Genomic DNA, 144,179 nt, shown 5'->3' on the forward strand with positions numbered 1-144,179 from the left:
ACTTTAGATGGATTTGGATGATCAAATAATAAAAGACCCTGTAGGCCACCTGGGGAATTTGTATTTAATGGAGTTTAGAGTTGAAGAAACATTTCTTGAGCAGCCAATGTGCTTGTATAAATGTTGGGGGTGAGAAAATTAGTCAATTACATTCCTTGCCCTTCAAAACCTATTAAGGGAAAATGGCACACAGGTAGCTGAGACAATTCAATACCATGTAATGTCTGTACAAAGTACCATGGGACTCACAGAGGGTTTTTTCTAAGACTGGGAGATGAGAAAAGGTAAGGAAGGAAAAGTTTGCACTAAGTTCTGAGAGATGTTGTGATGAGAAGTGGGGGCAGGTCTTGGGAAGACATGGGCAATGGGAACAAAGTAAAGGAGTTTGAGGACACTTTACACTTCAGAGCTGCTGTTCGCTAAGTGTTGAGAGGAAAGGGGCATTTATGAAGGACCAGTGGATATGAGCCTCAAATCACAGAGATCGTGGCTATGCCATTTCAGAGTGAGTGGAAAGCCCTGGAAAGTTTTTTGGAAGAAGAATGACATGATCAGAATTTTGGGAGATTGCTCTGGTCTGTAGGAGAAATTGTAATTATGATGACCAAAGCTTAAACAAAAGCAGAGGTAACACCAGCAAGAGGAATTACTGATGGATTGGACATAAAGATCACGTATATATTACAGCAGTTTACCAGGGACTGGGGTTCAAATCCTGGTTTTGAACTTACTACCTGTGTTTATGTGACCTTAGACAAGTAACTTAACCTTCATTCCTCTGCATGGATCATCCCTTCCTGGTCTTGCGTTTTCACAAGCTTCGGTTTGCCTTCCTGATGCTGTTGGTAAAAGTTCTTGGTGGTGTTCCATATTGGTCCTTGATCCTGAGCACCCCTCATAGCTCTCCAGGCTCACTGACATGCTGTTAGAGACACCTGAGTTTCTGACTACACCACTGATTTCTTCCTAAGGAGCCTTTGCAATTAAATCCATAGAATATCAGTTTTATAGAGTTTCCTTTCTGGTGTCATACTTTAGAATATTTCATCTCTGTTGTTTTCTTTAAATGTTTTTGGCTATTTTGTTATCTTCTTTATACAGGCTATAGTTCTGACCACATGGCCACATACCCACTCTCTGGAAGAATCACATGTACTAGACACAGACTGATTGCTGCTGTGCACTAGAAGCTTGCACACTCTTTCTGCACCACAGGTGAAATGAGTGGGTCAGGTTGGCATGGTGTGAGGTAGGGAATGAGCACTCAGCACAGTGAGAAAGAAGGGAAGGAGATGTTAGTTTAGAATACCCAGAGGGAGCTCATGAAGGGCACTACCATACACAAATATGCATGTTACTGAGTGTGCATGCATATTTTCCCAGTGTGTGCATGACTGCATGTGCCACTGTGGGTTTATGTCTTGCCTGCTGATCCAGATCTTGAGTGATATACTGAATTTCTGCATTGGCCTAGGTTCTGTCAAGTACTAATATGTGTCCGTGATGTGCATGGTGCCCTTTTAGTTGTGGCATGCTTATGCTGTGCACAACCTGAATGTGTGTAGTGAAAAGGGTGATTGGTTTTAAAACATACCCAATTAGAGGGTCTTAACAAGTGAGCCTTAGGGGATCAATATGAGTACCTGAGAAATGAAAACTGCCCTAACATCCATCTCCTCAGTGATGAGACTGTGTGGAGATTGAATCTGGCATCTGTGCAAAGCATACGTGGGTTCTTTTTCTCCACTGGGATATGGCTGCAATGCCTATTTTCTCAATTGTGTTTGTACATATTCAGAACTGGACATTCCCAGAGATGTATACCCGGGTCCCTGAGTAAAAGCTTTCATTTTTTAAATTTAAGGCACAGCAATCAGGGAAGGCCCATGACGCCTAACAAAAGGTGTGGTTAATGACCTGGCACCATGGGGCTTTGCCCAGCCTCCTTGGCAGGGATAACTCTGTCTTGGACATCATTGCTGAGTGCCCCTCCAGGCCACTCAGAGGAGCCACACCTCTCAGGTGCAGTCAGTTGCCTTCTCCAACGACTGTCACTCTAGAGCCATAAAATAGCTAATGACATACTGCTGTCCCATATGCTACTCAAGTCAGTGTGACTTTAATTATTTCTCCTGGGATATGCTCAAAGGCTCAGAGATTCTCAGAAAACTTGGAATGAGACTGTGACTTAATTTGTAGCCAGACAGGGCGTGATGGATCCCCGGTAGGGTTTAGCAGCTGTGGCCTATCTGCATTGGAGCAATGATGTACACAGATGTTGCCATGGTGATCTCCATAACTTAGAGGGTGTGGGGATTTAGGGATTCTCAAGGGAATACTGCAATTCCTTACACCAGACCCCTGTAACCTAGCATTTACAAGCTTTCAAATACAACTTGTATCAATTAAAGTTCCATAAAAATTTGGTCCCTTGGTGTCCACAAGCAACAATATTAATATTAGCGATAGAATTTTGTGCATGAGTGTGTGTGTGTGTGTGTGTGTGTTTGGGAAAGATAATGGGAACTTCCTAACGTTTGTATTAATGCCTTACAAGGCAGTACATATCCCATGCATCCACCTCCTTTACATTTCTTAAAATCATAATGATTTTGTTGGTCATCAGAAGCTTGAAGTTTTTTTCTCTTTTCACTGTGCTCTTTATATTACTCCCTTGCAATAATCTCAACTTCAGTGCCTATGTTTTAATAATAATTTAATAAACATGAGTTGTTGAATTCCTACTTTGTATATAAAATTATATTCTATGGCTGTACCTTATTTATGAACAAATGGTATGGAAGGAGAATTAATTTCTTTTGTATTATTATCTAGTGTTTCCTTGTGCATTTTCAACATTTAAAATCTCTAGATACTCTGAAAAATCAAAGGCTCTGTTTAGTAAATTGGATATGTAGGAACAATGTATGTCAATCTATAAAGTCTACAAAATGAAGAAAATTCTTTATCTGCTTCTCCTTAGACTCAATCATTCAATTAATCAAAATTTCATTCTCACATATTTGTTGAGCATATTCTTTGTGCAGGTCCTTGGTATACCATGATGAGCAAAACAATTAAATCTCTGTTGTCGTGAGCTTGTAGTCTAGTAGAGGATGGACAACTGTACCAACTCACAAAAATATGTCACTACAGCTAGAAAAATACAAGATGGAATTAGGACAATATGATAAATGATAGCTGGAAGGCTACTTAAATGCACATGAAATATTTAGTAAAATTACATGTACAGCTAAGAAGAGCATATGCAGACAGCTGTCTCTGGGATGGTGAGGAAAGGGACTTTGGTATCAATATATTAGAGATACATGGCTGGTTAAAGTCATGGTCATCTGGGTTTGGGGCCTGATGATTAGTACATGAATGATATTTGAAGGTAAGGAAGAGGAGGCATCTATCTGTGGCTTCTTCTGAAATCAAATGAATTTCAATTTTTAACCCTGAGAGAAAACAGATATGAGGGCTGTTTGCATGGGGTGGGGTGTTGAAGATAAGGTTACTCTTATCAAAGATAAAAGAATGAAAAAGTTAAACTCTTTGTGTCAGATTGATTCCTAGAAACAAAACATCCCCCCGAAAGGAAGGACAGAAGCATTCATTTACACCTGTCATGTATCAGGCATTTTAAACATCATCTTATTTGTATGTGGTTATTGTTTCCTTTTGATTGGTTACAAAATAGAGGCACAAAAATAGAACAGTCATTCAATTTTCTGCAGTCAGAAAGTAGAAGCTGAAATTTGACTCCTTGTTTGCCTTACTCCATAACTTTTTAGTCCATGTTTTTTTTTTTATCAACTATATCTATATTGTTTAAGGCACAAACAGATATATCCCATATGCTAAATTTACAAAGAAAAAGCATGATAATCTGATAAATTTGTGTCTGTATTTTTCCCATAAAAGATTTTATTTAGGCCTTTATATTTCTCTGTGGTATAATAGGTAGGTACTAAAATCGTTTGTTACTATTTTAAATAGTTCTTAAAAATACCCTGGGGAAAAATGTAGAGAAACACCATGTTCATAGATTGGTCAATAGTAAGGATGATCTCTCATATATGTTGAGGGAAAGAAGTCAGACTCAAAGAGTATGCACTACATGATTTGATTATAATAGGTCTCCAAACAGGTAAAATTAATATATGTCTTACAAGTCAAGACAGTTGTTGCTCTTTCTTGGGAGGAGAGTGTCTGGAAGAAGGCACAAGTTAAGCTTCTGGGAGTAGCTGTAACATTGCTTGTTACGGATGCTGGTGATTGAACTGTATACCTATGACTTGCAAACTTTTCAGTATTATGTTGCACTTGAACAAATTTTTATTAAAAATAATTACATATATAATATTTAATTATGCAGATCAGTCTATGTCTTTGTATGGCTAGAAAATTTAAGAACACTGATCATTTCCTATGACATTGAGTCATATCGGGTCATATACAAAATTTCCTGAAGTTATGTCTTGTGGGTAAGTGAGAGGAATGCATGTGGGGACAGGAAAAATGTGAGTAGTAAACATGAATAGGATAGGCCTCGGGAAGGCCTGATGTGAACCAGTATTGATTTGGTACCATGAATTGAGGGAAAAAGTTGACTCCACTTTGACAAATGATGTTTACCAAAATTCTATGAATACCAGACCCTGGAATAGAGCAGAAAAAAAAGAAAAATATATCTTCTGCCTTCAAGTATACAATAGTTGTTTAGAGAGACAGACATTTAATAAATAAGTGTACAAATAATAAAGAATTAAAATTCTAGTAAAAGCCGTGGCAAAAGAACACAGGTTACAATAGTTTAAGTGGGAGAGAAGAGGAACTGTCAAACCCAAGCTCCCTTCCTCATTAGGACTGGAATAGATGGGTCTGAAGAATGCAGGAATGAGGTAGGTGACCTGAGAAACGGCCCCAAGATATACAATGATCCCAGCAGTGTTATGTACACAGCAGAGGAGTTTAAATGACTCTGACCCACAGAGGATACCAAAACTCTAGATGTCCCTTGTTAAATGGTATTTCTACACACTTTATTTCATATAATATTTAGACATGTGTCTATGGTTTTGCCAATATTGCAAAGATACTTGATTATTCTTTGAGGTTGGGAGTGAGGTAGGAGGGAGTAGAATGAACATACATCTCAATTAAGCGGAGATGGCTTCTCCCTTGTCTGATTACTGAGGCAAGTAAACAGAGCAAGGTGTTTAAAAATTGTTAAGGGGACACTCATTGGAAGGTAAGAATATTTACTAATTTTTAATGTATGTGATAAGATAAATCCAGAATACTATTCACCTAAAAGCGATGGTGACATTTGGATGTTTCTATGAAATAGGACACATAAGAACTGATTTAAAGTTAAATATGTTCCCATCTTCTTTGTGTATAATTTGTGAACTTTTGCTATAAAATATATATCGTATGTGGCCATGGTTCCAAAACAGACACACACTAAGATCTGCAAGAACCCACATTCCACTCTAGAGCACTGAATTTTCTAATTTAAAAAATATGAAGCTTATAAAAGCTAAGAACCTTTAGGTGAAGGGGACCCTTGAATTTTATCTTAACATCTGCGGATCTGTTTCAGCTGCAGCAGTATTAATGGACTGAAAATCCAAAGCAATTAAAAAGGCAAGGTGTGATATGTGTAATACTTAATGGACTGTTTCTGGAGAGATCTCATAGGTTGTTAAGCACTGATATGATTAACTGCACCTGAAACAGGTACTTAGTATTTCATGTGTTAGGAACAGAATTTCTGCTTGACTATACAGAAGCAATGAGTTTCTTGTATACTGATGCTTCTTAAAAGGAATGATGGCTAGAAGGCACTTACTAGGTTCTACCCTAGTTTCTTCATTCTGGGATTGTAGACAGGTGAGTTTATCTCACTGTGGATTGGTTTCCTTGCCTGTACAATGGGCAACTGAGCCAAGAGGCATACTGCTGTGGTGATCGGTATGCTCATTTCAACAAGTAACCTTTTTCTTAGTCGTTACTAGATTCTGAGTCTGCTTCCTCAAGCACTTCTTTTCCATTATTGAGGTACTTCCTTGACATAGTTCCAATATGACTTGAACATATTCCCTAAAGGTTTATGTGCTGGATGCTTAATGCCCAGTACTATGGTAGTTTTGAGGCGGTAAAACTTTTAAGAGGTAGAGCCTAGTGCAAGGCAATTAGATCATGGGGGAATGGCTCTTAGAAGGGATTAATGCTGGTCTCACAAACGGAGTTAGTTTTCACTAGAGTGGGTTGTTATAAAGTCAGGTAGCCCCACACATTTTGCCAGCTTTGCACTGGCTGTTTCCCTTCCCAATTCTCTGCCATGTTGTGATGTAGCACAGGGGACTTCACCAGAGGCTGAATGCATGAGGCCACTCAATTTTGAATTCTTAGCTTCCCAAACTGTGAGCTAAATAAATTTCTTTCCTTTATAAAGTATCCAGCTTCAGGAATTTTGTTTCAGCAACAGAATACAGACTGACACTCCTAAACAAAATGGGCCATCTAAGCCCTATTTGATAAACGTGAATCCAGGACTAAAGAAGGGAGGATTCTTTACTGTGGCTATAGCAGCTCTTGAAGAAGAATCCCACTCCTTACAGAACTTTCCGAGACAGCCATGGGATGGACCACTTGGATCTCCTTTCATGAAAGAATTTTGCTTTGCAACTGCAGGGAAGACTGTTAACTGATGACTTCTAGCTACAGCCTTCAGCTTTTGACCTGATGCCAAGCTATTCCTCAATAATCCCAAGACAGAAGACAAAGGCTTAGAGGTTGTGACCATTTTGCCCAGTGGTTCTGAATGACCCACTGAATTATCAGAGACTTGTCAGATCTTCTATGCAGTCTGAAGCTGTCCTCTTCCTATCCTGCCATTCTTCTCTCTTTTTGCAACTAACAGGTCAGCATCTGGAATGAAAGGCTGTTTCTCCCATCTTGCTGCCTCCCTGTTCGTATCCTTTGTACCTTCAAGGGTATCCTCCCCTTCCACCAGACTTCCAGTAAGCCTTCCGCATTTTTAATCTGTTTCCATGTCTGCTATCTGGAGAGCCTAATCTGACATTTCATTCTGGATGAAACTGTATGTCCATTGGTTTTCATTTTCTCTTCTCTTTACATGAGTGGTCCTCTTTACCTATTACAGATTTATCCTGATTCTAGTCTTCTCTCTGTTTAGGTAAGATTTATTAAGATAATCATTGATTTATTCTCACTTCTTGATAGCACCCAATCCAGGCCAATGCTCTGCTTCTTTCAGTCCTCTTCCAAAATCTCCCAATAAAGTCCACCTCCCATAAACTGTTTCCAACACTCTCATGAGCTGCCCCACGTCCCCCATAAGTGTGCCTTCTTCCTGACTATGGAGATATGAATCCAGTTTTGTTCAGCTACAGGTATGCTCTTAGCTATCTTTGGCTAGAGGACGTTGATAAAGTATTGTAGCAGGTAATTTAGCAAAGAGATTACAGCAACTGCTGTGTCCATTCACTTATTGATTGATTCATTCATTTATTCATTTATTCTAGAAACCTTTTGAGCTTCCAGTCTGTTCTGAGGACTTTTGGACAATGAAGGATGTGAGGTGGACTCTGTACTGGCCAGTACAGAGCACTCACAGCACAGTGAGAGACACTATACATTCCACAATGGCTATATGTCAAGCACAGTACTAGCTTAGCTGCTTTACCTAGATTATGTCTGGTCCTTATCTCAGCTCTCCAGGTAATAAACATTATTTCAGTTCTACAGATGAGAAAACTCAGCTAGAAAAATTTAAATAAGCACAACTAAAAAGTAGTAGAGGTAGGATTTACATAGCTTCAAAGTCCAGGTGCTCTTATAGGGAGGTTGAACTCTGCAAACATGCTGTGCACAAAACTGCTTCCAACACTCCAAATAAAGTTGGTCATCTATGGAATGCAAAAAAGTGATTCCCCAAATGAATTATTTAAAAAATGGTTTTTTAGCTGGGTGCAGTGTCTCATACCTGTAATCTTAGCTACTCAGGAGGCAGAGATTGGGAGGATGGCAGTTTGAGGCCAAACTTGGAAAAGTTTGTGAGACCCGATCTCAACCAATAAAACCCTGAGTGTGGTGGTCATCCAAGCTAGGTGTGAAGCATATAGGGGGATTGAGGCACCAGTCGGGCATAAATGCATGACCCTGTCTCAAAGATAAGCACAGCGAAAAGGGCTGGAGGATCGCTCAGGTGATAGAGTGCCCTGAGTTCTAATCCCAGTACCACAGAAAAACGAAAATAAACAAACAAACAAAAAAACCCCAAAACCAAAAAATAAGAATGGAAAAACAAACACTAGCTTTTTTAATTTGGGGAGGATTTATAGATGTTAAAGACTATGAAATGTGCTGTAAGTTACTGTGGTCACACATTCCTTTTCTGTTTAGGGATTGCTAATGATTTAATTAGTAGTCATATTTGTATAGTCAGTCATTACATTAACATAATTAGTATGTTTATATATACTTAGTTATTATATTATTATCTGGAACTGCAATAGCAAAATGCCATAGACTTGGTGTAAACAGCAGAAATTTATTTTCTTACAGTTTTGGAGGCTGGAACACTCAAGGTCTAACATGGTTCAATTTTGGTGACTCTTGGTTTACATTCCTGGCTGTGTGTTCTTATGACTTTTTCTTGTTTTTTTTTTGGCTTCATAGGCAAGCTAAGCAAACCTTTTACCACTTGAGTCACTCCACTAGTTCATTTTTGGGTTGGGTATTTTTTAGATAGGGTCTTGTGAACTATTTGTGCTGGCTGGCTTTGAACCAATCTTCCTGATCTCTGCTTCTGGAGTAGCTAGGATTATAGGCATGAGCCACCGGTGCCCAGGTATGGCTTTTTCTCAGTGCATGTACAGAAAGAGAGATAGAAATAGAGGAAAGAGAGAGAAGAGGAGAGAGAGAGAGATGACTCTAGTGTCTCTTCTTTTAATCTCATAATGAGGTTGCCTCCCTCATGTCCTCATCTGACTCTATCTCCCTCCCAAAGATCTGTCACTGAATATCGTCATAATGGGGGTTAAGGTGTCACCATATGAATTTTCAGAACATGAGCTTGCAGACCACAACACGTTGTCTCATTCCTGATGCAGCACCCAGGGTTTTAGACACGTACCTTACCAAAGCACGCAGAGTTCACAGGGCACTGTGAAGAAGACTGCAGAAGAGAAGCTACTCTGAGAATTCTTGCTTCTTCTTTTTTTTTTTTTTTTGCTTTTTGGTTTTTATTATGGAACTTATCACACATCTCCCAAAATGAGCAGTATAGTTAACCCTCCCCCAGGAACCATCACCAGCATCAACATGAAACAGACTTGTTTCACCTCTGACCTCACATTCCTCCTCCCCCAACTGGAGAGTTTGAAAGCAAATCTCAGACATGGTACCATTTTATCCTTAAATACACCAGAATATATCCCTAGAGGTAGGGACTCTTTTTCACGTAAATACAATATTAGCACACCTTAAAGAATGAACAAATCCTTAATGGCTAATATTCAGTGTGTGTCCACATTTTCTTGATTGTCTTATAAATAACTGATAGCAAATGGCTGGTTTCAGATCTGGGGTAGGAAATATACAACAGAAGACTTGAGCATCTTCGAAAAATATTAGGGTTAGGTCAGAAAGCAGTGGAGTCAATCTGAAGGAGATCCCACTGACCAAAAGAGGTGACAGTTTGACCATCACAAGAATAATGATGGAAATGAAATTAAACACGTCATATATGTTAAGATCCATGAGTTCAAGTTGCACTCAGCCAGATCCACTGTGTAAAGCAGTCTTTAAGATGGTCTAGTTTCTTTGACAAATAAACAGTTAGAAAAAAGGGAGTAGATATGCGGTAGACCCTGGGTTTGATCCTCAGCACCACAAAAGTGTGTGTGGGAAGAGATGAGACATATCGGTCAAATGCAGTGGTGGGCCTTCCTTGATACTGATCTTGCTTCTTCCAAAGCGAGTGCATGGCTCCTGAGACTGGAGTGGAATGGTTTGGTGTGACCTCTCATGAATCGTTCAGAAGCAGTCTTACTGTGGTAAGATGCTGAGCAGGACATGGTGGTCTCTCTGCTTAACTGGATTCCGTTTTCTTAATGAAAGCAGAGCAAATTAATAGAATGAAAAAAGTTAAGAAAAGGCAGGACCTTGGACCTCTCAAACACTTCTTACAAATAATATGATATTCTAGCCAAACCACATTCCTTTTAAACTCTGTAACTCCTACTTACAAAACTCTCAAGTTAAACTTATGTCAGCTATTCTTTTTTAATTTTGAAGATTAAATATACATAAAATTTATAATGTATATGAAAGATAAATAAGAATTAATACCCCATATACTTTGCACTGGCTTGAGAAATGGAATATTAACAGCATATTTACTTCTTTGTATGCCTTCTGATCCAAACCATCTCCTTTTTTCTTCCCCAGGTAAGAATCAGAAATTTGTGAGGTTTTATATATATATATACACATATATATATATATTTGCTTTTCTTTATAGATTTTGCATACATACACATATATGCATGTTTTGAGCTATATATAAATAAAAGGCTAAATCTTGCCTTCTATTTATGATTATATGTTCCATTTCAAAATGTTACCACAAATATGATTTATAAAAAGCCATAAAGACATCTCATTTCAGAAAATGCTCCTTTCCCTACTTTCCTTAAGTGTAAGTTGAAAGAGAAAAAGCAATAGCAATACTTCATGTTTTTTTAGTTATAATTGTCTACCCTTTGAGTCCATGTGGTGAGGGTGGGTGGGTGAAGGAAAGGTGGAAGAGAAGTAAAGAGGGAGGGAGGGGTAGGCATAGATGACACAGAACTGACCAGTTAGAACATTCTATTCCCTGGGTTACAGAGATAGGTTCAGGGTAAACACGTGACCCAAATCAGTTCAGTAAGACTCAAACTCTGGCTTTTGCTAGAAGTATTAGGGAAAGACACACAGTTGTTACTGGGCATACAATTATGTTTTACTTTTTTCTTTATTTCTTTTTTTGCAATATTGGGGTTTGAATTCAGGACCGCACACTTGCTAGGCAGATGCTCTACCACCTGAACCACAACCCTGGCCCTTTTTGCATAGCTATTTTTAAGACAGGGGGCTCATGTTTATACCCTGGCTGACCTGGACTGTGATCCTCCTAATTACACTTCCTGTGTAGCAGGAATGTCAGGTGCATACCACCATGCCCAACTTTTTATTGGTTGAGGTGGGGTTTTGTGAATGTTTTTGCCCAGGCTGTCCTTGAACTCTGGTCTACCCAGTCTCTGCCTCCCAAATAGATATGATTATGTTTTACTTTGCAACTTTCATATGAATATTGTCAATACAATCCAAATTATATAAGTAGTTTTGATCATAATATAGTTAGTGAATGTGATAAAATGGAGGCAAATAAGGAAAAATAAAATTAAACAATAGATAAAAATAATTTATAAATTACATATATCTGTACTTTACAATTCAATCATACATTATATGGTATGCACCTATTGTACGATTATAATATATGTATGCAATTTTTTATAACAAATTCAATGATCCTTAGATATAAAAGATAGCTTCACAAAAATATTTCATTCATTAAGATAGGAGGATAGAATATATTTTATGTCACAGGTTTTTTTTTTTTTCTTTTTTGCTGTACTGGTTTTTAAACTCAGGGCCTATACCTTGAGTCACTCCATCAGCCCTTTTCAAGATAGGGTTTCAGGAACCATTTGCCCAGGCTGGCTTCAAACTGCAATCCTCCTGATCTCTGCCTTCAGAGTAGCTAGGATTATTGGCATGAGCCATTGGTGCCCAGCTTGTTTGGTTTTTGATGGTACCAGGGTTTGAACTCAGAGCTTTGCACTTGAGAAGGAGGCACTCTATCGATTGAGTGAGCTTCCAGCTATTTCACAATTCTTGCTTTTTTTTAATTTAAATTTTGGACTAGTGAGTAAATTCTCATTAGTGTGGATTGTTTTAAGTGAGGCCAGCCCATTTGCTTGCCCAAATGTATTTTGCAAAATTTAAACATGGTATATGGGCCTCTGTTTTTCCTCTGAGCCTAGCAATTGCTGGGGTAGCCTAGATGGAATCTGTTCCCATTTCTAGGAATCCTTGTCTCTAGTCTTTAATTTTTCTCCAAATATGTGAGTTCATCCCTTTAACTACTATTCTTATTAGCACTTTCTGGTTTCTACCACTAGGAAGCCATTGCAACAAGCATAGCACTGGGTCTACTCAGTAGCTTCCTACACACTTTTGTCAGGTAGTGCTTTCTTCTACCCACTGTTGCCTGGGCAGAGCTGCAAAACTTTGTCCCTGGGGGCCTGAGGCTGAGGAGGAGAGTATTGGAACCACAGGGTGTGTGTGTGTGTGTGTGTGTGTGTGTGTGTGTGTGTGTTTGGAATAGTGGTGGGCATGGGGAAAAAGGCAGGAGTAACAGAAGAAGACGAGATATCTTGAAGAAATAGTGAAAATAAGATATTCACATGTACACATAATAATAATGGATAGGTATTTGTCTATCTTAGAATGAAAAAGGTGGGCACTGGTTTCTGGGAGAGCTATAAGTTTTAAAAAAAAATTTTTAGCAGCACTGGAGTTTGAACTCAGGGCCTCACACTTGCTAGACAGACGCTCTACCACTTGAGCCACTCTGCCAGCCTAGAGGGTGCCATATCCTGGATATGAATGTCTCTCAAATCTATGTGTTGAAGTCTTGGTTTCCAGCTTGTGTCACTACTGGAAGGCGGTAGAACCTTTAAGAGGAAAGAAATTGGGTCATTGGGATGTGCCCTTCAAAAGAATTGGACACCAGATCTCCTCTCTCTCTCTCTCTTTCTCTCTCTTTCTCTCACTCGCTTTCTGTCTTCCAGGTTGCCATGACAGGGACAACCAACCATAGAATGAAACTTCTGAATTATGAGTTCAAATAAATCTTTTTTCCTTTTAAGTTATTTATCTCAGGTATCATGTCACAGTGATAAAACTAACACAGCACACTAACAAAGGTGGCAGTGGCAGCAAATTCTACATTAATAGTTTATGGGAAGCTCACTTTGAGAGGTGCAGATATTCAGGGTCAGAATTTCTTTAACTTAAAGGGCAAATGTGAACCAATTAATTTCAATAGATAAATCAGAATTTTACTTATTTTTCAGCCAAGGCTCAGTCAGATTTATTAAAACAGTGGCTTTCTCCCCTGCCTTACTTCAGGCTAAATTTCCTCATGAGGTGGAACCCTTTCATTACCATGGCCACATGAGTCCAAATGTCCTTTACAAAGACCTCTGACAATAACAAGGTAACAGGGGAGGTCTGGGCTATTGTTCTGGTCACAGAAATGACTCAGTTGGAACTGAGGCAGTTAAAGATGAAAAGAAATCCCTGCACTCTCTCCTTCATAGTTGTAGTCCCAGAATCAGCAGTCTGCTTCATAAGCAGAAAGGGCAAGAACTGAGATAAAATAATGCAAGAAAAATGTGTTCAGGGCAACAATAGAAACAAGAAGAGAGATACAAGCAGGGAACTGGTTGTAACTTTGGTAACAGGGTGATAGGAACACTACAGTACACTACCCCTAGACCTGGGTACAATGTAACAGGATTATTATGCTGCAAACATTTAATAATATTAAACTTTGTAATTGTTATCATAAATTATATGATAATCATATATCTTCACTTCCTGTGTAGGAAAGTGGATGTGAAAGTGAGTGGAGGTCTTGTCTCCTGGTGTGACTTGAGAATCAGACACTTACCCGCATCACTGGGCTCCATCTAAGACCTACTGAAGCAGAAGTTCTGTGGTAGAGTCCCGTGCATTTTAGACAAATTCCCCAGGAAGTTCATATGTACAACAAAAATTGAGAATTACTAGCTTAAAGAATAACTAAGAACATAAATTTTCTTTTATCCATTCTTATAACTTGTGTTATGGATAGTGAGAAATGAAATAACACTGAAAGATTCCAGTGTGAACACAGAAAGTCTCTGAAGCAGAAGAATGTTTTCTTTATGTGTTTTTACTAAATGATCCAGCCAACGCTGTGGAGGGCTGGTTGAGCATCTCCATTGATTTGACCTTATCTAATTTGGAATTTGAAGAATTACCAAGTGCAAAAATTTATTAAGTTCATGAATATGGAAGGGGAACGAATGCAAGTAAGATATGACAAAGTATTTAGTAAAAATGTCAATCTGCTCCAAATCTTTGATGTTTAGATAACTATAGTCATTCTTATCTACTTATTAAAACAAACTCAGCTCAACTATTCATTAAAACTGGACCCACTTGAGTAATGGTGACATAACAGAGTATCAAAATAGAAGTACGAGATAACTAACTTGTATAAGAGAATATTGATTTGAATTTGGAAAATATAAATGGACAAGAATTAGTTGTACCCAGAGAAAAGAAAATTTCGGGAAGAAGGTCATTTTGGAGAGAATTATTTATGAGCTATGAATCCTACCATTCTCCAAAGGGAAACAAGGAGCAGAGATTTTCTCTTTATCTAAATGAAAAGAGAGGTGCTATAATGAACTCAATTTTTATATCCCCCCAAATTCCTATGTGGAAATTCTATCCCCCAGTGCAATGATATTAAGAGTGGAGCCTTTGGATAGCAATTTGTTCATGAGAGTGGAACCTTCATAGTAGGGTTAATTCCTTATAAAAGAATACTGGGAGAGACCTATTAGCCTTCTGTCATAGGAAGCTTGAGTGAGAAGATGAGCATCTATAAGAATGCAGGCTCTCACCAGCCTCAATCTTAGACTTCAAAGACTCTAAACTATGAGAAATAAATTTCCATTGTTTATAAGTCACCCAGCTATGGTATTTTGTTATAGCAGTTTGGACAGATAAAGACAGGTGCTCAAAGGAGATCACTGAGATCATTGTGAATTGCCTGCAGTCTGAGAAGTTAGAGTGTTTGGAATCCTGTCTGAAGACAGAATGTGGACCAGCCCAGTTTGATGAGTGATGGATCAATGGTGTGGGGTTGCCTGCACCACCGGGTTGCTGTGAAAGTATACCTGTGTGTTTTCTATTCACACAATGGGAATTCTGGATTAGAACCAGATGATCCTCTGGAATGCCTGAATAGCCAAAGGGGGCTCAACAAAGAGAAGTTGAGGATACAGCTAAGTTTTGAGGATATAGATGACTATGTGGAAGAATACCAGTTGAAAGTCGAGGGAAGTTGAAGGTGATCATCCTAGTGATGGAAGGTTTCTGAACAAACGGTGAATTGTTCAGAAATATGGAAAGAGAGAAAGTTAGTTCTAATGATTTGTCAGACTCTGAGAGGTATTAGACAGAGCCAGTCAGGTGAGAACACTATTGTTTCTCTTCTACTCCCTTCCTTTCACTCCCATAGCCTTGTCTACAATCCCAGAGCCATCAGATATGTCAGCTAGCTTTGGAGGAAGAAAATGAATGAGGAACAGGGAAAAAGGCAACCACACTTTCTTTCTCCAGCTTCTACCTTATCCCTGGCAGCAGAACCTGGCTAGAGAGAAAGGAGGATGTCTCACTTTTAAATGAGGACCAGATGAGACTTCGCAATTTTAGGTAATTATCAGAGTTCAAATTATTTAAAGGGATTAAAAAGGAATTTTATTCTGGGAATAAGAAAAACAAAAACAAAAACACCCCAAATAATAAAAAACATTGACAATAAATACAAAAAATATGGTTGCTTTGTAATTAAATCCCATTAAGTGTTCTTGATTGAGTATTTGTTGTATTTGTCTGGAGTAAAGCCTAAAATCTTTAAGAAGAGGACTGTAGAATTTTAAGTACAAATTACCAGGATCCCTCTCAAATGTTTATAAAGTGTCCTTTCAAATGAGCAGCTCTGAAGCTGGGCTTTTTAGTTTCATTGTGTGTTCACCTCCCTCTCTAGAAATCAGTTTCTTTCTCCTTCATTCCTTCATACAACCCATTAGTAAATCCTGTCAGCTTTATTTTCAAAATATATACCAAATTTCACTTCATCACAATATTTTTCTAACTCTAAACTGAACCACCTACCATTTCTCACCTGGTCTTTTGCTTGTTCTCTACGAGTTCCACTTTGGTCTTTTGCATGTTCAATGGTAATGATTATTTTATAAAAATAAAATAATCTCACACCATTTCCCTCCTCTAATGGATTTTTGTCAAACTTTGAAGGAAACACAAAGCTTTTACCACTCGAGCCATACTTCCAATCCTTTCTTTTTGCTTTAGTTATTTTTGGATAGGGTGTTGCATTTTTACCAGGGGCCGGCTTCTGATGGTGATCCTCCTACCTGTAGACTCACTCATCGCCTGGATTTCAAGCACACACTACCATACCCAACTTGTTGGTTGAGATGAAGTTTTGTAAACTTTTTGCCAGGACTTGCCTTGGACACCATCCTCTCACTTCTGCTTTCCAAGTAGCTGGGACTGTAGGAGTGAATCATCCTATCTGGCCTTCCTTAGGTATTTTTGAACCTTTTGTCTTGATGTTCTTCCAACTGTCCACAGTGGTTCTGTCAAATTGGTATTCTTGTTGTTCCTCAAATACTCCAAGCCCATACCTACCATGCGGCCTTTTCTATTTGGTATTTCAGTGCCTGGATTATCCTTTTCTTAGACTGTCTAATAGTTTGTATTCCTTATTTTATCATCTCAGAGAGGCCTTGCCTAAGCAACTTGCCTAAAATATCTCAAGCATACATATATACATACACAACCCAATTTCAATCTGTTTCCCAATGTTGTTTTAACTGCTTCATGACACATAGCAAAGATCATATTAATTGCTTCAATTTTACTGAGTATCTCTTTCTTTCTCCTATGAGGCAAGAGTTTTGTCTCTTTAATACAATATCCATATTTGATGAGAATGAGTTTTTTACCTAAGAGAATGCTTAGATAAACATGTGAAATAAATGAATACAAGTCTTAAGTATATTCTAAAATGGAGACTTTTCACTAATGCAGAAGGCTTATTTCCCATCACTCTGTACTAGGACAATTTTAAAGCAATTTGAAAGCTGCCTTTAATTCTTCCCAGTTGATGATTAAATGAGAGACACCCAGACATTAGTGTGCAGGGAGTGTGGAACTTGGAGGTTCTATCAACAAGTATTCAGAAATGAGTGAACCTCAGCCTCCTTTCTCACAGAATTGACAGTCTATGGGGCAGAGAGTCTCCCTTTCATGGAGTCCAAGTCCCCTGGGGCCATCTCAGGCTCATGATGGAGATTAGATCCTTCTTAGTGGAGCCAGAAGTTCTCTGCTGCCTTTGGGACAAGAATGTGACTCAGTGTCATACAGATCTGAGGAGGCTGTTCTAGATAGGAGACTTCTTTTGCTTATGCTCCCACCAGGCCCAACCCATGGAGTCTGATCATCCTCTAAGCACCTCTGGCAGGAAGCCAGTTTGCAGCCAGTCTGCAAATTAGTCATATCTGTTGAATGGCTACTTGGTGTAGCAAAAAGGAAGCATATTGAGTCAGGTAGTTTCTCCCTGTGAGTAGTCACCATGTTGCTATATCTTAGTATCTTTATTCAGAAGGATATGCTAACCAAGGTCACGTACATGCTGAGGAAATACTACGAAAAAGTGATGAGAATCAGGTGGTATTGGTCAGAGTTCTCCAGAGAACAAAACAAAAACAATGAGAGGATAAGAAATCTATCTATCTATCTATCTATCTATCTATCATCTATCTATCATCTATCTATCTATCTATCAATCATCTATCTATCTATCATCTATCTATCATCTATCTATCTATCTATCATCTATCTATCTATCATCTATCTATCTATCTATCATCTATCTATCTATCTATCATCTATCTATCTATCATCTATCAATCTATCTATCTATCATCTATCTATCTATCTATCTATCTATCTATCTATCTATCTATCTATCTATTGAGACAGAGTGAGGGAAAGATGATAAGGAATTTGCTCACACAATTATGGAGGCTAAGAAGTCTCCAATTTGCCATCTGTAAGCTGGAGACCCAGGATAGCCAATAAGTAGTATAATCCAGTCCAAGTCTGAAGGATAAGAAGCAAAGTCCATAGTATAAATTCTAGTCCAATGCCCCAGCTCAATCACAGTTAGGCAGACAGAGCAAATTCTTTCTCCCCTTGCCTCATGTTCTGTTCGGACCCCCAACAGATTAGAGATTGGATCTGGCCCTCCCACATTGGGGAGTGTAGCCTGTTTAACTCCTCATCATGGACTATATGCCTTTTCCCTGCTCGTTCCTCTCCTGTGACTTATCTACCTTCCTTTATGGGAAAAGTGCACCATTGCAGTCAGACCCCTTGACATGGTTCTCTACTCTTCTGAAACTGTGAGTTTTGGGCCACTATGCAGGTCACTGGTACTAAGTATATGTCACAGGAGTGACTGCCAGCAAGTCAGGAGCCCAGAGTGCCAGGTAGATATATGAATGTAAGGTGTAGATAAAGAATGTGGTACTAGATTACTCAGTTTTATTTAAATGCCCCAGTGTATGTGTAAAGACTGTCTGGGTTCAAATCAGGACTTGAGTTAATTGAGAAAAAGTAATGTGACTGACACATAGCAAAAATTCAATAATTTTCAGCACCTCTCATTATTCTTGTTAGTATTACTATCATTCTATTTCTTATATTTTACCAAAAGCTTTGATTTAATTTTATCTTCAGTTACACCGAACACTCTAAGAGCAGAGACTAGTTTTATTTAGTATGATATGCCCGGAGTCTTGTAATGTCCCTGACATGTGGTGGCTGCTTTTCCCCTGGTTGGATGGGAGCATGAAGGAGGTACTCTGGGAAGAGAGGGCAGAGGACCCCTGGGTCTCTGCTCACTGCAGATGTGCATTTTGCTGAAAGAGCCAGGATAGAGGAAGCAGAGTTGTGCCCAGGATGTGTAATATTCTATGTTCACTGAGGTAGACTGAGGATACAACTGGACTACATTCAAGAGGAATCTTTCAGCAGTAGAACTGTGGGCTTTTCTTACTCCTTGTCTCTCAGCATACAATTTGAAGTTCAACCGACCTTCATGCACAAAATCCAGTAATGAATTCAAGTCATCTTTGAACAGAAGGTGATAAAAGTAATACTGCACATCAGGAAAGTAGAGAATTAATGAAGCAATTAACCTTAGTCAGCATGTTATATGACCCTAGTCCAAGGAACAGATAACAAAACAAGGAAAAAAATGTCTGAATTGAGAAGAGAGTTTATATGATCAGAAGGAAAAAGGGAAGATTCTTGAAAGCCACAATAAAAGGGTTGTGAAAGAAAAAAGTCTAATGGGATTAGTATTCAGAGCCTGCTCTAATAGTAAGAAGGTGTACAGAAATTAATTGGGTTAATGACAACGAGGACATTTTAAGGGCAGTTCTGATGGAGAAAAAATTCTCTCTTTCTCTTTCCCTTCCTCCTCTTTTCCCTTCTTTCCTTCCTCCCTCCTCTGCCCTTTCCAGCCTCAATGTTTATTTCCCACGTGTGATTGCCCCTCACTGGACCCCCACACCTCTCTTTGTAGGAATCAAGAGCAACTGTCCAGAGTTAAGGTAATTCAGGACAAATCTAGAGATCCAGGCAGTTCAGATATGACCATCCCTTGACTTTCACGTCTCCTTCAACAGGTAAAAAGATAGTGTGAAGATGGTCCTGTGTGCTTCTGGACAGACCCATGATATTTTCTGTTTCATCTCCATTATCTTCCTGGGAGCTCACCTGAACCACATAAGCAGAACCCATGACTTGGAGGAGCTTTAGCTTCCTAACCCACCTGCTGCTATTTGGCATAATTGGAACTAGCAGAACCTAATAGTCATTCATTACTCTGACTATTCCACAATATATACAAAGTATCTATGATTCATATGACCCATTTTTCCCTGTGCACAATGTTGCATATATGAATAGGTTATCTCCCTTCATGATGCCCATGATGTGGTCAAAGGAGACAGGCACAGAAAAAGTGGAATCAATGCAGTCACTTTACTTCTGAGCTAGAATTTGCTTCAGAGTATACCATGGACACAAAGGAGAGAGGAATATCTTCTACCAGGAATTAGAAGTTTAAGAAAAGCTTCTCATTTGAGGTGAAATCCTGAAAGATGGGAGATATTTGTCAGGTAAATAAGAGACTCCTGGCATTGAGGTCAGCAGAAGATGTTTAGCCACATGACCACGAAAGTGCATACAGTTCAAATAGTTCAATGTGGTTGGAAAGTGGAGTGTGTGAGTGGACATAATCAGAGATAGGGGCAGAAGGAAGGCTAAGGAGTCTGGACTAATCTCTGCCAGTGGGGAGATACTGGTGGATATTCACTATCTGGCAATGTGCTTATGCATTTATTCATTCTTTTTTTTTAATGGGATCAACATGGTTGAACACCTATATGCTAGACATTCTTTTAGGCATTAGGAGCACATCACAAAGTAACAGATGAGAATCTCTGCCCCAGCAGAGTTTACTTTCTGCTGTTGGGGGCAATGTACATTATCAATAAGTATGCTGTAACTATGTTAAAAGGCCATGTGTGCTATGGAATAATATGGAGCAGTTTAAAGGAGATCGGTAGTAATGGGGTGGAGGGAGAGCTGCAGTGCTAAACAGGGTAGTCAAAGATGTGAAGGAGATGTAGTGATGATGCAAGTATGGAGGAAAAAGGAGGTCACAGGGAGAAGGAATGGTTGGTCCAAAGGCTCTAGGGTGGGAGGAGGCAGGGCAAGCCAGAAGGTTTATGAAGAAACTGGAGCTAAGTAAACCAGCAGGAGTGAGGTGTGAGGTCAGGGAAAGGGAACCATGGGTTGTACAGGGTTTATAGGCCATTGTGGGGACTTTGCTGTGTATTCATAGGGAGATGAATGAGAGAGAGAGAGAGAGAAAAAGAGAGAGAGAAAGAGAGAGCACAAGAGAGAGAAGTGACATGATACGATTTAAAGCTCAAATGAATCACTTGACCACTAGTTAACCTCAGTTGGCAGAGGTAGGAACAGAAGTGGGGAGACGAGTTAGAAGCCTATTGCAACAATCTGGGCAGGAGACGGTGGTGACTTGGACTTAGGAAAGATAGGATATATCTAGATTTCCACTATAGAATGAATGATCTTTTAGTCTTGGAGCAGGATTGAAGGTAAAATTTTATATAAGGTTAGCATTGAGTAAGTACTTATATAAGATTAGCATTGAGTTAGACAGTTTTCTAACATTTTCTCATGACTGCCAAATAAGGGAGGTGTCATTAAAATTCTCCACTTTACATATGGAGGAATTGAAGCAGAAATAATATTGGAGTAAGGAAAGTCAGTCAGAAGACTGTTCCAGACATGAGATAAGGGTTTAAATTAATGCATAGCATTGGAAATGAAGCAGGAAATAAGGCTGTGAAGGGGTGGATGAATGGAGATGGTATTTTCCATCTTTAGTTACTTTATTTCCTTCTTCCAGAGCAGGACATTTCATAAATTCCTGTAAGATAGTGCAGACAGCTTGAATCTTTTTCCTGGACAGAAATGCCCTTTAGAAACAGTTTCTCTGTAAAGCCAGAGAGATATTCATTGTTGGCAGAGCTATCATTTTGATTCATGGAGAAAAATATTTTGGATGTTAATAAAGGAAATAGTTGAGAATAACTGTAATATAAATATATCCTTAAGTAGAGAGAGATTATGGAAATATAAAAGTCAAGAGGGTTGAATGAAGGTTTTTAAAATAAATATGATAATTTCTTTACCATGCTATCTTCTTCTGCTAAGTAAACTTCTAAAGGAGAGCACAATTTCTCTCTTACCCCTGAGATGATAGATAATGACAATTTGTAAGTCTGGATTACCTGAACAGTTTTATTAATGACGTTATCTAAGGTGACAAAGAATATAATGTAAAGTTTATGTGTTGGATTCAGTTCTAATGCTGAGACTCAGGTTTTAAAACTTACTTGTGCCTTATTTATAAAACAACTACAAGAGACAGGAATAGGAGTGGATGCTTCAAGTCTTTTTGAGAGTGAAGATGTAAAAACAAACAAGATACATGCTGAAAAACTAAAATCTCAATGTATGAATATCTGAAGGCTATTTACTCACTCTAGAGGATCTTCTATTGAATCTATCATTTTGACAGTTTGCCTGAAGAAAGGGGGTACAGTAGTTAAAAGTTACTAAGATTTATAAATTTCATTTGTAATCATAGCTGGAAGTCTCCTTCAACAACAGCTTTTCCATCTAGACTACATTTCAAATCTCACCCTAAATCTTCATAGGGTATTGACTAGTTGACAAGTATCCTTCATTACAGTTCTTTGTTCCTGAGAATATTTACTCTGCTGAAGTGCAATATTATCTTCATATTAGTGTATTAAATTTCCTCATGCCTAAGGAGATAGGCATTTGCAAATGTATTCTAAGTAGCTTAATGATATTTATTTGGGCTATGTCAAAATTTAACCTTATAGAATTCACATTTAAATTATTTGATATTTGACATTAGCTTGGATTTGTTGATAGGCCACAGGATGTAGAAATTATTACATTGTGTCATTTATGAGATCAACAGACCATGATTTGTAATAAGTAAAGTATACATGTTAAACACATGCATGTATACACACGTAAATATATGTTAGTATTTATTTTTTATTTCTATGGGAATAATATTATGGGGCATAAATTTAAAGTGCTAGTTTTAAATAACTTGCAACTTGAAGATGGTCTGGAATATGTGGAATTCTCAGCCATTTGTAAGTTAATTAGCTCTTTTAAATTATGTTTTAATGTCTGACTTTATGGCAGATTTGAGCAGAAATGGTTTCTTAGTGACCATCTGGTCATTTTAAAACTGTATTGAACGAATAAATTTTACTTGCTGTATTAGCATTTTGGGGCTGAAAAAGGCTCTTTGAAGTCATCTACTCTTGGAATCCTTAGGTGAGAAGGAAGATAAGATTATCTGAATTTCCTTTTTAATACTCATCATGTCTACTTCCAGTACCAGGGAACTTAGTATTTCCTAAGGGAATCTATTCTTTTGTTAGAATTTTAAACAAATCAATTTTATTCTGAACCCAAATTCATCTGCTTCTTACCCTTAGGTTCTTAGTGCAATCACTGGGACAGAGCAATATGAATATAATTCATTTTCCATGTGACAAAACTTCAAATATTCAAAGACATCTGTCATGTCAGCCACCTCCCTCCCTCCCTTCTTGCCCCTGTCCTCTCTGCTTAAGGCTAAACAACCCAGAAAGCCATTACTTGTGAAACAGAAGAAGGAACTCTCCCCAGTCTGCATAAGTTTAGCAACATATAATTTACAAGATACAAGTTCTTCCCTTTGGGGATGTAGAAAATATGTCTCCTTATCTTCAGTTTTTAGAACTGATTTCACACAGATTACTAAGCTTCCCTCTCCCCCTGGTGTCTTGGAATGCAACCGGAATGAAGTCAAAACACTTGAATTCATTAAAGACTTTGGGAACGCTTAAGATCTCTGCACTCATCTGGGGTTTTTCCGTACATTTCAGGTATTTCTCCCGGCTCTTTTGTTTTCCTTAGCAAAAAAAGAAAGAAAGAAATTCAATCACAATAAAAGGATTGACCTTCTTACCTTACCTCACTATTTGAACTCCTCAAAGTCAGATCAATGATTTGCTACTTAGGTCTTTGGATGCTTAGCTTGCACTCAGGGTTCAGAATTTGAACATGGATAGCATAGATCAGCTGTATGTTAGCCCTGTGACTTGCACACATTGTTCAACTTCTGTGTTTTAGTTACCACCATTGTGAAATGAGGATACCACCACCATCTGAGAAGGCATTTGGGCTTATCATGGGGCATAGCTTGCTCCATGAAATCAGACAGCTGTGTCACCAGCCTGCTCTGTCAAAGAATATGAAACCCAGATTAGTGAATATTAAGGAGTTTATAATTTTGAGCCCCAAATGTAAAATTTTATCTAATATGTCATAGATTATAAGACCCATTATTATTTTATAGAAATTTAGGAAGAAACTTTAAATTAAAAATCTGACCAGTATTTTTTTATTATGTAGAATTTTAATTTTATGAATAATTGAAAGACATGTTAGAATTAGACATATTTTAAAACATATATAGTAATAATACTACATAAAAAGAACAAAACATGTAATAAATTAATATTTTCTAAAACTTTCAACTCCAGCTCCTACTTTTCCTAACCACTTTCAGTTTTGAATAATTGATATTTTTGCTTTTCCATGCAATATTTTCCTTTATGCATTTAAAAGTATTGGTGATACACCATTACTTAAAATCCACTCTGGCCTACAGGATTTTCTTCTCAGCCTTTGAAACTATGCAAAAGAAATAAAAACTTCATTCTAACTGCTGCCTGACCTATTAATATCAAGATGCTAAAGTATCAACAAGCATCCATTTAGATTGACAAGTTCTAAATTGTCTATGAATTTGAGGGCCAATATTAGTATTTTTGAGATATGTGTTTTTCAATGTATAAAGCTAAAATGAGAAATAATCATAAAACTTCACTCTTGTATATTGCTTTGTAGTTTCCAAAGCATTTTATACATATTGTCTGATTGAAATTTCAGCCTAGTACCAATAATTAGCAAAACATAATTTTCTCTGGGGGTAGTTGATGATATTTTAAAAACCAATGAATCAGTATTATTATCCTTCAAATATGTATTCACATACTCATTGTTTTCAATTTACTTGATAACTCCGGTAAAGACTATATGTCACTAAAATCCATTCTCTTTGGGCACAACTGGACTATATTTCCTGCCTCCCTGAAAGGGTGCAGCCATGTGGGTATGAAATGTGAGCACATGGTATTCAGGCCTGGATTATAAAACTGCCCCATACATGCTCCTTCATATTGTTTGTGTTGTTAATTTTCAGTTGACTAGAAGATAGCACAGCCTTGGGTTCCTAAATTACTGTTACTCCTGATTTTCCCATCCTAAATAGTTATATGAAAAAGTGATAAATGTATGACTCTCTAAGTCACTCAGTTTCAGTACCTGTTTGTAACTATATCTTAGCTTGCTTTAATGAGTACACTGGTTCCAGTTGAAGATTTCCTTTTGTGCATCCTGTATTCCATACATGACTACAATCAAGAGCAAAAGAAGAATGAACCTATACTTATTAGGAAATGTATTCAGCAGCTAGTGACAGAGATCCAAATTGTTTTGCATGATTTCCTGAATATAAAATAAATCTATGAGTCCTTACTGCTAAAAATAGATAGTTGAACAAATAAATGAAACAGAATAGGCAGACCCTTGTAAACTCTGTCCTCGAAAAGGTAGAGCATAGCTCTGTACCCGTTAAGTAAGGGATGCACATAGTGTCTTCACAGGGAAGGAGACAGAGAATAATTTTAAAGTAGAAAAATCTCATAAATGACCTGAGTCAGGTGACTAAGTCAATATCAACAATGTTGACATCACATATCCATCATACATTACAGCCTTCCTCCCCTAAACAAATTAACCCAATAAATGGAGAAAACTAGAAGAACCCAAACTGAAGTACTTGATGAGTACTCTTCAAAACTGTAAAGATCATAAAAAACAAAGTTTGAAAAACTTCAGAGCTAAGATGACATGGACACTAAATGTCTTATGGAATCCTGATGGAATTCTGGAACAGGAAAAGAACATTAGGCTTTAAACTAAACATACCATAGCAAATCTAGAGAGCAATTCTGGCTTTATTTTCTGTAATTAAACTTATTTGAATTTCAAAAATAACCATTATGTGCATCCTCATTATGTGATAATTCTGAGGATGAAGTTATTAAAAGTCTCTCTTGCCATTAGTAGTAGAAATTTTTAATATGCTTGAAAGACAGAACATCAGAATTTTGTACAGATGTATCATATTTTATGCTGTCATTTCTGAATAGTTTGTGTCAATTTTAGCATTAAAAATACCATATCTACAGACAGATGGCAGATGTACAGGGCTAAAGATATTTCAGAGAAAAATTACACTTTGAGAAATAGGAAAGCAATTTAAAGGTATTATGAAAGGAACACAGAGGATTAAAGCTTAAAGTTCAAAGGCTGTTAGGCTAAGGACATGTCTGAATTGTTGAGAGGACCATAAGGGCTACTAAATTATAGTAAGATTAATAACAAATATATTGATGTTTTCACCTGAAAACAAGGGAAGGGTGGGAAATGAGCATTTTCAAAAGCAAATATTACCTTTCTTGCCACTCCCTTAATCTTTTAAAATGCTATTCTGCATCTATGAAAGATTTTTATAACAAATTATCTCGAATTCAAGCCACTTCACTTTTCCTACTTAGCTCTTCCTCCTCACTCTCTCCTTGTACCACTTCTCTTCCCTAAGAAGTGGGGAGAGAAGGAATAACCATGTGAAATCTTGGGTACTTATAGTCTGATTACTTTGTTGTAAGATCATTAAACCTTGCTTTCTTTGACTGAAGAGATAAGTTTGTTTCTTTGGACCTAGGACACCTGAAAATGTGAAAGTGGGTTTGGAACTGGGTGATGGTTGAAGGCTGGAACAGTTTTGAAGTAAATGCCTGTATTATTCTGGTCAGAATGTAAGAGGAGCAATGATAGTCGACTCCATTTTGGATATGACAGGTATTTAAAAGACAGACATGTAAAAGGAGCATGAGAAACAATAGATTTCTCACAAAAATAATAAGTCTCTAATCAAAATAACAAAATGCAGCTGCAAAATGTGGGTAGTGGGCCCCAAGGCCAGGATGAGTTGGGCAGACTTCCAAGGCCAAGATAAGCTGACCTTCTTGGAATGCTCAGTTCAATAAAGGGAAGGATGGACAAATGGCCAAGTTCAGTGAGAAGCTGATTTGGCACCAACCAAACACAAATATAGTTTCAAGGTAGAATAGTTGGACCTAGGCCAGTTAGTGCCCTATATCATCTCCTAGACTTCAGCCATTGTTTGGCTTAGCTCTTTCACTAATTCCTACCCATCAGGGTGCTTCACTATTCTTTCAGTAAACTTTGGGCTTGCTTTACTCTTAACTCTGGGTCTGGTGTCTTTGATCATTAACTATGCCAGGACATGAAATTGGGAACAATCTAGTATCAAGAATATTATATATATATATATTTTTTTCATGGCACTGGGATTTGAACTCAGGGCCTCATGCTCGTAAGGCAGACATTCTACCACATGAGCCACCCAGCCAGCTAGTATCAAGAATATTAAAGATGATTCTGGGGAGAAGAATCTGGAACTTCTTAGAGATAACCTAAGTGATCATGAACAGAATGTTGATAGAAATATGGGCAACATAGGCCATTCTGATGAGGTCACAAGTAGATCCAAGGAGCAAAGTATAGGAAACTGGATCAAAGACCATTCTTGTTATAAAGTTGCAAAAAATTTTGTTGCATTGCAGTCATGCTGTTAAGACTTTCTAAAATGCATAATTTAAAAGGGATAGATTAAGATATTTGGTGGAAGAAATTTTTTAAGCAGCAAAGCATTCAGGCTGCTGTATGGCTGTTTTTTTTTGTTTTGTTTTTTTTCCTTGTTTTGGCAGAATTGGGGTTTGAACTCAAGACTTCACACTCTACCACTTGATCCATGCCTCCAGCCCTTTTTTGCCTGGTTATTTTGGAGATAGGGTATTACTGTTGTCCTATGCCAGCCTGGATTACCAATCTCCTATTTTATGTTTCTCACTGTAGCTGGGATGACAGATGTGTGCCACCACATCCAGTTTTTTCCATTGAGATGGGGCTTGCAGACTTTTTGCCAGGGCTGGCCTTTAACTGTGATCCTGTGGATGTCAGCCTCCCAAGCAGCTAGGAATACAGGCATGAGCCATGGGTCCCTGGCATTTGTGTGCCTACTTTTAATGGCTGATAGGAAAATGGGAGGGCAAAGAAATGACTTAAAGACAAAACTCTTAACTTAAAGGGAAAGAGAGCAGAAAGATTTGGCAAATTCTAAGCATGACTATGTGGTAGAGAATGAAGGAACATTTCCAGGAGAAGAAACCAAAGGTGTGCCTGAGTAGCCATTTGCTAAGGAGATCAGTATGGATAGATAGGATAAAGGCAATAAGAAGAACACTTTTAAAGCTTTCCAGTGATCTTCAAGGTTGCTTTTCCATCACAGACTCAAAATACTAGGTGGACAGAATAGTTTCTGCCCAGGACACCCTCCATAGGTTTACTGCTCAAGACAGCCTCAAGTCTCTGCTACCCAAACTCCAGCACAGTGCTTCTGTGCTGCTTTAGTTGTGGTTCAAATGGACTTAGGTGAGGCTCCACCCACTGCTCTGGAAGGTACAAGTCTTAAACCTTGGCATGCCCAGATGGTGTTAATTCTGTAGGCCTGAAGAATGCAAGAGCTATGAGGCATGCTTTCCTCCACCTAGATTTCAGAGACTGTCATGGATGACCTGGAGGCCCAGGCAGAAGCTTGTTACATGGGTGGAAGCCCAGCACAGAGCACTGACTAGGGCAATGCTTTATGGAACCATAGAGTAGAACTGCCTCTGAGAACCCAGTAATATAAAACCCACCAGGAGACAATGATACCCTGAGGTTGTTAGAGACATGAAACTCTAACCCAAGAGAGTTGAAGCATGGGCTGAGCCTAGGAAGAAAATGGAGAAAGGTCTGTCTGAGGCTTTGGGGGGGTCTAATCATTGCAAAATACATGGGACATGAAGTCAAAGGAAATTATTTTCCAAATTTAAGAGTTAATTGTTTTTTCTCTTTTGGGTCTTGAACTTGCTTGGGACCTGTTATTCCTTTTTTCCTTGCCTATTTATCTCTTTTGGGAAGGGATATCTATCCTATGCCTGTCCCACCATTGGATTTTGGAAATAGATAAATTGTGTTGATTTCATAAGCTCAGAGGTGGCATGAATTTGTCCCAGGATGAATTATGACTTGAATTTCATATATGATTTAAATGAGACTCTGCACTTTGGAGTTTTGAATTATTGCTGGACCAAGTTAAAAACTTTGGGGACATTAAAATAAAATGAATGCATTTTGTATAGGAGAAGCACATGTGTTTTGCAGGTTAGGAGCAGAATTCTATGGTTTGAATGTTTTTAACAAAAGTTTATCTGTTGGAAAGTTAACCTTCAAGTTTATGTTTATTATATTTGGGGGTAGGGCCTTTGGAGGTAATTTGAATTCAATGGGTTTATGAGAGTAGAGCTCCCATGATGGTATTTGTGGCTTTATAAGAAGAGGAAGACAGAGCCAAGGTAGCACATTTACTCTGTCTTGCAGTGTGATACCCTCCACCATGTTATGGTAAGGGAAGGAGGGCTCTTATCACATGTTGGTGATGTGCTCTTGGACTTCTCAGCCTCCAGAACTATTAGCTAAATAAAACCAGCTGTGGTATTCAATTATAACAACAGAAAATGGTCTAAGACAGTTTAGTAAAATACTATACTCTGGGTTATAGAATATCTTTGTCTCTAAAGGGCATTGAAGGGGGAGGAAGAATGGAAAGATGGATGAGAAGGTCGGGAGGCTAAGGTAACATAAGCAAGCACAATAGTACCACAACCATGCGGTTTCTCAGCAGAGTCTTAGTCTGTCCTATTTCCTTCCCTCCATCTCAACTATTAGTAAGAGAAGGTTAGTATGGAAACCAATTCCATCTAATTTTCTCTTTGAAACCTTGTAAAATTTAATAATATAACAACTAATTCATGGAATAAATTCTAATTCACCAGATTTTTGCCTTGGAGAGTTCTATCATTGTGAATAATAAAAACCACAAGCCATCAGCATCACATCTTATACATGAGCAAACTGAAACTTAGAGAAGTCAGTAATTTGTGACTTAACCATTTGGTAACAGTTTCAATTTGACCAGACTGAACATACTCTTAAGCCAATTGCACATGATATTCCTCTGATGTTGTACCATCCAGAGGACAGTCTATACAGATGGGAATCTGGGACCTCATGGGACAGAATGAAGCCACTGCAGCAAGTGTATTAGGAAAAAGATGTTTAGGGCCTTGCCATATTACAGAATTAAAATTGTGCCACATATGTCCTCGATTAAATAGCATACAACCTGGGCCAGCCAAAACTCTCATTTTTTTTTAACCAGTCACTTCTTTTTGAATTATGTACAATATTGTCAAAGAAAAGGATCATAATATTGACTTGAAACTATCAGGTTTAATATCACACAAATGATTATGTTTCAGATTTGTTAAACATGTATTAAACTGCCATTTAAAAAACAGCAAGTTAAGTTAGACTTAACAAAACACTGAAGAGGAAGATATAAAGTGGGCAAGATAAAAAATGATAACTCCTTTTCCATTGAAAAATTAGACTTTAAAATAGAACCAAGTGAATACAGATTTTGAACAATGATTTTTATTAGTATTTTCTAATTAAATAGTTTCAAATAAAATATTTGAAAGTTCTCTGTGTATACTACACTATTAATTTGTAAAAGTCTGTAATACGTAATGTTTATCATTGTTATAAAATATCATGTTAAAAAGTTTTCGTTACTTTCATTCACTCACTCTTACTGAATTAAGTCCTTTCAGTGGCCACTTTGGAATCTTCCTATACTACTGAACTTGCAGTTTATAGTTATAATTTGGATAATATGTTGACCTGGAATGAATGCATTTCAGAATTTTCCTTTACATCACCACATATGTGCCTGCTTATGTGTCGTGTCCCACAAATAATTTCAAGCTTACTTTGTTCTGTCTAGAGGAGGGGGAGGAATGTCCCTAGCAGAGACTGCTTTGTGTGGGAAGAGAAAATGGCTGATGCTTAATGGCCCTTCAAAGGAATCTACTTGAGCCTCATACCAGACTTGGGAGGGCTAGTTATATCTGCCTATTTATGGCGCAGGAAAGATACCTTCCAAGTAATCTCTAGCTTGAGGATACTGGGGTTATAAGTTCCACCTTGTGACTCAATGTAACTTTGATCTTTTTTTTTTCTTAGTAACAGCTCAGCTTATAATTTAAAGCATTCAGACACATCCTAGTTACATGAATGAAGAGTCAGGAAGATCAATTCCTACCTTCAACCTTTCCAAACTTCATGGATAGATTCCCAATTTACCTCTCCCCATAAACAAGTAGAGAGTTGAAGATGAAGAGGAGGAGGGGAAAGGAGAAAGAAGAAATAAGAAAAAGAAGACAAGATAAAAGAGAAACAGAAAGAAAGAAAGGAAGGAAGAAGGAAGGAAGCAAGGAAGAAGGAAGAAAGGAAGAAGGAAGGAAGGAAGGAAAAAAGGAAGGAAGGAAGGAAGGAAGAAAGAAAATAAAGGAAGGAAGGAAGAAAGAAAAAGAAATTACCTTTACCTTGAAGAGACCATGTCTCAGGTGCCAGGAAATTCAGAGTATTTTGCCCTGGAAGCTCTTATTTAATTTTTCTCCTTTTACTCTCAGGGTACAGTGACCTTCTAGCCCCCAACCTTCAGTTTCTTTAAACCCCACACCTACCCTCCCTACCAGTCCTTTATGAGCAGTTCTATAAGATTCAAATGGGATTTGGAAAATGTAGAGCTGCGTTTTGTTCTTCTAGTTATATTGGTTGCCTAGGGCACTAAAATAATTTGAATTGGTTTTGAAATGAAATGTCACTTTGGGAAGAAAAATGCATAATAATTTGCTGAACTTGAACAATGGTCTAGGGAGGAAGAGGCAACTACTTCACCTGATTTTCATATGCAAAGGTTATGGGACTTTTGGATGCAATAGAAATTCAGGTTCTGAACTGAAGGAGGATGTTTACATGTGTCACCCTTACAGGAGAAACAGTTCAACACAAAAACATCTGCACCCTTTGGTTATTGTGGAGGCAAATATATTAATAATATAATGGAAAACTGGATGCTCCTTTCTGTCTTTGAAAGCTGTATGTCTTTGTATTCCTGAAATTGCTCAGAGCACAACCACTAGATTTCACCTTTCCATAACAAAAAGGTGTGATGAAGTAGGGGTAGGGCTTGGCAAGCCACAAGCAAAAAACCTCCTTTTATACATCCAACTAAATTTAAGAGAATAAGAGAGTAAGTAGATTAAATAAATAGGTGAAAACATAATGAAAAAAATGGATAAAATATAAACGAAATTTCTGAAGTAGATTTTGTTAAGTCAACATCTCCAGATAATCAATAAATTATTAAAAGATCAGGCATGCTGAAAACACTAGATTTAGGATTTTTAAAGACAACAAGGACTCTCTCGAAATTGCCTGCCTGTGTAACAGAAAGGCTTGTAAATTGTCAACCCCCTGAGGTTATTTCCAGGGAAGATTGGCTCTGTTCTTCCACCAAAGCTACTATCAGCTGAAATGAGGTAAGTTAGAGTTCCAGAACACGTTTGGCTCTCTGATTCTCCCTCAGAGGATTCCAAGAGTTGAAGCAGTTTTCAGGCCTGCCAGGCTCAACCCCTCAGCATAAACTCTCCCTTCTCCCTACCTACCCTGTGCACTCCCCTAGGGCAGGACATGAACTGTCAGGTGTGACCCAGCAGGGGGAGTGGGTGAGCTGGCCCTAGGGCTGCCCGAATATGTCCTTGGGTGTGGGGATGGGTGTGGGGCAATTTGGGTGGGAGCAGAGTGGAGGCTATCCCCACCAAGTCCTGCGCCTCTTTGCTGGGGTGTGTGCTGAAGGAGCGAGGATAAATAGGAGGCTCCCTCCTCTCCGCGACACTCTGGAAGCCGGCTGGCTGTCTGCCCTGGGTGTTTCCCTGCCCTGTAGCCAGGGTGCCAGTCCGACGAGTAGTTTCGCTTCCTCCTGGCTCCGGGATTAGTTCCCAAGCACCCTCTCGGGTGCCTGGGGCCCGGGAAGGGGGCGAAGAAGGAGGAGGGAGGGAGACTCGTCTAGGAGCTGCCAGGTCCTGCAGAGACGGGTTGATGGACCCGGTCGCCTCGGGCGGCGGCACCAGCTCCCTGTCACTGCTCCTGGCTCTGGCCCTCGGTAAGTGGCCACGCTGGGCACAGGAGAGCAGGAGGAAAGACGCGGGCTGGAGTCACCGCGAGGGCGAACCTTGAACCGCGCGGGCAGGTGGAGACGAGGGCGCGCTCGGGCTGGCAGGCGCGGCTCAGACAGCTTTGATGACGGGGAGAGGGCGAAGTTAAGGATCGGAAGTCGGGCACCTGGGGTTGCACCTGCTGGAGGCTGTCCCTAGGCGCGTGGGCAGGGAGGCCCCAGGACGGAAGGGATCTGGCTGCTGGTGCTGCAAGCAGGTGGCCGGTGTGCGCAGTGTGCGTAGCACAGAGGGGCGGCATCTTCTCGTGGGGATGCACTCTGGAATCTGGGGGGCTCGGAGCGAGCAAGTGAGCAGCGGTGGGAGGGAACCCCACTCAAGAAGGCGCGTGGGAGTGTGGGCTGAGAAGGATACCCGCGGCAGGTAGAGGAAGAGAACTCCTTGATTTTTCTGGCGGGGAGTGCACAGCAAGGTGGAGAGCAATTTGCCTGGCTTGTGTGTATGTGTGTCCTAGGTGTGTGCAAGAGACAGGAAAGGGCAACCGCTGGAGAGACTGCCCATGGCCTGGGAATGAATTATTCTACCTAATTTTTGCTGGGGCAAGTGGGAGGAGCTGGGAGGCTCAACCTACTGACTCGTTGTTACTGATAAGGAAGCAAAGGGAAATGACAAAATACCTCAATGCTTCACTTGGAATCTGTTATTTTCTATTTTAAGAATTAAGGGATGGAAAACTTTTCTTCATTTGCAAGGTTAAACCCCAGTTGTTAGTTAAAGAACCACTAGGTGATCACCTAGGTGAGGGGAAAGAGGCAGGTGGGAGGAGCAGGTGCCTGGGAAGAGCAGGTGCCTGGGAAGAGCAGGTGCCTGGGAGGGGCAGGTGCCTGGGAGGAGCAGGTGCCTGGAACCAGCTGGTGCACTCCAGGCCCCTTTGAGAGCCACTGCTCAGGAGCAAGAGCTGGAGCTTCACATGCCTGAAAGCTTCACCCTCCCAGAGGGTGTAGGACACCAGAAGGCCCTAGGTGGGAAAATCCCACCACCTCAAGACATACCCTCTGCATCACAGTCACTTGGGGTTCAGGAAAGGACTCCAGTGGTATTTTCTGGTCTTACCTGGAATGTAAGGGCCTCTGGGACTGGGGGGTTGGAGGAGGTCTCCCCAGATTAAGTGTGACCACTCCTAGATTCACACCTGAAGAGGGACACCACATGTGGAAGAGGATGGAACTATCTCTTATGAAAGGAAAAGCGATGGCATCTAAATGAAACTTTTTATTTGGCTGTGTCTTTGGAGTGAGAGAGGTGGCTACAAGGGTGTAGTGAATGTGGAGGTCCAAGGTTAGAGAGAAAGGACTGATTTTATAAACTTGCAGAGGAAGAAGTCAGTATCAACTCAGTGGTAGAGCATTTTGGAGTGTGAGGAAGGGCAATGAACCTGAGATTCAGGCCTGAAAACAACATTGATGCTTTTGCCAGCATCACTTGGATGTAGCTGGCTGACTATATCCTCTGCCTTTTGGCTTGTTCGGTGGAGGTAATCATCCATAATTGAGGTAGCTAACAAGGTGTTAAAGTATGTAGGAATGGGGAGGGGGGAGGGCTCAAGAAATTCCTAAAATGTGATCCTTGCCCTAAAAGAATTATGTTGAATTTGGGAACACAAAACTGACAAATATGCCAAAGTTCATGAAATCAGAGAAGGATGGGAAGGAGGGATGGAGTAATGGGGAGAAACTGCAGCGAAGACCTGAGTGGGTATCATTTATTAGTGGGTAAGACTGGAAATGGAAGAGAAGAAAATGGTGAACTAGAAAAGAGAAAAAGCATTTAGTAAAAGTTTGGTAATGGGATTGAGAAGACAATTGAGAAAGACAATTAGCTTGCCAGAAAGAGGAATTTATCAGATGCAGATAGAGTATGAGGAATCAAAAAAAAATTTCACACTAACATATTGGACACAAATCAAGAGAACATCATAAGGCTTGAATATAGGAATGCTATGATGCAAACAATGAGTGAAAGGAGATACATGTGGTAGTAGGGTGCAGTATGGGAAAAAGGGAGGGAACCATGGACCAGAGGATCTTGTTCCCTTGGTATGATCCACACATGTGCTAATTAGTGCCTAAATCAGGGTGCTTGACCAGCAGAAGTGATAGGGTAGAAATGAATATTCAAGGTTGATGGATATTTCTCCCCCTTGACTATAACACAGCCTTTATATTTTTTCTCAAAATTTGTCAAAAGGCAGAAATGAAAAAATAGAACAAAATTTAACTCTAATCCAGGGCTATAGTGCACTCAAGATAACCTAAATGTACAACCACCTTGTTGAGTGATTGACTTGGGAAATTGAATTCTGTCTCTGGATCCCCTAAGAGCTCTTACTTCTTGCAAAATGCCAAAGGGTGTGATTTGTTGGCATCACTGTTTCCATTAAGTGTTCTTATTTCTATCATATACACTTTGAAGTTCCATTACTAATTTAAACCATATGTTATTTCATTTATTTTTTGAAAAGAATGTGAGCAATGTGGTTTTGTGTGTGTGTGTGTGTGTGTGTGTGTGTGTGTGTGTGTGTGTATGGTGGAAAGTACACTGAAAGCTGGCACTGAGCAGACATGAGACCTGGTTTCAGCTCTGCTGTTCTGTGACTTTGAGACCCCACTAAGTTACAACTTTCTGGGCATTGCTTTCCTCATTTTCAAAATAAGTGTGTTTCATTAGATAATCACACTTCTGTCATCACATTCTTTTCATAATTTAAATAAATAACATGTAACAAGTTAGGAATGGCTTAGATGTGTGATAAATATAGATGCTCCTTAAGCACACCTGACATTTAGTAAATGGGTCTATACAGAGTAATTTTTATTCTAACATATGCAAATTATTCATTTTTCCCTTTGGGAAATTTTATGAAGGAAAAATTGAAGTTGGATATAGATAAAAGAGGTATGCCAGAGGAAGATTAAGTTTATATAATGCATAAAAATTTAGCATAGATACAAGTTACACATATGTGTATGCTATATTTATATATGTGAATATGTTTATATTTATATATGTAAATTATATATATTTCCATCATGCATATTGATTAGGATTTATTTTACTAAAACTGTTTAAAGGCATTTTCATAGTCAGTAGAAATCTTGAGCCATTTAATCTTATTTTTCCAAGTATGGGATTTTCCAAAAAGAGTTTACATTTCTCAGCTGTATGCTCTTATTTCTTACAAATCCAGTTATTAATAGAAATCTAATCCTAGTGGTTGATAGGGAACTGAAGAGGAGATACCTGCATATTCTCTTTTCAGCTTTGTTAGTGTGTGTGGGAGATAATCCCATTAGAATGATTTCTATCTTGGAGCAGTATGGATGATGGGATATAGTCTATCTTTTTTGCCAGGAAGGGGCATTGAACTCAGGGCCTCACATTTACTAGGCAAGCACTCTAACCACTTAATCTGTACCCACACTGCAGGATACAGTCTTAATTTTTATCTGGGTATGATTCGTTAAATGATGAAGAAGCTGATCCATAACATCCTCCTTGCCAAATGAAGGGAACACCCTGTAGTGACTTCATTCTAAGCCATATTTGCATTTGCTTGTGTTTTAAAGGCATATCATGAAAACCTAAGTCTGGTTTTGGTAATTTTTACATCTTCATAACTTTAGTAAGCAGTTCCTGATTTCCCAATGGTTTGTATTCCAAGATTTAGTGTTAATGTTGGATAATTTTAACTTATATAATATAAAAGTTATGTTTACTAGGTTCCCAGGTCTGTTCACAAATAACTTTTGGATTTACCATGTGCTAAGAGGACAGAACTAATAGTAGTAATCTTATGTTAAAGTCTACAAGTAAACATTGGGTTAGCAGATAATGTGTTTGGTTTCACTGTTATACCTTCACAATAGTGGGTTTCTTTTCATCAGCAAGAGCTTTGGAGGTGGGAGTGAGGTAATGTCTCTAAAGCATCCTCCATCTTCCATTTATTCAACAGATATTTATTGAAGATCTGTTATGAAAAGCACTATGTCATTGATGACCATACTTAACTAAATTTGCATGACAGAAGACATCTTCCAATTTGGCGTATTTGTTCCTCAGATAGGGAACAAAAGTCAAGACTTACTGGGAGAGTATAGGACAAAATACTTCAATATTCTAGAATCCTTCAGAGATTAAATACTTATCTCATTTATATAGAGAATTTAATGTACTGAATTTTGGAGTTGCTAAGGTTGTGCAGTGATTTAATCATCATACAGTGAGTTTATTTCCTTGTTCTTTTATACTACTCCTACAGCTATACTTGCCTTGTGTATAATATAAGATTGTCTGCTTGGTGTTTACCACATACTGAGTGCTATTGATTCTCCCAGCTTCCTCAATCTGGGTTCCACAGGACTTTTAAACTCATTTTGGTGATACTTTTCAATGGCCCAAGAAGGTTGGATACATAGTTCTACTGTAGATGTACAGAAAATAATTTAAATCATTAGATACATGAATGCTTCTAGTCATTAAGAATTAGTTCTCTTTCAGAAAGGCTAATTCTTCTTTAACCCTCACTACATTTCCAGGAGTTATATGCTACTATAAAGGACCGAACTTTAAAGATGTGGAAACTAACACTTCCAGAGATTAATAACTCACTAAAGTATACTATATGGCTGAGACTCAAACTCTGGTCTCTACTACCCTGAGCATTGTGTTCTCAATGCTGCACTGTCCTGCCTTTATGTTTCATTTGTTATTATTTGATCTTAAGCTATGACTCCAGCTGATGCTGGACCCAAAAATCTGTAGATCAGTTGTCTGGGAATGCTCTCAAGTCAAAGACAAAGGATTCTGTTTAAAATGGGTATATTTCATAAGGCTAATGACTGCTAGCCTTCCCAGGCATATATAGAAGAAATTTTAGTTCAAATGAATTTCTAACTGTGATAATTTAGAGAAATAGAGTTTTTTTAGATGGTTGGAAAGACATGGAGTGCTTAATCTTAATTCATATCAATTAAGCAATTGTCTACTTTATCAGCAAGGTGAAGTCAAGCAACCATGAAATACTTTCATTCATTCTTTACATTTTTCTAAGGATATGTGGCATGTTAGTTACTGACCTGTAGATTAGAGGCATTAATTACAAAATGGGGTGGGGTTGAAAAGTATAACAATGTTCGTATTCAGCCTTCTTGTTTCAAAGTGCCCAGTGATTTGTATAACAGAATGACATTTTCCTCTTTGCAAAATTATGGATTTATTCATTTGTTTGGCCTTATTTACTTTGAAGGATTGCAAAGAGTTTCTGGCACATAGTAGGAGTTCAAAACATATTAGTTAAGTGAATGAACAAATGCCTGTGGCTGTTGGTGAATCTGCACAGCCATTAAAAAGGCATAAAATAAAATATTTTGATTTCATCTTGGCAAAACGGTAGCCCACAGTTCAGAGATGTTGTAGAAGGACATGTTTCTTAAGCTCTTCTTACCGGACTATGCTGTGCTGGCAGTATGAGACAGCCTTTCACAAATGGGCTTTTTCTTTTTTTCAGGAAATTAGACCATTTTTTCTGCTTCTTAGGTTCTGCATTGAAGATTCAGACCACCCTACATGCTTCTCACATGTTTGGTTCAAGGGAAGGTTTCATTGGTCAAAATACATGCTTTTAAAATAAGTGTTTGGGTTTGGAGGTTTAGATCCATGTTTAGCATGGGTTCAATCCTTAAAATTAATAAAATAATGTAAAATAAAATAAATAGTTAAGTGGTAGAGGGAATGACATTAAACTCAAGGCAGTTTCCAATGGTTCATTTAAACAGCTTTTTTGGATTCTGTAAGCTGTTAGGTGATTTTCTCTCTCATTTGATTAGAACTTTCTTTAACACACTTTTTTTTTCACTAGTGCTGAGTAACTGATTTGTTATATTTGTGGGTTTCTGTTTAGTATTAAATAGAAACAAACTTTTTGGTGGCTCCTGTAGAAATCGAAATAGATTTGCTTTGGAGGTTGACTGCTCTTTGATTTGTTCATTTTGAAGAATTCCTAACTTATTTTACATTGCATTTAAAGATTTCATAGCCATAAATTGCCCAGATTTCTTTTTTTCCCCAGTACTTGTGTTTGAACCCAGGACTTCACACTTGCTCTTCCACTTGAGCCAGCCCCCCAGCCATGTCTGGATTTCTTAATAATTAGATTTAAGCACATGACACACAGATCTTAGTTCTCCACTCTTTGGAGTGAGCTGCATGACATGGATCATGCCCTCTAGTGCAGAAAGCCAAAGCAAGTCAGGAAATTGTCATCAGAACTGAATGAGTTTTAGAGGACCTGGACTTGACTTATTCAGGACTCCCTTCTACTGGAAATATGGATTTCTTACACTTGCTTTGTCTCAGGTCCTAAGATGAGTGACATAGGATATTGCTCAGTACTTTCATTCCTGCATTATGGAATCCCAACATAGTAAATCTTTATGTTTTGAGAGACTATTTTTAATAGGCTTTTTTATATCTATTATCTGGTCTAAGAGCTTAATAACTCATTTCATCCACCTAACATTATGTACCTAACACACATTATTATTCCAACTTATAGAAGAGAGATGAAGCATAAAGGGATTATGTAACTTTGCTCAAGTTTCTGGCTTTTTTAAGTATGGACTCTAAGAGTGAGGCAAGTGCTAGATCATAATAGATGAACATCTGTTGCCAAATGTGATAGATAGGAAGAGATAGGAAGGATGCTAAAATGCAAGGATGTTAGATTGCATCACAGTGGAAAAGCCAGCACTAGAATCCAGTTCTCCTGATTTATTTAAATAGCATTAAAGTTTGTTCTAGCTTTTTACACTTTTGGTTAGGCTACCTACCTACAAATCTGTAAATCCTGGGTGCTGGCTCTGCCTCACCTAGAGCCTCAGGTGTTTGGAAGTTCTTTGGCTCTTCAATCTACCCAGGAAACACTGTCACTCATGGGCCTGTCCTGGGCAAGCCTGGCTGATAGTGTTCATTCAGTATTGGTCAGAATAGGTGTTTTACTCCTGTCTGTGACTAGTGTCACTCTGAGCATCCTATTCTAACCCTACCCTTAAATAAACCTGAACATGTGGGGTGAGTCTTGTACCTACCTTAGTCTATGCTTAGTACCATGAGACCTAGAGGGTAGTCCTGTAGGCAGATGGTGAAGGAATGGCATTGCTTTATATTCTTCTAGATTGGACTCACATGCTCATTATTGAGAATGAATAAAAGGAGCCTATAATATGGTGGTCAACAGGTCAGTTCTGAGCCAGGCCATTGGGGCATGACCCCTGGTGCTGTGACTTACTAGCTCAGAAACCATGGGAAAGTCTCTTAAACTTTCTCCACCACAGTTCCCTCATCTACAAAAACTGATAGTAATAAACCAGAGTCATTATGTGAATAATTTCCTTACTGTATAAATCACTTAAAATGTGTCTGAAAAGTGGGCAGTTCTGGATAATCATGAGCTATTATAACAGACAAATGGAAGTTACAGAGGAAATCATTAATTGTTACCAGCATCTTTAAAAATTTTTCACTAATTTGGTTCTGGGTACTTCCTGAGTGTAATTAGTGTCTAATAATTGATGAAAACTTTCTCTTGTCATTATTTCTCAAATTCTGTTCCCATTAGTTATAAAACAGGTACAAATTCTCAAAAGTTTTATTTTGATTGGCTTTGTTAGAAAGTAACAAATATAAAAAATAAATTTGCAAAAGTAAAATGCATGTCGATTTCCTAAAGAAAAATGCCTCCATAAATTCTTCATCTGCCAATTCCGATCCTAATTTTATGCAATGAAGAACACTACAGCACTTGCCTAATATTGATCAGCCTTCAATAGCAGAGTAAATATTAAATATTTAAAATGAGATTTTAATATTTGAGGTAATATCAAAGTGGGGTTGTCTTATTTATTTGAATTATGTAAATAATTCTCAATTAGAAAGAAATACAACTGACATTTTGGAAAAACAGATAATGATGCAATGTCAAAATTAGTTTCTAAATATCAGAAAATGGAAAATAAATTATTTTAGAAATTTTTAGCTTTTAAGAAGAGAAAGTCACATATAAATATTAAGTTGTTCCACAATAATTGTCTTATCACATTGAGATAGTTACTTAACCTTTCTATGTCTTATTCTCTTATCTGTATAATGATAATAATAACAGTAACTATCATCTAGGGACAAAGGATCATCTTGAAGATAAAATGAGCTAATGCAGGAGAAGATTTTAGCAGAATAATTGGCATGCAAATATCCAGTATAATATTACTATTCTCAAATTAGTGAACATATAAATAACTTTAAAATTACTTCCCAGGTATGATCTATAAAGGAGACATAAAATCACTGTGTTCATTAAGCCAATTGAAGTGTTAGAATTTGTACATTGATCAAAGGAAATTATCATACTATTCCTAACTGGAGGCAAACAAATTAAAAAAAAACATGAATCTGTGCCCCCTCCATGATCGTGATTTCAAAATTTTTTTGAATACTTCCATTAGAATGTAAGGTCCATGGAGGCAGAGGATTGTCTGTTTTGTTCACAGTTATATCCTGGTGTCTAGAACAGTGTCTTTACATAGCAGTTCCTCAATAAATATTCACTGAGTGAACAAATTTGAGTGAAGATAGTCCAGGAAGTCCTTTTATACCAGTAGCTTGTCATAGAGCATCACAAAGAGCTTGATGCAAACTTTGCACCACACATACATACACTCCTAGCCTCAGTAACCAAAACCTAAGAACCTGTCACTTTTTCCCACAACTCTGTATTCCATCTTTCATGTCTTCAGACTTGTTAACAATGACTTATTTTGCTATGCAGTTAATCAGATGGCAGCTATACCTGGTCTGCTGAATAGGCTGACCTGACAGAATGAGATATTTCCAAGAATTTAGGTGTTGACTAACCACCATCAGCAAAACATTAACTTATCCAGAGGTAGGAATCTCTTGTCCATAACATAATACTGGTTGGGCTGATGGAAAGCACTATCATTATTTCTAAAACATGCAATTATAAGAAAGGTCTAATAATTTTAATCCTTTAAAATTTTGATATTTTAAAATGTACTAATACTACTTTATAGTGTGTTAAACATTGATTAATTAATAAGAATAGTCTAATTGCAAGCTATTGTCTTTCTAAAATAGTTTATAATATGTTGGATTAAAATGTTTGTCATTGTAGAATGGTTCAATCCTTCAGAAAGTTTTAAATTACATAGTACAGATTACATATGGTTCAGAGAAGGAGAACTAAGGATAGACTGGAGTGATGGAGACAACTCACTAATGAAGTAGTGCGTTGGGTTAATTTTTCCATGAAAGTAGTATAAGAAAACCTGGGAGAATTAGAAAGTAGACAAATTAATAATTGCCATTGTTTTGTGTAGCAAAAAGTGAGGAGACCCAAACACTTAGAACAAAAAGTAAATTTTGTGTAGTGTTGAGGGAAATAATGCCAGCATAAGCCGAGAGTTTCCAAAATGAAGACATTAGTCAGGACCCTGAATTCCTGATGCAGTACCATCTCTATAGGATTTCTTAGGAATTGGAGCCAAGTGATTTTATAGTTAAGATAAATGCATGCTTTTCATGGCAAATGAAAACTTTATCTTAAAATATTATATGGTTTCTTGGAGAATTTGTTCGAATGCTGTGGAAATATCCACACTGCTTTTAATCTTGTTTCTTATACCTTAGCAATGAGCTGGCCCCACTGTTGCTTAAGGGCCAGATGACTGGTCTGTTGCATGGTTTTTCCCTTCTTCCTCCCTCCCTTCCTTCCTTTTTCTTTCTCTCTCTTTTTCCTTCTCTCTCTCTCTCTCTCTTTCTCCCTCCCTCCATTCTTTCCTTTCTTTCTCTATTTATTGAGATAGCATCTTGTTATATAGCTCAGGCTGGACTCAAGCTCAAAATCCTCCTGTCTCAGCTGCTCAAGTGCTGAGATTACAGGTGTGAACCACCACACACCCAGCTTCCCTAATCTCTAACCACTCACTGATAGGCTTTATGAGGTTGGAGATTGCTTTTTACCTGGAAGTGACTCTAGGCCCATCTTATAGTTGCAATAACACCTATTAAAAGAAACTAGTGTTTCAGTAACAAAAACAAGTATGATTAAAATTTTAGTGATTAAATTTTAATGACAAGTTTAAGAGAATTGACTTATGATTACACAACACTAGAGGAAACCAATATGGAATGCACTTCATTCTTTTCTCCTCAAACTCCACTTTATTTCATGGAAACTCCATTCTGTAACATTAAGGGCACCATTTTTGTCCCTAATTCATGCCAGAGGACTTCCATGGGAATGAAATAATAGTGAATATTGGGTAGCTATTTTGGTATTTTTCAATAGGGTAATACAGTGACAACAGCAGTTTAAAATTGGTCTTAGTGTCTGGAATGGATCAGATGAGGAGAAACTGATCAAAAGCAAGTGAAGAAGAAGCTGCTGTTCCTGATCTTGCCAATTTTGGACCTGAAAAGAAGAAAATTCAGTAAATATTTCAAATCAAGAATTTATGTACTATAATAACAAATCATGTGTAAGGAAGGGGAGAGAAGAATTAAAAAAAACTGTCTCCAAGACTGCTAATCTAAGAGAGAAAGAAATTTTATGGTACCATATTTGAAAGAAAATTGCTATTGTGGGGTTATGTGCTGTTTTGAGACATTTAATTGCCTTATGAGCATTTGGAAATATGGAAGTTGAATTCTAATTAGAGCAGTGGAACCCAATATGGTTGTTCTCTAAAGAAATGTCAAAAGTACAGGTTATCATGCCTCTTCCAGATCTAATAAAGTCTTCTTTGATATGACCCTAGGAATCTATATATTTAAGATTTCTAGGAGATTCAAATTTTCCATGCAGAATAACTGTAAATATTTTATGTAGCTACTCCTTCTTTTAGGTGGTGGAGATTAATTCTTTGTCCCCTTTTAGTCTAGGCCAACTTTAGTGATTTTTTTCAAAACAATATAATATCACAAATGGCATAATTTCCTTCCTTGAGGCTAAATAATATTCCATTGTATATATTTACCTCATTTTATTTATCCATCTGTATGTTGATTGGCATTTAAGCTTCTTCCATACCTTGGCTAGTATGATTAATTTTGCAATGAACATGGGTGTGGGTACCACTTAGAGATCCTGATTTCAATTTTTTCAGGTGTATACTCAGCAGAGGGATTGCTGCACTTATATAAGGAATTTAAAATAGTCAAAATCATAGAACTAAAGAATAGAATGGTGGCTTCCAGGGGTTAAGAGGAATGAGAAATGAGAAAGTATTAATCAAAGAGTACAAAGATTCAGTCATCAGCATGAGTAAGCCCTAGAGACCTACTGTACACCACAGTGCCTGTATTTAACAATATTGTATTGTACACTAAAAATTTTGCTAAGAAGATAGATCTTATACAAAGTGTTCTTAGCATACACACATAATAGGGTATGAGAAGGGAAATAGTAACTTTATTGTGGAGAATGCTGATAAACACTGTCTTAATCATGGAATCAAGTTTAACATCATCAGTGATGTCATGTGTCCTCTAGTGAGAACACTTCATCAGTGTAGTATTCTTTACAAAAAACTACAACCCCAGTCCAATTATGATAACACTTCAAACAACTCATAAATTAAGGGGCAATCTACAAAAATATCGCACCAATAGTTCTCAAAAATGTCAACGAGGTCATGAAAACAAGGGACTAAAAACCTGTTACAGACCAGAGGAGACTAATGACCTCAACTCAGGAAAAGGACGTTAATGGGGAAACTGGTGAAATCAGAATCTTGAGTTTAGTCAAAGCAACATACCAAAGTTGTTTTCCTAGTTTTAATAAATGTACCACAGTATGATCGTTAACAACAGTAAAGGAAGAAGAAAATGAGTAAGGGGAATATTGTGAATGCTTTGCACTTTGCAACTTGTCTGTAAATATGAGTGAATCATTTAACTGATTATAATTTTAGAGGCTAGCACAGTGCTTGACATACTGTTACATTTTTTTTAAAATCCTGGCAAATATTTTTTAAAATCCTGTTAAATTTTTTTAAATAATTGAATCTTTAGGTGCTTTGTGAGACTGGATGACATTATAAAAAAGAAGACAGACAAAACCACAGAGACAATCTAAAATGGGTAGTACCACTGCTGGAAGGAGACCAGTAAGGGGATGGAGGTATACGTTTTAGTTTTACAAGTTCTAGAAATGGATGGTGTTGGTGGTTTCACATTATGAATGTATTTAGTACCATTGAACTGTATACTTAAAAATGGTCAAGATAGTACATTTTATGTTGTATTTATTTGACTCCAAAAAGAAAATTGGGAAAAAAAGAGGCCTGAAGTAGAGTTGTGGCAACATCTGTTTTTATGTATGAAATCAGAAACAGAGCTGCAGAGTTGTGTGAAAAGGACAAGTCAGAAGCCAAGAGTGGGGGTGGATTTCAGATAGAAGATTTGGGAAGGTCAACCATATTAAATGCTGTGGAAGTGGAGGAGGATGAGGTTCAAGAAGAGGCCACTGGTGAGTGAGCTATGAGGAAATCATTAGTCTTCTTACAAGACCAGGGACCAGAGTCTGGTGGTGACAAGAAACCACATACACATATATGTGCACACTTAACTGAGAAGGTAGAAATTAGGGTTGATGGATGGAAAAGATACGTTTTGGTTTACGAGCAATAACTTCACAAATTTGAAAGCTGTTTCAACAAAGGTTTCCTTTGTTTGGTTAAGAGAGTATAACTTGGATTAGTGAACTAAAATTCCAGGAATACAGTTCTCATCTTAATTTTGTAGGAATTTTTTCCCCACATGGTGATTTGAAAAAAATGGAATCAACTGCCTTGGGATGTGGTAAGGGTCCCATGTGTACTCTAGGACTTAGTGGGATCTGGAGAAGTGTTCCATGGTGAGGCAGCAGATGGACCAAATCCCTCCCAGGGTTTATTATGTCTTTCTGAATATAGGATGTTATTGTGCTTTGGGAATGGTTTTGAAGTTAGAACACAGAGTTTCAAATGAATCAATTGACAGTAAACTTCTCTGGAAGGAACAGATAAGGCAGAATACTTACAGATCCGGAAAGCTGGTAGTAAAGAATTTTGAAAAAAGAAAATTACCTGAATTTTTTCCATCCCAAACCAGATGCAATGACTGTTTATTCTTATGATCCTCATCTTGGAAAATAGTAGCAATTCCATGCTCCTGACTGTTTTTTGCCTTAAAGACTCTTCACACTATATTTTGCCATCTGGATGAATAATAATTATCAACTGACTTACTGTGAAGGGAGGAAAAACACAACTATAACTGGTAAAATGTGTGGATGAAAATTTCAAATATTGTTATGTCAGGAGCCTCTTATTTCTAACAGTGATATCCTGTGAAAACTTTTGTAAGAAAAAAATCTCTATTCATTTCTAGATAAAGTATAATCATTCTGTAATGGAGGATAAGAAGAGTGATTGTAAGTTTGATCTAGATGTGAGATGAGATTACAAACCAAATAATAAGTCTCACCTCCCATTTTCCCTGAAGAGGCAAATTCTACCCAATAGCAGCCAGGAGGCACTGTTAAGTACTTACTGAGTGTTTTTCTAGACTAGTCACACATGCAGTTGTCTTTCAAGATGTGGTGAGCAGGCATTGCAAATCTTTAACTGGAAATATGTGGTGTAACTGTTTCTTAATGAGCCTTATTTTCATAGGTCACATGAGAAAATCAATTGAATTATTTCACAGTCACATTATACAGATCAAGAAGGCCCTTTGTTCTTAATACTTCTTTGTCTAATTCTTCACTCCAGCTAGACAGCTTTGCTCATTGCTCCCAAACACCCCACGTTCATTTTTATGTCATTGCCTTTGATCCAGTTCAGTTCCCTTCTTCTTGATAAAACTTTTCTTCATGATTTCTCTAGCTTAACACATTTTCTCTCTAGAATTCCATTAGAATTTATTTTCTATACACCTAGCACTTACAATACACTAATACTTCTTTCTTTGTAGTTCTGGTCTCTGCAAATAGTCTTACTGATAAAGATAATAATGGAGCAATGCTAAATTGGATTGGCTTATTCTACCTTATTTAAAGGGCTCAAATTCTGGAGCTCTTTTAGGTTGGATAAGCATCCACTCTGAGACCTGTCTTCTCTGATTTACCATTATTAAAGTGTGATGACTGTTACCTCATGGGTCAGAGGCTGTGTTATCGCTGGACCCAGAGGACAATTCCACAATTCCTTCTCACTTTGCACTTGGATAATCCTCCTTGAAAACAAATTGTCCTCTTTCCTTGGTTCCTTTTCCTCCTCTTTGAATTACTACAAAAATTCAGTGAGTCCAGAGCTTTTCATTTAAAGGTTTACAATATCTGACTATCTGGTCTGGTCTTAACAAAAAAGAAACAGTAATCAAAAAATCAAGTTTTGAAAATATGATTTCTAAGAAATTAGGTTATTATGGAATTCCCATTCAATGTGGTCATTCTCATCACACATTTAATAATGGCAATAGTAAAACAACAAAAAAGGAGGTTGATTTACTGGCAAAAGCATTGTGTAGTGTTGACAGTTTTCAAATACATGAGTTAGTTTATATTTGGCAAGTTGTTAAATTATTTCCTTCTCTGGGCTTCAAAAATACAAAATTGTGGAATAATTTTATAAGTTAAAATTGTATTATCTATCATCGTTAGACACCAAGATATTGTGTCTTCCATTTGAATAGAGTTTCATGTTGGAGGAAGAAAGAGCTCAAATTTTACTTTCCTGATTTTGAATGAAAGTAAACTATTTGTGAAGACCCTGTTTTTTTTTCCCCTCTGTGTTTCTCTCCAATTCCCCTGCGAGTCCTGAGAATCCAGAAGCCTGTCATTTTATTTGATAGAGTAGGAAGTTCTTCAGGTGATGTTTGAGAGAAATTGAAAAATCTTTCTATTCCCCATGAGATGCTGAAGAGCTGTACTGTATTGAGACACAGTGCCTTTTTCCTAAGAGCCCTTCAGCTGCCTTCGTTGCCTCTTTGGTCAGCTCTCTACCCACAGCAAACTGTCTTTGAGCTTTGGATAAAACATCACACCCCAGCATGTGACTTTCATTCAACAAAGAGCCAGAATTGAGCGAGGTTAGCACACAATGGGATGAAATTTGTCCAGTGGGAACTTGGGGATGAAAGTGATTGGGTCAGATACATTCCTCCTTCCTATTCTTCTGTAGATGACTTCAAGATTCAATTCCTTTATGAATCATTTATGTGACCTGTGTGTAGGTGAACCTGAGATCTGTGTGCATTTCTGTCTCTTTGTGGATCATCTTGGAGCTACACCCACGATGATAGGTGTACATATTTTGTTGCTTTGCCACTTTCTTCATTTCATTTCCTCTTTTCCTTATTCTCATGACCCTGGGCTTATACCTGCTTGACTAAGGTAAAAAACCTTTAATCTATGTCTCAGGTTCTGCTTCTAGAAGACCCAGGTTGAGACATTCTACATTTTAGGATAGTTTCTTTTCTTTTCTTTCTTTTTTTTTAGTACTGGACATTGAACTTGTTAGACAAGTGCTCTATACTTGAGCCACACCCCTGGCCCTTTTGGTTTTGTTTACTTATTCATTTTTGGAGGAATTGGAGTTGGAACATAGAGCCTCATGATGCTAAGCAAGAGCTCTACCACTTGAGCTACATCTCCTCCCTCACACCTTTTTGGCTTTAGTTATTTTTCAGGTAAGGTCTCCTGTTTTTTGCTTGAGGCCAGCCTCAGATCTTTATTCTCTTATGAACATCCTCCCAAATAGCTGTAATGACAGGCCTATACCCCCATGCTTAGCTTCTTGATTGAGATGGGGGGTCTGCATAACTTTTTTGCCTAGGCTGGCCCTAAACCATGAAAATCCCAATCTCAGCTGAGTGGCGGGGAGTATAGATGTGAGCCACAGAAACTGGCCTTTTGTTTTGTTTTCCAGATAAGGTCTCATAGTAACTTTCCTAGGCTTGCGTTGATTTTGATCCTTCTACCTCTGCCTTTTCTGCCCTCTGGAACCACAGGCACATGCCACAATACTCAGCTTGTTTTTGTTAACTTTTGCCAGGCCTGGTCTAGAATCTTGATCCTCTTGAGTAGATGGGATTATAGGCATATACCACCATGCTTGGCCTAGGATAATTATTTTGAGCTAAGTAATTTCTCTTCTTGCAGATCTGTTTGAAAACATATATATTTAGAAAAACTAGATTAATGGATTATATTGTGCTTGGGGAAATATTAAAGCAGTAAGAGGGTAACAGTTTTAAAAAGGACAAAAAATGACCAAAAAAATAGAAAAGGAGTTCACCAAAGAAAGGAGGTGATCACTAATGTCAAACTTCACCCATTTCAGTTTTCGTCTGAGCCATCCATAAGCCCAGTGTTAAACATCAATTCCACTCCCTAATTTTTTCACACTCCATATTAGATGTAGCCTTTTTTCTTTTTCTTTTTTTAATTTGAGAGATATTCTTTAGTTTGCACATTCAAGATTCTGTATTTCTTTTGCTAATGAAGTTGTGATGGGAAAATTCACCAAGTGTTTACAGTTTTTACTCCAAATACTGCCTTAAACTGTAAAAACTTTATTAACACTATTTTCAGAAATCACATATATGATTTATAACCAACTTGATTGCCAGAGAGTACTATCTCAGATCTGACTTTATAACTGTATTCATAACATTGACTCATTTAACCCACCAATTGAATCAGCAATCCCAATTGACATAAATGGTAGGTTAATCACCGACAAAACTATACTGAGAATACAAAGAAGCACTCATGCAAAATATGCTGTATTTCCATTAATCAGCCAAGGCATATTAACTTTAAACCTCTTTAAAAACCAGTAGGATGAAGCAACACATGTAGTTTGTCTCCTTAAATACCTGTATATAAGCACACTAGAGAAAAGTAGCATGTGAGTTCATGTGCATGCATTTCTCCTTGGAAGTTGGTATTACAAACGTTTTATACTCAAATGAAATTGTACTCTAGAATATGAAATTTGTCAATATCCACTTACAAAGTTGAGGATCTAGTTTTTTGTTTTAACCAGAATAATTATAATATTCTTTTGATTCTGGTCTCTGAGAGCTAGTATGTTTTTGGTGCTAACTCTGTGAACATAATCACCAATAATTTCTTTTTGTGCCTATGTTTTTGGAAGCACACAGCTAAAACTTTGCCACAGCCATGAAAGTTAGATATTGTGGGCTTCAGTTTGCTGAAGGAACTGTGAAGCTCAATGGTTGAGAAACACTCATAATCACAATTAAATTAAAATGTAGGTCCAGGATTCAAACCCAGCTCCATTAGACTCCAAAGCTATTCTTTTCCCACTTCTCTATTGTTCTTCCCTTTAATAAAAAATAGAATTCTAGGGATTTGACTATGAAATGTTCTTCAAATTTCTGTTTATATTCATAGATTGATAAATTCTCCTTTGTTTTATAGTTGGATTTTCTTATGGGACATGGAGTATTGTCCAAATCTTAAAATTGTCCCTCATATGTGGACATTAGATCAAGGGCAAACACAACAAGGGGATTGGACTATGAGCACATGATAAAAGCGAGAGCACACAAGGGAGGGATGAGGATAGGTAAGACACCTAAAAATCTAGCTAGCATTTGTTGCCCTTAACGCAGAGAAACTAAAGCAGATACCTTAAAAGCAACTGAGGCCAATAGGAAAAGGGGACCAGGAACTAGAGAAAAGGTTAGATCAAAAAGAATTAACCTAGAAGGTAACACACACGCACAGGAAATCAATGTGAGTCAATGCCCTGTATAGCTATCCTTATCTCAACCAGCAAAAACCCTTGTTCCTTCCTATTATTGCTTATACTCTCTCTACAACAAAATTAGAAATAAGGGCAAAATAGTTTCTGCTGAGTATTGAGGGGGTGGGGGGGGAGAAGGAGGGGGTGGGGGCAGGGGGGAGAAATGACCCAAGCCTTGTATGCACATATGAATAATAAAATAAAAAAAAAAGAAATCACTGGGTTTGGTATATACAGGTGAGTTTGCAATGTATCTAAGATGTCCTAAGTCATTAAAATAAAGATGAATGGACATTTTGTGATAATGTTATATTTATTTTTAAAATTCAAAATGTACTTGGCTTTAAATATGGAAAATTCAGCTCAAAGATGAGGCAAATACAACATGCATAACTGTTTAAGTTGGTCACATAGGATCTTTTTTAAATAGTTGACCCAGCTGGTATACTACTTACCTCAGCATTAGCCATGACTTTGAGGTGATCTGTCATGTGCCTTGTCAAGCTGCCTGTTTTTGAATGCTTGTATTGTTCCTGCTGACTTCATTCCCCATGCTGAGTGATGGGGATAATGCTTTTAATACAGTCTGTAATTTTTAACTTGAGAATCTCAAAGAGCATACAAGTAAATGGAGCTTTGACTCACTGAAGTAGAATAGAATTTCTTTTCTTTTTTTTTGAATTTTATGAGTGAGTTTGATAGCTAAAAACTAACCCTAGAAAAAAAAGGATTTGACTTCTAATCATTTAACAAGTTCAGCTAACAAAATCACTTTGTTTTATTCTGTTTTTATTGATTACATGCATCCGAGATATTCTACAGGTCATGTGAAGCAGGGAGGGATGTATGAACAAATCAGAAACCAAAAAAAAAAAAATTGCAAAATACCTGAGTGATAGGTAAAATCTGATAGAATAACATCACAAAAGGAGCAAGTGTAAAATCCATCTGCTTAGGTATGAGGCAAAAATGATTCAAAACAGAATGATAACAGAGGGAAAAATAAAGCCATCTACACAGTACAACAGAACAAGAAACTTAGGAACTTCATTTTATGGTAATCAGAATAAAACTCAAATATGTAATGAGAGCCAAAAGGGACTTATATACTATCGAGGTTGCCATTACTAAAAGCATGAAGCTGAGTGCTCCTTTCTTTTCTGTCTTTGCCAGACCATGTGGGATGGTACTTTATTTCAATCTTGCATTTCAGGGAGGATGGCAAGACTTTGGAGGTATTTTAATGATGTCCAGTAAAATATGGTTGAAGGAACTGGGATGTTTAGCCTGATAAGAGAAAGCTTTTTAGGAAAACTTGATAGCTGGCTCCAAATATTTGAGAATCTTTTATGGGAAAGAGAGATTACACCTATCTCAGGTGATATCAACAGCATAGTAAAATAACAGAAGGCAAAAACCCAGCTCAAGAAAAAGAAGCATTTTCAGAGGTTTAGAAATAGGTGCTTAATACATTTTTAAAATAAATGAATGACTGTGATTGAAACAATGGATGCATGATACTGAAATCTCATGCCTTGGCTGGACTGAAATCTCTTTACTGAAATTTAAATGTGGCCTTAATGAAATCTGCCACAGTACAATTTCTGGTGAGTTGAGAGTTGATTGGAAGGATATTTTAAAACTGTTAGAGTCCTTAATAATTCTGAAATTTAATGTAATTTGTAACTTTTTTGAATGGAAAGCTTATGTCTTCTACAGATAATTACTACATTTCCCTAAATACAAATCATACATCCTCCAATAAAGATAATGATAATTTTAATGATTTATGTTTTAAAAAAATTCTTACATTATTTCAATGATTTTTATGAGCCAGATAAAGGGAGGGTCAGGGAACCTAGAATCCTAGGTTTTCTTGAGGAAAAAGTTCGGAATTTATTAGTTAGCTCAAAATCATACAGGGAATTAGAGATTGAGTCTGAAGATCTTTCCACGAGATAATGGTCCTTTTCCTTAAAATGATTTTTAAGAAGTCACAACTTGAGCTTTTAAAACTACCTAATTGATTCAGATTAAAGAAATATAATCAAAATGAAAGTTATATTTCAGATTAAAATATGTACAACAGGTTGCAGAGAATTACATTGATTTTTACCTGGGGACAATATCCCCTCTCCTACCGCACCACCAGGAGCACTTGGGCATTTTTCACTGTGACAACTCAGAAGTGGTGAATGGAGGGGCAGTGGACGCTCTTGGCATCTCCTAGGCTAAAGGCCGAGGATGCTGCTAGTCAGCCAAAAGGTCAACAGTGTGAAGGCTGAGAAGCCCACTGGATGTTACCTGTTCATTTTAAACCCAATTTCCTTCAACAATGAAGTGTGAGGTATAGAATATGAAATAGCTTTAAGTTCTTATTTTCCATTTTCTCTAAATAAAGTTATATTTACATGAATGGTTAACTTTAATTTCCTACCTCTTCTGCTTCTCTTGTTCTCTTCTGTATCATTGGTTTCTTCTTGTCAATTTTCTCTTAATATAAAACAAAAACTCTCTCTTATTTTGGGTACATATTGACTAATCTTCTCCCTCTCTTTTTAAGTCCAATGTCTTGAAAGATTGATCTACAATTATTTGTATACTCTTTGTGCCACTAAGATTTCTCTAGCAACATATTATTAGTGCAAATCCATTGTGCACATTTTAACCTTTAATTCTCTATCAATTTATCTATTATTTAATTTCTGCTGAAAAATAATTCTTTCTTTTACTCTGTGGCTGTTTTTCCTCAGTCTCTGGAGAGCCCTTCTCTTTCAGCCACTCTGTCTTATTGTCATTTTTCAGAATTCTGTTCTTAATCAGTTTTCTCACACTGAGAGATCCATTCCCAAGAAATTAAATGTCAATTTATTTTCCATAACTACAAAATATAAACTCTATGACTTTGACTTCACTCTCCAGAGCTCTGAATCTATATATCCATCAACTATCTCCTGGATGAGTCACTGCAAAGTCACTCTACAAAACTGAATTTCTCTTTCCACATCCAATCTGTATTGTCTTCCCATATACCTAATATCATCATGACTGGTCAGTCTAGCCAGTTACCTAATCCCTAAACAGTAGGGTCATTTCAGACTCCTTTTTAAATTACTTCACATCAAGTTTTTCCCATTTTATTTTGTGACTCTCTCATATTTATTTCTTTTCCATATCTAGTGCTACCATCTTGGTTTAGGTGTGCCTAAGTCAAGTAATTAAAAGTAATTTTTCAAAATAGAAAAAAAGGATGATTATGCTCTTTCTCATTTCAAAGTTTTCACTGACTCCATTATAGATGCATCACAGAATCCAAACTAACTAACATTGCATTTGCGCCTTTTGTTATCCACTTGCTCTCTACTGTCCATCACATTCCCCACCCACCCTCCAACAATCTGGGTACGTGTGTTTTATCTCATGGCATGTTTTCTTATAAGCTGTCACTTCTATTTAGAATGTCTTGGTGGTACTACTTTATTTATTTTTTAAAGTTACTTCTATTTTGAATAAAGTAATGAACATATATATTTAAAACCAGACAATAATGAAAAGTTTTTAACAATAAATAGCAGATCTTGTACCATACCTTCTTGTATTTCCCACTCCCTCAAGGCAACAATTTTTTATACTTCTAGGTGTTTCTTTGGGCATTTGCCACCTCTCTGTTGCTAAGTAATTTATTTATATTGCTGTGTTTTGACTTGCAAAGTTAAGGTCTTACCCTATTGAGTTTTTCGCTCATAATTCCAGAATAGTCAACTATACAAGCTGATACTCATATAATTTCAGAAGTGACACAGCACAGATCTGATTAATCACTACTAGTTTCCCCAGACAATGTATGTGGGCTAATTATTAGCCCTAATTTTATGACTATTGTTTAATTATCAATATTAACTTTATTATAACCACATAAATATTTTCCACTGCTGAAATAAACAATACAGTACAGTGATTAATTGCTTATAAACTTTTGCAAGTTATTAATTGATACTTTAAGAATCATTTATTCCCCATTAAAAACTCATCACAAACTTCAACTTCTCTATGAAGTTTTTGCCACTAGGCAGAGTTGATTCTCCATGCGGTGTTCCTCTGTATTATATCTGATGCTATACTAATTACACAATACCTTGAAGATTTATGTGTCTGTCTTAGCAGAATATGAGCTCTTTGAGTTTTACCTTTGAGCCTTCAGGGTCCTGTACCAGAGCCAAACACATAGTACTTAATAAATATTTGTTGAGTTACAGTTGGAACAGGAGTGCTCTTTCTCTATACAGTAGCCTTTGGTATTTGGTAGCTGACTTTGTGAGCATATCTCTGATTTCTGAGGCTCTTCTTACAGATCACAAACTTAAATTCCTGTGAGGGTCTCAGCAGTTAGATGAACACACCAAGCCTCATGGGTCTTGTGGCATTTGAAGGATCACCTGCTTCTCTATTCCAGCCATTGTGAAGAAAGCTTATGTTTCCAGACCTTCTGCTGTAAAGATAGAAGCAGAAAATTCAGGTTTAATAATGAACTGCCTTATTCAATTTCTAAAATATGTGCAGGCCAAGGAAAATGGCTCTTCATAATAGATCTGATTTATAGCCACCAGACTATGAGTTGAAGGTTGTTGGGATGAGCAGTACAGGATATAGTGAGTGTGTGCCGCTCTAGCACCCTCCATTGGGTTTGGGTGCTGGTTTGGCTTGAAGAAGCCTCCTCCCAGAGGCTCTGCCTCCACCTATGAGTATAGTGTCCTCTTATAGCCAAGTGATACTAGCATGTAGTGTGATGTTTAGCAAAAAAGAGCCTGGCCCACAGGCCCCAGCTTGTCGTAACGTTTAGAGAACTGAAAAGAGTTTCACTGGAATCAGGGTTCCCTCCTTTAGGTGGAAGTGGAGAATAAGTTATAAGTGATAGTAGAAGGAATGCAACTGGAAGAAAAGTTGTGCAGTTGTGTGCTAAGCCATGCTTTTTCTTATAAAATTGAATTTTTTCACTTGGAGACATTGCCATCCCCAGTTTGCACATGTTGAATCTCAGATTTAGAGGGTTTTTTTCCTTTTCTTTTCTTTGGGTTCCCACCAATAGAGAAGATCAATTACAATTAAGAACTCATGTTGTCCCATGAAGAAAGCCCATGTATGGATTTTAGAAATGAATTAAATGTGTTTTATTAGTTTTCACTAGAAATTGCTACTGGGACCTTGGATTTAAAGAGTATTTGTTAGCTTGTAGATGGATTTTTTTTATCTGCTGTGTTCTATTTTAGGTGGTGGGGTTACAAAGAGGAGTAGCATTCACTTCCTGTGCTTAAGAAACCCTAAATGATTGTTTGCTTGTTTGCTGTAAGTGTAAAGGGAGGGTCAAGTGTTGGAAAAAAAGGTGTAAATAATTGAGAAATTTGGTGGCCAAATTGTGAGTTTTTAAAAAATGAGTCATGCCTTTTCCCTTGCTGTAGCAAAGAAATTATGCTTGTAGAAAAGTTAGAAACTAAAAATAAGCAGAATTAAGGAAAAGGACCCTTCCTAATCAACCAACTCTGTATTTCTATACCCATCTTTTTAACTGTTTGTTTATATGAATGAGGGAAATGCACTTCACACAAATACACACCCATTATACCAAATTACTGCCCTGTAATCTGTTTTCTTACTTAGAAATATATTGAAATGTTCTATTTATATTTAAACATCATTTTATGTCTGAATAGCATTGTATTTCATGAAGGTATGCCAAATGCATTTAATCAATCCAATTGTTAGGTATTTAAGCAATTTCTAATTTTTTATAATTTATGTTCTATAGAGAGCTTTGTAGCTAAATCTCTTTGTGTATCCTGAATTATTTCTTTAGGAAAAAATTACATGCAGTGTAATTACTGAATATAAGAATTTGTATATTTCAGTTATTTTTGTGTTTATGTTTTGTATAGTGCTAAGTTGCCTTCTGGAAAAGCAGTTAAAATTTACCATATCATGGAAATTATGTTTCCATTTATCTTCATTTTTACCGATATTTGGTACCATCTCTTTCTTTTAAAAAAAATCCTAAAATTTGATAAATGGAAAAAATCATTACGAAGACAATTTTTATAAATGCTTGACTCTTGAACTTGCTAGGTACTCTTGTTTTCTGGTACACTACTGCCACTTTGTGTTATGATTTATTGGTTGACTAATTATATGCTTTTGTAGCTTCAAAGCAACTTGAACATCAAGTATACCCTATTCACTTCTGTGTTCCTGGATGCTAATGAATCTTTGTTGGACTGAATTGAATTGGAGAACATGTTGTTTAGAAACTCCTGGCCAGATGTATAATTTTCAGTACAGCTAGTGGGAGGTTATGATTCCTGTCAGTTGCACAATGATGAGTAACTTCTATTGAGCACTGTTAAATGCCAGCACTGTGTTTGGTGCTCTGCAATCTTAACACATACTTACCACACGCAACACCAGCAAAAACAGGTCATGAACTCAGGACCAGTTATTTCTCAAGTCATCTTTCTTGTCCTTCCCTCTTCTCTTCTCTGCTATTCTCTCCTCTTTTCATTGCTGATATTTTAAATATATACTAATTACAGAGAACAGAATAATGAACCAATATCCAACATCCAGCTTCAACAAGTATTAACATGTGGCCAGTCTTGTTCATCTATGCCTTCTCTTCACCATCTTGCATCTTCATTCCCATGTTGTAGTACCTTAAAGCAAATCTCAGGGCTGGGGGTCACTCAACAGTAGATCACTTGCCAAGCATGCATAAATCCCTGCATCACAAAATATAATAGAAGTCATGATACTAATAAATATAAAGCCAATCTCAGATACATTGTTGTATTAATAAATATTCACATATATCTCTAAAAGATATAGATTCTTTTTTAATGTAAACTATAATGTCATTATTATACTTTAAAAGTTTATAGCAATTCTTTAATATTATCTAATATCTGGCCAGTGCTAAATTTCCTTGATGATCTCATAAATAACTTTTTGCACTTGGTATGTGTGAATCAGGATCCACACAAGGACCAGTTGTATTCTGAACTATTCAAACTATAACACAAAATTCCTTTTTCCCCTGTAAAATATGAAGACAATCCCTTAGAGATAGTCCTAAAATTCTTAAAGAATCCCCATGAGCTGAATATCTATTTCATTTTTCCCCAGAAGGAAATACACTCAATAGTTAGCTCCTGAGAAGCACTGGGTCTGTGTGGAGGGCAGCAGCTTGAGTCACTCCTTTTTTCATTTTCTCTGGATATGGATCAGTGTACTCACCTGGTAACTGGTGTCTCAGCCCCTCTACTGCTCTGTTTTTGTGATAAGACTCCATCCATCACAAGCTATGGTCTGTGTCCTTCCTTAATATACATAATTGATGTAAGTGATACTGGCTTGAAAATTCTGTCTTTAGCACTGAGCTGAAAACATGAGATGTGTTGGTGTCTGTACCCTTGCCTGGCTGAGAGAGAATGACTTGGAAATGGAAACCATAGGCTTGGTATTTTCATAAATGTATCATGACTTTGTGAGGACATTTCACATTGAGCAAATTTTCAAGTTGTCATGTATGTGTTTGGTTCTGTTTTGAACTTGAAGGTCTAGTCATCCTCGACTGTGTGGTGGCAGATGGGAATTCAACCAGAAGTCCTGGAACAAATGGCCCCATCTGTGGAGATCCTGGGGAAAACTGTGCAGGTAATGCTTAATATTCATATTGAATCTTAGAAAGTTGATCTCCTTAAGATTTAGTCTTTCAGTAACAGTTTGTGTAATGCTAGGTAGTTCTTTGGGCACATACTAATATACTAGGTACTGTGCTAAGTGCTTTGCATGCAGTAATTTGTTCATTCCTTATAACATCCTTCTGAGTGAGGTAATATTTTTAATTTTACCTTACTTACCTTACTTAGAAAGACTAAGTAAATTGCCCAGTATCATTCACTAGTAAATATGGCCAATTTGGGATTTGAAGTCAAGTCTTGGGATTTGAACTCAACTCACTATGGCCAATTTGGGATTCTTAACTACTATGCTGGATGTCACAGAAGCATGCTCCAGACTCTAGCATGTGATATGTTAGACTGCATTTATGGAAAGTTTGTGTATTCTACTCAGCTTAATTTTTTTCTTTTCTATTCTGTACTTTTAACAAGGAAAGAAAGTGAGGATTTCTTATACTTTACCTTGGAGATGCTTGAATTAGTGGTTTGTTTGTTTGTTTGTTTGTTTTTTGCAGTACTGGGGCTTGAACTCAGGGCCTTCACCTTGAGCCACTCTACCAGCCCTATTTTTATGAAGGGTTTTCGAGATAAGTTCGCATGAACTATTTGCCCAGGCTGGCTTTGAACTGTGATCCTCCTGATCTCTGCCTCCTGAGTAGCTAGGATTTTAGTTGTGAGCCACTGGCACCGAGCTTAAAGTTATTAGTCTATGGTAGAGCTTCCTTCCTTCCTTCCTTTCCTCCTTGCCCTCCACCTCTCTCTTTCTTTTTTTTTCTTTCCACAGTATTGTATATTGTACTTAGCCTTGCTAGGCAAGTATACTACCACTTGAGCTGTGACCCCAGTCCTGTTTTTGCTTTTAGTTTGTTTTTCAGATAAGATCTCATGCTAACTTTGCCTGGTCCAGCCTCAAACTGCAATCCTCCTACCTCTGCTTTTTGTGTAGGTGGGATTATAGGCATAAACCACCATGCCTGGCCTATGGCAGAGCGTTTAACAAAACTTTCCTTAGAGAAAGAGGCTGAGGCCCAGCCTTGGACCATCTTGGACCATCATTTGTTGACCCTTGGTCTAATTCTATATAGATTTGTGATCTGGTTTTCTACAAAAGTTATTTCTGACTTCAGAGGAAAAGAAACACAGGCTGTTTCAAAAGGTAGGGTGGCATGGGGAAGGGCCTTCTGTATTCCCTGGGAACTACTCTGAACTGGGATCATGGTAACTGGACATGAGTGTTCCTTTCCTGGTACCCTGGAAGCACTGTCACTGAGCCAGGAACATGTTGATCAAGTCGCCTGATGTGACTCATCAGCTCTAATCCAATCTTCCTCTTTCGTCCTTCTCAGCAGTGAGTAGGCTGGAGGGTGTGTATAGGCTGTGAAATCCACTGATGTCTTAGGTCATGCTTGTGGAGTCCTGGCTTTGTCACCCATGTCAGAAGAATAAGGCTGACTTTAAACAATTGTGTGTTTTCCTTCAGTGTGGTTTCACATATCTTAAAGAATGACATTTTTCACATCTCCCTTGGGAAACTATTCCATAATCTGACGATTGACAATGTTCAAAAATCTTCTTTGTTATTATCTTAAATATGTTTTCTAATTTTATTTTTATTGTAGTAAGCACATTTAATAGTAGATTACTTTTTACAAAAAGAATTAAGGTGGACAATCCAGTTTTGTTATGTTGCAGGAATCAAAAGTTGAGATATGGGACATGGAGGCAGTTTAGCAGGAAACAATGTGTAATTGTGCAGGCATAGATTCAGTGGACTCATGTCTGAAGGTTGAGCCCTGAGAACAAAGGGGTCTCACTTTATATACCCTTGCAAGCAGGTTACAGAAGCAAAAAGCAAAGCTCAACCCACATATGGTTGCATGTGACTTCAATGGCTATTTCATTCCCTCAGTGTTATGTTTCAATTCTTTAAGTTTTATCTCTCTGCTATCCCATCCCTTCCCCCTGCTTTATTATGAGAACACAGCCTGTCTGTTTCTGTTCTGGTTCTCCTTCCTACATCATTTCCCCCTTTGATGCTCGGACCCACCTAGGGTCAAACAGCATCATCTTGATTTAGTGGTTTGTATTTCTATAGCATCATTACATGTGTGGCCATTTTTCTTTTTATTGTGGCCTCCATAATGGTCTTGATAGACTTCAATACCAGGCAGGGCAGTATTAAACATGCTCCCAGGACAAGGCCTATCACCCCTATCCAGGTTTTGAAACTGCCCAAGGCAGAGAACCATCCTCCAAACAGATCACTGGGAGTGCATCCTCTCCAAATCTAGATGGGGACATGGGCAAGCTTTTTCATTCTGTCTGTGATTTCTTTTATGACTTTTCCTTTATCATCAATCTGTCAACAGCAGTTGCTTAGGTTAAATTTTTCATAAACTCCTCCTTCAGAAGCAAGCAAATAGTCTAAGGCCAAGCGGTTCTGATAGATGGCATTGCACATCTTAGTGCTTTGTTTTGTCAGCAAATCGAGAGCTCTTGCAGTTTCATTAGTTATAATTTCAACAACAGCCTGAAGCCTGATGATGTGGTTGAGTATATATATTGGGGTGCGATAGTCCCAGGACCCATCTTCTGCCCAAGTGGCAGGACCATAGTACTGGATGATTCACTCAGGAGGCCATTCGTCATCTTTCCAATTGCCAATTTGTAAGGTACCCTGTTTTTGTCTACTTAATCTTTCTTTATATATGGGTAATCCCAGTTTTTCACCTTGCCTAAGGGAAAGCAAAAAAAAAGGATGGTCTGATTGAGCCTAGCATGCAAGATCCAAACCAGCTATTACGTAGCACCATGTAAGTTTGCGTCCCACAGATCCAATACAGCCCTCTGAGTGCCTGCCAATCTACTTTGGCAGTAAGATTGTTGTAAGATTTCTGGAGATTAGGGAAGCTAGTCAGTGGGTGGGGATGAGGTTTGGTGTGGTTTGGGGGTTCCCCACCATTGAGTCTCTTGGGTGGTGTCATTGTAAAACTTCTGTCCTAAGCAAGTTAAATCTCCCACAGGGTGGAGAATTGGCCCTCTAGGTGGGAGATGCAGTAATTCCCGATGATGGAAGTTTTTAGGAGCCAGACACCTTTCCTGTGTTTTGGGAAAGCAGTCTCATTAAAAGGCTCTTGTGGTTTTGTGGTTCTAGCTCCCTTGCTTCCCCAGGCCAATGGTCTCCCATGTTGGTCCCCCCACAAACATAGATAGCATGAAGTGACAATTCAGTGTCTGAGCTATAGACTCAGCCAGTGAGAGGAACAAGTTTTTGGCCTTGGTAGAAATAGAAAATTCACTCCTTATTGCCTCATAAAAGGAGTGAAAAACTTGGTATGAGAAATTCTCATGGGTAACAGTTACTAATTTGAGGTACTTCAGAGTCCTAGGGTTAAGGCCCTTTTCATCTTTCCTTATACTAATTACATGTCCACGTGTCCAGTCGGATGGCTTAGGTATAGTGAAATTTACATGGTTACAGGTGTCACGTGTGCAGTCAGGGGTAGCTTCCCCTTTGTGAAGAAGAGCTGTGTATTTTTCCCTTTGCAATGTGGCCCATGATACAACCCCAGTAAGGGCAATAATAAGAACCCACATCATCACATGACCCAGAGTTGTCTCCCCTGCACATATACTTATCACTTGACATATAGGCTCTTTCCCAAGCTAGACCCCCACAGCCACAGCCGATACCTCCACACCCACCTTGGTCTAGGGCCACACATGCATCAAAGAACATTGACATTGGCTTGACTTGTGGCTGACAAGGTTCCCAGGGTTGCGGACACTCCAGATCTCTTACCATTGCTCCCAAGGGCAGTAAGTGGGGTTGAAGAAGACTTGCTGATTACCATGGGAACACACTAAATAGGTGGTATGGTTGTGATTGTATGTCCCAGTGACAGAGCCTGCACAGGAATAGTAAGTATGGAAAAGTAAAGTCCTGGTGACAACACTTCCTGCTTGAGTAGTATGCATACACAGGTCACAGGATGAGGGGTCCGGGGCCACAAAGGAAAACCAGATCAGTAATGATAAAAAGTAATTATGCATCCTGCCCAAAAGAGGTAGAAGAGAGCTAGTAAAAACTTTTCGCTGTGAGTACAGTCAGTGCAGGAGGTTTCTGCCAAACCTATGGAGAAGATTAGCATGAGAACTACAGCAACAGGTACAGACAAGGGGTGGCAGTGCATTACAGTGAAATAACTGGTATGGAAAACAATCCATTGGTTCCATTGGAAAGTCAACTCCTCAAGCTTCTGCTGTGGATAGACTAGTCAGCTTCTGGAGTGTGACTAGAGCAGGGCTGCTGTCCTGCCATTTGTGGTCTCCCAAGAAGCGCAGTTCTGTTGAGGAAGTGTGCTGATGATCCAGAGAGTGATCTTACATGGTGAAGCTGGATCAAGGATGCACTCCCACTCAAGAGAACCTGGCTTGACTCAGCTGCGATGGATCCAAGGAACTATCTCTGCTACTTTGACTGTGGTAGGACAAAATAACAACTAAAGGGCCTCTCCAATGAGGCTTTAGTGGTTGGACATTCCATTCCTTTTCCCAGACAGTGTTTCTTTTTTTTCACTTAGTAGAATTACCGTGGCAACAATATATTATCAGTATATATGTCCAAGAAAATGAGTTGTTTTTAAAAGGTCAAAACCACCATCTTTAAATATCAAAGGACATGTTTAGAGCCAGTAAAAATAGTCTCTTTGTCTCTATTTAAGTAGAAGACCCTGTCTAAAAACAATATGAGTTTGTGTCTACAAGGGCTTCAATGCCGGATAGCCACACAGGTATAAGAACCATTTCCTCAATCCTCTCGGCCTTGGTTATTTTTGAGAGGTCTGGCACAAGTGACTCCATTAGAACTTTGATGGCATTCCCCCCTTGTTTCCAAACTGCTTGTCTCTGAGTAGTCTCCTCTGAAGACCTTACTCCCATCCAAGTACTAACCAGGCCCAACCCTGCTTAGCTTCTGAGACCGGATGAGATCAGATGGGTTCAGAGTGGTATCGCCGTAGACTGAAGATCTTTCTCAATTGATTGTTTTTTCCCCTCATCATGAGGACTCGTTCTTTGTTGGATTTTGTTTGCTTGGTTGGTTTTGGTCTCATATTGGGTGGGGGTAGGTAACGAGCAGATCAGGTGGGAGTCAGTGCCAACTAGGCTTTTTGGCCAAATTTAAGCAACAAAGACTTAGAAGAAGTGGCTCTTAGGTAGTGGACTTCTAGACAAGGACAATACAAAACAAAATCCAACAAAAGCAGATGTCTAAAAAGCTAATCTGGTTGACACATAAGCACTTATTAGAGCAATTGTTTATGGACTTGATTGTAAATGCCCCAGAAGGATCAGAACTGTAATGACAAAAGCTTGAGAGAGCCATGGTTAAAATTCTGATGGACAATTTAGCAACTAACAGAACAGTATAGCAGTACCACTAACTTTTTGTTACCATGTTTATCTAAACTTTGTGTTTCAGGAGGCTTGATATACTTGAAAAACATAAATATGTTTAATAAATTAGGAACTAGCAACAGCATCACAGCTCTGTAGAGGTTATATGTACATATTAGTTTAATTGTTGTTTTTAAAGTAAAACTTAAGATTTTTCTCATCATTTGGGGGTAACAGTGTCAGTGACCTCAAACAGCCCAGTCACGGACACATATAGGATACTGACTGCATTAGAATCATCCATGACAACAGTTGTTTAACCAAAAGGTCATCTAGAAAATTTTGCATAAACCAACTCTTAAATGAACTTTTATTTAGTTATAACTCAGTTACCTCAGCAGACAAAACCCTGACAAAAATCACCAGAGAACACGGGTAAATATTTATGGGAACTAAGTATGCAGTTAGGAAACCTAATGGCCAAAAATCATGGTTCAGATGTTGATAATGGAGATATCCCAGATTGTTGATATTAATAAATGGCTTATTACATACAACAGGATCCCACCAACTTGTAGTCAATAGAGCCCCCCCCCCCCCACCATAAAATAACAGGCCCTATCTGGCCATCCTAGGCCAAAAATTCCTCAGCCCTACATATGGAAGGAGTGGCAGAACATCTTCACTCTATTGACTTTGATAAAAACTGGAGGTCTTGACCTCCAGTGTAGTGCTCCTTTCTGAGCTTTTTTTCCTTTGCTTTACATAAATAAATCTGTCTCAATCCTTATATCAATGCAGTAGTACTCCTGGTACTCAGCTGTCTATTGCCTCTCTGTGTTTTAATAAACTCTTGTTTTGATAAGTTTGTGAATTAACATGTAGCACCAAAAAATTTCTGACAGTTATCTTGACAAAACAAAAACCATTTTTAAGACAGCTTTTTGAAAATGTTATTAAGAACAATATAATATTTTTAAGATAGCCTGGTTGTTATGAGCTTAGAGAATTAAATTTTAGTTTAACATCAGTACATTAAATTTTGACCTTATAAAATCTTTAATGTGACTGGATTTTCGTCAGTTTAATCACTTATATAAGCATTTAAAAGCTCCATCTTTTTTATGACAGCTTACTCTGTACCTTTATGACAACTTATTTTGTATCCTCTGGAGGAGCTTGTCTTTATCTATTTTTTAAAGTATTTCTTAACCTTTTATTTTTAAAAAACCATGTCCTTAATACCTTATATATATTTTTGTTACTTGTTGAAAATAACTCATAAACCCTTTTGACTTAGATCCATCCTTATATTTGTATAAAGAAAAACAGAAAAAAAGTAACTTTAAAATTATTTTTTGTATAAAAACAATTTATAGACAGCCCACTTGTTAATAGACCCATGTATTAAAAGTGTGAATTAAATCTCAGATTTCATTTATGACAGAATGAAACAGGCTAAGGTCGGTCAGCTACCCAAATTTTAGATTCCTGCTGCAGGCTGTGGCTCCCTTTTTCTTTCTTTCTTTCTTTTTTTTATTCACTTCTGGTCTGAGCCAGAGTGTTGATCCTTCAATGCTTGTATCCTAGTGAGACCTGATCGAAATAAGTTTGAAAACTGGTTTACTGAAAAGTAGTAGTAGAAAGAGTAGAAATTTTTAAATTGACTCTATAATAAGAATCATCCTCAAGATGTTTACATATTCATATGTAAAAAGCTTAAGCAGTTTATAACAAATATCTTTAAAATAAACACCCTGTTTTTTTGCTACGTTGAATAGCATGTTAACCTTATAACAGCCATTTAAGAACCATTTTGAAGATGCTTACACATACATACATACATACATACATACATACACACATATACAAAAGTTTCATAAATTAAGCATGCCAGAAAAAATGTCAACTTAAGTGCACATAAGATGAGTTGGAATTCCAGGAGCAAATTAAATTTTGCCCAATGTGAACAAATTGACACACACAAAATTAGAGTGCACTCTCAAGAAAAACTTTTTAAACCATAACTACAGGGCTATCTGGTGGAATGGTGGATGATTCATCTGTTCTATTGTGAGTCTCCTCGTTTGGAACTGAATTTTTGTTATTCATCCCTTACCCTCGGCTGTGGCTATTCTCAGGGAAGAGCTCAACCCCCACCCCCTGCCAAATACTGGAGGTTTCTTGCATTTTACTCAACGAGCTTTTTTTTTTCTGGTATATCTTGCTGGTGAGAGAACCCAGTAGGTGTTCAACCTCCCTAATTCCGGAGGTGTCTTACACACTTTTGCCCTACTCCCTAAACCTAATAGATCCAGTTTCACCCCAGGCAGGGTTATTTGGGGGTCTCTGGGAGGTGATCAGTCTCCCCTTCTACCTCTTAAAACCAGGCCTATTATTCAAACCCAGGTTCTTATCAGTTTGACAGGTGGTGCTCCCCTCCTCTCACTGGTTCCTGCACCTCACGGGTTCCATTGTTCATCCGAGGGCTTCACCCTGACTCACTGGGAGAATGAGTGCCTCCTTCGGATCAAACTGTCTGTTGACACTTGGTGGGATCTTCTCCCAGTGGTTTGGGGATGCATCCTGGTGACAAGAGAGGTGACAAATCACCATGTCCACAATCCCGGCAGCGAGTCTCCAAGAAATGTTACAGGAATCTCAAGCTGAGATACAGAACACTGAGGCAGTTTAGCAGGAAGCAACATTTAATTGTGCTGGCACAGACTCATCAGACTTGTGTCCAAAGGCTGAGCCCCAAGAACAGAGGGGTCTCACCTTATATACCCTTGCAAACAGGTTATAGAAGCAAAAGCAAAGCTTAACCCACATGTGGCTACATTGGCTATTTCATTTTCCCAGTGTTTTGTGACCTTCTGCATGTTTCAGTTCTTTAAGTTTTATCTCTCTGCTATGCCATCTCTTCCTCCTGCTTTATTATCAGAACACAGCTGTCTGTTTCTCTTTTGGTCCTCCTTCCTGCTACATCAGTTATAGGCATTATGTTGTAGAGGATCTCTGCTTCTGTGACTTTTGATGTAGATTCCTTATTTAAGCAGAATCATACCACTTTGTTCTGTGACTACCTTATTCCACTTAGTCCATTTTGGTATCCACAATGTTCATTCAAATTGTCATATATTTCAGGGTTTTCTTCCATTTAAAGGCTGAATATTATGTCATGGTATATATTCCATATTTTATTTATCTATTCATCTGTCAAAAGATGCTTGAGTTGCATCTACATTTTGATTCTTGTGAATAATGCCGCAATAAACATGGGAGTGCAAATATCTTTATGAGTTCCTGATTTCAATTATTTTGGATTAATACCCAGAAGTGGGATTGCTGGGTCATATGTAGTTCTGTTGCTAGTGTTCTGGGGGGGTCCTCCATACTACTGCCCACATCAGTTGTGCCATTTGACATTCCTGCCAGTAGTTTACAAGCGTTCCAACTTATCTCTCTCTTTCTCTCTCTCTCTCCTCTCTCTCTTGGTCTCTCTCTCTCCCTCTGTCTCATAATAATCCTAACAGGCATTAGGCAATCTCTTTTTAAATTAATTGTATAAAATAAGGGGTTTATTATGACGTTTCTGTACATGCATATAATGTACTTTGATCATATTAGTTTCCTCTATTTTTCTTTCTGAGGTGATCTTTTTCTGTAATTTTGATTGTCATTTCCCTAATAATTTATAGCGCTAAGCATCTTTTTATATATGTGTTGACCATTTATAAATCTTTTTTGGAAAAATATCTATTCAACTACATATCCCTATTTAAAAACTTGGATTATTTGTTCGCTTGCTAGTTTAAGAACTTCTTACGTATTTTAGATATTAATCCTTCATTAGATATATGATTTGAAAATGTTTTCTCCATTCTGTAGATTGTCTTTTCACTCTATTGTTTCTTTTGCTCTGCAGAAGCTTTTTAGTTTGGCATTGTTTCATTTGTTTATTTTGGTATTGGTCACCTATGTTTTTAGTGTTATATCCAAGAAATCATTACTAAGACCAATGCAAACAAGTTTCCCTTTATGCTTTCTTATGGTAATTTTAAAGTTTCAGCTCCTGCATGTAAGTCTCCATCCAGTCACTTTGGGTTGACTTTTGTGTATGATATGAGAAATGGGTCAGTTTCATTCTTTTGCATGAGGATATCCAGTTTTCAGTCCTCACACATTGAAGAAACTATCTTCATTTAGTATTCTTAGCACTGTTTATTATGTTCACTTGGCCTATAGCTCTGTCTTTTTGCCAGTACCAAACTGTTTTAAGTGCTATAACTTTGTATATATTTTGAAATAAGGAAATGTATTTTTTCCAGTTTTGTTTTTGCTCAAGACTGTTTTGTTTATTTGGGATCTTTGTGGTTTCTTATCAATTTTAGAATTGCTTTTCCACTTATGCAAAAAATATTATTGGAATTTGGTAGATATAACTTTGAATCTGTAGATTGCTTTGGATAGAATGGACATTAAACTTTTCAAAATCTGAACATGAATGTCTTTCTATTTATTTGTGTTGTCTTTAATTTCTTTCACCAGTATTTTATTGTTTTCAGTTCACAAGTCTTCTTTAGCCAAGTTTATTTTTAAGCATTTCATTCTTTTTTATTTTAATTTTTGTTTTATTTTTGAATTAACATTCATTAATCATAAGAGAGGCTTTCATTGTTATAATTCCATACACGCACACAGTGTATCTTGAGCAAGTTCACCCCCTCCATTATAGTTCTATTTCTACCTCTTTCCACCTTTTCAAACAGCATTTGGTGGGTTTCATTATGCTGTCTTCAAGTGTATATCTGTACATACTTCCATCCTCTACACTCCTCAGAAGTTTGATGCTGTCATAAATGGCTTTGTTTTCTTAATTTTCTTTTTGGATAGTTTATGGTTGGTTTATAGAAGTGCAACTGATTTTTGCATCTTGATTTCAGATGCTGTGACTCTGCTGAATTCATAAATTAGTTCTAATATTTTTGTGGAGTCTTAGGGTTTGCTATATACAAGATCATATTATATTAAAACAAAGATCATTTTACTTCTTCCTTTTAAATTTGGATGCCTTTATCTTTTTTCTTTCTTAAGTGCCCTGGTTAGGACTTTCTGTACTGAGTTGGATAGAATTTGTTAGCGCATATGTCTTCATCTCATTCCTGATCTTAGAGGGAACTTTTTCAGATTTTCACCATTGAGTATGATGTTAACTCTGGACTTCTCATAAATAAGCTTTATTATATTGTGGTAATTTCCTTTTATTCCTAGTTTGTTGACAGTTTCTTTTACTCACAAAAGGACATTAAATTTTGTCAAATGCTTTTTCTGCATACATTGAGATGATAATGTGATTTTTTTCCTTCACTTTACTAATGTGTTGTATCACATTGACTGATTTTTCTGTCGAACCATCCTCACATACCAGGGATTAGTCTCATTTGCTCGTGCTGCATGATTCTTTTATTTTGCTGTTGGATTTTCTTTTCTAGTATTTTGTTCAAGATTTTTGGATCTATGTTCTTCATGGGTATTGGTATCTGTAATTGTCTTTTTCTGTAGTGTCTTTATTTTGCTCTCTCAGGATAAGGCTGCTCTTGTATTCCTTCCACATCAATGTTTGGGAGGAGTTTGAGAAGAATTGACATTAATTAGGTATTTGGTAGGATTTACCAGAAAAACCACCTACCTATTCTTGAGCTTTTTTTTGTTGGGTGGTTTTGATGTTGATTCAATCTCTTTAGATATAGGTCTGTTGAGATTTTCTGTTTCCATATGACTAAGCCACAGTAAGCTTTATGTTTCCAGGAGCTTAACCACACCTTTTAGATCATTCAATTTGTTGTTGCATAATTTAGTAGTCTTGTATGGTGTATTTCATTTCTCTGACATCAGTTGTAATGTCTCTGGTTTCATTTCAAGGTTTTAGTTATTTGAGGTTCTTTTTTTCCCATTAAGTATTGTTAGAGTGTCTTTTTAAATTTTGTTTGTTTTCAAAAATAACCAAAACTTAGTTTTCTCACTTCTTCTGATGATTTTCTATTCTTTGTATCATTTATCTTCTTTACTCAATCTGTATTATTTCCTTCCCTTTTCAGTTTGTTTGTCCTTCTCATAGTTCTTTAGAGTGTACAGTTAGTTGTTTTTTGAGATCATTCTTTTTCAATGTAAGTGTTCATTATTATAAACTTCCCTCTTAGTACAATTTTTGCTTCATCTTTTAAGTTTTGATATGTTGTAGGTTATTTGTTTCAAGATATTTTCTAATTTTCCTTTTAATTTCATCTTTGAGCCATTTGTTTTTTAGGAGTATATTATTTGACTTCCATATACTTGTGAACATTCTGGTTTTCCTTCTGCTATTATTGATTTCTAGTTTCATTTCATTTTGATCAGAAAAAATAATTGATATGATTTAAATCTTAAAATTGTTAAAACTTTTCTGGTGTTTGCATATGCTCTATCCTGAAAAATGCTCTCTGTGCACTTGAGAAGAACGTATATTCTGCTGCTGTTGGGTGAAAATGAGATATTGAAGTCTTCTAATATTATAGCATTCCTGTCTGCAAGGTAGTTCTCTGGATGGCCCTGGACCAACCTAGATTTCTTCCCTTTCTTTCTTATAGTTTCCAAGAATAACTGTACAATATGCTGGGAATCAGCATCAGGAGGAACTGGTCAGAACAAGCTGGGCTCTGTTCCTGTCCCTCCTAGAGCAGGATGTTCTACAATGCCTTAGCTTATTGAGTCTCATTTACTCAGGGAATAAAACTCAGGACAGGTTGTTTTTCAGGGTTTATCAATTGCAGTGCCGTGTGGAACAACACAGATTAGATTCTATTCTTCCTGTGCAGTTTTCCTGAGCTGTGATGGACTTGCTCACCATGAGTCCTGGGCTTCTGCTATCCCTTTTTGCCTGTCTGTGAGTAATAAAAAAAAGTTGTTTCTTTTAACAACTTTGTTCTGTCTACCAGACTTTATAAGTGGATTGATAACTAGTACATGGTGAGCACTATCTATTTCTCTTTTCAATTCTGTCAATGTTTGCTTTATATACTTGGGGGTTTTGAAGTTGAGTGTGTGTATAATGAACTGAAAACATTGTTTACTACAATTTCCTTCTTTGTCACTTGGTCTATGGTGACAGATTATGAACTGAAGCTTATATTGTCTAATATATGTATAGCTATCACTGATCTCATGCGGACTATAGCCATCCCTTCACTTTCAGCCTGTAGATGTCCTAAAATCTAAAGTGAGTTTCTTACAGACAATGTAAGACTTTACAGAGTCGGATCTTGCTTTTGAATCCATTCAGTCACTCTATCTCTTGGTATTGGGGAATTTAACTCATTTACATGTAAAATAAATACTAATAGGGAAGGACTTACAATTTTTTAATTGTTTCCTGTCTGTCTTGTGGTTTTTGTTCTTCTTTTCCTCTCCTGATCTTTCTCTGGCTGCCTTTGTACCAATATGCTTTGATTATTTCCTTTTTTTCATTTTATGTGTCTTCTGTGGGCATTTATTTATTGATACATAAAATATAATTACAATAAATATAATTAAAATAATATATTTTAAGATGGCAAGAACTTCATTTCAATCATATATAAAAACTCTGCACTTTTACTTCTTTCCACTTCACACTTTGCAGCTGACTTATAATTTAAATATTTTATATTGTAGATCCATCAATATAGTTAATATTTTTGCTACTTTTGCCTTTTAAACTTTATACTGGTATTAAAGGTGATATATTCACCACCACTGTAATAATATAGTACTCTGAATTTGTCCCTGTATTTACATTTCCCAATGATAATTTTTCTTTATTTTCTCTTTTCTTTTTAAAAATGTACTCCATTTTATTTGTCAATTAAATAAATAATTAGTATTTGAATGTGTGAATGAGAAACAATCCCCATTCATTCCCTTCTTGAACCTTAGACCAATTTAATTTCTAATTTCTAAGATTAAATTACATAATTTCTGTTGTGTATTCCAAACAGATAATTTCATTTTATGATTCTGGGGATATTTTTGTTAGCATATATTAAATATACAAAATAATAGGTTCCACTATGACCTTTTCATGCATATATACAATGTACTTCAGTCATATTCATCTCCCATCAACCTCTCTGAATCTTCTTTCCCCATCCCTGTCCCCCAAATAATTGCCTTTCTACTTTCATGTCTTTTTTATTTTTCTTTTCAATTTAGATTACACATGAGAGGAAACATGTGCAATGCATTTCTTTCTGAGTCTGGATTATTTTGCTTAACATGTTGGCATCCGGTTCTATCCATTTTCATGCAAATGCCATGGTTTCATCCTTATTTATGGTTGAATAACACTACATTATGTACCATACATATTATGCATATACATATATATGACACATTTTTTATCCATTCATCTGTTGACAGACACCTAGGCTAGTATGATAACTTGCCAATTGTGAATAATGCTGCAATGACCATGGGTATGCTGAATTTATTTCCTCCAAGTATATACATAGAGTGGTATATGGTAATTTTATTTTTAGTTTTGGATCATATGGTAAATTTATTTTTAGTTACTCTCCAGACTGATTTCCATAGAGGCTGAACTAGTTTACATTTGCACAGTGTATACCCATATACCCTTATATTCTTTTCCCCCACATCCTTGCCAGAATTTGTTGTTTATTTTCTTGATGGTAGCCATTGTGACTGGGGTTAGATGGAACCTCAATGTAGTTTAGATTTGCATTTCCTTTATGGCTACAGATTTTGAACATTTTTCATGTATTTATTGGCCACTTATATTTCTTCTTTTGGAAAATGTTCAATTTATGTACCCATTTATTGTTTAGATTATTTGTTCTTTTCATATGCAATTTTTTGAGCTCTTTTATATTCTGGATATTAATTCCCTGTCAGATGAATAGTTGGCAGATTTTCTCCCATTCTGTCTTTTCGTTATGGTAAATGTTTCCTTTACTGTGGAGAAGCTTTAAATTTGATGCAATCAATTTGACAATTCTTGTTCTTATTACCTGAGCTATTGGAGTCCTATTCAGAAAGTTGTTGCCTATGTCTGTATATGAAAGTACATTCCCTATGCTTTCCTCAAGTACTTTCAATGTTTCATGACTTATATACTATCTTTGCTCTATTTGGAATTTTTACAGGATAAGAGGTGTGGATCTAGTTTCAATCGTCTACATGAAATATTCAGTTTTCCTGCCACAATTTGTAATATTTCCAAACATAATTCAATAATGCATTAGAAAAGATTATACCAGGATCAAATTGGTTTCACTTTAGAGATGCAAAGATGGTTCAATATATATGAATCAATAAACATAATACAGTATATAAATAGAATCAGGGACAAAAACTATATGCTCATCTCAATATATGCAGAAAAAGTCTTCAACCTAATTTAACAGCCCTAAGAGAAGAAGGGATGTACCTAAACATAATAAAGGTTGTATATGACAAAGCTACAACTGATTTTATACAAAATGGGGAAAACTGAAAGCATTTCCTCTAACATCAGGAATGAGATGAGGATGTCTAAACTCTCTATTCTTATCCAATATAGCGCTTGTACTCTTAGTCAGAGCAATAAGGTCAAAGAAGGAAGTAAAAAGGATACAAATACTAAAGGAAGAAGTCAAATTATCCCCATTTGCAGCTAATGGAATCCTATAATTAAAAGTCCCCAAAGACTCCACTAGAAAAATCAGTATTTTTCAATACACCAATATATACTAATAATGAACATGCTGAGAAAGAAATGAGGAAAAAATCCCCATTCACTATGTCCTCAAAAACCCACCAAAATAAACAAACAAAACAAAAGAGAAAAACCTTAGACTTCACCTAACCACGGAGGTAAAAGACTTCTACAATGAAAACTATAAAAGTTTGAATAAAGGAATTGAAGAAGATAGTAGATGGTGAAAGACTTTCCGTTTGTGAGTCAGCAGAATTAATATTGTGAAAATGGCTGTATAACAAAAAGCAATCTATAGATTCAATATAATCCTCATCAAAATTCTGATGACACTCTTCATAGAAATAGAAAAAAATCCTAAAATCCATATATAAACACAAAAGAAAAAAATAGCCAAAAACCTTTGAGCAAAATGAGATGTCATTATACCTTATTTCAAATTACACTTGAGAGCCATGGTAACAAAAACACCACTACACAAAAACAAACATATATGCCAATGGCATAGAATAGAGGACATAGAAATACATGCACACAGTAATGGTCTTCTGATTGTCAAGAAGAGTTTTGTAGTTACAGTTTGTACCACTGTTCAGCATGCTTCCATTTCAACTTGGAGAATCTTCCGTGTCAGATGCTGTGGCTCATACTTGTAATAACAGCTATTTGGGAGGTGGAGATCTGTAGAATAGTGGTTAGAAGTCAGCTCAACCAAAAAAGTTAGCAAGATCCCATCTCAACAAACAGCTGGGTGTGGTGGTGCACACCTATCATCCCAACTGCACAGGAAGTATGAATAGGAGGATTGTGGTTCAGGCTGACCCAGATGAGATCCTGTCCTAAAAATAATTAAACCAAAAAGGTCGGGGGCATAGCTCAAGTGGTAGAGTGTCTTCCTAACAAGTGTGAGGCCCAGAATTCAATCCCCTAGTACCACAACAAAACAAAATAAGCAAAAAAGAACTCCCTTTAACATTTCTTGTAAGGCAGATGTGAGGGTGAGGAACTTTCTCTCATTTTTTTTTTTCTGGGAAAGTCTTTACATTTCCTTTAGTTTTGCAGGTTGGTCTTTATTTCATTACTTTGAATTTATGATCCCACTCCTTTATGGCCTGCAAAGTTTCTACTAAGAAATCCAGTTTTAGTCTAGTCAAGGTTCCTTTGTATATGAAAAGTCTTAGTGCTCTCAAAATTTTCTCTTCATTTTGGACTTCTGAAAATTTGAGTAAAATTCTTTTAGTGTAGATTTCTTTGGGCTAATTTTATTTGGGATCCATTGAGCCCCCTGGATCTGTTTGTCCATCTTTTCCACTAGATTTGGAAGGGTCCATTATTTCTTTGAATAAATTTTATGCCTCTTTATCTTGCTTCCCTCTTACTTTTATAAGGTATATATTAAGTCACTTACATGATTCGAGCATGCAGGAATAGTCATCACTGTGTAAAATGCATTTTCTCAGAGGCTAGTCAATACAGAATTTGATTTGCATCTTTAATTTTAAAAATTCAAATAGTCATTTTTTATATTATGTGCATACTTTTTAGTCTCTTCCATTCATCTGAAATTTTACTCTGGAGTATCTGTGGGGAGGAGAAATTATTCTTGTCTACCCTGTAAAATGTATATCTGTCTCTGGATTATGTCCAATGAATTTTCCTCAGTCATAAATTATTTTTGTAGACATTATTTGGTAACAATTCCCAAATAACTATTCTTTGGTTTGTTTTCTGCTTTCTGCCTATGGCTTCTGTAAGGAGCCCAAACCATTAATCCCTTAGTCTTTCTTTCTCACAGTAAGTTTTGTTTCTGTACATTTTGTCCTCATTTAGGACTTTAAATTGGAATTTCTAGATCTTATAGATACTTGAGTAAAATTATTAGTACATCTAAGACACAACTAAATTAGTGATTTGGTGGAGAATCAGAGTTTGTTTAAATTCTGCAATAATAATTTGATAACAGAAAAATTATTTTGGAGTTTTCTGTATTAAATATAGAATTTTTCTGGCAAATTAACTTGAAAATATAGTATATATTTTACTGTTTGAGAAATATTACCTAAAGATGGGGAGAAAATAGACTTCATGACAATATTATGGACAATGTTGAAGAATCAAAGACAAATCAGAAATACAGAGCAAAAATACTCCATTATTTCTTTGATTTATTCTTCTCTTATTAGTAGACTAAAGAATCTCACAGAACAAAACCAAAACTCAAAAAGAAAATTCCAAAGGTGAAAATCAATTGATTTAAATTAAAAAATACTAATCATGAATTGGGATTCCATATTTTTGTGGCATTAGTAGTAGTGTGATTTTTGTTATTATTTTTTCTTTCAAATTACCAGCCTAAATATTGCATTACCCTGACATATCAGCTAAAAGCAGTAAATGGAAGATGTTAGACATATTTGAACTTGATCGTTCAGGATCAAAGCTAGATGTCTTAGCTCTTACATAATGGTTACTTTGTAATTAATTGACTTCCTTAAATAAATTAGCTTTCTTCCTCCCTCCTTCTTTTCTTTCCTTTTCTTTGCTGTTTTATTTTGTTATGTTTTTGTGCACTTAGGATATATACAGAATTACGAACAACACAATGCTTTTAATCAAAACAATAGCATCATTATCTTTCAAACTTCTGCTATGTGCCAATTACTACACTTAGTGTTTTATGTTATTAATTTATTTATTCCTTCAGTCTTCCTTCATTATGTCCTTTCTCAGATGAAGATTGGGGCACAGAGATGCTAAATAATTTGCGTAGTCACACAGGATGCAGAGTAGCCTCACATGAATTTGAAGAGACCTATCACTAGAATGTGCATTATTAGTCACCATGCTACATTGCTTAGAAGATCAAGACGGTGAAAATGTGAGAGAACTCCTAAAAGTGAAAATTGCTTGAAAGTAAAGTCCAAGTGGAAAATATGTTCTTGAAGGAGGAATTTGTACAGAATGAGAGCAGATCTTCTCTATCGACTGACTGTGTGACATTTAGCAAGTCACTTAAGCTTTCAAAGACTGAGTTGGGTATCTGTAAAATAAAGAAGGTAATTAGATGATCTTTAGACGTGTTTTCTGGGTCTGACTAATTCTATGATTTTATTTTCAAATTTCTTCAGTTGCTAAGCTTTCCAGTTTGTCATTTTCAAACTTGAGTGAGGCATCCATTCATTCCACTAACATCTGTGAGCACCCACTATGCAGCATACTATCTTCCAAGTGTCAAGGATAACAGTGAACAAAAGGGCAAGTATAAGGTCAGAAAGATAATAGCATGATGTCGTTAGAAACAAGAGAAAATACAAGTTTTCTTCTTGTCCATTAATTTTTGTTTGCTCCAGGCATGAACAATTTTAAACATATGCACGTACACTCATGCCCCAGAGCTTGTGTTAATCACCTTTCCATTGCTACAACAAATATCTGAGCCAATAAACTTATAAGAGAAAAGGCTTTTTTTGTCTCACAGTTTTAGAAGTACCAGTCTATGGTCAGTTGGACCCACCAGTTAGCCCCTAGTGAGGCAGAACCTCACGTTGGGAGTTGTGATGGAGGAAGCAGCAAACTTCATGGCAGCTAAGAAATGAAAGAGAGAGAGAAAGACACAGCGCTGTTCCACAATCCCCTTCCAGGGCACTGCCCCCAAATGACCTAAGACCTTCCTCTAGGCCTTACTTCCTAAAGGTTCTTCTATTAGCTAATACCACGCCTTTGACATCTGGGCTTTTAGGGGTATCCAAACCATAAAAACACTGGATTCTTTATGTCTTCAAATGGGTAATATTGAAAAGGGCAGCTCTAAGTGATGACCCACTACTGTAATGGTCAGCATGGCCATCCTGATTAGAAGACACATTGACCTGGCTGTATTGCTTCCCTGCGGCACCCCTTCCCTGTCATTTATGTCCTGCTAGCTCAGAAAGTGGTAACAAGCACATCTGTGAGCTGCAACTCCCCTTTTACTTTTCTCTAAGAAATGTCACTAGATGTAAGACAAACGGGAATCCTCAATTATAATAAATTTCCAAATTTCACATTTCTTCAAGGACACTGTGAATTTCCATTTTCCTGACTCAAGGGAACAGTTGACAAGATAAGAAAGAAAATTAACTTAAAAAAATGAAGCTTTCTTCCTCATCTTTTGGCTTAAGAAAGTTGTAAGGCAAAGAAGTCCCTATAGGAAAGATAGCCAGAATCCAAGGAGTAGAATATTAAAGATTTTGATACTACTTTATAGATTAGAAAAAACTTTTCTTCAAACTCTGCTGTGACCACTTAGACTCTTCCGTGCACTACTTTGTTTTTCAGGTCAAATATGTGTGAAAGGATGAATTTGTAGTAGTTTTTTCCCTTTCCCTCTCTTTAACACAGGTGAGACTTCTATTTAAAATTTTATCATTCCCCTTTAAGTCTGTTTCATGAAGTTCTACCTATGTAACAAAAAGGCTAGAGATACTATGAGCTTATAGCTGTAAAATAAGCACTACAAAAGAGCATTGTAATGATTGTATATCAATTGTCCTTAGAGTGAGTTTATCATAGAGTTGCTGCTATTTACAGAATCATTAACTAGATTTATAATGAGCACTGATAGAACAATAAATGAAGGTTTTATGAAAAAATAGACCTGATGTATCCATTCTGAAGAGTTTGAGTCACAAAGCCATCACGAAGCCTCTTTCTTCTAAAGAATTAGAATCAGATACAGAAAGAAAAGGAATTGTGCTGTATTTAATCAAAGAATATTGCAACTTGAAGAAAACTTGTGTTGGAACTAAGTTATTTGATGTCTTCTGTATTCTTCCACTCTGGCTTACCTCAAGGGAATCTGTTAAATCTCATGTAACTATCTATATGACCCAAAGACGACCACTTTTCATCTAATTGCCCATATGGTCTAAGAAAATGTCTTTGCTTCCAACCCCTTCTGGAAATTCTTAAAAATCAGAATTTTACATACACTGGTCTGCAGTAACCTTAATGGTTTCTTATTTAATTGGCTTTTAGAATCTTTAGATTATAGATTCCACATGAAGAGATGAAGTCCTATGAAGAGATTGATATACATTATCTGTTGCACTCATCCATCTTTGAGATTGTATTGCTGCCTGGCCAACTGGTAGATATATTTTCCTGTGAAATTTTAGAATACCATCTCACTTCCATGACGGTGCTTTGGTTTGGGGAATGTGTGTTAGGAAAGGGTAAAGTGGTACCAAAAAAGATCAATTAAGTTGCATCATCCCAGGATCATGGGAATTTTCTTGGCTGCTCTATTTGCGAAACACTGTCCTTCACTTTTCAGGAGAGAAACACAACAGTTGGGATTAATTATTCTTTTGTCATAGGACTAACTTTTTCTTTTTGATAAGCATCTCTGAAATGGAAGGGTAGATTTTGCCCTCCCCTGCCCTCTCTCATCAGGTCTCATGATAGGCAGAAATTGTTCACCTTCACAGTTGTTGAATTTGAGAGAGGGTGACCTCAAAGGATGTTAGATGAGACTTTTAGGTGCAGTTTGCAAAGGAGAATGCTGATGAGTTTTCTCATTTCCAGGAGAGAGGAAGAAAGGATCCCATTTTGTTTCAGTTGGCAGTACGTGTGATTTATTTTTCTTTCAGGTTTGAAAATTTCACAGAGAAATCACTGGACATTCTCTGCCTACTGGCATGGAAAGGTTTTTAAATCCAAATAATAGTGGGAATATTTAAAAGCATGCTTCTTTGGCAAAGTGAGCTCTGTGAGTTATCAAAACAGAACCTGGCAGTCGTTTTGCTGGCATGGATTTATTCTGCTTGGATGGGCTGAGGCTGATCAAATCATTGCACCCAGCAGCTGCTGGTTAATTTGCCTTTTGGAATTATGCTCTATGTGGTGTTTGTTAAAAGTTTGGGTGCATTTAAAGGGGCATAGCAACTAGAGGAATTAGGGAAGTTTAGGATACAGAGCCAAATAGCTAATATTTAGACAAGTATGTTTTGCAAAACAGGAAAGACTTTCTGGAGCATGCTAGATCTGTCATTAAGTCTTGCTGCTTCTTGAATTCATCTCTTTGCCCTCCATTCCCTGGCCCAGGCCTGCATCACACTTGTCTGCATGGCTCAGGTATGCCCTGGTTTCTTCTAACACCCAGCATCTAACTACTCTAATTCAGTCTGCTTTGCAGTTCAAAGCATTTGTTTACATGTACCTTTTAATTTCATCTATAGGAACCATCTTCAGCTCTCTCTTGCTCTGCACTTCACTTCAACTTATGGACATTTATGATCTTTAACTCTGTTCACACTATCCTTGGCTGCTCCTTTTCATGACCTTCCCACTTCAATTATATTTGCCTCCTGCCTTTTGCATTTAGACCTGCACATTCCTGAATCAGTGCCTTTATTCTTCACCTTTGCCATAAATTGCTTTCTTATTGCCTCCTAAAACCTACATTTTCTAGCAAGTTTTCCTTGATTAGGTAAGCACTTGTCATACTTAAACAGGATCTCTCTTAACATTGCCAAGACTTTCAAGGTTCTAGACACAGCTCATTTGCTGGGGTCTTTACTATTTTAGCAACTGTCTGGGAACATCTACATAGTTTTTTTTTTATTTGCCTCTCTCAGCATGCCTTTAGGGTAGATGTTGTCACCTTCAGTTTACAGATGATAAAACGGAGGCTCAGAGAGCTTAATCAGCTTGCCAAGATTCAGACAGCTAGTGAAGGGCAGGACTGAAAATTAAACACAACTTCCTTCCTCTTAATACAGTGTTCTTTTCACTATACTACAGCTGTTTATATGGTTATAAAAACAGCTAGGGCTGTTTTTACTGGTTGATTGCTTGTTATTGTTTTTAATTTGTTCTATTGTACCAATTAAAATAGGTAGACTATCTTTTATTTGTTTGATATCTTTCAGTCTATTTTTCACTCTACTGCCATACCACCCTGAATGGTCCCAATCTTGTCTAATGTCTTTTAGTGCCTCTTAAAGGATTAGAAACATTAATGGAAATTGACTCATCAAGTTATTTGTCAGAATACAAAAGTCTTTACCTTTGACACACTGTGCAGTTACTCCTAGGAGAAATTCAGTTCTTCTGATGAGTCCCATTGGCTGGATGCATCGGAGCAAATATGCGGCACACACAAGCAGTCAGCCTGGGAAATGAGCAAGTCAATAACCAAAACCAGGTCAGCCAGTTCCTCAGCAACATTCAGTCCTCCCCTGAAACTATGTACAGTTGCTCTCTGTTTGTGAGTTTTGCATCAATGGATTCATCCAACCATGGATCAAAAATACACCAAGAAATGTTTCTGTTCTGAATGTCCACAAATTTTTCTTGTCATTTCTTAAAAGTACAGTATAGCAATGATTTACATGGCATTTACATTGTATTTGGTATTATAAGTGATCTAGAAGTGTTTTAAAGTATATGAGAAAATGTGTACATGTTATATGCAAATATTATACCATTTTGTAAAAAAGACTTGAGCATCCTCAGATTTTGGTATCTGCAAGGGGTCCTGGAATCAATCACTTATGGATACTGGGAGATGACTATTATATCCTGGATCACAGAAATTTGCAGTGTATGATTATTTTCAAAGTCCTCCCTATGTAATTATACGTATCCATTTTATAATATTAAGAAGTTTGGTAGTCACTGCTATTAATAGAAAGATTATTTAATGGTACTGGGATGTCAGGTGCCTTATCAAGCCTAGTGTAACATGTCCTTCTGAAGTGAGTACTGTGTGGGCATTCTGGCTCTACAGGTGTCTTAATCCTATAAGCTGCTGATTGTAAGCTGATTGTAATATGAATGTGGAAATTTTGACCTGGGTTGAAGCTGGCTTATTCGTTGTTTTCTCAAGGTATGGGCATATGTCAGTTGTGAATCAACAAATGAGATAGCTAGTTAGCTACAGTCATTATTTATTGAATCTTTAACATGTGACTGATGGGGAAATTGCTACATATTACTGTCTTTATTTGAAAAATTAGGCAATCAGGATTCTAAAAGGGTAAGACAAAGAGGTCAGTTCAGAATTGAGATCCAGGACATAAAACTTCCAATATTTTCCTCCTCCTTCCAAGCAAGAGAAAGCATCCAAAGGGCAAATGAGAAGCATCAATTCCCACTAGGTCAAGCATGACTTCTTCTGGGCCTGCACCAGCCCAAGAGTAGATGGCAGACATCTGCTGAGCAGCTGGCTCAACAGCGCCAAGGTGTGGTAGTGAAGAGAAGGGGCTGAGGCAAAGCTGCCTGATCTGAGTCTCCCCTCTGCCACTCCTAGCCATGTGATCTTGGAAGGTGACTTAATCTGTATGTGTTTTGCTCATCCATAAACTGGAGATAATGGTGTTCACCTCCAAGCTTGTTTTGAGTATTAAATGAGATGATATATTAAAAAGTCAATAGACCAGCATTTGGCACCCAATAAATGCTATGTAAATGTCTAAGTCAAAAAAAAAAAAAAAAAAACCAGGAACAACAATGAAACCAAAACCAAAACCCCAGACCAATCAACTCATTTCTCTAGCATGGTTCTGATAACATTTATGGAAAGAAAGCCTTCTCTTATCATACTTGCGTTGTACCCAATAAAAATCACCAGTTTCTGAGAGGGAGCTTGAACACAAATTTTAATTGCACTATTACTCCTTACCACCATTACCCAGTGTCCAGTGCTAGTTTGACTCTAGTGCTAGTCAGACTCAAAAGTCTGACTTTGATTACAGACTGGAGAGAAGACATGAAAGACTGGAGGATATTGTCCAGGGAAACTGGCAGCAAGACAAGAATATAATTATATTTACAAGTAAGCATTTAAAGTGAGTTGATACATTGAACTTTTTCTCTTTTTCCCTTTTTCCAGCTACCACCACTCAGTCTAGGCGGAAAGGCCACTTCTCTCGATGCCCCAAGCAATATAAGCACTACTGCATCAAAGGGAGATGTCGCTTCGTGGTGGCCGAGCAGACGCCCTCCTGCGTGTAAGTGGAGTGCCCCGAGTCAGTGAGTAAAGGGGCGCAGAACGGTGCCTGCCTGGGGCTTGGCAATGGAAAGTCTGAGCTAACCATGCCATCTGCCCGGACGCAGTTCCGCCTGGTCCTGCCCTTGGCCACTTGTTTAAGACCAGCTCGGCAACTACTTATGGAGAAACTGACTCACACTTTCCTCCTGAAATATGAGTGGGTGAGAGCCCAGATCTACTTCCAGGCTGGGCAGTGTTCTCTGCTTCTTTACGCAAGCAAAACTGATTCTGTCCAGTGTTAGGATGCTTTTCAGCTCAAACAATCTCCTGGATGGTACAAATGGAAACAAATCTTCTGGCATCTGTGAGGTGGTTCACAGTTAATATAAATATGAAGGAATTTCTGCCAAATTAAAAGCTCCTTTTTTGCAGGTGTCAGTTAAGGGTGAGGAAGTCAGTCCTGTCTATAAATACATTAGCAGAATCTATGTAATACAGCAGGGAATTGGGAGAAAAGTTCTCTTTCCAACTCTTAGTAGATTAGGAATCCAAGTTTAATTTTACTCAGGCATACACAGCATATTTTGCTTCTTTTTAATGTTTATTTTCTTTTAAATTGATGCCCCTGTAAAGTGATGTCTGGGATCTTTCTTCATAGAGGCACATAGTAATTTTTAAGTACAATTTTGACTTTAAATTCATGGAATAGTTATATTCTTTTGTAGTTTCCTCCATATACAGTTTTTTTCATAAGTATCTCAGAACAGTGATTGTGAACACTATTTTTTTGGAACTTTAAAAGTCAACGGACTTCTTCAAAAGTTAATTATAATTAAGTTCAATTTAAAAAGAAGTATGCATGGATATTTCTTAACAGATAAGAATTGATAGTATAAGAAAGCAAGGAAAATGTTTCTGTGCCTGTGTGTGCACGTGTATGTGTGCATGTTAAGAAGGGTACAATTAATTTTTTTTTAATTTCACATAATTATTTACTGGCTTAGGGCTGGTGGAGTAGCTCAAGCAGTAAGAGTGCCTGCCTAACAAGCTTGAGGCCATGAGTTCAAACCTCAGTGCCATCAAAAAATAATAAATTAATAAATAATATTTAGTGGCTTAGAGGCATTTATTGAGTTTTAAAAATAATAGTGCCCTTTAACTTGGCACATTTTTCTAACTCACCCCTAAGTCTGCAGATTTATTGTTCTTTAATATTGCTGCCTTCTAAAATGAAAATCTACCTAAAATGTGTAATCTACCTGCCGAAGATCAACACAGCCTAAGACCTACAACCTAATACTTACACAGCTGTTCTTGTTCACTTTGAAGTTAAAACTCATTTCCTTGGCTTTTGTAGCTCCTCTGATCCTGGCTTAACTTTCTAGCTGTATCTTTCACCATTTTCCCAAGTGTTGCTATAAAATCCCACATCTCTTTTCATGATTTATTTCACAATTTCTGCTTATAACCTGGAGAATTTATTCCTACTGATGGTTCAGGTTGCAACTCAGCCACCATCTCCTTCTGGACCCCCTCATTTGCTCCTTCCTTTCCAGGAACACACCTGGCTGTGAGGTGAATGTTCCTCCTCTGTGACCCAGACATACTTTAATGAAAGCTGTTTCCACTAGAGCATAGCTGTCATCAGTTTCTTTGCATGTCCCTTCTGTAACTATGAGTTCTTAAAGGGAAGGGTTCATACTTGCTCATTTTTGTGTTTCAGTGGTAAGCCAGTACCCAAAATTTAATGGTGTGCAAGAAATGATTGATGAGTAAATGAATAAGTGATTCTACCATAGTCCATCTAATATTATGCTAAATTTCAAAACCAGGAATACCTTGTTAGTAGTAGAATGGCACAGAACCAATGGAGGCAGAACAAAACAGGGCTTAGAATGCAGATTTTTGAAGTCAGATAAACCTAATGTGAGATTTTATTTTCACCCATTATAAGGAGTGTAAATAATGGGTCATTTATTCCTATGTGTCTTTATAATCTATAGAAAGGTAATAGTACTTTTAAGTATTGAAGATTAAGCCAAATAATAAATGCAAAAACCACTTATCATGTTACTCAGCACAGAGTAGGTGTTCCCTAATTGAGCCACTGAGATGAATGGCAGATATTGGACCTAGTTCTGTCCTAGGTTAGGTAATTTGGTGTATCATGAATTCAAGTGAAACAGTCTAGTCTGTGGTGACAGTACTATTTTGAGCTATCAGAAATATCTCCTTTGGGTTGGAATCATAGGAGTTTACGGACTCCTGCTTTTACACAAAAAACCAAAGTGTACTTCAAATAGTTCAAATCCCCTATTTGTTTTTTCAGTATTTTCTTGGCACTTGGATAATTTGCTTCCAGATGCATGATTATTTATTTGTTTATTTATGTGTCACAGGTTATTTACATGCTGCTAAGGGCATGAACTTAGGAGTCAGATTGCTTGTGGTTGAATCCTAGACCTACTCACTTAATTTCCCTGCATCTCAGTTTCTTCACCTGCAAAATAGGGTAATAATAGCACCTATCTCAAAGAGTGAGGTAGAATAATGATTGTGTTAATACCTATTAAATCTCCTAAAACAGTGTCTGGTGATTATTTGGGAACAGAGATCTTAAAACCTGGTTTTTGCAGTCCCTCAAGGATCATGGAAACTTTAAAAATTTTTTTCAATTTTTGGTTTTATTCTATGAGATGTTTATTCAATAAGCATTTATTCACCATTCAATATACATTAGGACCTTACTCCTTTTGTCCCTTACTCATCCATATAGGAGCTATACTTAGCTAATATGTTATTGGTTTTCTCAAGAGAGAAATAATACGAATTCTCCATAACTATGTCAAGGTTTGACCTTTTAGTATTGGGTTGTAATTTACAGGAACTACTTACTGCTTACTGAGGAATCCAGTTAAAGCATGGTTCAGCCATTGAATCCAGAGATCATAATTAGAAAAAAATTCTAAAAGAGAATAATTTCTATGCCTTTTATGGGCAAAATTACTGTTTAAAATGCCATATTTAGTAAATTTGTTAAAGAACAATTTAAGTTAATTGGAAGAGACTATACCTATTTGTAAGATTTAACCACATTCCTAACTCTAAAAAAATCTTCCTCCCACATGCAATTTAAAGTGATTGTCCACCATTGTTTCAATCCTATGTACAACAGACTTCTGATATTTCAAGACATTTCTAAGCTCTCTCCCTATACTTTAACCTTGAAATGAAGATACCTAGCTGTCTTGCAGGAAGCAATTCTCTCTCATTTATCCTGGGGTGTTTTTGCAATAGGTGGCATTAGATGTCTTTCTTTCTGCTTGCATTGCAGTTTATCTTTCAGTTGAGATTGTTCCTGAGATTGGTTTTTGTTTGTTTATTTATTTTTGAAGCACTGTATCAGCCTTTATATTGGTATTAAGGGATTTTCTAACTTGAGAAATACAGGGTTTGTGGGAATTAACTGCCTTGGCTTTTGTCAAGCATAAGATATACAACAGCGTGGCAGTACTTCCTTTCTTAAAGAAAAATGAGGTTGCATAGTAATGGATGCAGAGTTAATCTTTTTGACATTTACATAATTATGTATATGGCCAGTATCTCTTTGTTTGAATGTGGCTGAGATGAATAAAAGGAAAATATTCATTATTGTGGAGGTGCTAATGTTGCAACAGATAAGTTTGCTTCAAATATCTTCAAATTTTTATGCACGTTTTAAGCTTCTGACAACAATTCAGAGAATTCTATAGGTAGTCCACAAATCACTGAGCCATTCTCTCAGCTATTGTTGCTCAGACAAGTCTCAGCTTGGTGACACTGTATTGATGGAGGCTTGAGAGACTTAGGGAAGTGATAGCCACACTTAGACAGCTGGTTGATTGGGTTATTCCACTGGAATAGGTCCATGGAGTAAAAGGAGGCCACTCAGAAGAGAGTGGAGGAACTGATGAACACATCTGGAAATGTAGCCTTAGAGACCCAAATAAAAGAACTGGCTAGGACAGTGCTTATGGGAGGTAGCTGGGGAGGTAGCGAATGCAAGAGTAATAGGAGAACATTACCTTATTCTGTCATCTCCCAAGCACTAGTACTAGAACCAAAGTGTGTGTGTGTGTGTGTGTGTATGTGTGAAAGAAAGAGAGAGAGAGAGAGAGAAAGAAAGAGAGAGAGAGAGAGAGAAAGAAAGAGAGAGAGAGATTTTAAAGTTATATTTATGAAAATTTTTACTTTCTATATTTGGACACTGGGTTATGAGGTTTCACACACATTACCCTGTTCAATTCTATGAAACAATGTAATTTAAAAAATAATTTGTAAGAGTGCTTTGGCACAGTGAAACTGTTCATATTGCCTTATGATGAAATTGGAAAATGTTCACAAGTTTCAGGACTGGAGGACAGCTTTTCTTTTTGTAAAGAAATTATATCTTTATTAATCTCAAGCAGTGGAAACAATGTTAGTCTCTTCAGAAGATGAAGATTTATAAATCTTGTATTTTTACCAGGTCGCCATCTTGTTTTGTTTTTATAGCTGTGATGAAGGCTACACCGGGGCGAGGTGTGAGCGTGTGGACCTGTTTTATCTGAGAGGAGACAGAGGACAGATTTTGGTGATTTGTTTGATAGCTGTTATGGTCATTTTTATCATTTTGGTCATTGGTGTCTGCACATGCTGCCAGTAAGTATTTTTAAACTTCATTCATATGAACCTGAGAAATTGTATCTTGCCCAGTGCTCTTTCTGTTCCATCTTTTCTTCCTTCTAAACTTCTTCCCCTTTACCATTTGCTTTGGTGTAAATAAATTTACTTTTTGAGGTTTGCTATCATTAATATTAATGGATTTATTTATAATGGAACAATAAGTTCATGATTTTTACCATTTTACTGGAAATAATTATAACTTAAAACTTGCATAAATCTTTTAGCTTAAAAATGCCAATCATTTAGTCCTGAAGGCAGGTATATTTTGTTGTTAGTAAATTAAATAAGAACTTTACTTTTCTAAAACTGTATGACTGAGGAACATTGAAAAATAGAAATAAATAAAAACATTTTTACTTGGCCACATTAATGTAATCAATTTTCTGTGCAAATGATGGTTATACTATTTCTCCTGTCTTCAACATTTCCTTACTACCATTTTTGGAATTAAGAAGTATGTTGCTTTTGCTTTGAGGCAGAGTGGCTTGGTGAAATTCTTAATTGAATTAGTTTCTCTTGAAACCCACCAATTTTTTTTAATTACAGAAAAACTACCACATAGTATGCTGAAAGGTATTTTATTAAAGTGCTGTCTTGAGAAGGAAGCCCAGCTTCCTAAATTGTTACATCTACTTCCAGGCTGTGTCCACACCAAAAAAAACAAGGTGATTCCTTTCTTCACAACATTTGTGGGAGAAAAATGCTAGCATAGACAGTCTTTTTTTTTTTTTCTGAGAAAATAATTTATTCAATTTTAAATGAGAAATTTTCAAAAAGTTTAAGTATGACCATTAATGAGGCCCTGAATTTGTTCATTGATTACTTAAATTTAAATGAATTTTTAAAAATCAAGAAATTCTCTCAAAATTCCTTCAGCCTTTTCTCTAAACTTCCAAGATAGGTCATTTGTTTTGTTCAGGACCTGAACCATGAAGTCTCTACTCTAGACTAGATCCAAAACAACCTGAATAACAGAAAAGCAAGATTCTAAACTGATGTGTGATCTCCGTTTTCTTTAAGCCCACTAATTCATGGTTGTTGTTTTTTGTCGATGTGATTTTATTTATTTATTTATTTGGCAACAATTGAAGAGTAGGAGGCACAGTGAAATGGTACAGAAAATGCATGTTTCATTTTTATCAAGCCTTTTACACTATATATCAAGCCAGTGCAATGGCTCATCAAATAAATTGCTTGAAGATGAAAACAAATGACCTAAACTGGAACACAAGCAAAATATAGATATATGTGCCTAGTGTAAATGCTGCCTACCAACTTACTTTACATTGATTTGCTTATCTTATAATATATAAGCTGTCACTGCTTCTCTTAGAGAAGGGAAGTGAATGTTTAGTTGCTCAGTTATGATGACTGGATCTCCCATTGCTATCTTGTCATGTTTTTGTTATAAAATCAATTAACTGTTTTTCAAATACATCTGGTTGTTACATTCCTGTTAGTGTATATGGAGCAGGAGAAAACAGGTCACTTGATGGGAAGGCATTTTCTCCAGTCTACTCCTTGATGTCAGCCTTTCAATTGGGACATGATGGGCTGAAGGACCCTGAGGTTTAGTGCAGGTGGAGAGATCAGCTGGTGGCAGATTGTCCTCTGATGAAACCCAGGTCCTTGCAGGTCTTTCCAGTCCACAGTGGGCCTTTCCCTTCTCTGACGCCATCTTCTTCTCACAAAGGTGCTGAACACAAGTCTGGTGGACTGAATATGACTTGGGCAAAACAAGAAGTACCTTCCATTCAAATCCCTGCTCTACTAGAGCATAGACAGTCTTTGATTTTTGTCTCAGCTCTGCTGTTATGAACTTTGAGACTTGAGACAAATTTCTTAATGCTTTTGAAAATTAATTATATGCTTTTGGTAAAACACAAAAGTATTATACCAGCTAATCTATAGGATTCTTTTTAGTTATAAAATTAAAAAATATTTTTAAGTTTATGTACTTTATGATAGAAATGAATATTTATAATGCTAGGTTTGAAGAAGAGAATGAGTTAAGTAAAGCTGAGAAATGGCCTATTTTATTATATTAGTTTTGAAATCCATTGTTCAGGAAACTGGACTCCAGTCTAGAATATTTAACCAATATGTAAAACAAGCTTAATATCCAGAGGCTACCATTACTGTCAGTTTTCTTGTGCCTGTTTCTAATTTCTACTGTTTCTTCTTTATAAACTAAATAATGCTAATCATTGTAATTTGTAAAAAGACTTCCCCAGAAAAGTTTTTGTGTGTTAACTAATCTCCATTTACAAGCAGGTTTCATATTCTTATTATTTAGGTGAATAGCCTCCACCTCCACTGTTGCCTATTATAGCTGTCATTTGAATCTAGAAAAAAAATGAGTTAGAAGAAAGCCCAAAATATTTAAGAAAAAAGGAATTTATGCATTTTAACAGTGTAGAAATGAGACCATTGGCTGTCTTATTGAGTAAGAACTAACAGGCTCATAACTAACATGATATTTTTCTAAGTCCTCTACGGAAACATCGGAAAAAAAGAAAGAAGGAAGAAGAAATGGAAACTCTGAGTAAAGACATAACTCCTATAAATGAAGATATTCAAGAGACTAATATTGCTTAATGGTAAGTGTGATAAACTTGATAGATGGGAAACTATTCAGGTGACTTTAAGTGGTAAAAAGGGGCTTACCTCTAACTAGTAATTATTGCTTGGAATATGATTATATTTATGAACATCTAAAGTAAGTTAAATTTTTTTTCATAGAACATAAGGTTAAATAAAAGACTGTCATAACTTTGTTCTGCATGTTATCACAGAAATAGACATTCTAATTCTGTGGGTCATAATGATTATTATATATTTTCTGCCCTCATTTCTGAGCATAAGAAAGAGGTATTTTAATTTGGACATATCAAACTGAGAAGAAATAACAATAGCAATGGTCCATGTTCTAGTAACAACAACTACACTTACTGAGTGCTCACCATATACTCTATGCACTGTTCTAAGCTCTTTAGATGTTTTATCAATCAGGATCCTACAGGAGTCACAAATCTTAGATGATCCAAGAGATTTTGATGGAGAGATTGTGAGAGCAGGTTTCAGGGAACCCACCAGGAATGTCATGGCTCTCTGAGTCTGACAATGGCAAAGAGCTGTTTCCCTTCTTATGCCCAGTGATGTTGGAGTATTATTCTAGCACTCTGAGAAGCTCTGGAGAAGCTCACCAGTCTGTAGTCATGGTGGAAATAGCTGCTGCTGGACCTGAACAAAGATGGAAGGAAGAAAGAGTGGGATTAAAAAAAAAAAACCCTCAAATATTCTCTGCTAAACCCATGGGATTGGAGCCCCAGTGATGTAATCTGTAGTGGTTTCCCCTGGAGAAAGATTGAAGTGGGACATACCAGGCAGAACTAGTAGAGTCAGGCAAGAAAGTTTTGGTTGTAATGACATAAAACCCAACTCAAACTGGCTTAAAATCAAAACAATGTACTGGCTCACGTGAATGGTGGCTCAGAGGGAATGAGAGTTTCCCATTTGGTAGAACCAAAAATCATACCTAAGGAAAACAGATTATTTCTGTCTTTCTGCTCAATGTCTAAAGAATTAGCTTCAAATTCTAGTTCCTCTATGTCATAAGAGAGTGCAGTAGCAATTGGGCCATCTGCTTCCTTGTTCATATCCAGCATAAGAAAGCAATGACTTTTCCTAACTCTTTCTGCATACAAAGACTCTCTGAGCTGGACAAGGTGGAACATAACTATAATTCCAGGATTCAGGAGACTGAAGCAAGAGGACCATGAGTTCAAGGCCAGCCTAGGCCACATAGGGAGTTTGAAGCCAGCCTAGACTACATAGTAAGACACTGTCTTAAAAAAAAAAAATTGAACTCCCTACTCCCCAAAACCAAACCAAACTAAAACAAAGAAACCTCTTCTTTTCTCAAACATCCAGTAGCTTCTTAATTGAGTGTAGTAAATGCTTGTTTGAGAAATTATAATGCTCTCCTAATTTATTTCTAGGACAACACTAATCAATTGAAAACATACATGCTGGCTCTAGATTCTTTATTATTACTGTTATTGTTGTTATTATCATCTTTGTTATTGGCCAGTACATCTCTTTTAAATGGCTGCTTTGATTTTCTTTATTCTCACAGGCTATGAGGGTATCTCCAGGCTGGTGGCAAGCTACAAAATGTCTTCCTCATTTGAAAATGGACAGAATGTGTCTCAGGAAAACAGCTAGTAGAAATGAATCTTAAATACTGTATTTACTTTTTGTTTTTATTTGTAACTTTAGTATGTGTTATTATTTTTAATAATAATTTTATTACAGTCTAGTAATTGAGAAAAACCACTTGGTTAGGTAGCAATGATAAGAAGAGGAGACATTTCAATAAATTTCCTCTTGTGTTTTGTCACTAAGGTTACTAGTCAAATAAAGAAGTGGGAAGGAATTTAGATCTTAGGAACTGAATTAATAATAAAGCTACATTTCCACATGCTTACCATATGCTGAGTTTGAAATATATTATTTCATTTAATCCTTTCAACAAACTGAGATATATAATATGTTCCTCATTTCCCACATATAGAAAGAGGCCTAAAGAAATTTGGTTATATAACCTAGATCTAGAGAGTTAGGAATTGGTGGAGCTGGAATTAGTACAAAGATTTATCCAGGATTCAAAGATGGTGCTATTAAGTATCATTTTTATTAGTTTGGGTTTGTACAATTTAACTCCATAATAAAACCCAAGATTTCCTGTAGAACTGTGTTTTGCTAGAATTCCAAGATATGTAAGCCATTTTCCTAAGGAAATACAGAATGCAGAGTCCCAGTCAGTGTTGAGTTACCATCATGCTTTCTGTGGAGGTGACTTTTATTATGTTTCTTTGCACTTTTGTAAAGTCTTAGTGACAAGAGTAACTTCTTACTTTTCTAAAGCAAACAGATTTGCCTCAAAGTTAGGGTAATGAATAGAGTAAAAGTAAGTACCTGACATTCTTTAAGCCTGGGGTAAGTATTTACACTTAAAAGAAAATAAAAAATGGCACTGGAAGATGATGTTAATGCCAGCACTGCAGACCCCAGGGTGTCACTGGTTGTGACCTTATCCTCAGTTGTTTTTACTCTAAACCATAGCATGTATGGCTCAGGTGAATTTTAGTGCAGTGAAGTCATGGCCATAGCATCTATTACTTGAAACTTATTGACAAATACTCCTTCAGGTACATGGTTTATCTAGTAAGCACCTAAAAGAGTGAAATCTGTGTTTAGTCAATATTTCACAGAATATGAAGCTTTCAACATTGCCTAGGTGAATCACTTATAAAAAACAATGGAAGACATCCCTAAACTGCTGTACTTGCTGTACTTTGTGTCTCAGTCAAGCACCTTCTTTTCCAGAATCATTGTAAATTCTGCACTACAATGTAGATTCCATGGCCAAAGTGAACCAGAGATTTCAGACAGAAACTGAAATTGTATACCTCCTTCCAGCATACACAGTGTTTTGAGTGAGACTGGGTTATACTTCTGTATAATACAGAAATAGCTCACCTAGCAATAAGAGCTAAGTCAAACAACTGACAATTTTCAAAATCGATTTTTTTTCTTTAGACTTATTGGTCATCATTGAAACAGGATTATATACAAGTGACTCATGTTGTATGTGCTTTATTTTCAACAGTCTCCTTTGGCTCATTCATGTCCTTTCTTCTCAGTCTTCTTTGATACTAAAAGGTGTTGAAAGAAACATCTAGTCATTTAAAAACACAAAAAAATGCTGTAAATGTTTCTTCTTTACTTGATTGAAATTGGATGGCCAATGAAATCTCTTATGCCAATTCAAGCTTGAGAATTTTGTTTTGATCCTAAAATTTTGATGGTGTCTCTTGAAATTTTGATATTGAGAAAGAATTTCAATGACTTGCATAACTTTTCAAAGTGTGTTTTATAATTATTTTTGCATATACTAATGACTGTTTATGTAAACTGTCAACATTATTGTGTAATAAAATAAATTTATTTTTAAATAAAGCAAGCATATTTTCACCTGGGAATTTTCTATTAGCTCATGAGTTGTAAATAGAAATAAATTTAAATATTATTATTTTGAAAAAGTTTATATATTATAGAAACTACTTATTAATGCTTTTGAAATAGTCCATTTGGATCATCTGTTTTCCTTAGAAGTTAAAGTATTTGGAAGTGTAGTAGACACTTACTGGGCTTTCCACCCAATAACCTGGTCCTATCTTTGATCTCCACCTACAGCTTTACTTGGTTGGCCTAAAGTGGGTGCTTAATAAAATTGGGCCAATTAGAGTCATTCCAGGATAGTTGGGGACTTGAAATCAGAATTCTTTGGGTTTCTGAGGTATAAAAATGTGCATTTTGAAAGTATGAAAGTTACATTTTCCTTCATGTGGACGAGAAGAACAAAAGAAATTAATTGGCAGAGAAAGAGAAGCTTCAAGCACTTGGTCAGTGGAGAACAGAGATGAAATGCATTTCCCTGAGTCTGAGTCCTGGTTACATGCACTGTCAAAGTTTAGCCTCATTCCTATCTGTGGGCTCTAAGACATGCTGGTATGTGTATAATAAATTCCTCATTTAGGGCTGAGGTTGTAGCTCAAGTGGTAGAGCACCTGCCTATTAAGCCGGAGGACCTGAGTTCAAACCCCAGTACCACCAAAAAAATGTATTAAATTAGCTAGGCTTGGTACACGGTGGTGTATGCCTATAATTCCAGTTACTTCGGAGATGGAGAGGGATGGGTCATAAATTCAAGACCAGCCTAGGCAAAGTTAGCAAGAACCAATTTCAAAAACAAAACCAAAACAAACAAAAAAGGTCTGGGAGCAACCCTAGTACCAAAAGAAAAAAAAATTTCTCATTTGGCTTAAGCTAGTTCTACTTTGGTTTTAGTAACCTGGAACCAAGGTCCTGAACAACTCAGGTCCATCATTAAACTGTGGATAAGAATTTTAAACACAGATATGACATCTCCTGTGAAATGAAATATCAAACCATTGATTTCAAATAGTGCCTATTAATGTACAGAAGGACATTTTCTAGAAACAACTTTCCATTTTTACTATTCAGCCATTCAGGAGAGCATAAAGAGGGAGCAGGGAGTTTGGTGAGCATTTACTGGGCACCACTGTATTACAGGTACTGTGCTACCCATGATGACAAATGCTAAGGAGGAATAAGACTTGTTCTGTTAGGAAGCTTAGAGCTGAGTAGGGGAAACAGCTAGGCACTGAAAATTTACAATATAATTTGATGATTAATTTTAGGTGTCAACTTAACTGGATTAAGGAATACCTAGAAGCTTGGTAAAACATTATTTTTGGGTGTGTCTGTCAGCATATTCCCAGAGGAAATTAGCTTGAGTATCTGAGTGGAGTAGGTGGGGAAGACACATTCTCAGTGAGGGTGAGCACCATCCACTTGGCCAGAGGCCTGGAGAGAACAAATACAGTGGAGTCTTCTCCAAGAACTGGGATACACATTTTTTTTCTGCTTCCTTGAACATAAGAACACCAGGCTCTCCAGCTTTTGACATAACACCAGCATTCCCCTGAGTTGTCAGACTTTTAGCCTTAGACTAGAACTTACACCATTGGCTTTACTGGCTTGAGGCCTTTGGACTTGAACTGAGCTAGGCTACTGGTATCCCAGGTTCTCTAGCTTGTGAAAGGGTTATCGTGGGGCTCTTCAGCCACTCTAATCACGTGAGCCAATTCCCCTACTAAATCCCCTCTCTTGTATCAATATACATATGCTATTAGTTCTGCCTCTCTGGGGAACTCAGAGCTCTCAAGGGCTCTGAGAAGAGCTCACAGTATTATGGGAACAGAGAGGAGAACAACTTGGCCAAATTAGAGTGGGGAAAGGCTTTGGGAGGAAGTTACACCCGAATTGATGGCTGGATTTGAGAGACGAAGGTCTCCACCCCTAGATGTGAACAAACTCAAATGTTTCTTAAATCCTTGTCAAATTCTACAGAATTCCTCAGAAATTAGCTCTGGCAGTAGAGGGAACAGCGGGTATTGCCATGAATGAGTAAGTAAAGAGAGGTAATCAAGGATTTCATGTTTTGTTTCAGACAACCCTGGGCATGGCAGGGAGTTGTAAGGTAGAATGTTTCTGGTTTCAGTGATGTTATATGATTAAGTTATGTGCTGAGTTAGAGGAGAGATTTTATTTCTTTTCTGCAGTGAATGATTTAGATTTTTTACATTTCCACTCTATTTCATTGCCTGTGGTATGAACAAGTTACATAGAGATTGAAGCAAAAAGTTCTGGGTCAAATAACCTGCTATATATACTTTTTTGAGACAGATCCTCACTATGTGTCCAGGCTGACTGAAGCTGGTTATGTAACCCATGCTCATGCTGGGCTTTAACTCTCTTGCCTCAGCCTCCTGAGTGCTAGGATTACAGATGTGGGCTACCACACCCAGCAACAATCTGCTATTCAGATAAGATTCAGTTTGAGAAAAATTTTGTAAAAGAAATCAAAGACATATTTTAGTACCCACGTCTTTATGACCAAGTTATTTCCTTAAAGAGAGGTTTATTTTAGTGGCCTAAACATATTGGGGCTTTGCATCCTTTATTCTCCAATTCAAAACTATTTTTCAGTACTTAAACTAAGTGCCAACTACATTAGATGTTGGAATAATACCAGTTACACAAAACAGAAATGAAACCCCAAAACTCTGACCTCTTCTAGTGGATCTAGTTTTTAAATTCCAGCATGAAATTTAAAACAAGATTTACTTAAGAAGTTGTCATTGTCACTAGACTTAACCTAACCAATTGTTGGAGCATGAAACTCAAGATGAACCCAAAGGAACACAGCATATGGTAGATTTTGTAGATCTCCCTTAACCAGGAATAATTAATATATGAGAAAGCAGTGTTGAGAGCACAAAATCATGACTACTTTCCTTGTCATTAAGAGTCTCTTTTATACCTTTTTTTGATGTGCTTGATGAATATTGGTGCTAAACTTGGGCATCTGTTCTTCATAGAACATATATGCTTCTAAGCATTTTTTTCTGCAAAGGAACCTGTTCCTATGTGATCATCTTTGGCAGCCAAGCATTAATGGCAGAACATAACGTGCAAATAGTCCGCTGTTGCCTGTTTGCTAATGTTATTGATTTCTTGGAATGTGTATCTTAAAATAACATCTAATTGGCATTTCTGAAAGCTCCTCATTCTTCCCCAGGGCCTGTCAGCTCTTGGCATTTGAAGTAGTATGAAATTCTTTACCAGAAAAGTATATAAACTAGATAACTCCAAAAACTGTATCAGTAATTATTTCAAGTGGTAAATAATTGGATTGCTCTGGAAATTTCAAAATACATGTTTTGAGGAATGTTTAATCAATAATTATGGTCGGCACTTGTATTCTAAATGAAATGTCAGTCTACCAGCTTTTAAAAAGACTTTTGTTTCTCTCCATGCTTTATTATTCTCTCTCAAGTTTAAATTTACAAAACTAATTAAATGTTCAGCAGAGGTACTCTGAGAATCTTACTCCCATTGCCTTTTCAATTCATTTAAAAAGAATCAAGCAAAATTCTTCACAAACACAGAAATCCTTACCATTGTTGATTGTAGCAAGTATAATTATTTTTCCAAGATACGTGCAGAACAATAAAATATTTTGAAACTCTGTGATCCAAGCTAGGTAATGACATGCAGTGTTTCTGGTTTTAGTAAGAAGAGAAAACCTGGTGTTTGATTTGCTGTCTAAAACTATTTTGAAATATTGCATTGTGTAAACTAATTAAACTTATTTCTAGTGCGTTTTTTTTTTAATTCCCTAGGAACATTCATGAACCAGCAATTCATGAACTAGCAATTCTAAAACATCGTGAGAATTTTTTTTGTCTAGTTGGTTGGTTTTTATTTCTTTTACTTCTAAATTAGAAAGAATCTGTTCTTTTTACTGTTGGATGCCCTAACAAAACCAATGCTTTTGACCATTACAAAAATATCATGGGTGGGGGCAGGGGGGAGAAATAAACCAAGCCTTGTATGCACATATGAATAATAAAAGAAAAATGAAAAAAAAATATCATGGGGATGAGGGAAGCCTTGCTTCTGAGTTATTACAATGCAAAGGTTATGAGGACAGACTCTTTGTTCAGACAGGTCTGGGCTTTCATCCCAGCTCTGCTACTTAACTGTGAGGTTGTGTACAAAATGCTTAAACCTACTAATGTTTTCATTTACAAAGTCAAAATAAATAATAACTAAGGTGAGTTAAGAGTACTAAATGAGATTATGCCAGTAAAATGCTTAGCTTGGCTCCTGGAATATTTTAGGTACTTTCTAGGTATAAATGCAATCACTAAGATGAATAATAATGATGGTGATAGTGATGTTCCCTAGCCACTGTTATGGAAAATAGGGAATTCTTTTTTGGAATGGAATCATTGCACTGGTGCAGTACAAGGTCTGTGCTTTAAGGGCTCATGACTCCTATGGGAAAGAATGTCTTTCAATTCCTGTTGGAATAGACCATGTTTAGGTGTGGAATTCCACCTCGGTGACTAGTCCTAAGAAATTGCCTCGTTTATCTCCCTACATTCATTCTCTTGCTTCTATTCCTTTCTTAAAAGCACTTAATAAGAAAAATTAAGAAAAACTTATTATAATGCAACTGAAAATAACCAAAGGCCCAATAATGTTTTCCGAGAATTTTTACTAGATAGTCAAAGCACACATGAACAGCATATCATTTTCTATCTCTTGGTAAACACAACCCAATTATGAAAATGAATGGTAAGAAAATTCAAATGGATTGAACACAAAGTATCTACTCAGGAAAACAAATTTTAGTCTCAGGGTTGTTAGTAAACTTCTAGGAACTCTCAATTTATCACCATTAGACAACATGCCCTGAGCAATGCGAAAGATAAAAGGAAACTTTTAGGAGAAAAAATTCTAAGTAACACCAGATTTTAATAAGGCAGACTCTAGTGGTTTAAAAAAAAAAGGAGAAATATTTGTTAATATCTTAGGGTTTACTACCTGATTATTTAACAAGCATGTAGCAAGCAGGTAACAAATATAAACTTTTTTTACCTTGGAACAATTCTTTAAATTTCGCCAAACTAAGAGTTTGATAAAAAATTCCGCCAAGCAGCAGGGATCAAAAAACATTGAAATTTTTTTGAACTTAGAGCCTCATACTTGCTAGATAGGCACTCTACCACTTGAGCAATGCCCCAGCCCTAGGACCAGTAATTTTTAAAATTATCCTAAAGTAGAAGTCAGCTAGACATTTTTGATGTTGTATGGTCAGTATCAAGAGTGGTTTTAAAAATAACTTGGGCCAGGAACTATGAATAATCTCTCATATTTATTTTTCCAGTAAGCTTGCATAGTAAGTGCTATTGTACCATTTTCTAGATAAGCCTGCTTCAGAAGCCTTTAAGCTTCCCTACAAAAGATCATATTGCCTATACGTCATTGTCATCTGCCCCTTAGCTTTGGTATCTCCATCCTTGAAAGAAAAGTTTACTGAAATTATGTACTTTCTAAATGGAAACAAAAAGTAATGTATTGTTCTGGACTCCACCAACTGGCTAAATAAATAATTACAAATACATTTAGTTGACAAATATATTAAAGAGTTTAAAAAATGAAAAACTGGACAGGAATTAAATCTGAGAACTCTACAACAAACATCAGACATTTTAAAAAGAAATTCACCTTTCAACCAGACTTAATAAGCTTAGCTATTTCTTCTTAAGCCTGTTAAAAATATTTGAGACTCTGAAAAAGGGCATTGAGTATAACACACATAGACTGAACAGTGCAGTATGTATGCTGATTCAACGTGTATTCTTATTGGAAGGTAATACAACTTGGTGGGATCAAAATATGTTTTCAAACAACACAGGATATGAAGAAGTAAAATGCTGGAAAAGTATTTGGCTATTCCTGAAGATTTTTTTTTTTGTCTTTTCTTTTTTTTTTTTTTTGGTGCTGGGATCGAACCCAGAGCCTCACGCATACTAGGCAAGCGCTGTACCACCGAGCTACATCCCAGCCCGATAGTGAAGTTTCAGATAAATTGATGCAATTAGAAAAATGTTTTTATTGATTGTCCAAAATTAACTCCACAATTAAGCCTGTCAAATCTCTTGAATTCAATGTAGCATTAGTTTAGACCCCACCAATCTGGAATTTTGTTACCATTTAGGCATGTACTAGGCAGCTGTTTACCTTCCTAATAATTAAAAAGTAGCAATTTAAGAAAACATCTTAACAGAGCGATATCAATATTATAAACGTTTCCAATACATTCATCAGCAGCGATGTTATTGACATGATATTGTAATGAGATACCAGTTACATGTTTAAAATGAAATGTCATTGTTATAAATTTCTTTCAGATTCCAATTCAATTAACTAAATATCACTGAAAGCTGAGCATGGGCACACATACAAAAGAGTTCTAAGTGAAAGGGGAAGGGGAATGAGAGATTAGGAATTTATTTTATCAAGTTGGAGAAAATACACATGCACAAATAGCAACAATGGAAAACTGAACAGTTTATTTAACCAAATGAATATTTAGCATCTATTACATGCTTAGTATGTGCCAAGTGCTAAGAATACAGAGATGAACTGGACTTAGTCTATGCCAAGATTTTTATCCTCCAGGAGAGAAGATGAGAAATTTACCTGTACAAACAATACACAACAGCTTGTTTGTATGGACTAGAGACTGAAGGAATTGGGGAAGAATTCTCAAATCAGTGGTGGGTGCCGAGGGCTGGAAGAATGGATGAGTGTGACAGGCAAGTATGGGTGTGAAGTCAATCAAGTGTCTGGGTTAGTGTGGAGAAAGACACAAAAGTCTTAAATTGGTTGAGAAAGTGACAAATACTACTTGTTTAAAGCAGGTCCTAAGACATTGACCTTGGGCAGTGTTTATATGAATAATAATTTTGCCACTCAAATACAACACATTTTGCCACCCAAATAGAATGTTTGGATGTATTGTCTCTAATGAGTCAAAATGTTCTTTAGGATTTGTATGGCCGAGTGTGCATTTCACTAATTTCATACCAAATGAACATACCATAAATCAAGAGCATTTTGTCAGTTGATGGTCAAGAGTACAATTAGTTATTAATGGTGCCATTCCAAGCCATGTTGGAGATGGGGCAAAAGGAAGAATGTGTGCTGTTATATATCAAAATGTTCTCTTTTAAACCAAGTAGAAAAGATTAATAGAAGTTCTACAATAAAAAACATGACTACATATAAAGCTTTGCATCATCTACTCTGTTTATACACCTTTGTCAGCCCTCATAAACTTATGCTACTGAGGTCCTGATGGTCACAGACAAAAGAATTGCAGGTTGAGCTGGGTTCAGGTGCCTCACAAGTATAATTCTAGCTACTTGGGAGGCTGAGATCAGGAGGATAGTGGTTAGAGGTCAGTCCAGGCAAAAGGTGTGAGAGACCCCATCTCAACCAATAGCTATGTGGGTATAGTGGCAAGTGCCTGTCATTCCAGTTACAGCAAAAAGCATAAAACAGGAGGATTGTGGTCCAGGCAGGACTGGGCAAAAAGCAAGACCCCATCTCCAAAATAACTAGAGCAAAAATGGCTGGAGGTATGGTTCAAACTGTAGAGTATCTGCCTAGCAAGCATGAAGTTCTAACCCCAGTACCACCAAAAATTAAACAAACAAACAAATAAACAAGGCAGGAACTGAAGAATGGCTGGAAATAGACTGTTCCCATTGCTTACTAATATGAAGTTGTAAAATAAGTCACCAAAGTGTGTCTTCATAATTTTGATATTTTTTTCACCATAGATGTTTGTAAGAATTTCACTAATTTACTTTGATTCTTGAAGTTTTTAGCATCCCCTTAAATTTTGGGCTGGAGCAAGTGAGTACCTCATTCTTATCTCAGTCCCGATTATTGACAAAAGGCAGGCCAGGAGACTGAAATTAGCAGACTGTAATATGATATGCAATTTTCCACAATCAAACAAAAGCTTTTATATTTTCATTATAGCCACCTGTATGCTAGACATTTAATTCAAGGACCTTTACATTGTGTTTAAATGTGAAGTCTACTGCTTGCTAGTGGTAAATTACATAAATTTACTCAGCCTCAGTTTCTTTATGTATAAAATTGATATTATAGCCCCCATCACACATGTTGGTAGTGAGATCATAAAGGTTCCTGGTCAGGATTGGTTTCATGAGCATGTAACCTGAACAGTAGACAGGGCCTTGTACTTAAAAAAGGCTTGCACTTGATATTCTTAATTTTTGGACGAGATGCCTGGCATTTTCACTTGGCACTGGAGCACAGAAATTATGAAGCTGGTTCTAGCTGTGGAAGAGTACCTGCAACATGGTATGCACTCAGAAAGTGGCTGCGTGGTCATTGGTCTGTGAACACAGGTTTATGGAATATTTTCCCTGTTCTTGGCACATATGGATGTGGGGTTTACAAAGAGCCCTGCATTAGTTATGGTTGTTTCCTTCTGTAAGGGGAAACCAGAAGGCAGGGAGACGGTGGAGAACAAACAGGAGTGGAACAGACTGATGGTGACTATAAATGACTATTGTGTTTCAGACAAGACAAACTTCCCTCCCCCTTTATGAATTATTCACTATCCTGGGTGACATTCAGTCCAGAAGGTCCCCAGACCTCAGAGTCCTTTCTCCATCCAGGAGAGCAGGGTCCTCTCTGCCCAGGCCAGGGGACCTGCTCTAAGGATGGTGGGTCCATCAGTGCCTCCACTACCCAGGTTCTAGCTCAGCTATGCAAGGCCTCCTAACCTTCCAGACAGTCGTGCTTCTCCTTTTGGGCATCTTTAGTCAGCACCAACTGGGGCTGGGAGTTTCAGTGGCGGGTGTCATATTTCACCAGGTTCTGATCACCTGTTCTATGACCTTCTTCTTGCTTCCTGGCAATCAGCTGACAGTGTTACTTTCACTTTTTCAATATCCTAAACACAAAAGGTCCATTTTCTTATTTTATTAGGCAATAAAATTCAATGGAATTGAGAGATGAAGTATTACTTATGATTTCCTCAGTTTGGTCTCTCATTCCCCTGGCAACTTTCACTTTTCATCGGTCAAACAAAATCTGATAATTTTCTTCCTGCCAAAAAGGCCTCAAAGTTTAGGAACACAAATGCCTGCCTGCTCCTGGGAGGGAAAAGAAACATATGCAATCTCTAGTAGCAAATGTGTTCAATGTCAGTTAGCAGTACAATTTTACTTCCCAATGGACCGCCTTGTAACATCTCGATAAATCATGCTTCTACGTAAAACAAGGCAAGTGGTGTTAAGTGCTTACATAGAGCTGTCTGCATGTCAGTTTTCTGATACCTTTTTTGTGGTTGTTATTGGCAGTACAGGGGTTTGAACTCAGGGATTTGTGCTTGAAAGGCAGGTCCTCTACTGCTTGAGCCACACCTCCAGACCTTTTTCCTCAGTGATTTTGGAAATTGGGTCTTGTTTTTTGCCCAGCATGGCCTGGACTGCCATCCTCCTATTTTAAAGTTTCCACTACTGCAGCTGGGATGACAGGTGCACATTACCTCACCCAGTTTTTTTATTGTTCTTGAGATGAGATCTTGTTAACTTTTTGCCTGGGCTGGCCTGGAACTGTAATCCTCCAAATCTCAGCCTCCCAGGTAGCTAAGATTACATTTGTGAGCCACCTGTGCATGGCATCCTGATACTTTTTTTTTTTTTTTGACTGTAGAGTAGTCTTTAGCTTCTTTTAGGGAGGATCAAGCTTGTGTCAAGTTGATCCTTTTCCTGGGGTCCATCTTTGTGGAGATGCTTTGGGTAATTCTGTTACCCTCCCTGATGAGGTATTTGGTCAGCTTGTGACCAGAACATTGGTAAAACTTTTCTCTCCCTATTCGAGAGGCTGCCTCACACATTTTCCCTCAAAGAAAGTATGTACTGAACACCTCTGCAGTGAATCTATTTAATCTCTGAGGAGAGTTTGGTGACTACACATACACTGATTTAGTTAGGAATGGGGATAGGACAATTTGGACCCCATAATGGTCATCTCAGGTCCTAACTCTTCTCTGCTGCTCCCCACTCCAGAGTTTTCTCCCTTTAATCACTTCCCTTCAGGTACCAAGCCCTTTCCCCCTCTCCTGGGCTCTTTTCCAATCAAAGCTCAGTCACCTCGTCCTTCTAGTAACTCAAAGGTTTAGCAGCCTTAGCCATGGAGTACTTGTGTCTTTTTGCCAAAAGGGATGAGTCTGTTGGCTTCTTCCCTACCCTCTTAGCAAGGTGGAGACCCTTGGAGGGCTTCTATTAGTGCACTAAATATCTAATTAAGGTACCTTGTCCTTAGAAGGATTCATTCTCTACCATGCCCCAGAGATAAATTTGTATCCTTTTTATTAGTGAATTTTAAAATGTTTCTTTTCATTATTATGCTAGTCAAGAATTTTTTCCTGTCACTTTCATTTCCCTGGAGTTGTATCACAAAGCATTCCATCCTTAATAAACATCACTTTAGGAGAGAGGAGGAAGTCTTGAGTTCACTTCACTAAAAGACTTTAGATGAGGCATCTCCTAGGAGGGAGAAATAGCTGGATTTTGTCTATTGCTAAGAGAGAACTGTGGAATAAATGGGAAATCAATAGGTGAGAAAGTAGGGTGAAGAATTCCATTTAAAGAGAAAAGCATTACAAGTAAGATCACATGGGCTTTTAAATGTGGGACATTTTGGAGACTGCTGTATAGATCAATGCTGCCAGATTAGAGACAGCTATTTGTTAAATTTGAACTTCAGGTGAACAATAAATAATATGTTAGTGTAAATATATTCCAAATCTTGTTGTTTATGTGGCCATCCTATATTTTTATTTATTAAATCTGACAATACTTATATGGAATAGCAGAGCATAGGGTAGGAAGAGGAAAGTAGTTGAAATGAGGCTGTTGGGATGGGTAGAACAAGATAATAGTACATTTGATATGTCATGCTAACATCTTGTACTTTACTAGATGGAGAAGATAAAAAATTTTGAGCAGGCAAGTGACATGAAAAGAAGTGTAATTTAGGAAGATGATTCTATAAGCATCATGAAGGGTAAACTAGAAAGTTGAGAGATGTAAGACAGGAGAAATGATAGAAGCTCATGTTAGGAGGTAGAAATGTAAAGAGTGTGATGTACTCAAGACATTTAGGAGAGAGTTAACATCATTTTGCAATCTGTTGAATTGGGAGAGAGGCAAGTGTTACAAAAGAATGATAATACCACTTTGGTGATAAGGGAACTCTTGTACTGATAAATTGAGATATGGATTGGGGAAGGAAAAGCAGACTGGAGGTGGAGGTTTGGGTGAGATGGCAAAGGTAATGACTTTGGTTTCAAAAGATTGGATTTGAAGACTCTTGGAATATCTTTGTATAGAGATCCAAGAAGTAATTAGAAGTGTAGACCTAAAGTTCATTTTTAAAAATAAATCCAGTTCATAAGAAAGACCAGTTTTGAGCAAGGAAAAAAGCTCCAAGAAGCGTGGCAATCTGTTTTACACAGCTTCATTTTTTGTGGTTTCAGTTTTCCTATTCAACCCCAGCTCAAAAATATTAAATGGAAAACTCTAGAAATGAACAATTCATATGTTTTAAATTACCTCCTGTTCTAAGTAGCACAAGGAAATCTCCCCCTGTTCTTCTCCATCTAGCCTCTACTCTGAATCATTCCTTTGCCCAATGTATCCAAATTGTATACAGTACCTGCCTTTTAGTCTTTTTGTAGCTGTCTGGGCTATCAGATCATAAGTTTCAGTTTAGACATGAAGACCAGTGGAACAGAATAGAGGACCCAGATATGAAGCCACACAACTATAACCTTATCTATAGAGATAAGGGCAAAATAGTTTCTGCCAGGTATCGAGGGGGTGGGAGGGAGAAGGAGGGGGTGGGGTAGGTGGTAAGGGAGGGGGTGGGGGCAGGGGGAAGAAATGACCGAAGCATTGTATGCACATATGAATAATAAAAAATAAATAAGTAAAAAAAATATGGAGGCATCTTAAAAATCTAAACATAGATCTGCCATATGATCCAGCAATCCCACTCTTGGGGATATACCCAAAGGAATGCACACACAGACTCCAGAGGCACCTATGCACCTGTGTTTATTGCAGCGCTATTCACAACAGCCAAGTTATGGAAACAGCCGAGATGCCCCACTACTGATGAATGGCTCAAGAAAATGTGGTATTTACACACAATGGAGTTTTACTCAGCCATGAAGAAGAATGAAATCTTATTATTCTCAAGTAAATGGATGGAACTGGAGAACATCATTCTGAGTGAGGTTAGCCAGGCTCAGAAGACCAAAAATCATATGTTCTCCCTCATGTGTGGACTTAGATATCGGGCAAATGCAGCAATGCTGTTGGACTTGGGTCACATGCTAAGGGGAGAGCACATACGGGAGGTATGGGAATAGGTAGGAAACATAAAACATGAAAGCGTTTGATGTCCTCACTGCAGAGGAGCTAATACAGAAACCTTAAAGCAACAGAGGTCAATGTGGGAAGGGGATCAGAAACTAGTGAAAAGGTCAGGTAGAGATGAATCAACTTGGATTGTAACACACTTGTGCATGAAAACAATGCTAGGAATCTCTCTGTATAGCTATCCTTATCTCAACTAGCGAAAACACTTTGTCTTTCTTATTATTGCTTATGTCTTCTCTTCAACAAAATTGGAGAAAAGGGCAGAACAAGTTCTGCCTGGAAGCAAGGAGGTGGGGGGAGAGGGAGGGGGTGGGGTGGTAGGGAGGAGAAATGGCCCAAACACTGCATGCACATGTGAATAAATGAATATAAAAAAATTTTAAAAAGATTTCAGAGATAGAAATAGATGCCACTAAGGCCAAACAAATCCTTAATATTCAGCCTTAACTTTCTGTTCTCTTTTTGGTTTGGTTTCCATGACAACCTACATTTATAGAGCAATTCCTTGTATATTTGCTGAAGGCAGAAGATTGCTTTTCCTCAGCTTTGGGTGGATGGGAGGAGGGAAGCAGTGCAGAGACCACATTTAGTAGAAGAAAGAAACCTTGTTTCGTCTTGTGGAAATTCTTTAAAAATTACTGTGTTAATTTCTTAAGCTTTGTAGTTAGTATTATCTGAAGGAAAAATTAATATCAATTGTATGAAGAATAAGAGAAGGAGGAGGAGCAAGAGAGAGAGGAAGAGGGTGGAAGGGAGCACACACAAGCATGGTGCACAGGTTTCTCCTGACCACCCTGGCTAAATCCTACCCATTTTCAATGCTTGCCTTCACATTTCTAAGTCATTTTGTCTGCATGCATTCCTCTCTCCAACCCCTCATCCTTTTGCATTCAAGCATCTCTCCAGATGTCTGCACCTTTCCTTTATAGGTGTAAAAGAGAGATACTAGCTGACTAGCAGGGAAGCCATGTGCCAATTTCACCACCACGGCCTGGACATCAGTTCCTCAGGTCTAGAATCTCACCTGCCTCCCATTTGCTGCCTCTCTTCTGAGAGTTTATCCCAACAGAGATACAGAGCAGGACTGCCCACAGCTGTGGGACTGAATACCACTTGTAGAGGTAACCCTCAACCAGGAAGGGCAGGCATCCGTGGACTGACACTCCATCTTGACACAAACTTGGAGCATTACCTCTGAAGATTACTCTACCAGTTCCTCAAAACAAACCATGTGATATCAGGTTCAGTTGTCCATGGCCATAATTCTCTCAGTAACACACCTTTCAAGGGCTTCTCCTCTCAACTTCCCCACTTCTTCATGCCTATCCTGGAACTAATTCTCAAATGACAATTGTTTCAAATACTCATCTCAAAGCTTTCTTTTAGGCACACTCAAATTAAGATATTAGATTATTCTTTTCTTGGCATCCATGTATCTGCTAAATAATATAATTGTATAATTATTAAGATTAATAATTAAAGCAAAAGGAAGCTGAATTTATTTTTGACACTATTGGGATTTTAACTCAGGGCCTTAAACTCTACCACTTGATCTATGCCCCCAGCCATTTAAGCTTTGGTTTATTTTTTGATAGGGTCTCATGCTTTTATCTAGCCCTGCCTCAGAGCACGACCATCCTACCACCCCCTCCTGAACAGCTGGGCTTACAGGCATGCACCACTACATCCTGCCTAGAAGTTGATATTGCTGAGGTTTTGTCTTCTAACCAAGCCAGGAAATTTCTAGTCGAGATTCTGTTATTCAACTGGGCTAAATTTAAACTAGATTGGACATTTAATTACTTTGGTTTTTTCCCCCCTAATATCAAATAAGTATTCAGAAGAGAAAAAAATACTGATCAGTAAGGGACTAAATTAATTTATTAGACTTATTTTCTGCATCACCAATTTGGAGTGTGAGTTGCATTTCTTTCTGACAAAACACATATACTATTTGCATTTCTTTTCAAGACATTCACAACACCTCTGAGAGTTAAGATTCCTATTCTATGTTCATACCCTAGGAAATACTATTGACTAGTCAGGGTTTCCCCTGTTTGCAAAAGCTATATTTTCAACTCTAATGTATAATTTATAGTAGCAAAAAAAAAAAAAAACCCTTAAATGTTATCTAGGCAAAATCACACTCAGCAAATGCACAGAGGAACCCATCTTCCATCAATTAAGTCAGTTTTACTCCACCCTGTTCTTGCTGTCAGGAGCAACATTTCTATGTCCCAGTTTCCTTGCCCACAGCACCAAAGTTATTTCTCCTTCATTCCAATTCTATCTAATGTCATGACCTGATAATTTTTTCTGTCAAGGTACATTTAGGTTCCACCCCTTATCTCTCCACTCACACATTCACACTCTTACAGCACAAGATGTGCAAATCCACTCAGCATCCCCCCACAACTGCATGATCTGGGCTGTTTAATCCATCTCCAATATAGTAGTACCTTCTTATCTGAAGGAAATATGTTGCAAGACCCCTGATGGATGCCTAGAGCTGTAGATAGTACTAATTTTTCCTATATGTGCATATGTGTATGTATAAATTTAATGCCTTCTCCATTTTAACAAAGCATTTTTTTTTGGTGGTACTGGGAATTGAACTCAGGCACTTACTTATCATGTGCTGTGGCTATAACTTTTGCACCTTGAGATATAACATTAAAGCTAACATGAATTTCTTTTCATTCATCATAATTTCATATCTAGATTTCTTCTTACTATATATTTTAGCAATCTGAGCATATGATCTTTATCCTTCCTTATTACATCAAGAACTTTCAAACAAAACACTTTACAGCCTCTCGTTAGCATACCTAAATTTCCATTTCACTGTTTTTGACCTTTCAGACCATTATGAAGTAAAATAAAAAACACAAGTTCTGTGAAACTGAAATTTTTTTTATTGTTTTATTATTCATATGTGCATACAATGCTTAGGTCATTTCTCCCCCCTGTCCCCACCCCCTCCCTTACTACCCTCTCTGCCCCCTCCTTCTCCCCCCGCACCCCCTTAATACCCAGCAGAAACTATTTTGCCCTTCTCTCTAATTTTGTTGAAGAGAGAGTAAAAGCCACAATAGGAAGGACCAAGGGTTTTTGCTAGTTGAGATAAGGATAGCTATACAGGGAGTTGACTCACATTGATTTCCTGTGCGTGGGTGTTACCTTCTAGGTTAATTCTTCTCTATCTAACCTTTTCCCTAGTTCCTGGTCCCCTTCTTCTATTGACCTCAGTTGCTTTTAAGGTATCTGCTTTAGTTTCTCTGCATTAAGGGCAACAAATGCTAGCTAATTTTTTAGGTGTCTTACCTATCCTCACCCCTCCCTTGTGTGCTCTCGCTTTTATCATGTGCTCAAAGTCCAATCCCCTTGTTGTGTTTGCCCTTGATCTAATGTCCGCATATGAAGGAAAACATGATTTTTGGTCTTTTGGGCCAAGCTAACCTCACTCAGAATGATATTCTCCAATTCCATCCATTTACCAGCGAATGATAACATTTCGTTCTTCTTCATGGCTGCATAAAATACCATTGTGTATAGATACCACATTTTCTTGATCCATTCCTCAGTAGTGGGGCATCTTGGCTGTTTCCATAACTTGGCTATTGTGAATAGTGTTGCAATAAACATGGGTGTGCAGGTGCCTCTGGAGTAACCTGTGTCACAGTCTTTTGGGTATATCCCCAAGACTGGTATTGCTGGATCAAATGGTAGATCAATGTTTAGCTTTTTAAGTAGCCTCCAAATTTTTTTCAGAGTGGTTGTACTAGTTTACATTCCCACCAACAGTATAAGAGGGTTCCTTTTTCCCCTCATCCTCACCAACACCTGTTGTTAGTGGTATTGCTAATGATGGCTATTCTAACAGGGGTGAGGTAGAATCTTAGTGTGGTTTTAATTTGCATTTCCTTTATTGCTAGAGATGGTGAGCATTTTTTCATGTGTTTTTTGGCCATTTGAATTTCTTCTTTTGAGAAAGTTCTGTTTAGCTCACTTGCCCATTTCTTTATTGGTTCATTAGTTTTGGGAGAACTTAGTTTCTTAAGTTCCCTATATATTCTGGTTATCAGTCCTTTGTCTGATGTGTAGCTGGCAAATATTTTCTCCCACTCTGTGGGTGTTCTCTTCAGTTTAGAGACCATTTCTTTTGTTGAGCAGAATCTTTTTAGTTTTATGAGGTCCCATTTATCTATGCTATCTCTTAGTTGCTGTGCTGCTGGGGTCCCATTGAGAAAGTTCTTACCTACTAATTCCAGAGTATTTCTTACTCTTTCCTGTATCAACTTTAGAGTTTGTGGTCTGATATTAAGATCCTTGATCCATTTTGAGTTAATATTGGTATAGGGTGATATACATGGATCTAGTTTCAGTTTTTTGCAGACTGCTAACCAGTTTTCCCAGCAGTTTTTGTTGAAGAGGCTGCTTTTTCTCCAGCATATATTTTTAGTGTTTTTGTCAAAGACAAGTAGGTTATAGTTGTGTGGCTTCATATCTAGGTCCTCTATTCTGTTCCACTGGTCTTCATGTCTGTTTTTGTGCCAGTACCATGCTGTTTTTATTGTTATTCCTTTGTAATATAGTTTGAAGTCAGGTATTGTGATACCTCCAGCATTGTTCTTTTGACTGAGTATTGTCTTGGCTATTCATGGCCTCTTGTGTTTCCATATAAATTTAACAATAGATTTTTCAATCTCTTTAATAATGTCATTGGAATTTTGATGGGAATTGCATTAAACATGTAGATTACTTTTGGGAGTATAGACATTTTTACTATGTTGATTCTACCAATGCATGAGCAAGGGAGAGCTGTCCACTTTCTATAGTCTTCTTCAATCTCTTTCTTCAGAAGTATATAGTTTTTATTGTAGAGGTCATTCACATCCTTTGTTAGGTTTACACCTAGGTATTTGATTTTTTGGCTATTGTAAATGGAATTGTTTTCATGTATTCTTTTTCAGTTTGTTCATTATTAGTGTATAGAAATGCTAATGATTTTTCTATGTTGATTTTATATCCTGCTACCTTGCTATAGCTATTGATGATGTCTAGAAGCTTCTGAGTAGAGTTTTTTGGGTCTTTAAGGTATAGGATCATGTCATCTGGAAATAGGAATACTTTGACAGTTTCTTTACCTCTTTGTATTCCTTTTATTCCTTCTTCTTGCCTAATTGCTCTGGCTAGGAATTCCAGTACTATGTTGAATAGGAGTGGAGATAATGGGCATCTTTGTCTAGTTCCTGATTTTAGAGGGAGTGGTTTCAGTTTTTCTCCATTAAGTATAATGCTGGCTGTAGGTTTGTCATATATAGCTTTTATAATGTTGAGGTACTTTCCTTCTATTCCTAGTTTTCTTAGAGTTTTTATCATGGAATGGTGTTGGATCTTATTAAAGGCTTTTTCTGCATCTATTGAGATGATCAAGTGGTTTTTGTCTTTGCTTCTGTTAATGTGGTTTGTTACGTTTATTGATTTTCGTATGTTGAACCACCACTGCAACCCTGGGATGAAGCCTACTTGGTCATGTTGAATAATCTTTTTGATGTGTTGTTGAATTTGGTTTGCCATTATTTTATTGATGATTTTTGCATCAATGTTCATTAAGGAGATTGGCCTATAGTTCTCCTTTTTGGAGGTGTCTTTGCCTGGTTTGGGGACAAGTATAATACTGGCTTCATAAAATGTGTTAGGCAGTTTTCCTTCCCTTTCTATTTCATGGAACTGTTTAAGGAGGGTTGGTATCAGTTCTTCTTTAAAAGTCTGATAGAATTCAGCAGAGAATCCATCAGGTCCTGGACTTTTCTTTTTGGGGAGACTCTTGATTGCTTCTTCAATTTCATTTTGTGCTATAGATCTATTCAGTTTATTAGTATCCTCTTGGTTCAGTTTTGGATGATCATGTGTATCTAGAAATCTGTCTCTTTCTTTAAGATTTTCAAATTTATTTGAATATAGGTTCTCAAAGTAGTCTCCGATGATTTCCTGGACTTCCATGGTGTTTGTTGTTATCTCCCCTTTGCATTCCTGATTCTCCTAATATGGGTTTTTTCTCTCCTCATTTTAGTCTGGTTTGCCAGGGGTCTGTCGATCTTGTTTATTTTTTCAAAGAACCAACTTTTTGTTTCATTAATTCTTTGTATGTTTTTTCTGGTTTCTATTTTGTTGATTTCAGCTCTTATTTTTATTATTTCTCTCCTATTTGTTTTGGGATTTGCTTCTTCTTGTTTTTCTAGGAGTTTGAGATGTAGCATTAGGTCATTAATTTGGGATCTTTCAGTCTTTTTAATATATGCACTCATGGCTATAAACTTTCCTCTCAGGACTGCCTTTGTTGCATCCCGTAGGTTCCGGTAGGTTGTGTTTTCATTTTCATTGACTTCCAGGAACTTTTTAAATTTCCTCTTTTATTTTATCAATGACCCATTGTTCATTAAGTAATGAGTTATTCAGTTTCCAGCTGTTTGCATGTTTTTTGTCTTTACTTTTGTTGTTGAGTTCTAGTTTTATTGCATTGTGATCAGATAGCATGCATGGTATAAATTCTATTTTCTTATATTTACTGAGGCTTGCTCTGTGCCCTAGGATATGATCTATTTTGGAGTAGGTTCCATGGGCTGCTGAGAAGAATGTATATTGTGTAGAAGTTGGATGAAAAGTTCTGTAGACATCTAGTAGGTCCATTTGATCTATTGTATATTTTAGATCTAGGATTTCTTTATTGATTTTTGTTTGGATGACCTATCTATTGATGACAATGGGGTATTGAAGTCTCCCACCACCACTATGTTGGACTTAATGTATGCTTTTAGGTCTTTCAGGTTATGTTTGATGAAATTGGGTGCATTGACATTGGGTGCATATAGGTTGATAATTGTTATTTCCTTTTGGTCTATTTCCCCTTTTTTTTAGTATGGAATGTCCTTCTTTATCTCATTTGATCATTGTAGGTTTGAAGTCTACTTTGTCAGAGATAAGTATTGCTACTCCTGCTTGTTTTTGGGGGCCATTGACTTGGTAAATCTTCTTCCAGCCTTTCATCCTAAGCCTATGCTTATTTCTGTCAGTGAGATGGGTCTCCTGTAAGCAACAAGTTGTTGGATCTTTTGTAATCCATTTCGTCAAATGGTGCCTTTTGATGGGTGAATTAAGTCTGTTAACATTAAGTGTTAGTACTGATAGGTATGTGGTGATTCCTGTCATTTAGTTGTCTTAGTTGTTTGAAGGTTTGATTTTTTGTACCTAAGTTGAGGTTACCCTCTACTTTCTTGCTTTTTCTTTTCCTGTAGTTTGGTGCTGCCTGTCCTTTCATGGTTATGTTGGGTTTCACTTCCTGTGTGCAGAATCCCTTGAAGAATCTTTTGTAGTGGTGGCTTTGTGGTCACATATTGTTTTAGTTTCTGCTTATCATGGAAGACTTTTATTGCTCCATCTATTTTGAATGATAGTTTTGCTGGGTAGAGTATCCTGGGGTTGAAGTTATTTTCATTCAGTGCCCGGAAGATCTCACCCCATGCTCTTCTTGCTTTTGATGTTTCTGTTGAGAAGTCTGCTGTGATTTTGATGGGCTTATCTTTGTATGTTATTTGTTTTTTCTCTCTTACAGCCTTCAATATTCTTTCCCTAGTTTCTGAACTTGTTGTTTTAATGATAATATGCTGTGGGATAGTTCTATTTTGATCTGGTCTGTTTGGTGTCCTGGAGGCCTCTTGCATCTGTATGGGAATATCTTTCTCTAGATTTGGGAAATTTTTTGTTATTATTTTGTTGAATATATTATGCATTCCCTTTGCTTACACCTCTTCTCCTTCTTTGATGCCCATGATTCTCTGGTTTGGTCTTTTGATGGAGTCAGTGAGTTCTTGCATTTTTTTCCCACAGGTCTTGAGTTGTTTAACTAATAGTTCTTCAGTTTTTCCTTTAATTACCATTTCATCTTCGAGTTCTGAAATTCTGTCTTCTGTTTGTTCTATTCTGCTGGATTGGCCTTCCATTTTGTTTTGCAATTCTGTTTTGTTCTTTTTTCCGAGGTTTTCCATTTCCTGGGTCGTTTCTTCTTTAATGTTGTCTATTTTTGTCCTGAGTTCATTTATCTCTTCATTAATCGTGTTCTTTGTTTCACTTGGTGTTTATACAGTGCTTCTATGGTTTCCTTTATTTCTTCTTTTGCTTTTTCAAATTCTCTATTTTTGTTGTTTTGGAATTTCTTGAGTGTCTCCTGTACATTTTGGTTAACCATATCCAGTATCATCTCTATAAAATTCTCATTGAGTACCTGTAGTATTTCTTCCTTTAGATTATTTTTGTGGGCTTCATTGGGTTCTTTGGCATAGTTTATCTTCATTTTGTTGGAGTCTGGGTCTGAGTATCTGTTTTCTTCATTTCCCTCTTGTTCCTATACTAATTTTTTGCTGTGGGGAAAATGGTTTCCCTGTTTTTTTCTGTCTTCTTGTCATCGCCCTTGGTGTTGTTATTGTCCCAGTACTGTGTGCAATTAAGTATTTTTGGCTTGTAATAATAGCAATAGTGGTATTTAGAATGGAAGGATGAGAGGAGATGGAAAGCAAGGAAGTTAAAGGAAAAGGGAAAAACAAATAAACAAGTAGAAAAAACAAAACAAACAAAAAAGTTTCAAAGATATAAATAGGGAGAGACAGTGTACTAATCAACTGTAAGCTGAAAAGGCATTAGAGAGACAGAGAGAGGATTGAAAAAAAATAAATAAAAATAAATAAATAAATGAAAAACATATATATATGTATAAAATAAATCTCCAAGTTCAAATGCAATAAAGTTTCAGTCTTAATAATTTTGGTGCTCTTCCTTCAGCCTCCAATCCTGGAGATGGTGCCTCAGATGTTGTTCTGTACTTGTCTCATCAAAGGGGAAAAATAAAATAAAACAGAACCACACAAAACAAAAAGACCCCCACAAAGTGTCCCAAGTTCAAATGCAATACAGTTTCATTAAATTTTTCAGCATGCAGGCATAGTTTGGTTGTTGTCTCATCAAAGGTAGGGAGAGAGAAAAGAAAAAAAAAAAGTCTTGAGACAGGTCTGTGAATGGCTATCTGCAGCTGTGGCTTGCCTGCCTGCTGCTGTCAGCCTGCTGTTGCTGGAGGCTTTATTTATGCAGATCTCAGGGGTGAGCTTAACATTCACCTGGCCCCGCAGACTTTGTTTATTCAGGGTTCTCCTGTGTGCGAGCCGCTGCTACAAGCTTTCCCCTGTCCAAGCACACTGGGGGAGGTGACACTGCACCCGTGTTCTCAGGCCAGTGTGTTTATTTACAGCTCATGTGGGAAGTGGGTCTTCCCCCTCTCCTGTGGAGTTTTCCTCCCACTGCCACTTTTACAAGCTTTCCCGCTCCTGATTGTTCAGCATGTGCTTCTGCTCCTTGTGGTCCATGTATTCCCAAGCCATCTAGATGCCGGCATCTGGCAGCGGCCTGGGGGCCCTCCTGCTTTCTCCATTTAATGTGAACTGCCTCCATATTTTTTTCCAGAGTGGTTGCACTAGCTTGCATTCCCACTGCAGTGTGTATGAGGGTTTCTTTTTTCCCACATCCTCGCCAACACCTGTTTTTGGTGGTGTTTTTGATGATGGTTATTCTAACAGGGGTGAGGTGGAATCTTAGTGTGGTTTTGATTTGCATTTCCTTTATGGCTAGAGATGGTGAGCATTTTGTCATGTGTTTTTTGGCCATTTGAGTTTCTTCTTTTGAGAAAGTTCTATTTAGTTCAGTTACCCATTTCTTTATTGGTTCATTGATTTTGGAAGACTTTAGCTTTTTAAGTTCCCTATATATTCTGGTTATCAGTCCTTTGTCTGATGTATAGCTGGCAAATATTTTCTCCCACTCTGTGGGTGGTCTCTTCAGTTTAGAGACCATTTCTTTTGTTGTGCAGAAGATTTTAATTTTATGTAATCCCATCCTTTCTCTTAGTTGCTGAGCTGCTGGGGTTCGATTGAGGAAGTCCTTGCCTGTACCTATTAATTCTAGAGTATTCCCTGCTCTTCCTGTACTAACTTCAGAGTCTATCTCTGAAATTGTAAAGGCATCTTTAACTGTAAGTTTCTGCAGTTTTACTGCTTTTGCACCAATTTCTTCTTCTTTTCCTATTAACATGAATCTGTTAGTTCATGAGAATACAAAATGAGTCAATAAAAGGACCTATTATCTTATTTGTATATTGTTTAAAATGCATAAGTTCCTTTTTTTCTTAAATATTTTGGGTTTCTTGTTTCACTCCTCCAGATGGTCATAGAATTGCCATTGCAAATGATTCCTGGGAGTAGCATGCATTTGATGAACAGATTCAGAAATCTGGAGTCGGAAAGACCTGGCTGTGCATCAAGCTGATGTATTTTCCAATCAGCATTTTGACACTGACAATTCTTGTTACACAGAGCATCTTGACAATGTATTTTGTGAGTTGAAAAGCTCTGTTTGCCTTTCAAGAACCAAGTACTTTTTCCCTGCACACCTTATTGTTCATACTCAAATCTGAGGCTCATTTCCTGTTAATAAACATAATTTTCTTAGTTCTACACTTAAGTGTTCTGATATTTAAAAAAAATAGAGTAATGTGAATTCCCACCAATTTCTTTATAGTTAAAATGTCTTAAGAGAATTCATCTTCTCTGATTTGGAAAGGGTGAGGGACATTATTGCCAATGGTAATATTATCATGTCAATTAGCCAACAGAGTTTCTTTAAATGTTTAAGAGAGCAATTTGTACTGGGACTCTGGGAAGTCTCACAGAGTGAATTTGGAATTAGAAACTATATGTCTGAGTTTAAGATCAAACTAAGCAAACTCGGGCAAATACTTAACACTTTTTAAGTTTCAATTTCCTTCAAAGTCACAGAATAATTTCTAAATGCTTAATTGGACCTTATGAGATTTCTTTCTTCTAATACAAGCAAATGTTCATGTAGCACCTACTATGTGCCAAGAATTATTCTAATGTTTCATGTAGGAACTCATGCAGTCCTCCTATCCATCCTATGGGCAGGTGCTTAAGATTACACTGATGTGATTCCGAGAAAGTGAAAGGACACAGGTAAAATCCTTGTCCAGGATCCACACTGTTAGTTAAGTGGCAGGTCCAGGATTCAAAGTCAGGAAGTCCACCTCCAGATTGTTAACTACCACTAGAAAATACCATGTACCAGTTACTCTATTAAGCACCTTACAAATAAACTCCAGTTCATTCTTCTTAAGAGCTCTATGTACAGATACAGTTACTTTTCCTATTGTACAATGAAGGAAACAAGCTCAGAATCTGTGCTCAAGGAACTTGCCATATCCTACAACTCACAAAGGGAAAATATTCCTTTTTCTTATACTCTTTTCCAGCCATGCTTACCTTCTTCTGTGCCTGACTAAATTCTCATCACTCTTCAAATCTCAATTTACATGTTGCTTTTTACTATTCATGATTTGTAGAAACTTCTTTAGAATAACGTGCAGTAGAAGTAATGGTTAAATATATCACCTTAAATGTGACTTCAGGGTTAAATATATTACCATAAACATGGCCTCTGAAAAAATTCATTTTTGCATGTTATAAGGATGGAAAAATGCAAAGAGAGAAATTAACAAAAACTAGAATTCTGTTTTTACTACCAGTACTATAAGCAATGAATAAAGGGGTCATGTGAACTCCCAGACATTCCTAAGGACTAAATAGAAAAAAATCAGTGTTCTCTGAAAGCCCTGCCCTGAACTAACTCCCCTTTTATAAGTAGCTTTAGTAATCAGCATATTTCCTTTGTAATAGCTACCATAATTTTATTTAACTGTCTTTATGTCATTATTTGAAATACCTGGCTCTCCCACCAGTATAGAGTTACATGGAGACAGGGACGGTCGTATTTCTGCTTAGTGTTTCATTCTTTGCCCTTAAAATATAGTAGGTGTGCAACAAGTATTCATTAAATTAATACAACCCAAACTTTCCTAGGTTGAGGCTGATAAACATATGAAGCCCAAATAGACAATTTTCTTTATCTGTAAGGATGGTGCAGTGAGCCTTGAGAAAAAAAAACAAAACAGAAATGAGATGAAATCAAGGCAGAGTCAGGATTCCCTGCAACATCCAATTCTGGGAAAATAAAGATGGGTGACTGAAGCATATTAAGTGGTAAGAGCACTGACCTAATTTCGGGAACAGGAAAAAGGAGGGAATTGGCAACATGTTTCCCTCCTATTGTCAACTACATATTTTCCGTTCAGAGCTTAGTTGAGAATCTTTTAAGTATAAAAGATTCTGTTCTTGGAGGTGTGGTTCAAACAGTAGAGTGCTGTTTTGCAAGGGCAAAGCCCCGAGTTAAACCCCAGTCCTGATGCAATGATTTACCAAAGGTCATAGTTTGCTGGGAAGCCAGACCCAGTATTCCCAGGTCTCTTGGCATAAGATTTGGGAGAAGAGAGAGAGAGAGAGAGAGAGAGAGAGAGAGAGAGAGAGAGAGAGAATGTTTCTTAGAGGATACGAAATCTGAATTGAGTTTCGAAGGTACATAAACACCAAATGGTCACAGTTTTCTGTAGTTCCTCCCACCAAGAGAATAGCTAGTTTGTTCATCTTTTGAATCTGAGTTTAGTCATGTATTTTTGTTGGTCAAAGGGACTTAAGAAATGCTTGCATCTTGGGACTTGATGTCTTGTGCTGCGGGGAATTCGGATTCCCTACCTAGGAAAGACACTTGGCTACTTGACGGAAGATGAAAGATGGTTTGGAGCATTTCCCCAGCCATACCAGCCTCCAAAGCACTCCCAGAATTGTGAACTAAATGAAATGGTTGTTGTTCTATGTAATCAAGTTTTGGGGTGGATTATTACACAGTAAAAACTTATACAAGAAGTTGTAGGGGTGAAATGGCTTTCATGACAATCCTTAAAAATGACTAGGACTAGATGGCTGATAAAGATTGGACAATCAGGAAGGGATCTATTATATAAAGTTGGCAAAATGTTGAGACATAAATATTTCTGGAAACTGTAGCATCTAGCTGGAAAAATGAACATCAGTCTTATGTTATGGCAAGATTGTTACTATCGCAACTTAGAAGATAGGAAGTAGCCAGTGAACTTGTGGGTCTGGCTAAGGAACTTCCAGGCAAAGTCTTGACAGTGTCAGCTTCTTCAAGATTATTATGGTAAGGTGTTGCAAGAGAGATAAAGGTGAACAAGGCACTATTCAGTTTTAAGTAGAATTTAGAGGAAATACCGGAATCTAGGATTTTCTGGGCTGGAAAATAAAATGTTCTCATTCTTAGTCTCTTCATGTGGTAGAAGATCCTTAAAGTGAAATAAGTACTGAATAAAAAATAAAATTAAAGTTGTAGTTATATTACCTTTGGTTAAGACCACTAATATTTGTGAAGATTATGTTAAAAATTACAAGTTATAGTAGAGTTTTCAGTTAGATAAATAATTTTTAAATGTTTTAATGTCATTGTTTGCAGTAGCCAGACATGCCCAAACAGAGAAGGCTTGTGAAGAGAATTATGAAATGGACTTGAATTAGACTCACAAAACTCCACAATGATTTTAAAGATAGCTGTATTGACAAAGGTGCAATAAATTTAGACTAAAGTGGACTGAGATAATTTAAAATTTTAAAAGTAGCAAGAAAGCAGTTTGAAAACCTACTCGATTTCAAACGTGTCATTTCTTAATGGAAAATGAAGGGAATCTCAGTTGGTAGATAAAGAGTACAGGAAATGAATTCAAGAGCTAAAGAGCAGCAGACAAAAGAAACAGTCATTAGAAGCATAACTGCATTCCCATCAGGGGTTTTTCCTTGCCCTTACAGGAGGGAGCACTGACGGTATACACTCAGCTGGGTTTCAGAATTGCTTTGCAACAGTAGTTGCTGTGTGCCTTCTGTCTCTTACTGTCTCTTATTTATCCCTCTTTCAGTATTGCACATTAGGTATGTAAAGAGTGGGTATCATCTCTTAAGTTTAGAAATCTGCATCAAGAGGAGTTTCCAAGATGCCCCATCCACATTTAAGCAAATACAAAATGCAACATATTAGGTCTTGAGACTGATACCATATTGTACTAGATGAAGGGGTAGAAGATTAGTGTATTTTGCACTGGGAGGAATATAAAGAATTTAACCTGAGATTGGACTGTGATAGACTGAAACAAAACGGCCATAATATTTAGCAGTTTCCCTCATCAATTTATTTTTTTCCCTCATGAACTTATTTTTCAGTCTCTCAGTTACAGACCTTTCTATGTGTTATGGTAGAAATATGGTTTGCTCCCTCCAAAACTAACATTGAATTTTTTCGTGTGTGTTTGTTGTTGTGGGACAAAGGTTTGAGCTCAGGACTTTGTGCTTACAAAGCAGGTGCTCTACTGCTTGAGCCACACCTCCAGTCAATTTTACTCTGGTTATTTTAAAGATGGGGGTCTCACAAACTATTTGCACAGACTGGCCTTGAACCATGATCCTCCCCATCTCATCTCAGTCTCCCAAGTAGCTAGGATTACAGGCAAGGGCCATCAGAGCCCAGATGAAATTTGATTCCCAATGTAAAGGTGTGGAGAGGTTGTGAGACCTGTAATATGTAATCAGGATGTTAAGAGGGATTGATGTTGCTCTTCCAGTTCTGTGGGAGGGAAAGAGTTCTGTGTGAGTTCTCACTCATGCTGGACTGGATTAGTTACCAGGAGAGCAGGTTGTCATGAAGTGGGACTGCCTCTCGTGTTTTGTCTCTTCTGCATGCATCCTCACCTTCCTGCTTTCCTTCCTTTTTATAATGCATCATGAGACCCTCCCCAGATGCAACTGCATCTTCCAGACTCCACAACTATGAACTAAATAAAGTTCTTTTCTTTATAAATTACTCAGTCAGGCATTCTGTTATAGCAACAGAAAATGAATTAAGAAATTATGTGACTTGCTTGGCTTATAGGACAAGAGAAAAAACTTCAAGCACAACTTGAAAAGGTCTTGCTCATTGGGCTTCTTTTTCTTGCTGTAGGAACGTTCCATGTGGGAAAGTATGAATTAGCCTCCCGGAGGTAGGGGTTTGACCTGAAGCAAGTTTCACTGATAACAGATAGTTCAGAGAATCATGGGCAAACAGGAAATGTTATTGTTTTAAGCCATTGTTTCTAGGTGGTTTGTTATAATGCAAAACTAACAAGGTAACTGATGTTGGTTGGATTTGCACAGATTCAGAGCAGATTGAGAGGAGAGAGCTCCATTTCTATCTTCTGATAATACAATATTAAGTGAGTAACCTTTATTAAGAAAATGCAGGAATATCTATGTATTACAGAGCTTCTTTCTTCATCTTCTGGGTCTAACTAACATACATAGACAGTTACACAGGTCCAGAAGGTACAGAGATCTGTACCTGCAATGATCAGGCCTTCCAGTGAGGATTAGGCTGTGAAATAATGCAGTTTGAAGAAAGCTAAGCAGCCAACCCAACTTGTAATCACACCCGTGAAATTGTCAAGGGACAGTGTACTGAAGGCAGCAATAAAGGACAGCTGCATTCAGTCATCAAACACTTAAGACATGATGTATCTGGCCAAACATATGTGATACCATTAAAATAACAGTAGCAGAATCTTAAAATCTTGCTTTCTGAGGCATTTTTCTGTGCTTTGAAGCTTCTATTAAAATCTTAATAATTAGGAAAGAACTCAAGAAAATATAAGTAGAGCATTAACTGCCAGTCATTCCACAGTAAATTTGGTCTGATGAAAATTTCACAGGAATTATTTCTAATTGACTCTTAAAGACTGTGACCCTGAGATGACAAACATCGAGGAAATAAATGTTATCCTTACTATTTCAAATATACCTGTGATACGATGTCTAACATGAAGGAAAGACTTTCACCTTATTTTTGAAGCTTATTATCCTTAACTGCTTTTAAGGTTGAAAAAGCATTATAGTTACTTGTAAGCTTTTTTATTTGCCTCTTAAATATTACTTCTTTACTATCAAAAGAGCTTAAAAGACTGAGGCAAAAATTAAAGTATTCATAAAACAAAAGTAACACATTCGAGATTGAGGACTAAGTTAGTTTGCAGTTTGACATTTCAGTACATGTTTGAATACATTTCCACCATTTCCTTTGTGTGAAGGACCACAAAGTCATAACATTTTAGGCAGGAAGGGAACTAAGAGATCATCAGTCACATTAATGAACAGAAAAGAAACCGGGAGTTTCTTTTCCAAATTCACACACTTATTAAAAGCGGACATAGGTCTAAAAAAAGTTTTTCTACTTAAGGATTATTTTATTAAAACAAACAGAACTTAATGTAATTGGTTTAACTGTATTATTGTGAAACAGAAAATTTTAGATTACTCTTTCTAATTTTACAATTTTTATGTCAAGCTATAATTTCACTTGAGTTTCAGGATTATGACTTTTGTTTAGAAAAATAAATGCTGTAAAATGTCAATGTTTCCCATTTGAAGGTATGCATTTAAACTAATTTTAAATTAACCATAAAAATACTATAACTAGCACTTAGCTCTTGGCTTGTCCAAACTTCATCTGAGTGTACTCAGTAAAATCTGCTTCTACCATGATACAGGCAACTAGATGCAAAATGATTAAAACCTGAAGAACAGGCCAGGCGAGGCCCCATAACAGAGCAGGTATTCCTGGGGAAAACCTTGTTTAGTTAAGCTTGGCAATGTTGCTGATGACACATAACAAGGAGACACAATTCATCTCCATTTAGGATGTTCCTTAAATAAAATGAACAGGCAGAAGAAAGACCACCTTTGTTGAATGTCCCATGGGGTGACACTAATTCTGCATGAGCCTGAAGCTGGGAAGTTGTACTTTTGTGATTTTTCAAACAGTAGTGGACTAGATTTGATATTGGCTGTGTGTCTTTGAGCAAGGCATTTTGTTTGTCTTATCCTCGGTTTCCTTATCTGGGAGTTGAGGGGGCTGGTTTTAAGATAATTTACAGATTTAAAAGTGCCTTCACTATACAGGTGTCATTTCTAGACCATTGCTTACACATGTCACAAAAAGTGTGAATTAATTTCTCTCGTTTTAAGATTTTGTTTTCCCATTCTGGATTTTTGCCTTGGCTTTCAGGATGCAGGATCTTTGTTGTTAGAATTGGGGTTGGGGTTTGTGTTTCATATTCTGCCTAGTTAGAAATAGAAAGCACATAAAACTCTATATTTAGAGTTTGAAATATAAGCTTACATGGCTACAGCTCAGTTAGCCATGCCTTAATTGTATTCGGAGGTGAATGTAAGGTGCTTGTTATGATAAAACAGACACTTGTTAGGAAGGTAAGTTTTACCCCTCTCCATATGTAAGCTGCCAATCTTGTAGATTAGTCTCTACCTGAATAAACCAAATGCAAGGGCTTGATGAGAATAATAAAAATTTATGGTTATTTAGAATTAACCTTCAGCCAAAATAAGGTTTCTTGGGGTATCTCACAAGTCAAAGGGAAACCAAGAATGCCCCTTTTTCCTATTGTTTTCTGACTTTGATTAGGATTGCTACTTTTGATTAGAAAAATCAAGGACACAAAAATATGACAGTGAAAAATCATTCATATCACAAGGCAGAGGTAACATCAAACAGATTCTGATATTTTTCTGATGTACAAGTCACACTTTTAGAAGTAAAAGATATTGTTAAAAGTTGTTTTTCAGTCCCTTGGTTTTCTGACAAGGGAAGCAGGTTGAGTCTGTGCCTAAGCTCACAGGACCAAGTACACTCAAGTTCAAAGACTGCTCATCCAGGACCTTTTACCTGACATCCCTGCCTCTCAGGTTCAATTATTTTGCCTTCTAACTATTTCAGGTAAATCATTAATCTTCCAGTTCTGAAGATTTCTCAGAGAACAACAGCTCACAGAAAGCAAAAACATACTCTGAATTATAGGCAGAGTCTTATTTGTTCTATTATTGAATTATGGAAATGCATTTTATAATTTGGTCAGAATCCTCATGAAAATACTAATTAGTAGTAAAGCTGGGCAAAAGAAAAGTTATTGTCATCAAAGATACATTTTTGTTTCTAGTCACGTGCTATCCTGGCACGTAAAAGGAAGGGTAATGATATTTAAACAGTGAACTAGCCTTGAATCTTAATTATTTAAGCTGGGAAATGCCATGGGGAGTGTTTCCAAGCAATTAAAAGCGCTCTCAGGTGCAGGCACATGTTAAGACATTCACATTCCTAGGAGCTCTTATTTTTGGAGTATCCTTAACAACTTTGCATGTAACATCTCATTTTTGGCTATAAAATTTATGAAAGGAATTTTATAAAGTTAAGAGAGTTGTTAAGAATTCATGCCCATATGGTATGAGCTTTATTATATCATTGTTTGTATGTTAGCTGAGCTGCAGTCATCAACTTGACATATCTATTAGTTTCCTACAGCTGTCATAACAAACTGGGTGACTTAAATTATTATTATTATTTATTCTTTCATAATTTTGGAAACCAGAAATCCACAGTCAGCTTCTCTGTTTAAAATCAAGGAGTTGGCAGGTTCATGATCCCTCTTGTGGCTCCAGGGAAGAATCTTCTGTTCCTTGCCTCTTCCAGCTTCTGGAAGCTGTGAGCATTTCTTTGTTTATGGCTATATCACACCAATCTTTGTCTCCATCTCCAGGTGGCCTTCTTTGTGAGTGAAATTTCTCTCTGGACACTTAGAGTCCAGCCAGATAACCCATGATTATCTCTTCATTCCAAACTTCTTAATTTAGTCTAATTTATCTGCAAAGTTCCTTTTTCCAAATAAAGTAACATTTCTAACTTTTAGAGATAAGGACTTGGTATCTCTAGGGTCACCATTCAGTCTACTACAGCATATTACATTTTATAGTTAACTAAACTTTTATTAATTTTAATTAATAAGATTTGTATTTGTTAATGTCAGTACCAACACATTTTTTTCAGATCTCAAACTTTTTTGTGGCTCTTCAGAAACTTTTAGCTCTGGTACCCTGCTCATTATGCATAAAAGAACAGGATGAAAATGTTCTCCTTATAAAGTCAAAAGAACTCCTGTCATTGCTACTACAAGCCAGGACAGGTATTTTTCCAAAGGGATTTTGCAGGGAAAATTGCCAGGAAGTCCTGACAGAGGAGGACACCTGTCTGTAGAGTCCTTGGGTTTTACTTTTCTGTGGTAGAAATCCAGAGATGGGCAAACACTTGATGTTAACTACAGTTCATTCTGAGAATCTCTGTACGTTAAGCATTGAACCCAGACCTTCTCCTTTGCAAATTATGAGGATTTTAAGACAGGGAGTAACTCTTTCATCAGGTGATTAGCTATGTGTGTGTCTGTGTGTGACCCACCTGAACGCATCTTATAATTCCTTTTTCTCCCCTCTCTCCTTGTGGTCTATGACCTTGGAATTGAGGTTCAACAATTATGTGCCACTTGACTGAAACTGGGAGGCTCTTGAATGACCTAACTACAGCTCCATTTTCTCACTGTAATATGGATAAAGTCCCTACTCACATAGCCCTACTTATAATAAGAACCAGGCACAGTGCCTAGTTATCCTCCCATGGCTGGCTTCAGTTCCCTGCCTGTCTGCAGGATTAGTAAAGAAGCTAAGGCAACTACACCCTCTTGGTGCTACAAAGCTGCTTCACATAGTTCCTGACTGTTCATTCTCTCCTAAAGTGCAACCCCTAGAATGCATGCAGTGTTTTTCTTCCTCAGGCTATAAGTATAGGGCTAATAAATGCTGTGATCTCACCTGTTCAATGTTGGGTGTTACGTGTTCGGACATCCCTGTAACTCCTGGGTGCAAATCCCTCCTCAATGGAGTGGAGAGGAAGTGGTCAAAACGCTCCTCAATTGAGGAAATACTGTCACTCTTCAGAATGGTAGCTAAACAGATCCTCTGCTTATTTACATGAGCCCACTTAGTCAGTGAAAGATCACCAGACCATGATCACTGTGTCTTTTGGGCAGTAAGTCATTGACAAGAGGAAAACTCTTTTGTCTCCTTATGGGTCTTCATTCAATCTTATGAAGAGGACAGTGCTCTTAGTTTGGCACATCATTCGTGCTTATCTTCAAGAACTGATGTGAGGATCTATTAATGCAAATTCATTTGCCTGCTGGTCTGTCAAAACAGCTTTAACTTCTACAGTCACACTGGTTAGCACTCACTTGTTTTCCAAAGGTGACTGATAAAAATTGTACAATGCATAGCTGACAGGAGAGACTGCTGAAGCTCAGGAATCTGACTGCTCAGGTTCAAATACTGATCACTAATTTGCAGCATGAATTTGAGTAAATATACGACTCTGAGCCTCAATTTCTTTACTAACATTACCTTCTTTGTGGCACAGCATTGAATACTAGATGAGTTGCACAGAAAGAACTTAGAAGAACACCTGCTATTATATGGTAGGTATTTAAGAAATGCTAGCTATTATTATTAGAGAAGAAACAACACAGAGTCCTTTAACATATTGATTTTTGTTTTACTTTTTTTTTTTTGAGACAAGATCTCCCTATGTACCTATGTAGCCCAGACTGACCTCAGACATACAATGCCCCTGCCTCTCTGGAATGCTAAGATTAGAAACATGTGCTACCATGCTCAGTCTACTGAGAGTAGCAGGTGCCCAGCACAAAGACCAGAGATGATTGAATATGTGCCAAATTAATTGCTTTGAATGTTAAATGTGGATACAAATGGAGCTGCTGTCATAATGAAACTTAAAAGCACAGTGGCCCAAACAAGATATTATTTTTCTCTTAGATGACAGTCCCAAAGTAGGTGGCTTCATTCAATGATGTCACTCAAGGAATTGGGACTCATTATCTTGAGGTTTATCACCCTGTAGAAATTTGTCTTGAAATCATGGTCAGCTTTATTTGGTCTAAGGAATGAAGGACAGAGCTGTACAGGGCATGCAGCTTCCTTTGAGGAATAGCTTGCATTCACCCACTGGCCTACAGTTGGCCACATGACCTCACCTAATAGGGAGAAATAGTCCATAGATTGGCAACCATTTGCTCAGTCTATACTTATGAATAAAAGGGGAAGAATGGGAAATTAGTAGTCTTTACACACTTTATAAAATTCTGGAATATTAACTCAATATCTGCTTTGTGTGCCTTAAGAAAAGACAGAGATTATGTGGGGAGGGAGAAGCTGAGAATACAGGCTCTTACTCCCTCCTGTGTAAGGACACTTTGTGTCTGGGCCTTTGTGTTAGAGCCTTTGTGATGACACCTCATTTTTCCAGACCTTCAGGTAATTTTTGGCCAGAGGGCAAATGGTCTGTGCCTTGTATAGTGTGCAGGCATTTTTCCCTCTGTGGAAGAAACACATAAAGGGACAAGGGAGCTAGAATTACATGTAAACCTTGGTATGTTCTTTTAAAATTAAATGTGCATATTTTGGTGTCTGATGCAGTTCTACCAAATATAGAAAGTATTTGAGAATTCTCTGAGAGCAATCTTAGATTGGAATGTAAATGCAGACTGAGAAATCATTTATAGGACAAATAGACACATAAAAGTGAATGAGTTTTTTCCAATTCAGGAGTTTGCCATTTTTAATTTATGAAAACCTTACAATTTTGAAGCATTAATCAAGTGATAAAACTTAGTTGATGTTCAAAGTAAATGACAGTAACACATTTGTGGATGATCCTTGACTATTAGTGTCATGTTGATGGTTGGAAAAGGTTTCAGAGTTGGAATAATTCTCTTTAGCTTCTTGCTTATTATCTGGATTATTACAATTCAGTTGCAATGCAATCTGCCTATTTGTGGTAACAAGACTTCCTGTACTTTCTTTTAAACTTCTTAATTATGCTGGGAATAATTGTCCTACTAGAGTATGTAAATGAGAGTGCAACTTTTGAATTAGGAGGACATGAGATAACTGGTTTCAGAAGCAATATTCCAACAAATGTTATCATATGAAAAAATATAGCAATCCGCCCCACCCATCTTTATGAAACACCCTGGCTCATGTTTTAGCTAAAGCTCTTCTATCTGAATCTGAGGGTGGGGTACTTAAAGTGAGGTACTTCTCTTCACTCTGATGTGGTTTCTCCATGGAGAAACCATAAGATCAAGCCACTGAAGGGATTACAATGTGCTCAAAAACTCTGAAGCCTGTTGCTGATATCAGTACAGGGACAGGAAATGATCCTTTGATAACCTTGTTCATTTCCAAAAAGCAATCTTTCCACTCTGAGAGCAATCTGTTGGGTTCAAATAAATTACTGTAAATAATTGCTATTTTTCATGGCAAAATAGCTTTGACCATATTGCAACCATATATATTATCACTTAAATCCACATAAGCAGGAATAATATATTAGTGATTTAAAATTCTTTAATTATTACTTAATGTAGTTTTACTATTTTGACAGAACCAAGAGTCAGTATTATCAGGAGCTCATTTGCTTAAAGCTCACATAAGGACTCTCTTCAGAATACCCTTAGTGGAAGACTTTCTATCCTCTCCTCAGAAACCTCCACTGGTATCTCAGGATGGTCTGAGCTGAGGGTTTCAGTTTCTCAGGAGCAACCTGAAGACCCAGAAGCCACCCTTTCTCACTCTCCCTCACATGCCCACTCCAGCTGCTCACATGTTTGATGTGTAGGTTGTTCCAGAACACAGAATATTTGGCTGTGTGTGGGGTGTTTGTTTGAGACAAGAATTTATCTGAGGTTGGCCTGAAACTCGTGATCCTCCTGCCTCAGCCTCTTGAGTGCTACAATTACAGAACTGTGTCACCACCTCAAGCAGAATACTTCTATTAAACTGTGAATAGTTGTGTAATCCAGACAGATAAATTATAAGAATATAGTTCTGTTATCTAATACAACATGCAAGAGCTTAAGATATTTTATTCATTCCACCTAGACAAGAAGAATTGCACTGGGAAATAGTATTAATTGCAATATTGTGGTTTTTCTGACTAAATAAATGATGTATAGCAGTGATGTTTTGTTCAGACAGAGATAGGAATGCAAGGTAATAAATATGGCTCTGGAGCTTCCACTCAGTGATGTCATAAGGGCTCCTTCTGTCTTCTCATTGTACCATTCCTATCAGGGAGACCTGGTGGACAGGAACTGAACAGCAGACATGAAAAAGATTTTTTTTTTCATTTATTTCTCACAAACCTATGAAGTAGACACTATTACTAGTCCATTGTAAAGATGAGCAAACTAAGGCTTGGTTGAAGTCCCCACCTGAAGTCACAAAGCTAGCAAGTGTCTGAACTGAAACTCAAAGCTCAGGAGTCCCACCCAAGAGCCAAGGCTGTTAACCACCATGCTGTGTTGTTTCTTCTGATTAAGTTTTATGCATTCAATGCTCTCTGTTAGAAAATCCAAGGAAGTCATTCCTTCAGCTCAGGAGGTGGTCTGGTTTTGGAGGAAAGTTTAACTGGATCACAGTATGCCTATCTGTTTTTGTACTGTCTACAGTAGCTGCTTTCACTCTGCAAGCTCTGTAGAGTTATGTAACAGAGGTAGAATGGCCTGCTGAGCTGAAAATACTGCCTATCTAGCTCACCATAGAAACATTTGCTGACTCTTGTTCTAAACGACTCCAACTCTGCAACTTACACTATTTGTTGCTCCTCTTTAGGTGATGGGTGGCAGGTGGCCCTCTTAGCTATCCAGGGTTTTTGCTGATCCCTGGTCATGATAGGTATTAGTTGTACAAGCCTGGAAATGCCTCACTTGAGTTGAGCAATAATATTCAGACTTTTTAATAACTTTAATCTGAGAATAGAGTATGTGTTATACTATGAACCCTATAAAATTACCAGAATCTGACTACTATTGACCTACAAAACGGACCTTTCTAACCAAAAGATTGTATTATTTTCAAGCAAAAAAAGATTTTGAGTTTGAATTCTGTGCCTTTTACTTATCAGATATATGACTTTTGAAGGTTAATTTAACTCCTCCAATTCTCTGTCTCCTTTTCTATAAATGTAGGGTAGTAGCATCCCCCTCTCAGCATTGGTATAAGAATTAAAATGTATTGTACAAAATGTTGAGCAGTGTCAACTAGAAGTTCCTCATAACCAACACTTAGGGTTTTTTATTGCCTGTATACAGATTTTCCTAGAATTCTCCTCCCCAACTCTCTTTATAAGCAGATCAGTCTGTGAAACAATCAATTCCAATTCAGAGCAGCTATGCTCTTGGTGAAATCTAGAATTGGTGTATTTTGGCACATCTGGCTTCAGACTCCCTATAATCTAGTTCTGTCCCAGGAATCAGTGAAATACTGATGGGTTGGGGTGGAAGGGGAAGAAGAGGAGCAGAGGTAAGGGGAGGAGGGGAAAAAGTTGTTCCTTATGGTAATTCCTACCATATGCACAATTAAAGAACAGAACAATTACGAACAACTTAATTAAGAACAATTTAAAAACCAGAAGTGTTAATATGGCTTATAGACTGATTTCTGAACTGCACTGAGATAGAGATTACTTCTGTCCCTTCATGTTTCTGTTAGAAACATGAAGAAGCAGGGAAATATCACTTGTGAGTGGACACAGAAAGAGACAGTGCTAGTGTGTACACGTGACAGGATGCAAGGAGGTGTCAAGAATTCATAGGAAGATGGATGCAAAGAAAAATGTAAGTTCACTTTGTCCTCCAGTCTTTGGAGATGCTGGATTTCTACTATTACATGGTAAGGAGGGTTTTTCATCTTAAAGAAGACGATTCTGGCAGGGTGGAGTCACATGCATGCTGGTACTTGGGATACATCTTTTAGATGCAATATAAGAGAAGTGATTAACATTATTCACATTTGGTTTGGTCAAAAGAGCATTTCTAGAATATAGATTGAGGTTGGATAAGTTGAGTGATGGCAGGTCAAGAGCATTCATGCTGCTTTTCTCTCAGATTAGAGAAGTCAGCAGCCTGAGCAGATAGGAATTAACAAGACAGAAACTAGGTATAAAAGGTAGGGACAATTTATCAAGGACTTCAATATCAGGCAAGAAATAAAGAGCCTTTGAGGGTTCCTGTAAAAGAAACCAGTATTTGTTTTTTTTTTAATTTTTATTTTGTTCATGTGTGCATACAATGTTTGGATCATTTCTCCCCTCTTCCCCCACCCCCTCCCTTACCACCCACTCAACCCCCTCCCTCTCCCCCCCACCCCCTCGATACCCAACAGAAACTATTTTGCCCTTATCTCTAATTTTGTTGTAGAGAGAGTATAAGCCATAATAGGAAGGAACAAGGGTTTTTGCTAGTTGAGATAAGGATAGCTATATAGGGAGTTGACTCACATTAATTTCCTGTGCACGTGTGTTACCTTCTAAGTTAATTCTTCTTGAACTAACCTTTTCTCTAGTTCCTGCTCCCCTTTTCCTATTGGCCTCAGTTGCTTTTAAGGTACCTGCTTTAGTTTCTCTGCATTGAGGGCAACAAATGCTAGCTAATTTTTTAGGTGTCTTACCTATCCTCACCTCTCTCTTGTGTGCTCTTGCTTTATCAGGTGCTCAAAGTCCAATCCCCTTGTTGTGTTTGCCCTTGATCTAATGTCCACATATGAGGGAGAACATATGATTTTTGGTCTTTTGGGCCAAGCTAACCTCACTCAGAATGATGTTCTCCAATTCCATTCATTTACCACCGAATGATAACATTTCGTTCTTCTTCATGGCTGCATAAAATTCCATTGTGTATAAATACCACATTTTCTTAATTCATTCATCAGTAGTGGAACATCTTGGCTGAGAAACCAGTATTTGAAAGGAAGCTTTACCTGACATCTTGTATTAGTGAGCTTTCTATTACTATTACTATTAATTATTATTATTATTTCTATTTCTATTACTATAATGAATTACTGAGGCAATTAGCTTATAAAGAGAAAAGGTTTGTTTTGGTTCCTGATACTGGAAGTCCTAGCCCAAAGCTGAACAGTTTCATTTGCTTTGGACCTCTGGAAAAAGCAGCACATCGTGGTGGGAGTATGTGGAAGAGCAAATTAGTTAAGCACCAGGAAGTGAAGAGAAAAAAACAGAAAGACCTGCCTCCCACCATCTCTGTCTTGGGAACATGTATGCCCTCAAAGTAATTGTTTCACCTGGTGAACTGTGAGCCCTGGATGTAAAACCCTTTTGAATTTGTCCACAACTTTTCATCTATTACTGATGGAGATGCTATAGAGATTCCTTTTCAAATATTCATATTTTAGGAGCATTAATAGATTAATGATTAAAATTAGAGGCATTTAATAAAAATTGTTGGTGAACAGGAAATGATAACTGCCTGAGGTGTTAGACTAGTTATCCTGATCTGATCATTACACATTGCATACATGTGTTGAAATGCCACACTGTAAAACTCATAAATATGTACAATTACTATGCATCGATTAAAAATTAAAATATAAAAAATAAAAACAATTATGAAACAGGAATCTAGGTCTTTGTCCAGAACTTATTTCCAAGTTTCCTTATTCTCTTCCTGGCTCCCTGGAGTTCTCCCGTCTCTGGTACTTGTAATAAGTGGGAATTTGCTGGCATTCCACTGAAGACAGAGATGGATGAGGTGTGTGGGTTTGTTGATATTCACTTGGTATTTTTAGCCCATGGTTAGCAAAAGTAGAGACAGCAGCAGGTTGGCTTTTATTGAAGGTGAAGGTTCACATCTCCCTGTGAAAGTCCTTTCTTTAGGAGGATGCATTCTAATTGGCTGCTGAGGGCCTGTCCTTAGTCCCTGCTGCAGGGGGTGTGCTGAATCCTGGCTTCTATTGAAATGAGCCTCACTGTAGCCAGGAAACTTCTTCCTCCTTAAAAGGTTTTGCTGTGTAGTCTGTCACAGACTAGACCTTAAAGACTTTCATTATAGGTAATCTAGTTAAGCATGTTTCTGAAAGATGTGGTGTTTTGACCTTCTTAGGAAGTGCTGGCTACAGAACTCCCTAGCTACAGTTGTTCCTTGGTGGGCTCAGAGTGCAGTGTAGAAAGAACACTAGTTTCCATCCCCATCCTCATCCAGATAACACAGGGCAGCAATGTAGTTTTAAAGTTTTCTCATTTAAAAAAAAAGGTAAAAATAGATACACATAGATGGTATTTATCTCTAGTCTATGCTTAGATAAAGAAGATACTATGTATATGTGAGTGTGTGTCCCCATGTGCTTATGCTCATGTAACATGTATTTAACAACAGATAACACGTCCAGTTTCATCCAGACAGTGCCTTGACAGGCACTCCACCACTTGAGTCATACACCAGCCCTTTTTTTGCTTTAGTTATTTTTTGGATAGATCCTCCTATCCTTGGGGCTGGCTTCTGACTACAATCTTCTTACCTTGCTTCCTGAGTAGCTGGGATTGCAAGCATGTACCACCACACCTGGCCCTGTGCTGGGCACTGTTCATTTAGGTATCAAGGGCTCTGCCCTTTGTTTTGCTTCATGTGCCTTGCATGGTTTTCCAAGAGTAGTGGCATCCTTACAGAGCAGTCTAATGGCCTTCAATAAAGCCTTGGGATATGGGTTCTTTCAGATGATGAGCAAGCATTCTGCAGCAACTAACCACAGGACACCCTCACTCCAGAGCTAGGTGCTCTCCTCTGAAGACCAAGTCTACAGGTGGTGGGGAGTCCACAAGTTTCACTGGCCTGAGCAGCTATGGGAGGTGGTGTTGTCTCTGACTTTACCCAGTTATTCCCTTACCTCTTCCACTCCCCAACCTGGTATTTCTCCTTTCCACTCTAAGAGGTAGGAGACCAGGTTCATGGGGACAGAGAAGGCAAGGTGAGTAGGATCTTTTCCTAATCTCCCACTGTTTTGTTATGGCACAATCTCTGAGAATCCTTAATGTCTTCCCTTTTGATCATTATATGATTTTTCAGCATAAAACTGTGTATCTTCTCTGTTTTCACACGCACACACACACACACGCACACATTCACACACTGTCTTTCTCTTGTCATTTTTGTCCCAGTGGTATTGCTTTAGGTTCTGTGAATGCCTCCAATAGGGTAAGTAAATGCCACTTACACAGGATCAAGAAAAGGAAAAGGTAAGAGTGAACATGCAATGCAAGGCATATGACATGTGTGGAGCCTAAAAATCCAGGTACCATTTCATAAAATGACCCTCAAAGGAATTCACATAACAATTACTGATTTCCATTTCTGATGATGTGACAGATGAGATATCTAAGTAACCCTCTTGCTGAAAGCAACACTGGATAAATACAAAAAATAATAATATTTCAACTATATCACTGATCCCAAAAACAAATAAGAATTGTAAAACATGACTCCTGGGTTTGCATTTACTTTAGTTGTATATTAGAACACAATTTCCTCTGGGATGGAAATTTTGCTTGGTTTTTTTTTTTTCATTGCTCTATATTCTCCACCTAGAGCAGATAGAAGGCAATCATAGGTATGTAGTAGGCAGTCCAAATTATTAACTGAATCACTGAAGAGCTAGATATTTCACTGATGGAGTAAGAATTATAGACGTGCAAGGGAGAAAGGCTAGAATGATCCAAATAATAGTGGATTAGAGTTGGAAACCAGTAAGAACTCTCAGATCAATGTTGATAGAAGGATGTGCATGAAATAGTCATAGACATATGGACATACATGGTTCATATACACATGTATATTGATGTCTGAGCTGAGAGGTCCTGGAAGAAGCACCACCTTAGTAATCAACACACTCACTACTGAGATCTTGGTTTCTAATAGCAATCTTTAATAAAAGGAATTAAGGGTCAGATGTGGTGGTACACACCTGTAATCTCAGCACTCAGGAAGCTGAGGCAAGGAGTCATGAGTTCCAGGCCAGGCTGGGCTACACAGCAAGCTAAGTGATGTTGGCAGTATGTGCTCCAGATGTGATGTAATGAGATGAGGTTGACATTTTACCTTTGTGGCCTTTCTCCTACAAACCCATAATTCCAGTTTAATCATGGGGAAAACATCTACAAAATACCAGTACCTCTAAAAAGTAAAAAAGGAATTAGGACTTTTAGATAAATTGAAGATATTGGAAATGGAATAGAAATATACAGTAATATCCTGTGGCATCTTGATAAACAGAAACTAAGAAAGTTCTAAAGCAAAATACAATAACAAAACCTACAATGATGCAGGGGTCAATGTCCAATTATCAAGTATCAGATAATTTAAATAACAAAATTAATAAAGTGGTATTGGATTACAACTCAAAGTATAGAGTACATATCTGTAAGTCCATACTGATATAAATAATTGAGTGAATAAATAAACAAGGGAGAAAAGGTGAAAATCCTATAGAGAAGAGTTCCAAGTAATCTTTGGGGCTGTGTAGATCTCTATCCACAAAGATGTGAGTCTTAACTCCCACTCCTTAACTGTGGGCTGCATGGAAGACTTCCTTTCAAAGAGTACAGTATGGAGAAGGAGGAAAAGTAACTTCTCTGTGGAGAAAGTTGTCAAACACTACCTCAGTTAGGCCCAGAGTTAGCATTAACAGTAATAAGCAATGTTGACAGTATGTATGGTAGACTTGATGAGAATGGTATTTTACCTTTGTGGTCTTCCTCCTTCAAATCCATAGTTCTAGTTTAATCATGAGAAAAACATCAATTAAGGAATGTTCTACAAAATTCCAGTACCCCTCAAACTGTTAAGTTACCAAAGTGAAGTCTGAGATTGGTCACAGTTGAGAGGAGACAAATGACTCATGATGATAAAATGTAATATGGTATGCTGAATAAGATCTTAAAGCACAAAAGGATATTAGATTACTAATAAGGGAATGTGAGATTTATGAAAACTAATGTTGGTAAATTTTCTGTAAATTTAAAACTATTCCAGGCCATGAATAGTGAATGACTCAAACCTATGATTTTAGCTACTTAGAGGCAGAGATTGGGAAGACTGTGGTTCAAAACCAGCTCAGGCAAAAAGATTTGGGACATGGTGGCACGCCTGTCATCCTAGTTATGTGGGAAATGTAAATAGGAGGATCACAGGCCAGACCTGTCAAGGCATAAAATGAGATCCTATCTCAAAAATAACTAAAGACAAAGGGCTGGAGGTGTGGCTTAAGTAGCAGAGCACCTGCTTGGCAAGCATAAGGCCCTGAGTTCAACTCCCACTGCCAAAAAAGGTCCAGAACAAAACAAACACGCAAAAATATCCCAAAATAAGATACTTATTTTAAAAAGAGACTTAAAAGAGCATAATGTTTAAATGGGGAAATCTTAATTGCAGTGCATATGCATGCACATTTGGTGATAAACTATTTTGAAAAACAAGGAAAATATTACTATACATCCAAATAATGATAGCTTTTCCAGAGAAGGAAGGAATCATGATTGGGACATGACTGTTGATAGCTTTCAGAAGTAGGAGCTAAGATTTCCTCCACTTTAAAAAGGAAAAGTTGGAATTTGGAGAAAATTCATGAAATTTCTGAGGCCACACAACTAGCATGTCACCCCATGAGTTTCTGAAATCACAGGTTAACTTGGGAGCATGACTTCTCAGCCACTGTCCCGACCAGTCCAAAAATGTGTGACAATATACTGTAGAAATTTAAAAATAAAATCAAGAGATATGTCCTTCTCTTCGTTTTCTCAGCTCAAAATAGATTTCAAGAAACTGATTGCTAATTGGTTAGATTATGTCACATATTTAATGCTTTAATACTTCATTTTTTGGCAGTACTGGGGTTTGAACTCAGGGCCTCCGGTTTGTGAGGCAGGCGCTCTCCCACTTGAGCCACACCATCAACCCAGGTTGCTAATTGGTTACAAAAGGTTTCCTTGTTTTTGTTTTTTAAGACAGTGATGTGGACTGAATTTGCCTAGATAACTAGAAACAAAAGATGATAACAAATAGAAATACAAACAGCTGGGAGAAAAGACATTTGTGAAAATCCTCAACAATTTAAAACACTATGCTTTATACAGGGTTTTCTTTAGATGTGGGATTGAAGTCATGGCCATCACAAAGGAAAATGGAGAAGACATACTTTCCCCTATTTCTCTTGCTTTTATATAACCAAAATAGAGGACATTGTAGATAAACATTGAAAAGGTGAAAGATGAAGAGAAAGCAGCATGTTGGTTAGGTATTTGGGGACCCAAGAAAGGTATAGAGATGAACTTTTTGGAAAGTCGAGGAGAGTTAAAGGAAATAGCTCTCTGGTTTCCTCCCCTCTCTCTGCTTCCTCTTGTTGTGAGGTGAACAGTTCTTCTCTGCAGCATATTCCTGCCACCATGATAAGTCCATAGGGCCAAACAACTGTGGAATGACCCTCTGAAACCATGAGTTAAAATAAATTGTTCTTTCTTTAAGTTTTTCTCTCAGGTATTTTGGTTATGGTGATAAGAAAAGAAACTAGTATGGACAAAACAACCAAACAAAAACAGCCCCAGACTCCAACAAAGGCCAATCTCTACCTAAAGGAGCAGAGCAGGGGCAGCATAGCAAGCCAGGACACTGTTAGATAATAGCCACTCTACTTTGGTCAACCACCATAGGAAAGAACCCATCCATGCCAGTCAGGGCTGAGTGAGGAGTCTAGACTTCACCCTAACCAGGCTGAAGTATGGCACTCCCTCCAACCCTGTAAGGTAGGGAGAGAAGGCCAGGGAGGGCGTGGAGAACTTTATTTCTGCCAGGTGATAACAAGTTTTTCACTCCTGTAGTGTTCAGTGTAAAACATGAATGAGGCATTCTGTTCTATCTCTCTAATGAGGTCCTATCAGGGAGCCCTGGTGGACAGTCAGCATCTTCACCATTGCCCAGTGACGATGAGGTCACCTGTGGTGTCAGTGGATGCCATGTAAGGCAAAACTAATGAGGAAATCTTACTTTCAAACCATGGAGGTATGAAAGGAGGCCTTGTGGGGTCTGGAATTCCCACTCCTACTCAGGAACAGTGACTCAAGAAGCTGAGTGAACCCCAGACATAATGAACCCAAAGAAGTCCACACCCAGCAACATTGGAGTCAATGTTAAATGCCAAAGACAAACAATTTTGAAAGTGGCAGAGAAATGACACCCAACCTGTAAGGCAGAAACAATTTGAATAATAGGTAGATTGCTCATCAGAAACCAAAGAGACAAGAAGGAAGTGGTACAAGAATTTTTAAGTAGTGGAAGTCATTCCAGAGTTCTCTATTCATGGAAAACATCATTTTTGAATAAAGGGGAATCAAAGGTATTCTCAGGTAAAGGAAAACTAAAAGAATGTGTTGTCAGTAAAACTACCTCAAAAGAAGGCTAAAGAAAGGACTCTAAATAGAAAGTAAGTGATAAAAGGAGAGGACCTATCTTTGGCAAATGATCCATGTGCATTGGAAAAATGTGAATTCTGCTGTTGGGTGAATGTTCTATAAATTTCCATTAGATCTACTGTTTGGTGATGCTTTGGAAGGATGTTGGGAAGGATGAATAGAGATTGGATCCCTCCCACATTGCTGATGGGAATGTAAAATAACACTAGCAGTTTCTTAAAAAGCTAAAACCTGTGCCTACCACACAGACCAGCAGTTGCTCTCCTGGGTGCTTATCCTAGAGAAATAAAACCTTATATTCACACAAAAACCTGCACACTGATGTTTTTGGCACATTTATTTTCAAAAGTCCCAAACTGGAAACAACTCAGGTATCCTTCACTGAGTAAGTGGTTAAACAAATGGAGATCCATCAATATCCTGGTACACTGCTAGCAATTAAAATGACAAACTGATATAAGCAACAACTTGGGAATTCTCCTGAGCACAATACCGACTAAAAAAAGTCAAAGTTTAGGATTCATTTAAAACACTTTTTTGTTGTTAAGAAGTTTAAGTTTTATTGACCTCCCAGTGTTTTTAAAAAGTTAAATTTAAAGTCACATCTGTAAATCTGATGTATTACATACAGATCATGCAGAATGAATATGAAGAAATACAAATTAGTCCATGTCCCCAAAAGATTTACTACCATACAGAATCATCTTCATAAATACATATAAAACTTATGAAGATAGAGAAGACTGTCCAGGTTTTCTGAGACACTTTCCAAAGTAATTTAAGGCACAAAATGTACACCATTGTGATTATGCACATTCTAGACTTTGGGCCTCTGATATGGCCTATCAAAGACCTGGCTTCACGACTTATAAAAACTAAATGTACTGAATGGGATTGTATTTCTTGAGTAAAAAACAACAGGCCTATAAACATTATGTAGATAATTACTCCAAAATGTGAGAATATAAATACAAAAAGCTAACAAAAATCAGTGTAAATCCAAAAGTATTTAAATGCTTCCAGTTTGGATAATTCAATTAAGGACCTATATAAGTTTGCTCTCAGAAGCTAATGTATCACTAGGCTCTACTAAGGAAATGAATTTTAAAAGTTAACATGGATTTTAGCACTTCAAATTTTTCTATCTATATAAAAGTCTTGAGAGGCTAATAATATCCAAGTCAAGATAGCTAAATCTTTGATATAATCAACTTTACCAATGTTTGTCTAATATATACATAAGGAAAATGCACTCACTCTATACTTTTTTATAAAGTAGCAAGTAAGAAGTAGATATAGGAGATATAGATGGGGAAAGAGAATTCAAAAAGTCTTTTTCTTCAGTAACTTTCATTCCAGAATCATTAAAACACAATTTTTTCTTTTTTTTTCTTTTTTTAAGACAGGGCCTCACTCTGTGGCCAGGCTAGCCTAGAACTCACAATCCTTCTGTCTCTGCCTTCTGAATGCCAGAATCACAGGAGTGCGTGGCCATACCTCCTTAATTCTATTTTATCATAACATTCTTGAAATAACAAAACTATGGAAATATACCAAAGATTAGTGACTCCCCAGGGGATAAAGAATGGATGAAGACATGAGGACAAAGGAGGCATCTATCAAAAGGAAAAATGAGGGCTTCTTAAGGTGTGGAAATTTCCTGTATTTTTACTATAACAATCTCACTACCCTGACTTTAGTATTTTACCATAGTTTTTGAAGATGCTACCACTGGCAGCTACTGGGTGAAGCACACAGGATCTTCATAAATCTCTTATAGCTGTGTATTAATTTATAATTATCTCAAAACAAACAGCTTGATTAAAATAGGTGAGGTGATTCATAAAAATAAAAGGTGACTCACTCCTTAATATCTTTCGGTGCTGTCAGCAAGAGATAAGTTACAACTATATTTACTGGTTTTGGAATCGAGATGGGACATTCCAGATTAATTTCAGGCAAAATATTTGTTTGGTAGAAGTACTTGAGGCATAGAGATGTAAAGAAACTCACTAAAAATGCTCATATCATTCAAGGTTAAGCTCACGACTAATAAACGAGATTCAAATATCCTTTAGGGAGTAAAATATGATCCAAAAACTGGACAGGGTCATGTTCTCTTATTCTGCAGAACTCAGATAATACCACAAGAGGGCGCGATGATTCCAGCTACCACTTGGGCAGAAGAGAACAGGTACAGAGAGAACCTTGAGATTAGTGAAGAAAAGTAGAAGCAATAGTGTTTTATAAACTCTTTTAAGCTGAATACTTGCTCTGAAGGTCAGTTTTTTAAAAAAAAGAATTGTAAATCGTTTGATGAAAATTGATGATTACTGGTCAAATTAAAGTAGGGGAAGCAGGTCATGAAAAGTCTACAAGAGGAATATAGTTCTGATGGGAGCTATCTCTCAGAAGACTCAAATAGTAAACCTCTCCCTCATTTCCTGTGGAGATGCTCCTTCTCCATCAGCTTATTTTCCAAAGATACTCAAAATATTCATACAAATAGGTATGAGATATCCAGTTGAATGTGAGGCTGACTTCCCATGGTTGATAAACAGATTTATAAGCAAAATGGTCTCAAAGAGAATGGATCCCAAAATCTTTGGCCACTCCACTTAAATTGGGGTTGTAAAAATGGGTCAAATATCAGAGGGGATATTGGTGTGGGTTGTCGCTACGAGATTGGTTAAGTGGAATTCTTTGAAGAACTGATAGCCTTCCTCTGAGTCCTCATCCGCTTTCCTTTAGGAAAAGGTTAATGGAGTCTCTATTGGCCACACTTCAGGAGGCCACTCAGAGTACTGTGAAATGGGTTTCTCAGTTGAATGTCACACGGGACTGGTATTCAATCTGTGTCTAGAAGTGGAAAGAGACTCTGGACAGAATTTCACTCCCTCTTAGGAGGAAATCCAGAGGGAGAAAGAGGGTTGCTGGATGCCCAGGGCTGAGGAAGGAGTGGTAAGTGCCCAGCTCATCTGGAGGAGCTTTGCATTGGTCAAGGGAAGTGCAGGAAGATTTTGAAGAGCACACACAAACTTCCAGGAGGGAGAACTTAGCTTCCCGCCAGATCTAGAGTCTGAAGCCTCCAGCCAGATGAGAATACCCATCTTCACACACTTTATCCTTCTCCTGCTAGGTCCACGGTGCTGAGAAAAAGACAAGTGAGAACCAGGAATCAGCTGGGAAGTGGGAGGAAATTGAAAGCTGAGTTCAGAGTATTGACAATAGCGTGGATTTGGACATTTATCTTCCAAATTGAGACTATTTTATTATTTTTTGTTGTTTTTACATTTATTCATATGCATATACATTGTTTGGGCCACTTCTCCCACCTTCCCCCTGCCCCTGAGACTATTTTATGACTAAAATTGTTCTTAAATTTTGTCTAAGAGTAACTGGAAAAGCTTAAGGACTTGCCCAAGTGTTCACCCAGGGGCAGGAAAAAAATTAACCCCATGAATAAAGCCTAAGGGACAACTGAGGAAAATGATAAGGTGTGTTGCACAGTGGGGTTATATTTATATAACCTGAGGGATAAGCTGCTTCTTACGCATTGACTTAGTGTGTGGCTCCCAAAACTTATTATTTTCCTAACTTCTGAACTTTTGCTCTATCTGGTCTATGGGCCAATAAGGTGGGATGAAATCACACCCATAAAACTGAACTGCTTTCTACAGCATGAGATAAAAGAAATTCCGTGACCTTTAGATCAAAAGTCTAGAAAGCATCTCAATCTGCACATGTCCCACACAGAATACCCAATTTCCTCTGTGCCTACCAAACCTGATGTGCCTTTGATTTTCCTGTCAGGAAATTACAGCACCATCCATTTTTTTTCTCTAGATAAACCCCTAGGAACTCTTCTCAATCCCCCCTCCATTCAAGAAATCTGAGCAGTCAGCAGCCATTTCTGCCCTTAAAATGCATCTTGCATTTGCATGAATTCCATCTCTGCATCCTCAGTCATGCCTAATCGCTTGCATGAACTCCTGCAATAGGTTCATCACTCATCTCTGTGCTCACTGACTTAACCTCTTAAAGTCTATTCCTCCAGCAGCTAGATTAATTTTAAAGTGGTTAATCCCTTACCTTCAACCTGTAATATCAGTGTAATATCCAAATCTTTACTGTGCTTTCTTAGACCTTCTACAATCTTAGGTCTGCCAGTGTTACTGACATTGTATTTAACTTCTGTCTCTCTGGACTCGGTTGTGATCACAACAAGATCATTTGCTTATCAGGTCCTTTGGTCTTGATTTTCCTGTACATTTTTGCATGGCGTGCACCTTAAATCCATCAAAACATAATTCAATTTTCTGTTCATTCTCACCTCCTTAGAGAAGACTTCTATTATTGTGATAGTCAGCTTTCTGTCCTTGACAAAAAGTCTGAGGTAATCAACTTAAAAAGCAGAAAGGTTTATTTTGGCTTACAGTTTTAGAGGGTTTAGGACCAATTGGCCCTGTTGTTTTGGCATACCCCAGGTGGAGGGAATTCATGGCAGTGAAGCAAAAGAGAGGAAGTGGGGGTGGGGTCCCAATATCCCCTTCAAGGACCAGCCCCAGTGACCTAACTTACTTCCACTAGGCCCACCTCCTAAAGATTATACCACTTCCCAGTAGCACCACAGCCTAGAGATCAAGCTTTCAATACAGGGATAAGATCCAAACTGTAGCACTAACCCTTTTAAAAAGGTACACTCTTCTTTAGTCACTTTCTTTTTTACTGCTTTAATTTTCTTCTTAACAGTTATTATCTGATGCTTTATTATTTGTGTTAGTTTATCATTTTAATGCTCCATGAGATCCAGGACCACAATTTTTTTAGTCCTTGAGTACCTGAACAATTCTTACACTTAGTAGTGTTCAGCCAATAGTTTTTGTACTCCTTAATTTGATTATTAAATAATTAATTTTTGAGTAAATATGTAATATTATAAACAGAACATTGGATTTGGTGTTTTGACTCTAAAATTCTTTTTTCCCACTATTTAGTTGTATGGATTTGGACAAATAAATTTAACTTTCTGTTCTCCTCTTGTACTCTAAAGTTAATCATCAAGGTAACCTGGTGCCCTGAAACTCAGTGTTGTCCAAAACAGAGCCATCTATGATGTAGGATAGTACTCCTAATTTTTGCATTTTATATATATATATATATATATATATATATATATATATATATACACAAATATCATAACCAATAATTGGATACATTTAGGTATCTGTCAGGGTTTTTTCTGTCTTTTCCTTTAATAAAGTTTTGTGGGCTATCTTTTTATGCCAAGGACTGAGTAAAGTACTTGTGAGACAACAACTCAGACATTTTATCTTCCTGGGAGAAACTCACAATCTGAAAAAGAAGGCAGAAATATAAACAATTTAATTAGAATATAACATGGAAATGCACAAACAGGATTTTTTTTCAATATATAAAGGGCAGTTGTTATATGGGAGCTCACGGCAGAGAGAGAGAATGGGAGATTGTAGGATTACCTTTTGTGACTGCTGCAGTGCACTCAGAGAAGGGAGAAGGGAGGGGAGGAGTGATAGACGAGCAGGATTAAGTGCAGAAAGAGAAATGCACAACAGCCAATTCACTAATCTATTAATTTTGAGGTTCTCAGAATATTAATCATCATAGTTTTATGGAACAGTGGGTAGAATAGCAGAACTCAGAAAATTGAGGAGTGGTTGGAAGAGGTGGAAGAACAGAAGTGTTTCATTAGCTTCTCTTTTGGAAAGTTTGAGAAAGAGGAGAGAACTGAGTATGGAAAAGAGGCCGAGGAGGAGATTTTAAGTTTGGAAAATGTCTAGCCATTGTTGGGGCATGAGGCAGTAGAGGCAGAAGAAAAGTTTAAATTGAGTGAAGATGAAGCAGTCTGAGAACTGTTGCCTCTTGGAAAGAGGTCACAGAAGAGTGA

The 144,179-nt window shown here is 37.3% G+C and overlaps 1 protein-coding gene across 2 annotated transcripts; it reads left to right on the forward strand.

Annotated features, from left to right (window-relative positions):
• Positions 1-32,655: 32,655 nt before the first annotated feature.
• Btc (betacellulin) lies at positions 32,656-93,523 on the forward strand. Of its 2 annotated transcripts, XM_074041999.1 has the most exons (6): positions 32,660-33,037; positions 58,544-58,642; positions 82,674-82,791; positions 87,306-87,452; positions 89,966-90,076; positions 91,615-93,523. In XM_074041999.1, exons 1-5 carry the CDS (start codon positions 32,974-32,976, stop codon positions 90,072-90,074), a joined length of 537 nt encoding a protein of 178 aa, XP_073898100.1. In that variant the 5' UTR covers positions 32,660-32,973; the 3' UTR covers positions 90,075-90,076; positions 91,615-93,523. The 2 variants fall into 2 exon arrangements, with proteins under 2 accessions (XP_020024847.2, XP_073898100.1); XM_020169258.2 differs by lacking the exon at positions 58,544-58,642 and having other exon boundaries at positions 32,656-33,037.
• Positions 93,524-144,179: the final 50,656 nt, after the last annotated feature.

The sequence above is a fragment of the Castor canadensis genome, chromosome 9 (genome assembly GCF_047511655.1).
Source record: "Castor canadensis chromosome 9, mCasCan1.hap1v2, whole genome shotgun sequence".
In the NCBI taxonomy this organism is placed as follows: Eukaryota; Metazoa; Chordata; class Mammalia; order Rodentia; family Castoridae; genus Castor; species Castor canadensis.

Bases quoted from the DNA above. Each gene is read 5' to 3' on its own strand.
- Btc (XM_074041999.1), top strand. From the start codon at position 32,974: ATGGACCCGGTCGCCTCGGGCGGCGGCACCAGCTCCCTGTCACTGCTC. The intron at 82,792-87,305 runs GTAAGTGGAGTG...TTGTTTTTATAG, and splicing joins GAGCAGACGCCCTCCTGCGT to CTGTGATGAAGGCTACACCG. The intron at 87,453-89,965 runs GTAAGTATTTTT...TATTTTTCTAAG, and splicing joins GGTGTCTGCACATGCTGCCA to TCCTCTACGGAAACATCGGA.